The sequence below is a fragment of the Haliotis rufescens genome, unplaced genomic scaffold (genome assembly GCF_023055435.1).
Source record: "Haliotis rufescens isolate VD_foot unplaced genomic scaffold, xgHalRufe1.0.p SCAF_2, whole genome shotgun sequence".
Lineage (NCBI taxonomy): Eukaryota > Metazoa > Mollusca > Gastropoda > Lepetellida > Haliotidae > Haliotis > Haliotis rufescens.
This window is the reverse complement of record NW_025963890.1, coordinates 7344046-7465941: the sequence shown is the minus strand read 5'-3', so window position 1 is coordinate 7465941 and position 121896 is coordinate 7344046. Positions and strand designations below refer to the sequence as shown.

At 40.8% G+C, this 121896-nt stretch overlaps 7 protein-coding genes and 2 long non-coding RNA genes across 14 annotated transcripts; 4 read left to right on the top strand and 5 right to left on the bottom strand.

Moving 5' to 3' along the window:
* Positions 1 to 4385: 4385 nt before the first annotated feature.
* On the bottom strand, positions 4386 to 16021 carry LOC124111093 (eisosome protein SEG2-like). Of its 2 annotated transcripts, XM_048399562.1 has the most exons (6): positions 15635 to 16021; positions 11439 to 13791; positions 9303 to 9427; positions 7389 to 8030; positions 5999 to 6086; positions 4386 to 5427 (listed from the first exon to the last, which is right to left on the bottom strand). In XM_048399562.1, the coding sequence occupies exons 2-6, from the start codon at positions 11633 to 11635 to the stop codon at positions 5025 to 5027; spliced, it is 1455 nt and encodes a 484-aa protein (XP_048255519.1). In that variant the 5' UTR covers positions 11636 to 13791; positions 15635 to 16021; the 3' UTR covers positions 4386 to 5024. The 2 variants fall into 2 exon arrangements, with proteins under 2 accessions (XP_048255519.1, XP_046326623.2); XM_046470667.2 differs by lacking the exons at positions 11439 to 13791; positions 15635 to 16021 and adding an exon at positions 10290 to 10733.
* A 1256-nt stretch (positions 16022 to 17277) lies between these two features.
* Positions 17278 to 31559, bottom strand: LOC124147980 (ribonuclease H1-like). 2 transcript variants are annotated; one of them, XM_046518870.2, is made up of 8 exons: positions 31415 to 31559; positions 29913 to 30004; positions 28269 to 28538; positions 24152 to 24269; positions 23353 to 23407; positions 22261 to 22345; positions 21076 to 21200; positions 17278 to 19764 (listed from the first exon to the last, which is right to left on the bottom strand). In XM_046518870.2, the coding sequence occupies exons 1-8, from the start codon at positions 31537 to 31539 to the stop codon at positions 19675 to 19677; spliced, it is 960 nt and encodes a 319-aa protein (XP_046374826.1). In that variant the 5' UTR covers positions 31540 to 31559; the 3' UTR covers positions 17278 to 19674. The 2 variants fall into 2 exon arrangements, with proteins under 2 accessions (XP_046374826.1, XP_048255518.1); XM_048399561.1 differs by lacking the exon at positions 31415 to 31559 and adding an exon at positions 30999 to 31153.
* Positions 31560 to 31859: 300 nt separating this feature from the next.
* Positions 31860 to 39372, top strand: LOC124147981 (40S ribosomal protein S7-like). Its single transcript, XM_046518875.2, has 7 exons — positions 31860 to 31994; positions 34567 to 34641; positions 35034 to 35105; positions 35483 to 35623; positions 37633 to 37697; positions 38314 to 38464; positions 39261 to 39372. Exons 1-7 carry the CDS (start codon positions 31911 to 31913, stop codon positions 39336 to 39338), a joined length of 666 nt encoding a protein of 221 aa, XP_046374831.1. The 5' UTR covers positions 31860 to 31910; the 3' UTR covers positions 39339 to 39372.
* A 2590-nt stretch (positions 39373 to 41962) lies between these two features.
* Positions 41963 to 43273, top strand: LOC124147914. Its single transcript, XR_006862897.2, has 2 exons — positions 41963 to 42199; positions 42792 to 43273. It is a non-coding gene; the product is annotated as an uncharacterized LOC124147914 (long non-coding RNA).
* A 2547-nt stretch (positions 43274 to 45820) lies between these two features.
* LOC124147913 lies at positions 45821 to 49228 on the top strand. Its single transcript, XM_046518764.2, has 2 exons — positions 45821 to 45951; positions 48590 to 49228. The coding sequence occupies exons 1-2, from the start codon at positions 45882 to 45884 to the stop codon at positions 49015 to 49017; spliced, it is 498 nt and encodes a 165-aa protein (XP_046374720.2). The 5' UTR covers positions 45821 to 45881; the 3' UTR covers positions 49018 to 49228.
* A 6216-nt stretch (positions 49229 to 55444) lies between these two features.
* LOC125381887 lies at positions 55445 to 57962 on the top strand. Its single transcript, XR_007222111.1, has 2 exons — positions 55445 to 55640; positions 57627 to 57962. It is a non-coding gene; the product is annotated as an uncharacterized LOC125381887 (long non-coding RNA).
* Positions 57963 to 61203: 3241 nt separating this feature from the next.
* On the bottom strand, positions 61204 to 69677 carry LOC124147976 (peroxisomal membrane protein PEX13-like). Its single transcript, XM_046518867.2, has 4 exons — positions 69555 to 69677; positions 67692 to 68383; positions 66659 to 66787; positions 61204 to 63725 (listed from the first exon to the last, which is right to left on the bottom strand). Exons 1-4 carry the CDS (start codon positions 69635 to 69637, stop codon positions 63340 to 63342), a joined length of 1290 nt encoding a protein of 429 aa, XP_046374823.2. The 5' UTR covers positions 69638 to 69677; the 3' UTR covers positions 61204 to 63339.
* Positions 69678 to 71141: 1464 nt separating this feature from the next.
* Positions 71142 to 74541, bottom strand: LOC124147912. 3 transcript variants are annotated; one of them, XM_046518761.2, is made up of 5 exons: positions 73529 to 74541; positions 73093 to 73180; positions 72676 to 72843; positions 72331 to 72433; positions 71142 to 71832 (listed from the first exon to the last, which is right to left on the bottom strand). In XM_046518761.2, exons 2-5 carry the CDS (start codon positions 73160 to 73162, stop codon positions 71373 to 71375), a joined length of 801 nt encoding a protein of 266 aa, XP_046374717.2. In that variant the 5' UTR covers positions 73163 to 73180; positions 73529 to 74541; the 3' UTR covers positions 71142 to 71372. The 3 variants fall into 3 exon arrangements, with proteins under 3 accessions (XP_046374717.2, XP_046374719.2, XP_046374716.2); XM_046518763.2 differs by having other exon boundaries at positions 73807 to 74541; XM_046518760.2 differs by having other exon boundaries at positions 73093 to 74541.
* A 3922-nt stretch (positions 74542 to 78463) lies between these two features.
* On the bottom strand, positions 78464 to 81425 carry LOC124147975 (serine/threonine-protein phosphatase 6 regulatory ankyrin repeat subunit A-like). 2 transcript variants are annotated; one of them, XM_046518865.2, is made up of 2 exons: positions 81206 to 81425; positions 78464 to 79723 (listed from the first exon to the last, which is right to left on the bottom strand). In XM_046518865.2, the coding sequence occupies exon 2, from the start codon at positions 79695 to 79697 to the stop codon at positions 78486 to 78488; it is 1212 nt and encodes a 403-aa protein (XP_046374821.1). In that variant the 5' UTR covers positions 79698 to 79723; positions 81206 to 81425; the 3' UTR covers positions 78464 to 78485. The 2 variants fall into 2 exon arrangements, with proteins under 2 accessions (XP_046374821.1, XP_046374822.1); XM_046518866.2 differs by lacking the exon at positions 81206 to 81425 and adding an exon at positions 80942 to 81157.
* Between the last annotated feature and the right edge of the window lie 40471 nt (positions 81426 to 121896).

Sequence of the window (121896 nt, the reverse complement as noted above, 5' to 3'; positions counted from 1 at the left end):
TTGCGTAGATCAATGCTCATGATGTCAATCACTGGATTGTCTGGTCCAGATTCAATTATTTACAATCTCATTAAAATCAGATGTAAGTTCTCGCTGCCGCTAAACAAAGATCTTAGGACATCCTATTTTGGTACTGGTGATTGCTGTTGTAGGATATTTTTACGTATGGAACAATTTGACCAGTCACCCTAGGGACTTCCCGTGCTACATGTATTTCGATTGCGATAACGTTATGTTGACATATATTAGCCAAATTGCCACAAATATGACTTTTAACGAGTCAAAGTATGGCATTTTTAATATATGTATCCATTCTCTAGCAACTTAAGTTCGTTTCAATGCGTCAAAAGCGGTAATCTGACCGTGGTTGCTGTATCTCTTCACACACGATTTCACCTAACTTAATGAAAACAATATTAAATGAAATTTTGAATAAAATTAATAAAATATATTACAAACACAAGTCCAGATATACAATGAACACGTTTTAATAACAAGATAGTATAATAATGGTATTGAATTCGTACTTCAGTTCGGATTTGCTGACTGGTATTTTCGGTGTTATGTGCTTGCGGTGATCAGCTGATAACGTTTTATGAGATGGGGAAAAACATCTGTCGGTGTAAAACCTGAGCTTATTAAAAATGTAAGTACGTTTTTGGGAGCCATGTGTCAGCGCGCGCTATAACCAAGTTAGCGGTTTATTGAAAGGCACAATACCGAGGAAACACTGTACTTGAGATTTGCGTTCCGTATCGTGGTGTATCGATAAATGGGCCCACGTTTATCATATATCGTATCGTGGGTCAAGTATCGCGATGCATCGGAATATCGGTGTATCGTTTCACCCTTATGTTTAGCGATAGCGAGAACTAAGATCTGATTTTAATGAGATTGGATTATTTACTGCTGTCATATAGCTGGAAGATTGCTGAGTGCAGTGTTCAACAACAAACAAACACAAGCATGGGGGCTTGGGGCCTACACTTTTCCCAGAATCACACGTGGGTTGCGCAATACAGTCTGACTAAGGTAACATTATCCAGGCTCCCACACAGTGGGAATCAGTACATTCACAATCACTTGGGGCAGGATTCAATGGAGCTGCATCACACCCAGCTTGTGGTAAGAGGGACAGAAACGGGGATCGTGTGGTCAAAATGGCTGTTGAGTAGGAAATAACCAAGATGGAGAACACGCACCTGTCGCCCCACTGATTATATACTACTCAAAAGAAGTTAAGGATCACCTGATTCTTTCATAATGGTAAAGCTAATCTGTCATGACATGAGAGATTAACTATAGTAATATGAAAGAATCAGGTGATCCTTAACTTCTTTTAGGTAGTATATATCTTTATTTCTTGATGGTGTAAAGTTTTGCTGTTATGAAACACTGGTTTGTCTGGTCCAGATTTGACAGCATACAGACCTGTGTGATATAGCTGTCATATTGCAGACTTAAGACGTAGATATCCATTTGTCCACTCACATACATGTAGATAATTTTTAATACTCCTTCATCACTTTGAAAATAGCTTCACTGCAATCCAAATGTACTGGTATATTTGCTAGAAGGTAAATCACAGATTATATATAAGATATTCTGATTTCAAGAATATCCATGTGACCCTCAATTAGCAATAAAATAATGACTTATGTTTACTTACATATATTGAAAAGAACCATGTAGGTATGTTATTGATATTGATATTATTCTTAAGCAATTACACCTCAGGTGAAACATATGTATACATCTGTGCTTGTGTACAAATTCACTGTTTAGAATTTGTTGCTGTGCTTAGGCCAAACCTGCCGAGACAATCTATTGTTTGCTTTTGTTCTGTTTCCCCTACATTTTGCTAAAGTATAATGTAGGAACATCAATGTTTTTTCTCCCAAGAAAAAACCCCTCCAAAATCAATCTTGACAACAATTTGTATTTTGCCTCCTAATTTTTGGTGTGTTTTTCGGGATAAGGCTGTAAAATATGAAACCAGTTGTCCTGGTCCAAATGGAAAATGTCAGCCTAAAGTTACTATGTGTTCTAGGGTAGTACTAGCATTACTTCTAGCTGTTTGAGTTTATCAGCTGTAATCCTGCAGTAAGTGTATGAGCTTTCGTGCCATTATGTATGAACATCCTTCATCGGAGTTAGTGTGGCGTTACCTTTCAGATGTATATTGATAGTGATAGATGTTCATTTGTTGTATCACTCACTCACATATTCCATATATCTGCATTCTTGGGTGCCAGATTATGTGATCCAAGCTAATTTGAATATTTTTACAATACCATTATGTCTATGTCATAATACGAGTTAGAGGTTCTCGACTTTTCCATTTAATATTTAAGACAGTTTTGAATTATGTAGTATAGGAAATAGAATCATAAAGATCATTTCTCTTTGTGTGTGCTTGTGAAAACATGTTTATTTTGTTTTTCTCTTAACAGATAAAAATGAGTTGTTTTTTAGAATCATACTGTTTGTGTGAAATATCTGTACAATTTTATTCACATGTTTGTGTGCTCAAAATTAGCTAATTGTTTTGTTCTCGTCTTTATTGATAGATGTTTATTAATATTTTATTCCTGCGAGTATGGATGGTAAACTCCTGTAAAATGTTCCATCAACACATTAGGACCTTCTCACACACCTCATGGGGCTGAAGCTAGGGCCAAGGGTAAGGTGCTGTCAACAATTTATGTCAAGTGTAGGAATTGAATGCTGATGTTATAAAAACAATAAATTATTGAACGATTAGACGGTGAGATTAACCTTGATAGAGAAATTATTTTATACATGGTAGCATAATACAGACATATATTCTATTGTGAATTTAGTGGTGAAACATCATGAAGATCAGTAAGAAAATACGATAAGAAATAGACCATTTGACTTTCGTGTCAATTAATGCTCGTCTGCTTGCCTACTGTTCAACACCGCACTCAGCAATAATCCAGCTACATGTATATGATTTGCACTCATGTTTGTTTATTTGTTTAACCCTGCACTCAGCATATTCCAGCTATATGACGGCGGTCTGTAAATAATCAAGTCTGGACCGGAGAATCCAGTGATTGACATTGTGAGCATCGATCTACGCAATTGAGATGTTAAGCTTCTCTACTCATGAAACTATCAAATTTTTCAGGTAACTCGATGAGATAAATTTGGTATTAGACAAGTGAATACAAATAGCAACTACTTTCTAGAGTAAGGTAAGCATTAACTTATAAACATGAAGTCACCACCACATTATATTGTTTTCACATTGTCGTTTCAGCTTGCATGCCCGTTGTTTACGTGTCAGGGCAGATGGAAAAGCTTTACATAGTGTAGGTCATATTGTTGTTCACTGTGCGTTTTATTAAGTTCCTGTGTGTTTTGTTAAGTTCCTGTGTGTTTTGTAAAGTTCCTGTGAGTTAAGCGTGTTTCTTATGGTCACTGATGGTCCTTTGGAATATACAAGAATGAGGAGTAGAATTGTGTTCACCTGTCTGTATAAAGTATACATGTACTACTCAACTGTTCCTAGTGACTTTGATAGCCAGGTCTATTTCATTATTGTGACTTTGGACCACAACTAAATCATAGATGGAAATAACAATGGGATTTCTCATACATTTTGGATATTTAGACCACTAAGATAACAATTAAACTCCTTTAGATGAACATTTTTTCGCAAGGTCCACATCTTGGCATTTAATTAGATTTGATTTCATTCTAAAATATAATTCTACAGATATTCCTAGGTAATCTTGAGTAGCATGTATCCCATCCCTGGTGGTTTTGATCGAATGTGCTCTTAACTGTCAATTTCATGCAGGAGATGGTTTTGGTAGAGCATGGTATTTAACATTAATTTGGCTAAATCTAGAAGATGAGACTATTGTCTGTAAACGCAGACTTCATCTAATGAGTGCAATAAAGACTTTACACCTGAAGAGTGTGCTGTGTCACTGTTTATGAACCCTAGCCCTTTTAGGTTGGAGGTATATAAAGCCATAACCAGCTTGTGATATCACAAGTTTATTTTCTATACAAACAACATACACAATCAATCCAACATGCTATGATGAATAGTAGAATTGCACTGATTGCTTAAGATACAAGAATTAGAAGTAATATCCATCCGTATCTGTCCTTTAGAACAAACCCACTCAGATGCAATGATGTACAAAGTATGAAAGAAAAAGCAGACATGTTGAATTTCAAGTACAAAGAATATAATTTCTCCACAATGGTTGGTTGGTTGGTTTGTTGTTTTACACCACACTCAGCAATATTCCAGCTATATGACAGCGGTCTGTAAATAATCGAGTCAGGACCCAACAATCCAGTGATTGATATCATGAGCATCGATCCACGCAATTGGGATCGATCACATGCTTCAACCAAGTCAGCAGGCCTGACCACCAGATCCCGTCAGTTGCCTCCTACAACAAGCTTAGTCGCCATTTACAGCAAGCATGGGTTGCTGAAGACCTATTCTACCCCAGATCTTCTCCACAATGAGACAGCTGGGAACATTAAGTTAAGTTTCAGCTTCATTGGTACAGTGGATTTGAGGAGGTAGGAGATGAAGGTCGTTGTATCCTAACAAAGACATCTTGGAGGTCCAGTGAGACATAACAGAATCGGGAAGTTTGATGCTTTGACTGGGATATGTCCAGGAGAACTATGAAGTGTGACACCTCACACGATGCGTCCGACACCAGTTGTCACTGTGTCCATGGGAATCAGCTTGATACGACCGGTAATGTCCTTCCACAATCAAGGTCAGATTCATCTTGCTTTCTCTGCAAGGTTCCTTCCCCTCTTTGGCTTTATCTCTTCCCTAGTTGATTCCTCTTGGTGGAATGTCCTGAAGTGGTCATGCTCACCATCACCATCAGCCATGGCACACACCTTCCAGGCACATTTGACCTTGGCATGACCTTGGCATGAGAAATTCCAGATCTATGCTTGCCAGAATGAGATACAGGACCTGTACCCATTTAATCAAATCCAATGTATCACACTTATTCAGGTTTGTGAGTTCTGATAGTGTTGAATGAGTCCTGTTTTGTAAACTTTTTCTGTTTCTCCAATGTCTCTTCTTGTTCCTCCGGGACATGCCTCCTCTTCCTGAGATTTTCCTGGTCCCTGGTGTCTGTCTGCCCCTGTCCAGTCTCTGTCCTGAGTGTGTCCTTTCTACCGGTTTGTGGCATCTGTTTGAGCAAGGCATTGCAGGCCACCAACAGTTTGGCCTTGGTATGGTTGGCCTTGGTATGGTTGGCCTTGGTATGGTTGGACGAGGATGCCATCTGACTCCTAACCAAGTCTCCATATCTGTAACATGTAATCACTTTCGCTGTGGTCACTCGCAAACCGGGACTGGTAGTGTTTGGGGACCTAAAGGGATTTCCATCTTGTAGACACACCCTAGAAGAAAATGGAAATTTTCACAATCTTCAGTTTCACAGTGAGGGCTAAACATGCACCACTACAAACCTAATGACAGAAAAGAAAAGTCACCTTCTTTGTGTAATGTTACACACATCCTAATTTTTGCAACAAGTATAAAAAGAAATATGAAAAATAGGAACTAAATATGAATTGAAAGTACCCGGTATGATAACTTCTTACATCTTAACCTGTGAAGATACGGTAGAGAATAGATCTTCAGCAACTCATGCTTGTCGTCAGAGGCGACTAACGGGATCGAGAGGACATTGCTGACATGGTTTTTGTTTGTTTGTTTGTTGTTTAATGCCGCACTCAACAATATTCCAGCTATATGAGGGCGGTCTGTACAAAATTGAGTTTGGACCGGACAATCCAGTGATTGACATCATGAGCATCCATCCTCCCAATTGGGATATGATGACATGCATCAACCTAGTCAGCAAGCCTGACCACCTGATCCACTCTTACAACAAGCATGTGTTGCTGAAGACCTATTCCCTACTCGGATCTTCACGGGTCGTCTGCAGCAGTGACATATCATGTATACCTGGAATTCCAAAGCTGATCTTGCGTCCCATTAGTCGAGGTGCCTGCAGTGTTAAATCCTCTGTGACCCTGTGGCACGGAGCAGTTTACTGAAACAAGACACTGGTTAGTGAGTGAGTGAGTGAGTGAGTGAGTGTGAGTGAGTGTGAGTGAGTGAGTGAGTGAGTGAGTGAGTGAGTGAGTGAGTGAGTTTCCAGCAATAGACACCAGAAATGGGCTTCACACATTGTACTCATGTCAGGAACTGAACCCTGGTCTTCAGCATGACTAGCGAACGCTCTAACCACTAGGCCACCCGACCGCCCCCAAGACACTGCGGGACATATGGGCATGACTGATATTGGGAAAATCAAACCTTTCACATTTTTAGACTTTTTATTTCTGAGCTGTAATCTCACTTTGGTCCGTGGTGGCTACAAGTAATGCATGCTTATTACTGAATACAGAACCAGCCTTGACTTATACAATGAATTTTAACAAATCAAGTGGGAGAAACAGCAACAAGACTCAAGTGATTTGTAACAATATGTCACACTGAGCCAATAAATTTACTAACAAAATGGCATTCTTACATGGACAAGTTCCACATCTAGTTTTAATATCAAATTTTACCGCAATTTTCGCGAAAGACTTCCATCATAACAACCTGTAAAAGTGAGATGAAACGTCATGTTCAAGATTTTTGCACTGTGTGTGTGTGTGTGTGTGTGTGTGTGCCCAGACTGATGCTAATTTTATAGTGCTAACCTACTGAGATACCACACTGCAGTTTAACAAGAAAAACCCACTCAGACACAGTATACTGACTACGAGCAGTCCTTGTTTTAGCCTCTTAATGCCAAGCGCCTGACAGGGTAACAACAAGTAACATCTTTTAAAATCTCTTTGGTCTGTAAAAGTGGGAAGATTTGCAGTGTCATGGCTCAAAAATTGTTTTGATCAGGGTTATAACCTACAAGGCCTCAGGGTTATAACCTACAAGGCCTCAGGGTTATAACCTACAAGGCCTCAGGGTTATAACCTAAAAGGTCTCAGGGTTATAACCTACAAGGCCTCAGCAAATTTTTCAAAAGGTTTTATGGTAGACATACGAAGGGCATTTCCAAATTTGATGCATCAGTGACATAAATTATGTACGATGCAATTTGCTATCTTGACTGACCATATGTTTTTTCAAGTGAACAATTGACTTGCCTTTGCCTGTGTTTGTGATAATGTGATACTCTCAAATGTTCATGAAAACCTGGTATCATCACTATTTGATAGTGATTCATAAACACAAGCTTATGAAATAATCCGAATTGTACAATGGAGATTTCTTATGATTATGGAAAGAACTTTTGTTGCTTTTATTTTATTGCTATTCCCCCACCTCCATAACACCACCTCACCTTGAAGGTGACCTGCATGATCTGGGACATCATCCACTGGCTCCTCCTTGATCTCAACCAGACCTTGTTGATATTCTGAATGAGTTAGATCACTTTCGTCACAACTCTCTGTTGTTTCTCCATCGTCTTCATCCTCATCCTCATCTTCATCTTCATCATCGCCATCATCCTCATCATCATCAACATCATCATCATCATCATCATCATCATCTGGATTTATGACAACCACAAAATCATCCACAGGTTCTTCCTTTACTTCGAGCTGCTTTTCCACAAGCACCTGTTGCTTTCCGGAACTACTCGTCCCTCTAACACCATCCTTACCTGGATTGTTCTGTCCACTTGGGTTATCCTTGTTCAATGTGACTCCTTGTGCACTCTGGACAGAGGGCACTTTACCCTCAACATACCCACTTATCATCTGGTTCAAGCAACCAGGCTGTTCATTGCCAATGTTTGGATTTGAGTTTGTAATTTGTGGCTTGTTTATGACAAATGGTGAGTGCACAAGAACGTTTTGTTGATGGGAGGTCAAGCTCTGCTGTGAGCCGACAAGGACTGGTATTTGTTGCTGATGTTGTGGGGTGATGCCTGTTTCAGTCTTCTTCAACTTGTCCCCGCTGAGCGTCACATAAACCTGGCCTGGTTCAAACAACAGTTGAGAAGATATTAGAGTTAACTTGACTGTACAGGTGGGTACATTACGCATAGTGGATAAATTAGTAGATGGGAAACATTGTCGCTTTTTCTAATAATAAATGGAATTTTTCAGTATTTAATAATATCATACTCAAATAATATTTTCATTTGTAATGTTTTCTAAAATTGAGTCTTCCTGTTGTATGGATTTTCTTGGCCATTTTCCGTGTGAGTTAGTTTGGTTTCACACCGCTTTTAACAGATTCCAGTTATATCACAGTATATCAGCATAATGCAGGAATGCCTCCATTTCCCGAGGCAAGAGAGTTAACTGACTTTAAAAGTCCAGTTTCCACCCTTGCCGAACTAGGCTGGAATTCCTGGGCTCGATCGTAGCGCCACCAGTGTCTATTGCGAGTTTTGTCCCTTCTATGCCTCTCCTGTGGACCAATCAGATTCCACCTCTCGTATCACTTGCATTTGCTTCAAACAAAACGGAGGCACCCAGTCAAGACGATCTGATCGATAATCAAGATCTATGTATTGTATAAAACGAGTCTTACACTGCGAAGAGCATCAAATCATGTGAGCACCTTGATTAAAAACATGACAAGATTTAGAAAATATCTGTTGACAACGAGTTGGCGGTGCACATGCTTTGCAAATCCTCCAATCGACCGAAGTCTGCATGACAGTTTACGAACCGGATTTCGATTTTGTTTCGCGATTTTGATTGGACTATGCATAGACTCGTTAGTCCAGCCAAAATGTAACTCCATAATACAAGCCTAGTTCGGCAAGGGTGGAAACTGGACTTTTATAGTCAGTTAACTCACTTCCCTCGGGAAGATGGAATGCCTCAGACGTTTACCACTTTCATGAAACCCATGAGCACCGGTATGATGCTGACAAACCTAGAAACATCATCAGGGTGAACCAGGATTGAAACCACAATTATTTGTTTCTGGCCTGCCCAAGGGACGTAACTCTGCACAGCATCCGTGCCCCTTCTCTCCGTTTTCATAAGATGCAGGAGGCAAAATTATGGAACCAGAACATAAACCCACACGAAGATAATATCATAAGAATTCAGGGTATAAAACATGTAAAAATTAAGCATGTTGGTTATTTATTTCTTCAAAATAAAGAAAACAAATATACAACCTAGGTGAGAGAGGTGAACAAACTTACTTACTTGTTTGGCACAAAACAGAACAAAACAACTTATTACTCTGCTGTTATTGGCTAACTATTTTCAACTCATGATGGGCTTACCGTCCTGATTGACGACTTTGATGCTTCGAGTACTCTGGGATTCCCTCGAGCTGACTTCATCCTGGCGGGTATCATAATCACTGTGCAGATACTCGACTCTTGTCATTGTGCCCGATCTCAGCTCTCTGAAACAATATTTCACCAATGTGTTTTATTCTCTTGATACATGTAGATGTACAAACAAAACAGTATTACTGCTTTATATGCAAGTTTGAACCATTTTTTAATCCCAACAAAAATAATTCCTTTTCACAACTTGATTTATGCACTCTGCATGCTCTAGAGTTGGTTATTTCAACAAGAAACATACCACCATTTTCAGGACTAACTTGATAATTATATCTTTAATACAATAAACGATTTAAAATAGAATTTATGTCTTGTTTTTACTGTTAATGTTTTTAATTGAAAAATAGCTGCTGGGAGTAAATGTCTAACTGCATCCTAACGATTATGTTTTTTTTCTCACATGCTCAGACTGGACTGAATAAAACATAAAACATGGTCATTCAAATAAGTCTTCATACATATCTGGTGGGGCAAACTTAATAGCCTCCTTCCATCTAGCAATAACTGGTTACCATCATCAGATAGAGACGTAGTCTCCATTTCACCCAGAACACTAATTACAACGTCTAGACCATGGCTGTAAACCGGCACCAGACCACAGAGAGGGCCATCTCAAAGGTTACGTGTAATTAATACAACCAGCAACAATTGGAACGGAACTGCTGCTGTAATCAAGGCATGCAATGTAAATATATTTATATTATATAATCTAATCAACTGTTGTATATGTTATCAAACACATTTCAAATTCGACATAACTAAATAATTATTTTTCTTCTTTGTTTGTGTTGACATGCCCCCCAGACGGCCAAGTGCTTGTATTTTACGAGTGCTTCTATTACTATTTACACGCGACAGCAGCTGTGTCTTCGTTTCTTACACATTTCTCTCAGATACAATTCAGTCTATAAAACCTACCTGCAAGATCTACAATAGTGATCATGCACCTTGAGAAGGTGATCGGCAAATTGGACGTTGTTATCTTTTCGAAGAGCTCTGAGCGCAGACCATTGCTCAAAGCAATTTCCGAGATGAATTCGAGTTTTTTCTCTGCGCTTGTTGTCAGCACGTTTCATAGCTCGCTTGTGCTCATCGGAAACCCTTCTTCTTCCCATGTTTCTTATTTGGTGAAGTTAATAAGTTAGCGACGTTGCGCGATGAGACAAGCGTGAAAGATGCAGTCTACACAGCCAGTAATTAGTCTCTTCAGGGGAGATAACCGAGCTAAGACAAACGTTTGCCCGAGTTCGGACAAAAAACCTGGGCAAGCACCAATAAATTGTCAAGAAAACCCAAGCCCGTCTAATCATTACGACTTTTTCTCTCCTCTGTATTCCATGAGATATTTTCCTTGAGTGATTTACAAAAAATCTTTTGTAAAACATCTTGAAGGTAAGTGAGAAAAAACAACTCTATAAGATCTTTCGATGTTTTTTTTTTGTCCTACAAAAATCTAAACAATTGTTTTCCAGTTTCTTGTTATTTATTCATTATGAACACATTTCATTTTGGTGAAACACATATTTCTTATTCCTGAGGGACAAGATTCTTTTCAACTGGATTATGCATTCTGTGCACCCCAGAAAAAAAGTGGAATCTAGTCCCGTTTCTAACTTATGTTCCCTCTTTTGTAAATATGCTGCAAACATCCTTTACAAGGCACTCATACTATAAATATCAAGACTTTGAAATAGATATGATACACTTTCTTGAATGCATATACAAAAATGAATACGTTAACTAGTGCAATTTACACAATATGTTTGGTGTTTTAGATCCACGATGTGATTATAACTATATCGTTAAAATAATAAAACAAAGCTCATACAGTGTCCATACTTGAGGTCTGCAAAACTGATACAACGTCTTTATATATATTAATCATGATCTACGGTTTGTTCCATCTCGACTGGAGCATAACAAATCAAATATTGTTTTGACATGGTCCCCAAATGTGCTCAGATGTGTATTTTACGATCGCTTCTGTTAATATGGCCGCTCGCTGTTCTGTGGACACACGGCCTTTGATTTCAAACGTATATACGTAATTCTATATAAAAAACGCACCTGCAAGATCTGCAGTAGTGTTCGTGCACCTTGAGTAGATGGTCTGCTAGCTCGACGTTGTTATCTTTTCTCAGACTTTTCAGTGCAGCCCATTGCGGGAAGCAAGTTCCCAGATGAATTCTTGTCATTTCTCTTCGTTTGTTTTCAGCCCGTTTTCGTTCCCGCTTGTGTTCATCTGAGACTCTTCTCCTGCCCATAGTCACGTACTTATTTACCCGTTAGCTTGTCGGCGAGCAGTCACAGTCGGAATGAAGACAGCGGACAAGATCCGGACAAAAGACAGTTACTCCACTTGTTAATTAGACGATCAAAGGGAAGTAACCATGTAATGACAAAATATTGTGCGACTTTCGGGCATTAGTTGGGTAACAGTATGTTCGAACCTCATCATTTCTATTTTATGCCATAACAAATACTCACTTCACGGGAGCATTTTAAAAAGAGTTTTCTATGTAAAATCAACTTGCATAATTCAAATTATCTTCTAAAATACAATGAAGCTACCGAAACAATGTAGTATTTAGCAAGGTCACTCTGACAGTACAAGCAAGCAAGACTTCTGGTCTGAGGAAAATCATAATTGTGCAACAATGGAGATTCACTGCAAAATATCGACCAAGATTGGAGATGTGTCCCTTGATCACTTCTGGTAATGTAATGACCGGTGCCTAACAGCCTTATAATCCCATTGAGTCACAGCACATGTCCAAAAGCTCTACTGGCCATGCTGGTCTATGATCAATCAACATATGGATTGTAACAAATACAAACAGTCTTAGATATGATGTGGTTTATTTAAAATTTAATAAAATAGAATATAAAATGTCCAATACATATCACTTGACAACATTATGCACCAGGACGGGGTAAAGAACAGTTAACTACACAGTTGAGTCTCTTCAATTCACGCCATTCATGACAGCTTGAATGTTTTTTGTAATATAAAAGAAGACGCTAGTATCACAAATTAACTTGAATATACTTGTTTTCAATACATACATTTCTTGTTATGGTGATATAAATTAAATAAAACAGTTCAATGTGGCCTTAAATAAAAAGCAATGTAAATATTTCCAGAATAAAGGATCTCAAGTAAAAGCAGTCTATTGTACAATTCTGACTACATCAAAGGTGTGTGTTTATGAAACACTATAAAAAGGGATGATATCCGGTGGTCACAAAAAGGTAAATAATCATACTCATTATAAATCTCTGCTAAATCCAACTCACCAATTGTAAAACTTCTTACTGCCCAACAGCAGAACAAAGAAAGACTCGCTTATGTCATTTCCTCCAATGAAATAATCTCATTCTCCAGGACCCTGTTCCACAAAGCAATCTTAGTGCTACGACAGTCGTAAGTCTGTGTTAAAGTATGGGAGTTACGATCGCCTTAGCGCCAAGATCACTTTTTGGAACGGGGCCAGGATCTGAGCATCTTCATCTGTGTTGCTTTCCTTGACAGAAGCAATCTGAACTGACATAACGTTATTTCTCTTGAGTCAGATCTTTGCCACTTCTCAGGAACCCTATTTGTAAGTTGGTTCTCCACCAAGAGTTGTCTTCCCATGCATCTTCTCCATGAAGAGTTGTCTTCCCTGCATCTTCTCCATGAAGAGTTATCTTCCCTGTATCCTCTCCATCAAGAGTTCTCTTTCCTTAGGGTTTGAAATCTAAGGAACTGAAACATGGTTGTCTAACATGTCATAGAATAGAATCTGAGATTATTTGTTCTGACTTTATTGATTGAAGGTGAACATTGTGAAGTCGCCTAGAAGCATTAGCAGAAAGGTCCAACAGGGTTCTATGTCAAACATCACCCCAAACATTGAAAATATCATTCTTTTTATCTGCAAATATCACTTGCTGCACATCAATGAAGACCATGAGTCAATATCACATTTTCAGTATGTACATTCCATACAGAACTGGGATCGGTCTATTCTATCCTCTAGGCTGTTTGTTAGACTGGTCTTCTGTCTGACCACACGACTGCTGCCTGTTCTGTTGGCCTGACTTATGCATCAGCTTCTTAACAACACTGTCTAATTTAGCCTTTTTATTGGACCGGTGGGAATGTCCAGATGTGACTTTTTTAATTCTTAAACCACCAACAAACTCCTTCCTATTTGGTCTTGCAACATCAATCAGTGTCCCACATTCTTCTTCATCAGCAAAACGTGTATCAGATATGGTGATGAACACCTGGCTTGGCCTTGGTAAGTGTTGCGCCTTGTTCTGGTTGTCATGGTGATGATCTTCATCTTCTAATGCTGCCGTCTGTGATGAGTCATATTGACGTTCATTTGGTTCCATGGTATAATCTTCTAGGTCACGGCTCTTCATGATGTCTCTTAGTAAGTCAAAGAAGGAAAAATATATTACTTACAAGTATCCAGGACAGAAGTCATTTGATTTTCATATTTGACATTATGTATGCTCCAAATAATCGCAATAAGCTATGATATTATATTAAGCTAATTGATATAATCCCTCATTACAAATTTTGAAAACAAATGGACTCACCAATGTGATGACAAAAGATGATAAAAAAACAAATAAAAACGTTCTATAAAGAGGTAACTAGGTCACCGAATTCGACCATCAATGAGATGTGGCAGATAATCTATTCACTGAATGATTTGCAGGCCAATATGTCTGCTTTTTGGTTCTTGCTCAAACATGCACTTGAGTAACATTCTTCAAAAAACATAAACAACTATCACTATATACTAATATATTGGCTAGTTAGCATCCCTTCCGATTATCAAAATTATTTATTTGTGGATAATACACACTTGTGTGTTATATGCACCCTTAATTATGAGCAATTAATTTCTGGAAAATAAATGTGTCGTGTATGATACGCACATACTTTCCTTTTGTATCATTTCAAGCTGTCAGCATAAACTACGAAATTTACAATCTATCAACTCTGGGGTTTTTTCTCACCAAATTATTTTTTTCTAATAAGAGCCCCCTATTTATAATTTTGAGAGCACCCTGGGTGCTTATTACGTCGAATACGGTACTTGCCCTTTTTGAAACAACATTAACTATCAAGAATTTTTTCTTGACACATTCAACTTGCCAAGATGAGGCTCTCATAAGTAATGGTGAAGCTAGTTGAGTAACATAATCATCTTGTTACTCTGAGTAATAAATAACTGAATACTACAGACATTGTTATTTTGCCATAATGCTCAAGCAATAAAATATGTTTAGAAGGCAAGAAATGTTGAGCATTTCATTGTGAAACGAAAGAACGTGTCGTCATCTACAGGTTTAGTGCACCTGTTGTTAACTGTCTCATGAATTGTTGATTTCAATAAGGTCAATGGTTTAAAGCAATAAAATGAATCCAAATTCACTCACTCACTAGTAACATGGAGGCAGCGATAGGAATTGGCACTCGTCCTATAGTCCATGCCAAACTGCCTAATAGTTCAGGTCTCGTAAGGTCTAGTAGAAATTTGCCATTTTTAAAGGTTTTGTTATATGTTATCATTATAAAGGATGCCTCTCAAAGAAATTATAAAGGACTATAGTGAAATAAAAACATTAGTTTCTATCGCTGATGGAGCTGGAGAGTATAAGGGCTGGGCCTTGAAATAACATCACAGGTTCATACACAAGACTGGGCAGAGGGTCACAATGCTCTGTAGTTCACCTGCATGCTCTGTATATGTGCAACACTGTAGATTACATTAATTATGGATCAGAATTCTATGGGCATTGTTTGCACACACTATTGCAATGTAATAATCAATAAAACATCAAATATTTATTGTGAGAACCAATTACTTACCATGCTTACTGCACATATACCATTTCAAAAGACAATTACAAACAAAAATGGCTTTTTCCTTTGGATTGGAATTGTGTGGACATGTAAAAAATGGCTAATTTTTAGTTAGACCATGGACATATATAACCGTGTATACAAGTCCGTGGCTAGACACGCAAAGCTAAATGAACTAACTTGCATAGATGTTTATTCAAATATGGTTCATGAGCTAAAAATGGATCCATATTACACAAAATATCAACTTTGTTCCTGTGGTTCCACTTTGAAACAATGGTCTTTCCGGGGAAGACATAAATTATTAATCATTAGATAAGATCTATATAGTCTATATTTTTACCCAAATCTTAGCGTTGCGGGCTTTGAACCTTTTCACGCAAAATACACTTACAAGCATTTACACATCTTTTCGTGTGTTTCCAGCAAGTGATTAGCAAGCCATTGGTCGGTGACATCGCCCAGTTGTTTTTTTAAACGTTTCCATCGTGTGGCTGCAGAATCTCCCAGGAACACCCGCCGACTGTTTGTAACTTTGTTCCTTACTTTCACCGACTTCTTCTTTTGTGAATCCTCCAGCTTAGGCCGCCCTCTAGATCTAGGAGTCACAACTTCACATTCCATTTGCCTTGTGTTTCCAATAGCGTACACGTTATTTGAGTTCGTGGTGTGTTGATCGTCATTGAGACTGTACTAAGCTTTCACAACTTGTTTACATCCGTGGGAGTAGAACTAGAGTGATCTGCCCTTGACAAAAGCGACTGTGAGGGGGCATGTCAAAACTTTTGAAGTGTTTTTGCCCACAATCTTTCGTCTTGCCAGACATAAGGGTACCACGCGGTTTGACGCTCATTCCTAGATGTTGTAGATTGTATCATGTGTAAATAGAGACATGTATCTGTGTGCTTAGGGCTATCATTAACAGCTAGTTACATAATACAACAGCCCCTTGAAGCAGGATAGTGATGTTATATAATGGGTCAGGTGTTTCAGTAATATCACTTTCCTGCTTCAGGTGCCTGTGGTATATACATTGTAAACTTGAGCAAGCAGATTTGTTTGAATGTCTTCAAAATTAATGGGACTGTCATTTGGCTTAAACCTAGATTGTCTTTGCGTATGTAGTGCATTATAATCTTGGAAGCGATGTCATGCGGTCTGTTTGCAAAATGTGAAAAGGAACTGGTCACTCAAGATATGGTTGATCATTTGACATCAGGAAACGTAGGCCTTCTCATAAATATTCCTCCTATTTGGAAGTCATTTGATAAAAGCGTTATGAGTGCTGATTAAATATTAGGTTTCCAATATATATATAAGCAGGTATTTGTTTGGTAATGTTACACTGTAAACAGATTTATGAAGAAATTAGTCTACTGTTTTCTGCCCATGTTCAGTAATAGGTAATGTATTTATGCCCCTCTAATTAGGGTAATCAGTAAGTACATACATCAGCTGTCAACTGATAGACTAAGGTACAATGTTATTGGAATGACTTGATAAAAACTTGCAAGAACTGTGATTTTATGAATCAATAACACCTCTTAGTAAAGTGAGTGAGCTGCATAATGTTTGAGTGAGTGAGTATGGTTATACGTCACTTTTAGCAATATTCGAGCAATATCACAGTGGGGGACACCAGAAATGGGCTTCACACATTGTATCCATGTCGGGACTTGAACCCAGGTCTTCGGAGTGACGAACGAACGCTTTAACCACTTGGCTATCCGACCGCCCCACATAATGTTTGAGAAAATCCTGAAATGTAGGTCTTAGACCACTTTAGTCAGACCAACAAGCATGACTATGGTTGTGACAAACCGGAATCATCAGGGTGAACCTGGGATTCAAACCCACTAGTCTGTAGGGCATAAGGACATGCTAAGATTACACTTAATGTCAAACTTTGGATGTTTCTATACGTCTTGAACAAAGAAACAGAGCTTTCAAAATACATCCTCCAAGAAATCTGCCCATTTGAAATGCCTGTTGACTAAACGATAATGAGAAACAGTTTCACCATAAAGCAAAAAACAGTATTTGTCAAAATGTTTATTCAAGAAGTTGTACTATTTCTACATGAAAACAAACCATATGACATAACAAAGCAAATTCAAACTATGACTTGTAAGGCAACGTTGTGTGTCCATAAACATGACATTAAATGCAGGGTTTCGCCATGTGATCAGGTTAATGTGACTAGGTTAACAGGAGTCCTGGAAGATCCTTTTCTGGGTAGTCCATTTCATTCTAGGACAAAAGAATTGGTTTTTTTTGTGCAATTTGTTCTTGGTCAATTATGTAAAACAAAATGATAAATGTCTTGTAACCTATCGGCAAAGTTTGGCATTGTGACAAGGGAAGGCCCTAAATAGTGGGGAAAGATATCTCATTAATCCACATTAATGCTTTTTTCAAATCAGAAACAATGTTTTATTCTTACCTCACAAATAAATGCAATAAAATAATCTAACATGAGTTCAAAATATCTTTCATTCATCCGCGTGATACATCATCATAACATGCGATGGTGAGTATTCAGTGCACAAAAGTGTATTGCAATATATTACCAGTGCTTCAAAAAGCTGATTAAAGTAATGATTCTTTGATAAGTTTTTCCCAATTTTGAGCTGAAAGTAGTAAAGGCAACAATGTCCATGTCAGTTCATGACAGGATGTATATTGAACACAATTCAATATGTACTGTACATAATAAGCAGAGCACAGTAAGCAAGGCAGTCATGTCAGTACATAGGAATCTCCAGACAATGCAGATATGCCTTTCCTTGACATAATAAACTTTGTTGAAAGAAAAGAAGCATTGTTATTACCGTATTCGACGTAATAAACGCCCTGCTCTAATAAGCGCCCACGGCTATATTTGCTAATATATTGGCTAGTGAACAATCCCAATTAGCATCCCTTCCCATTGATCAATGTACACAAGACTTATGTATTCGTGTATAATATGCACTCTTAATTATGGGCAATTAACTTCTGAAAAATATATCTGTCGTGTATAATATGCACAGATTTTTCTTTTGTATCATTTCAGGCTGTCAGCAAAAACCATGAAATTTACGATCTTTCAACACTGTTTTTTCTCTCACCAAAGTTATATTCTAATTTTGAGAGCGCCCTGGGGGCTTATTACGTCGAATACGGTATCTCTCAAAGTGAGTAGAATTTTAGGCAGCTATTAATCTTGCAGTTACATCACTGCGGGGTAGACAAAATGAACTTAGAACAGAGTAAATCTTACTTAGTTCATGTCTTGATGGCTTAAAATATGTAAAAATTATTCAGCTTAAGTCAATGCTCATGATGTCAAGCACTGTAATAGTCCAGACTCATTTACTTTGATGTCACCATCCTATCACTGGAATATTGCCTAATTTGGAGAGTAACAATGAACAAAACATGATGATCGTGTAAGTTATCCTGCTTGTTGACAAAATTAGCAAGAAAAAGTTGTTAAGGTAAGGCACATCTACAAATGCATCTTCCTATGCAAAACAGAATTGCTTCAACACAGTAGTACGGGAATGGAATGCAAGTTCTTAACTCTGTTTACAAGTAAGTTAATGTCTACGAACCTAAAACAGGATTAACAGACACAGGGACTTCAACTCATAATTTGTGAATGAAGTAAATAAGTACAACTCCAATAAAACATAAACATAAACATAAACTAGTATATAATCTCTATAACAAATTACATGTCTATATGACCATGCAAATCATTTATATAACCATTATGACCAGTAGAACACTCTGGAGATTCATGCATCGTTGGTCAAAATCATATCAGTGGTAGAGTAATACAGGGTTTATTATCTGTTTGTTCTCGCCTCAGAGTAACTGGTGTACTTGCTGCAAGGCTACCAACCACCTGCGTTAAGGGAATAACATCCATAAAAGTTATCCAAATTTCTCATAACACCTGTGCAAGAATAATCTTTGGCATACTGATATTAGTGTTTGCAATCAACCAGCCAGGTTCTGCAGTAGTAACTAGCTATGATATCATGATAGTTGTGTATGATTTAATGAGAAAGCTGATAACAATAAATGACCTATACTACTAAAAAAAAGTTGAGGACCACCCGATTCTTTCATATTGCTATAGTTAATCTGTAATGCTATGACAGATTAAAACTATTGTAATATGAAATAATTGGCCGATCCTTAACTTTTAATTGAGTAGTATATATATTTCATGCAAAAGCATCAAGGATCCATATCAAAATAAATGCAAACAAACACATGCAGCCTACAATACCTATATGCTACTTTACCTACAGATGACATATCATATAGAAAGAAGTACAATAACTTGTAAGCTGTAGAAAGCTTAGATACCAATCACCACATTCTCATTTGAATACAAGTACTCATAGTGTTCGGCTACATTTTGTCTGCATGTGTTTTCAGCTAGTCAACAGAGGGTTTCCTGGCTCCCTCATTGGCAAGTTTGTCTGCGGCCTCATTTCCAGGGATACCTTGATGTCCACGAACATGCATCTGTAACGAAGTATAGAAGTTTATAGCATTCATTCAATCCTTGAAATGAAATCTCTTCCTTGTTGTCAATACAATCAACTTATATGTCAGTGGTTCATTGAACATTCTAGAAAAGAGCTGCCCATAACTGGTGTGAGCCGTTAAAATGTCTAACCAGAGAAAATGTTTCTCTTTTATTTAGTAAAACTAAAATGATCTCATCATTGCTGATATGTCAGTGACTATGAACTCATTTACTTCACTAAACCGAACAACAATACCAAGCTGTAAAGGAATCAACAAAATCAGTTATGTCAAAGTTTGTTTGTACCAAAAAAACATACATTATTCCTGAGAATTTGGTTTTATAATGGTTCGGAGTGGGCAAGCGGTCTAAAGGGCCAGGCTAGATAGCACCAGGTGCTGAGATCGTATCCTAGAAGTGCCTGGGTTGCTATTCAGCCTATGGACCAACAATGTTTACTTGTCTTCACATTGTTGTCACTTACCCTAATGTAAAGTATATTCACCCTGTGCACTCAAAAGAACCCACTCATCCGGTGGTAGATGATCAGATGGAAACACTTATACGTTCATACACCCGAAACACAAGTGTCAAAACGTGAGGTGTCACCCTGGGCAAGTGACTCTGTTCACCCGGCAGGGAATGTTTGTTTGTTTGTTGTTTAACGCTGTACTCAGCAATATTTCAGCTTTATGACAGCGGTCTGTAAATAATTGAGTCTGGACCAGACAATCCAGTAATTGACATCATGAGCATCGATCTGTGCAATGGGAACCCGATAGGTGAGGTGGATGTAAAAACTCTACAGCGCCTAAAAGCAGCTTTGGTTGTATACTCCCCAGGGAGTTCAGAAAGAAAACTGGAATGCATATGGACCCACTGGTCAGGGAACAAATAAACCGCATTTGAGCACATACCAGTACCTGGATAAGTGCAGAATATAAATGTATAATATAATAATAGTAATAGGCAACAACTCTCATTATCCGACCCTTACACATGACACAATCGTTAACAGGATCGGGTGGTCAGGCTCGCTGACTTGGTTGATGCTCATGATGTCGATCACTGGATTGTCTGGTCCAGACTCGATTATTTTACAGACCGCCCTCATATAGCTGGAATATTGCTGAGTGTGGCGTTAAACAACAAACAAACAAACACAATCGTTTCTCCTGGGCCACAGCTAATAAGAAATAACAATAAAAAATAAAGTATTATTTGCTCTACTGTTCTAATTATATCCATATCATGCTTGTGTAGAAGATTTTGTGCAGAGATTCTAAACGAGTTGCCTTGTTGCTCACCCATTTGACATTCAGTCCTTGAAGGGCTTCGTCCAGGGTCTGGATGTCCTCCTTATTGGCTACATCCGACCCAGCTGAGGTCTTCCACCCCTTCTTCTTCCATCCCTTTATCCACTTGGTGATACCTGCACATCAACATGCACTGGCTAACACTGCAAATATCTTCTCTACACGGTCTTAGCTATCTTGCAAATCATAAGCATGTTAGATTATCTTTTAAATGTAAGACTTCCTTAGATATCATATTCTAAACCAACATTGAATAGAATAACAAAAGTATTGTGTGTATAAGTTGTAAATCTGTATACCATGAAACCCAGTCATTAAAAACTAGAAACACAACAGCTTCTACATGGGGTGAGGTGAGGTGAGGTGAGGTGAGGTGAGGTGAGGTGAGGTGAGGTGAGTGAGTGAGTGAGTGAGTGAGGTTTTACGCCGCTTTTAGCAATATTCCAGCAATATCACAGCGGGGGACACCAGAAATGGGCTTCACACATTGTACCCATGTCGGGAATCGAACCCGGGTCTTCGGCGTGACGAGCTAACGCTTTAACCACTAGGCTACCCGACCGCCCCTGAGGTGAGGTGAAATGGGGTTTAACGTCGTGTCCAAGATTATTGCACTTATATAGCGATGTGCATGCACGTGTATGTATGTGTGTTGCTGCTTGTACTAGTCCGGACTGATGCCGATATATAGTGCTAGCTCACTGAGATACGATGCCGCAGTTTAACATGAATACCCCATTTAGACACAGTATACTGACTCCGAGCCGACCAGTCCTTGTTTTAGCCCCTTAATGCCGAGTGCCAGACAGGGTAACAACAAGTACCATCTTTTAATGTCTTTTTGTATGACGTGGTCGGGGATCGAACCACAGACCTTCAGCTCTCCGGGAGGACGCTCTACCATTAGGCCACGGAGGTGGTCGCCTCTACATGGTTCTCCAACATTATTAACATTAATGATACATTTAAATCAACTAATATTTCAGGAAAAAAACGAGCCTTTCAATGATATTTTCTTTACGGAATTTATCTAGGACCTGATGTTCCTTAATAAAAAAAATAAAACTGTAAACATGTCCTGAAGTTCAAGAACAAACACAAACTCAAACCCTAAAGTTAAATAAATGATTTCTGGTTCAGTTAAATAATATGCAAATAAACTGGACAATAACTCACAGTTGATAAGGAATTCACTGTCCGTGTTAATCACCAGGTTCTTGTGTCCCATGGATTTGGCCTGCTTCACAGCCTTCACTGCAGCCTGAACACAACATTTCAGTAAGTCACATATTGCTTTCATCCTGCACAGAAGTGCAACTAGGAGTTACTCAATACATAACTACAGATAAAAAAGTGAGTGAGTGAGTTGGATTTAACGCCGCTTTTAACAGTATTCCAGTTATATAGCGGCGTGTCAGCTTAATGTGGGAGGAAAGCTCGAAGTGATGCAGGTCTTAGATGTTTACCAGTTCGGTGAAACCCATCAGCACGGGCATGGTGCTGACAAACCTAGAAACATAATCGGGGCGATACAGACAAAATAAATGGAACACTTCTAGAGTGAATCTCAAAACATTTCTTCAGGAAAACATTATTTCCAGGGCCTAACAGTTCTTGAAACATATCATACAAATAATTACTCTTGACGAGGTCAATATGCGAAAACAAGGACTCCATGACCCGACCCCTGAGGGGGCCTGGTCAGACGGCTGGAGGGGTCAGGTAAGAGGGTCCTTGTTTTCGGATATTGACCTTGTCAATAGTAATCATTTGTTTTATTACACTGAAATTAGTTTGAAGTTTATGAAGTCTCTAAACCGTTCTCCATTTCATTACAGTAACTTAGCTGCGAACTGTGAAACGTTCGTACCAGACACCATCTTGTTTGCTAGAAGACGAGTCAATATTCATCACATGACAGGTCAATACTGATCATGTGAAGAGTCAATATTCAAGGTCAGTGTAGTCCCATGATTTCAATGTCCACATTGAAATGGATTGTTTCATCACTTGGTACAGATTAATCAATGGAATAGCAAGATACTTAATAGAGGTATAACAAATAACAATTCTGACTTTCACTCTATGTTTAACTTTTAAAGGTACACTAGACTGTAGCTGATTACAATGGACTGAACTGAAAAAACAGACAACAGTCAAAAGTGCCTTCTGCCATCAGATATTCTTTATACGTAACGGAGTAACGTCTATTTGTTGTTTGAAAGTGTATTGGAATATTATCTGTACAGTATGACTGTCTGTACTCACATGTATCTCAGCTCTGTTGTTTGTTGGTCTGCCACCCAACCTTTCAGAACAGTTACTGGAAAAACAGGACACAAGTATACTGTAAATATGCCAGTAGAGTATACCATATATAACAGACATGTCAGTATATCTGTTTCCTTTTATTTTTCAACAATATTAGTTGATATTTAAGTAGTTAGTTTTGTTGTTGCATGATAATTGCATATTGTGCGACAAAAATTCAAACACAGAGTCATTTTGATAGCTTAGGAGAAATTCATGCACACAGTCCATGGCTAATGGAAGACATGTTATTTGTGGTGACTTCATCGGCCAGGTAAAGTTTTACACCACTTGTCATGTTACAACCTGTTTATTCTGCACCACAAACAAAAATACCTCACAGAATATGTTATCTGATATCTTGCTACCTATAACTATTAGTACAAACTCAAGCAATAACACTTCCTGTTTTCAGGATTGCATGATTGTTTGTTTGTTTGTTTGTTTGTTTGTTGTTTAACGCCGCACTCAGCAATATTCCAGCTATATGACGGCGGTCTGTAAAATAATTGAGTCTGGACCAGACAATCCAGTGATTGACATCATGAGCATCGATCCATGCAATTGGGATCGATGACATGTATCAACCAAGTCAGCGAGCCTGACCACCTGATCCCGGTAGTCGCCTTTTACGACAAGCATAGTTGCCTTTTACGGCAAGTATGGGTTGCTGAAAACCTATTCTACCCCGGAATCTTCACGGGTCCCAGGATTGTATGAAAACCATCCACACACTCAACAGTTATTGTGGACTTACTTCTTGTGTCCCGGGCCCCAGAAAACCCCTATCCCAGCCACTGCTCCTTTCTTTCCATTGTTGAAACATGCCCCGTCAGTGTAGACTGAGGGAGCACTGGAGTCGGTGAATGGAGTACCTGGTTTATGGAGAAAACTATATTTAATATTCACTGAAATATAAATTTTACACTAAATTTAAGCCGGCAACCTCAGGGTATCGCGGTACTTGTCATGTACGCTACACGGAACAAAACACACTCACTAACCTTTATGGAATATTCATGTTCTCTATATCAGATGTCATTTATTTTATCTAACAATGCATATTTTACCGATAAAAGTTCATTATTTACATAAGTCGCGCCAAGTGAAAACCGGGCCTTGCATTCACTTGGTAAACTGTGTGTTATATCATAGTCCATAGATATATGGGGCTAAGGCAATATTAAAAAGATGTCGGAAGTAAGTATCAACATGTTAATAAATCCTTACTGTAGACGGAACATTCTGCAGAAATTGAAATTATTTATGTAACAAGCACTTCCTGGTTACTAATTTGCATTAGTAAATGGCTGCTAGGATATGTGTCCCGCATGAACTACCAGAAACCACAAATGCCGAGATACGATGAAAGCCGCAGTACCACGGGTCCGAGTATATATTCTATTTATATACACATCCTATCTCACACAATGCATTGAACAAATTTTCCAGCTTAAAAAAACCCATCCCAGAACACCATAGTCACTACCACAACAAACGGGTCACGCACTGTAATCCTGTGAGTGAGTGTGAGTGAGTATGGTTTTAAGCCGCTTTTAGCAATATTCCAGCAACATCAGGGCGGGGGACACCAGAAATGGGCTTCACACATTGTACCCATGTCGGGAATCGAACCCTTTAACCACTAGGCTACCCGACCGCCCCCTGTAATCCTGTACATTTTGACCTTACACGATCTGATCACCTGATTACCCCTGCCACACCATTCTCTTTCTTAGAGCCGACAGGCAAGAGGAGCTGTTATGTGGGTAATGGTCGGGCGGGCATATAGCATGTGAAATAGGCTAACTATATAAATATACAATTTAATGTAAAATTTACAAGTTTTAACACTTATCCCATCTTATAAATGCATTAATCCCACAGTTGGACTGTGGGGCACAGATACCCTACCCTGTAGAGACTACAACCGTGAGACAGACATGAGGTAGCCGGTGTTAAACAGATATACCAATAAGAGAATCTATAACACTGCCGAGTGTCATAAGACACAAACTCGTGAGCTGGTAAAAACACCTTAACAGGTGATATAGCCCCTTTATTTTAATCAGACGTAACAACCTGAAATTGGATAGAAGACGTGTTACATGTTTTCAAGTAGGATATCGTTAAAAGAACGACAGAATTGCTTGGATAGGATTCAATTCAGCGTATGACTTATAAGTGCTCTGGAAGGGGTCTCCAGGAAATCGGTTCTACATCACAGATAACACCACTATCCCCGACGGCCAATAGGGTGGGGCAGCTTGGTATCTCCTTTACCGCTTCTTCAAAGCTATCAACCATGCCTGCGGGATTGAAGCATGTTAAGATGCGAGAAGAGGAAGGATCGACAACATCCACAAGAGGATCTTCAAACCCATATCAAAACATCACATTCTTTAAGCAGAGGTGAGTGGGTAAGGGAATGGGACACCGCCAAAATGGTCACGCCTTGGGCAAATTCTACCGGAGTCTCTACAGACGAGGATGCTCGACCTCCACTGGGTACTCAGTTTAGGAACCAAAATTATTAAGACAATAAACACAGGAGCGACAATTCTAATATTTATACTGTATATACAGGATACAGAGTACCGGATAGCAGGCACCAATACCAGTATCGTCTATCTGGCCTAGTGTGCGGTCATAAATTGTTGCGCCAGGACCAACGAACCAAACTGGTGGAGGCCCTGCATGTTGGTGATGGAGATGTCACAGAGATAGCGGGAAGTGAAGACAGTATCAGATTTCCCAAAACAACCCTCCATGATGACAGACAGGGTGCAATTCCTGTGTCAGGCCATGGTAGAGGCGATGGCTCTAGTCTCATGAGGATTTGATGTCACAGGCAGTGGCAATCCAGCGAAGGCGTAGGCCTGCAGGATAGTCGAATAAAGCCAAAAGCAAACTGTAGTACAGGGGGCTTCAGTGGTGGCCGCTGTTGACGTGGGGATGAAGAGTCTCTTACGGGCGAGCCGAAGTGGCCATTTAGCCTCAAGGTAGATACTCTCTAACCAGGCATAAGGTTGTGACTTCAAGGTAATCTGGGTTCAGGATGGATGCAAATGAGTGGTCTGGGTGTCCCGCAAGCTTATTCTTCGCGATACAGTCCCAGCGAAGGCACAGAAAGACCTTCCCATTCTGTATTCTCTCAAACTTGACCATGTTAATGATGAGAGCATGGATTTCACTGACTCTAGCAGCAGTGGCAGGGGCCAGGAGTAATACTGTCTTAGGGGGGATCAGCTTAAAGTCCTTTCCTAGCAAATCAGGGCTTGATTTAAGGACTGTGGTGATCTTTCATCTGGTCGTAGTGACAATGACAGAGTTGATTGCAGTGAGATAAGTAGCCAAAGTAGAATTTTGAAGCTTCAGAGTAGAGCGCCGATTGATGATGCAGATACTCCGAACCTGTTGAGATCTAGAAGACGTCACAAGCACAACAGTAGGCTTTGAACGCTTTCCACTAATAGTCGTTAAAGGCTTTAGTGGGGGAACGGTGAGCCTCAGTGATAGTCTTGGCTACTCTCTTTGCATAGACAAATACCCTTTGGCGACAAGGGACTTCTGGAGGTGTGCCAAACACAAAGATGGGAGGGTTTCAGGTGATGGATGCAGTAGGTGAGAGTGAGGCTGGAGCAGAAGATCGTCCTGCAGAGGCAGACGGTGTGACTTTTTTTCTGCCATCTATACCAGCTATAAAAGCGGTGGTTGGCCTTCTGAATTACCTGAGGTGGAATGAGGGTTGGGTAAAGGTTTAGACATTAGGTTCTTCCACGACATGGCCAGAGTGACATGACCAAGATGGCTGAGCGTTGAACCCGGTTGCAGAGAGGTTGATGTCTTGGCTTGTGTAAAGTTGGCAAATCCACTGGACAATTTGTCAGGTGGAGATGCTATTCCGTTGGAGAGGGTTGGTCTGGTTGGGAGAGAGAGTCAGCTATGACACAGTTGATTCCAGGAATGTGTGTCGCTCTGATTTGGAAGTTCAGGGAGTCGATCAACCGGTTAAAATCGAACATATGGTAATCGAACATATGATGATATGGATCCAGATGTGTGGGGTATCAATCCCAGCTGTGTGGACGATCCTTGTATTCGCTGTGCTGAAGGTGGTCCGGGGACAAACGCTGAAAGTCTTGTCGCTGATGGTTGGAGTTGTAGGAAAGGGAAGGATCCCGACTTTTCGACAATCCGATTAACTTGTAGAAGGGGAGTGATATTGAGACAATGATCGCTCAGCAGAGTCAGCCACGGCAATCACACCAAATGGTTGTGAGGATCAGCAGTGGCCCATGGTCTAAGTACGACGGCAATGTAGACAAATTTTATCCATGTTCAGTACCCATCCTCACCGCAAATTAGTGTTGTAAAATGTGCAAAGAATGCGGAAGTAGCTTATGCAAAATAACATAAAAATAATGTGTATTCTCTACAACTCAGTAGAAAGAGTTTACTTTACCAATAGCACCTACCCACACAAGCTGAACAGTGTAAGAAATTCAGAAGGCTCCTGGAATCTCTGATGATTTTAGCCATACTACATGTATTTGAAGTTAAGCACCCACTAACTTGATCAATTTGAACATTTAGTCTATGACATTGACAAAGTGACTTTCTCTCAATTTCAAACAGTGTATTAACAGTATGTGCCAAAATCATTTGAGTTCACTAGGCCAAACTTAGCATCATTTATGGTCTGTTTCAGTGTTATCATATGACATTTATCAGCAAAGATCGAACAGAATGTACTCGGTCTTCAGATTAGTGTCAACATGATAAAGATAGAAACACTAGAGACTCACATGTCCAAAGGTAAGAAACAAATTATGTCATGTTTCAAATTTACAAATGAACCAAACTGCACCCACCAGACCAGCCGGTAGCATCAGAGGAGTCTTCAGTTTTGAGTTTCTTGCTTCCCTTGTCCGATGGTCCATCAGAGCTGGATCGCTTAAGGCTGGACCCCCCTTGTGCTTCTTCTAGGGAATCAATCTGCTCACACAGTGTCCCATAGGTTGATAACATCACTTCATGCTGACTCTGTAATTTCTTGGCTGTTTTGCGAACTGCATTCAAAGAAGCTGTTGAGTCTGCCATACTTGGTACAGGAAAAATGTGATGAGAGAAGGTACTTTCACCTGGGAAAAAATGGAAGAAGGAAGTAATGAAAGCATTCTAGCTTGGATCATTTTACAAACAAAGACAAAAAATAAATAAAAAAGACCTTGTGTGACATGTCATGATTTGGAAACTTTCCAATTTATAATAACATATACACATCAGGATTTCAGATGGGTTCATTTCCCAGGACATTGACTGATTGTCATCCTAAATGTCCTAAGGGTCATATGGTGATGATAATAAAGATATCCTATCAAAAGTTGATAATATCATGAAAATGTCCCAAAGCCATTTGTTTCACAAAATTACTCTACATACATGTGTATAAGAAACATGAATATAGCAGAATAAAAAATCCTATTATACCAAATACATGCACTAATGACTGCAGTTTGGATTAAAAAACAAACAAATCACAATCTTATGAAACACTGGTGGTGAGATGAAATGTCCAGTTTCAGTATCATTTGTCAGTGGGTTGGTTGAAAACTGTGAAGATCTAAAATGAAGCTACAGAAGGACATTCTGACAATGGATGTGATAGTTTTCCTGGTCTTAGACCAGTTGAGTTAATAAAAAGCAATGACAGAGATTACAATTCTTTATTTACAGGATATATAACATTTCTGTGCAGAAACCAGAGACTAGTGCTTTGTCAAACAAAAGAGACACTGTCCAGGTAGGAGTATATATATATATATACAGGGTGTGGTGTGTACACATTAGATTACCAAAGGATATGGCTTCTGGGTATGTACAAACAGGCTTCCCTTTGTAGTCAAAGCCATAGTCCTATTGTAATTTATGCATAAACATCCCATCCTGTAAATACACTTTGAAGCTGGACAGTCCCTTAAATGTTGGCTTAATAATCTGCCCAAAATATCCCATAAAATGTAAAAAACAAGCCGCTACATCCATACCAGTATTTGTGATTAATTAGATCAACTCCTAGAATGCCAATTAAAGTATGGACATATATGCTAAACAACTGATTTTTATTGTCCATACTGACAAAAACTCAGTACATTTGTCAACATAATAATGACTTGATCAGCATCATTAGGTAAACACTAATCATTGAGAACAATTTCAATTATCTCCTATTGTTAGGTAGAGCTGAAGCATGGCTAGTGCTTTTGACAAATACAAAGGGCATTAGGACATTTTCATGTGGTTTTTTTTCAAATATTTGATATCTGCACTACTAGTGGACACTAGTATTTTCTTGAGTGCACTAGTTTGTATTCTAGTGCTGAAAATAATACATTTCAAAGCTGACAAACCAAATGATTTTACGTTATGCATGAAAGAACACTGTTGAACAACACTCATTCAATAAAATATCTAAGTTTAATTTATGAAGCAATTCGATTACCAATTCTGCTCACCTGAATTCACAAAATCCCAGGCTAGATCCTCAGTTGCAAATTTTTTGTATCTTGCACAGGGAAATTCAGATACTTGCGCCTTACACTCCAACCTGAAACATGAATGATCAATGCTACACAAAGATTGCTTTGTCCACTCTGTGACCACAAGGCTAACGGGTAACATGTGTTCAGAAATATTTGACAAAAATACATCAGCTGCCTTTCCAACTTACTTTATGCAATCTGTGTGCCTAGCTGTTCGATGAAAGACATACAAAAAAAGTATTATCAATAGTTGAACAAAGAAGGCTCAGTTCCATACCTGCAACAAAACCTCACATCTGCCTCTACTTCTTTAAATTGCTTAATGCATAATATTTCTATTAATAATATAATATCATGATCTTGAAAATCATGCTAATGTGATGTGTATTTGGATGAAAATAATTTAGTCTAAACATGCTAAAAGTATATAGCAATGACCAATTTTTAGCTGTGCATCATCTGCAGGTTCGCAATTTTAGAATTTATATTTTTCAAACTATTTTATGATTATTTTTCATTCAATTTGGTTTGTGTAGTCTCGAATATATCATTTCAATTCTTTATCAATCTTGTTTGGGTCATGGTCTATTACCTATTGAGCATCCTAACAAAACTATGAGGCATTGGTAAATTCTAAAATAATATATTCATCAGCAGAGTTTCAAATTCTTTTTATATTTGACATTCATGATTTTATTAAGTTTATGTATATAACATGATGATAGCCTATGACAGTTCATAATTAACACTAAAATGTGTCATTAGTAAAGGTACCCAGATGGCATCGCATACACATCCACATGAGAACCTTTATTTTCCAAGGTACGGGTTCTGTAAGCAATATTCATAACAATACATCATAACATTCTCATAAGTTTCTGTCAAACACAACTGTTAGTATCCAAAATAGGAAACCACACCCAAGCACATGTAGTGTCATCAAAAAAATCCCGATTATCTCCCCTATACCGATCTCGCCTTGTCCATATTTCACACCCTTGAAATTCCCGTGCAAGGAATTGTAACAAACAAACAAAAGTTACGAGCTGTAATACAAACAATACACAACAAATGTATGTAGTCCGAGTGCAGTAGTTCCTTTCCCTTCCTCTCTCCTTTGGCGCCAAGAAGTGTATCACATTTCCCTTTCTAGTGCACGCTGACCTGTGCTTGATATAGCTAACGCCTACGCTATACATTTCACACTAGCCCACTAGGGGGTAAAGTTTGCACAGGTAACTTATTTGCATACTTTTCTGAAAGTGTCAAAACATTATATTTCATGGAGGGAACGAAAGCTACTGTTACCGTTGTTTGATCTTGTAGGCCCAAGACCCTTCTCGTTCTGAGCCAACGTCTGACGTATGAATGATCGAATTTCGGTATTTCCTAAAATATTTCCTGCTTTCGATATTGTGTTCGAGTTTACTTGGCTACTTCAGACTTATTGAATCATGTCACAAAACGTCTATTACCATGTTCTGTATATTCCTGGATTTCTACCAACTCTAACAGCATAGAACATACTATTCCTAAGGAAATTGTAAGTTTTAGTCGCGATGTTTATGCCCACAACGAAAGTTCGCGTCCACGAGGACATTCGTAGCAGACAGCTTCTGTCCCGTGGTGCTGTCTTATCAACTTACTTTCTTTGCTGCGAATTATTTTTGTACCATTTACATATTAGATTCCCATATTGATTTTTGGAGATATTTTGAGAGAACTAACACATTATGAAATGTAAAAATGACATATATGTCATATGGCACAGATATATCATTTTTTTAAGGGAAAATGGTTTATATACATCGATCTATGTAGCGATGATGTGGTATGGAAAATATTATTTGATTATATGCGGTATGAGTAAATGTATTTGTGACAAATCATGTAGGGCCTTAGAACTTGGTTATAATTGTACAATTTCTGTGTCAATGAAATTTTATTTCATACAATAAAGCATTAATATTGATGCTACATTACTCGTCAAGCGGAACTCCCATTCACTGCGCACCTGCTAAAATCAGGCCTTTTCCGTCGCCGCCATTGCCGAGGGTTAGTGCATATCGTTGGCATCAAGACATATTATCAAAATAAACCACAAATAAAGAGATTTTTTAGAACTATATTGTCCAGCCATATACAACAATTAAAGTCAAAACCACTGTGTAGATATTATCAAGTAGATGCTTCGTTATGCGAGAGATATGCCGTGGATTATGACGAACTCTTCATGCCTTTGCACATGTTTATCATTAGTTTAGGAAGAGCAAAGAACAACTTGCGTCAAATCTGTAAGGGCTAAGTACTCAAGTGGGCCACATGTAGTTGGGTAAAGTCATATGTAGAGTAATAATCATTGCCAATTCATTTTTTTAGAAACAAATCGGGAATGTTTTCAATGACAGGTCTCAAATGCGCTGAAAATACACCAGTTAGCGATGTTTTGTTTGCAGGCCCTAAATATCTGGATATACAGTGCCAGCAAGTCAAAATTGCCAAGGGTCAGAAGTATTATAGAAATCTAAAAAGCACCCACATTGAAAAGGACATGTTTTAATGTATAAACACTATATAAGTTAACTTTTTCGGAGCTAGTACAAATTCATGCAGACAAGTACTAATGTTCAGTTTTCTCCATTGTTAACATTACAAGGGCATATTTTTGTTACCAAGTAAAGCTTTTGAGTTTAGTTCTCACCATGTCAATGATGTGAAATTATTGCATAGTTGATAATAAAATCATTAGTGTGTTTTACAAATCCTTATCTGATGTATTGAATGGTGTCATCAACTGTCATTCACTTCACATACATGAAAACAATCCTCACTTTCATAACACACTTTAAGAATTATCTAATCCCTGTGGAGATCTGGGTTAGAAATGGCCTTCAGTAACCCAAGCTTGTTGGAAGTGGCGACTAACATGATAGGGTGATCAGACTAGCTGACTTGGTTGATGCATGTCATATCCAAATTGTGTGGATTGATGCTCATGATGTCAATCACTGGATTGTCTGGTCCAAATATTTTTTACAGACCCGATTTTTATATAGCTGAAATATTGCTTAGAGAAGCGTTAAACAAACGTCATGTGCACACCAGTAGATAGAATGCAGTCTACTTTATACAGTCATTACTACAGTGCAGTACCTTGTCTTTAAGCCAAGTAATTCCAATATGATAATTAACTTTCCAACCTTAGCTCTGGCTAATATTTGTGGCATCTAGTAATAAAACAATAAATAGATACAGATACGTTGAAATTGTGCAGATGCATTTGTGAAAATCAGGTGTTCTTTATCATTGGGATGATTCTAATATTTTTGTCAGTATGCTTTTGGGTACAGGGTACCTGTGAAATATGTATTTACGCACCTGTCAGCCACACCCACAATACTGGTGACCATAGGGACATTGCCACTCTTATGCGAGGATTGCTTCTGTGCACATTTACTTGGGCTACTGACACTGCTCACATACCAGTGTTTAGAATACTGGTAGCTGAGCAGTGTAACATGTACATTTGTTGTGCCAAAGCACACTCATAACACATACTACAATTTGGACTGCGCAACGTGTTCATATTGAGGTCACAATGCAGGTCTCATTACTTCTGTGTTTACTGCAGATAGATCTCACTGTCACTGATATGTGTTTATATGTATACGGTTCTTAGGTGCTAAGCAATCCACAAGCCAAAAAAAGCTGTATGGATTAGCAAGGTTCTCAATCTAGATAAACAACTTGAAACATAATTATTTATTATTTGAAATACAAAAAGTATTGAATATATAGAACTAAAAGTCAGTCATGAACATTTTGATATTTCTTGTGTCTATGTTGACTTTTCCATGATCATTTTCACTTCATTTTTCTTCCTGACCAGTTTGACCAGTACTGTCTTGACTTGCCCACAGTTGATCATTTACAATCTGCTATGAATTTGCTTCAATATTACTGACTGCAGCTTTAAACTACATTTGCTCACTTATTTATTATCTAATTTCAACATTTTCAAGGAAATAACTATTAACTATTTACAATTAATGATACCGTGATGTATCAATTTACAGAAGAGGGTCCTTGATTTCATATTTTAGGTGGGGGGCACGGGTGGCCCAGTCGTCTAAGGTGCCGCAATTCGCTGTGCAGAGTTGCATCCCTTAGGCACGCCAGAAACCTATGATTGTGGGTTCGAATCCCGGTTCACCCCGATAATGTGCTCGTGGGTTTCACCAAAGTGGTAAACGTCTAAGACCTGCATCACGTCGGGCTTTTCTCCCACATTAAGCTGACATGCAGTGATATACAGTAAAGTACGGTTATAACGAACTCAAAGGGACTACTAATTTTAGTTCGTTATATCCGTAGTTCGTTATAAGCATATATACAGCATAACAACAGCAAATGTTCGGGACCAAAATAGTAAGTTCGTTATATGCGTGTTCGTTATAACCGTAGTTTACTGTAACTGGAATACTGTTAAAAGTGGCGTTAAACCAAACTTGCTCGCTCGCTCACTCACTCACTCAGATTTTAGGTTTAGGTGTTTTGATCAAAGACACATGTAAGTCTTACCTGGGACAGTTATTCAAGTGATTGATATATTTTTGTTGTTTTTCAGATGTATTCGGCTAGCGCTAAAATCATCAAACCCCAAGGGGAGAAACCTGATGACTTTGAGTCATCAATCTCTCAGGTATGTTGTCGATTTTGATTTTTTTTATTCAATATTTTATATTGCTAACAGATTAGATTACTATTGCCCATAGGCTGTATACAGTAATATTTACAGGTTTTGAAAGTTCATTCATCACTGGTAGTTGACCATGATTCAGTGTCCGATGCATTTATTAAAATTCATCCATTTGTTTCATGGATTTAATACATGCAAAATCCCCTCTGAACCTTCATTGACACATATTCTTCTTTCTACAGAATCAGATTTATCGTGTTTTGTTCCGTAAATTAAACTTAAAGTAAATTCTGAAAATATGAATCCTACTTGATTCAATGATTTCTTTGAATGTTTTCTGTGTTGGAAATGCTTGGTTTCTAACACTGCCAATTGTTTCTTGTTCTGTACAACAGGCTCTGCTTGAGCTGGAGATGAACAGTGACCTGAAGGCCCAACTTAGGGAACTCTTCATCACTGGAGCCAAGGTAGAGGCCTTCAACATCATATCATGTCCTAATTCATTCCTTAAAACATGTAACGTGTCTTGTCGAATCAATTTTGGTAATTAAGTTTTCCACTTAAAGACAATATCAACATTGTTTTGGTCTTTCGCAAGCACACGGCAAAGAGTTGATAGCAAGCCTTCATTACTTACACCCCCAGATTAGCATGTCCGCTTGTCCATCCATATTGGTATGACTAGTGGAAGGGTGGTAGGGCAGCTTGTCATGTTACATAATCCAAGTCTAAAACTGTTGCATAGTTATTTTTATCTCATTGTGTTGACACTCGCTGTATTTGCCTGTATGTGCTTTGTGAATGTACTGGAGTTTGATGTATCTGTCCATGTTGATTCATCCAGGAAATAGATGTCCAGGGCAAGAAGGCTATCATCATCTTTGTGCCGGTGCCGCAGCTGAGACAGTACCAGAAGATCCAGACCCGCCTTGTCAGAGAGCTGGAGAAGAAGTTCAGTGGCAAACATGTTGTTTTCATTGCCCAGGTTTGTCTTTACTGTTCAACTATCGTCAATGTTTACGGAAAATTGGGATATGGACTTTTTAGCATATAATTTACTTTTCTTTGAATTGTTCCCTGTGTTGCTGGTCAGTGTACGTCTTAAGGGCCTGATGCCTGTTGCAAGAAACACTTGAAATGTGGTTTGGAGCAGGGGTCCGGAAACCGTCATATGCGCCGGACATGTCCGATTGGGAATCTCAAATGTCCGTTTTAAAATATTGCTTACCAGACATTTTAAAAAGTATTGTCCGGACATTCTTAAATTTTGACCGGACATGATCAACAGTTAGGACTGGGCAGTTTCTGTCTGCAGTTGCAACACAATGAAGATTAACTACGCTGACAAGCTTTGTTTGTTTTGATTGCTGTAAATACATCGTACCTACATGATAGTCCAATCGGTCAATCACTGTAATAGGCAATAAACTGAGTTGACACGGATTAATCGAGGATTAATTACTGAGAACATCTTGTTAATTTGAGTGAAAGGTGTTTACAACTATACATTAATACCTTGCATCATCGATGTACCTCATTATCCTCACAATGCTACGATACGTAACCTCAAACAAGAAGCGAAAGCGTGACGACAGCCAGTCGACCGATGCAGATCAGTCGAGCGGATCTGCCCAACCATCAAAGTCTGGACGATCATTTTGTAAGTCGTTGCTAACGACTTTCACTTGGTTGACATACAATGAGGATTTGCAGATTTTATTGTTTTCAGTAGCTAGTCGTATATTGAATCTTGATTGACCGCCATTTTGCTTTCTCGGACGATCGATATCCAATTTTTTTATGGTCAATAAATAAGTACAGATGAAAAAAGTATTCAAATAACTATTGCTATCAACGATATTTTTGTATTTGTGATTAAATTATCTGTCTTGTTTTTAAAAAAATCTTTAGTTTAAAAAAAAAAATTCTAGTGAGGTCACATGATAACCAAATATGGGATAATAGTTTCGATCCAAATGTTACAACGCGTACACTTGAGCAGACTCATGAATATAACTCATGAATATTAATTAGACCGTTCACTACGTTAACAGATCGTTATTATAAAAGAAACAAACGTATGTTTTCCATGTAAATCTAAAAATGATATTACTTGTTATTAATTGTCCGATGAATTAAACAATTTAAATTAAAACAATTCATAATTCATCATATTATGAATACGTAAACTTGTAATGTGTGTGAAAAGTCGTACTAAAATACGCTATTTGAAGGGGGCGTGGCCTAAATGCAAATGTCCGATTGGGATTTTAAATTTTCCGGATCCCTGGGTTGGAGGGTTACATCGTGTGACCATGCCGCTGATGAACACATTCAGAGGGTGTGGGTCCTGCTCATCCTATAAATAGTGTTTGCATGGTTAGGACATTTCTATATATAGTCTGCCATGGTAATCTGGAATGTGACTGAGTGCAGCACAAGAATCTGTGCTTTCCACAAAAAGTGTATCTAACATGTTTCTTGTCCCTTTGAATCTTAGAAAATTGCCGGCCCAGTAGTCTAAGGCGCCGGGATTCGCTGTGAAGAGTTGCGTCCCTTGGGCATGCCAGAAACCTATGTTTGTGGGTTCGAATCCTGGTTCGCCCCGATTATGTTTCTAGGTTTGTCAGCACCATACCCGTGCTCGTGGGTTTCACCGAAGTGGTAAACGTCTGAGACCTGCATCAGTTCGGGCTTTCCTCCCACATGAAGCTGACACACCGCGTTATAACTGGAATACTGTTAAAAGCGGCGTTAAACACAACTCACTCACTCACTTAGAAAATTGCCACTTTGAATTTCTTCTGACAAGTACTATTCTGTTCAAAGCAGTAGTGAACCCAACTAACTTGCTCACTTTTTGGGATATTCATTGCAGTGACTTGACTGAAGTCCTGTTTAACTGAAACAGGGCTGTGTTTGGTGTATATATTACAGTTTATCATAGTTTAGAAATGCTTTGAATCAGAGTTCATGTCTCTAATCCTGTTTCAGAGGAGGATATTGCCAAAGCCTACCCGAAAGAATAAGGGAAAGCTGAAGCAGAAGCGACCAAGGAGGTGAGATGCTTTTGAGTTCAATAAGTTGAAAGCACATGGTTGAAGGTTTCCAGCATGTTTACTATCATAATGACCAACCTAGAAATAGTTTTGCATCCGAGTACATTTTGAATTGCCTTAGAAAATCCATACATTTTCTGGAATTTTCTCAATTGCAATGAGTGAAAATTTGGAAAAGACTCTAGACCAAGCGCAGGGAGTTGGCACATTGCCCATCCACATATGGCACAGACTACGTTGAGACTGAGACTGAAATGGGAACCAGTCCATGAAGCATAGTGCTTCTAATTTGACAAAAGTGGCTAAATATATAAGAATATATCTCATCAGCAATATTGACAAATCAATCTTTATAACCATAATTTAAGTGTCACTGTTAGATAAACTCTCAAATGCAACCTTGTCATAACCTTGCTTCAGTAGTATATAATTGCGATTTCTAATCCAAGTCTATTTGTTCAGTTTTGCTATTTTTCTGCTTGGTGGATAGTCCGTTGGTCATCCATATGCTTGATGTGATCGATATCATTTTTGCTGTTCAGCTGCTGTTGTCAGTATGAACAACAATTTCCTGTATGCGGGATATGTTTGTTTGATTATCTCCCTTGGTATTCAGCCGTACCCTGACAGCAGTACACGACAGTATCTTGGAGGATCTCTGCTTCCCTGCTGAGATTGTCGGCAAGAGGATCCGGATCAAGCTGGATGGCTCCAGACTCATCAAGGTTCACCTTGACAAGAACCAGCAGACAAACATTGAACACAAGGTAAACCTCCCTCAGCTCCTTCTCCCTGTGGGGATTTGGGGACAGAATAGGTATCCAGTACAATGATGTTTGTAAGATGAGGTTTATTGAAGTTACAATGGGGGACCTGGCAGTTTAGTGTCTTGATACTGGCACAGGGTGGATCATTATTCATGTAAACCCAAATTGGATTGTGTTAGTCCAGACTCAGAATTGTTTACAGGCTACTCTAGTATTGCTTGAATAGTGCTGACTGGCATAAAACAACAGTCACTCATCCTGTTCATTCATTACAATGGCAAAAACAGTCATTTTCAGAGACACAATATTTTGTCCACCTATGCTGGTCAAAGAAAAAATTATTTTTAAATGGTAAGGCGGCTACTCATAAAGTTTTGGTTTACATATCATTATGATAGCGATTGATAATTATGCCATGGTTGTACATGTTCCTAAATCTCTGTCTTGATTGGGAGACAACATAGATATCCAATAGTTGGCAAGGTTGGACAGTATTTTGATTCTTGCTCAACTTTAAGTTGTTTCTGGCTGAATCATGCTGACTTGTCTATTTCACACCTGCTGGCTGTAGTGTTAATTCCTACACAGTCTTTCCTGTTAGTAATACATGAACTCCATTTGACAAAGCGATCATAGCAATACAGCTATGCTTATAGACTCTTTTGCTTTACCTTTGACTTGAGACAGTCATAGTGCTCCAATAGCTTTTATGAAAGGAAACACTGAGTGGCAAATGTTATTGATCTCTATACCAGTGGTGTATAATATTTGACCAAGATCTATTTTTCTGTTGCAGATGGAGACTTTCACAGCAGTTTACAAGAAGTTGACTGGCAAAGATGTGAACTTTGAATTCCCAGAATATGTGCTGTGAGATATAAAAAAAATGTATAAACTTCGGAAGTAAAGCAAATTGTTTTGTTTTCTGTTGCTGTAAGGTTCATTATGCCAATGCTGACAGCTTGATAGAAGTAAAGCCCAAGAAAGGATGACAAATTACATATTACACATGAATTTGCGATCTAGTATGGTACAGAAGGCTTATAGATATTTACTGTGTTCAAAGGTGGTGGTTCTGTTGTACTCCCACAGAAATGACAGTGTGTAAAGTGTCCACAAGATGATAGCGCAGCCTTATGTACATTTTGAACTGCCCATTTACATCCATTTTCAAACCACAGAAACCATATATTCTGCTGTTTATAGTTTGCTTCAATAATGATTTGCTTAATGATAAGAAAGTTCACCTATGGACAATGTATGACTGATAGTATGGAGAGATGTATGACTGATAGTAAAAGATCCAATACTGATGTGTGATTGGGTTTAAACCGAACAGTATTCCAGTTATGTTTAGTGAAACCAATGTGTTTGGTGCAGACAAACCTAGAAACATAAGGTGGGCAAACCGGGATTTGAACATACAAATAGGTTTGTGAAGTGCCCAAGGGATACAACTATGCACCTAAGACGACGACTGGCTCACCCGAATATCCAATAGAGCAAATTGACCCTGCATCCATGAAAAAGGATATTGAGCAGGAAAGGTCAACAAAACTTGTCCAGGTAACTCTGACGACAGGTTTACGTACGTTTGTTTAACGGGGCAGATACGTTCCGCTATATCTCGACGCCTGTAAATAGTTGAGTCATGTCCAGTGGTCGATATTATCATCAACGTCCCCGTAAAGTTGTTTGTTGTTTGTTGTATGGACCGGACAATCCAGTGATTGATATCACGAGCATTGATCCACTGAATTGGGATACGATGACATGCATCAACCAATCCAGCGAGCCTGACCCCATCCCGTTAGTCGCCTCTTACGACAAGCATAGTGGCTATTTACAGTATGGGTTGCTGAAGAACTATTCTACTCATGATCTTCAAGGGTCTCCAGTAAAGTATTACGCTGACAATGTATACTTATATCAGTAAAACGTCAGTTAGTTCTTACACAGTACAGGTGAAAGAAAGCCAAGTATTGTAGTCATCCTGTTGGTGCTTATCAATACAATGAGAACTGAAGAAAAAGCTTATGTAAGGTGTGTACTAATTGCACACATCGCTGCATTTTGCAGAGTTGATATATCTTGAAATACTGTCAAGATCTTGCTACTCGCAACCGGTACTGCTTTGTTCAGCGGTAGCGAGCGCTAAGATCTGATTTTAATAGATTGAGGCGGCCTAAAACAAAACTCACTTGTTTCTGTGTATCATTTAATATAACAACATGTAAACTACGGTTATAACGAACTCAAAGGGACCACTAATTTTAGTTCGTTATAACCGCAATTCGTTATAAACATATATACAAAATATATAAAACAAATGGCTGGGAAAAAACAGTTATTTCCGCCAGTTCGTTCTAAGCGTGTTCGTTATAGACGTACTTTACTGTATAGATAGATAGATATTGTACATATATCACGGAATGCCCAACATTTACCGCAAGGTGTTATATAAATGACACTGATGAACGAGAACAGTAAGCTATTACTTACGACAAAGTTCTGTGCCGCGACGTAAGCCTGTTTGTATGTAGACCTACTTATTCATATTGAATAATCAGTAATGTAAAACTGCCAGTTACGCAAAGTTGACCATTCGTTTAATAACAAGCTACGAAGATAGCTACTGCTAACGAGTGAGTGAGTGAGTATGGTTTTACGCCGCTTTTAGCAATATTCCAGCAATATCACGGCGGGGGACACCAGAAATGGGCTTCACACATTGTACCCATGTCGGGAATCGAACCCGGGTCTTCGGCGTGACGAGCGAACGCTTTAACCACTAGGCTACCCGACCGCCCTACTGCTAACGAAGGAAAATGTCCGGTCGTTTTGGCTCCAAGAGTATATACACCTATCTCTGACACACATATATATTATTCAAATGTTAATATTAATACACCTATATATTATTCAAATGTTAATATTAATACACCTTTTAGATTTATTAGCTCATGATAAATTATCTTATGGATCCCTTGATACAGACAGGTTGCATACACAGCCCATGCTTCATTGCCATTGGAGGACTCGCTGAAATATATATTAAAAAGGAAAAAATACTGAAAAAGATATTCTACAGACAACCCCGTCCCAAGGACATTCCACAAAAAGCCCCCCTGTCCCAAGGATATTCTACAGAAAGTCTATCTGTCCCAGGGATGTTCTATAGAATGTCCCTCACTGGAAATATATTTTTCCTTTGAACACAGCCTGCATAACACTTACTACAATGCTTATTACCATCCGATCCCTATCGTAAAGGCACATATACCAGGGTGGCCTCTACCCTGGTGACGACTGAGGGCAACAACGCGTGTGGGTGAGCATCTACTTGGGCATCAGGCACCACCGTCACCCCCATTACTGACACATTTTAAACATACAGATATAATATCTGACAGATTGTACTCGGCGATGTCCCGATCTTGTTATAGCTGAAGTGGCTTTACAATGGATGATTCACGTTCACGAGATTAAGTCATTAATTTATTTGTGACACATCTAATTGCTCCTTGGGGTTGCCCCCATCAAGCAGTTACCTAATGCATCAACGCACCAATAATTCTATTGGAGGTCATAGTGTCGAGGTTTCCTATATATAAGCAAACAACACATTAAGTAAAGCCAACTGCTTATACTAAGAACAGAAGAAAATGGCCTCTGTCATGAATGCTGTGGCCCTTGTGTTCCTGTTAATGGCCGCTCAAGCCTACTGTGATTCAGGTAAGCCCACCCATGTTAAAATTCCTACAATATATGTATCTTAAACGTCAAGGAATCCTGTAGACAAATATTGTATCATTCATCCAATGAAGCAAAATAATAGTCTAGTGTGCATTTTGTAAACCGTGTGATCGGGACACCCACTCACATGTTTTTTCATGTAACTTAAACCTAAAAGATTCCCGACAAGTACTTGATCGCGTTCTACTAAATATAAGCGACTCGCCCTTTCCATAATCATAAAATATATCTGCTAAAAGCAGAGTTCATTGTACGATTCTGAATATATAATGAGCATGTGTTTATGAGTGAGTGGGTGAGTAGTGTTTAACGCCGCTTTTAACAGTATTCCATTGATATCACGGCGTGGCATCTTAATGTGGGAGGTAAGCCCGAAGTGATGCAGGTCTTAGACGTTTACCACTTCGGTGAAAACCACGAGCACGGGTATGGTGCTGACAAACCTAGAAACATAATCGTCACTAATGTGTCAGATTTGGGAATGTCCTCCATTTGTCTTCCATAAAACGTTTTGAAGTTGTGGTCCGTGTTTACATGAATCATTCGCCATATATTCTTTTTACCTCTACAGGATTTGGAAGAGAAATAAGAAGGATAATGTTTTCCAAACAACTGTTTCCTTCGTCAGCCAAGGGACCAATCAGCAGCCTCTTTCTTCTCCGCATATGGTGCCAGTACTTGCAGGACCTTGGATTTCAGATACCGTCAGTGTGCTTTACCTGAAATCTCCGCTGGACCTATCCAGGATGTGTAAGTGGAAGGAAGGAAGCGGTCTGTAATCGTTGTAATATACCCAAATTAGCTGGCAGCCTATATTTCATCCGCATTTGGTGCAAGTACTTGACGACAGGTGAATACAGATGTCATATCCTGCTTTGACTGAACTACGAAGTTTATGAAGATACATGTAACATGGCTGCATGAGGGTGTTCCATGCAATTTTCCCTTATCAGTGTCATTTAGTTTAATTCACATTTGTAATCGTCCCCTCACATGTAAACCATAATGTATGTTACACACATATTTCTATAATAAAGATAATTTTACAACTTTTAATATCATAAGCGTTATTTTATGTTCTTTAACTTCTTTTGAGTCACACTCCGTCGCAGTGGTGACTCAGCATAACACCACTGCCACAGGCTAATTTGCATATCACGTGACCGGACTTTTCTCTTGTTTGTAAACAAACGCGCTTTTTCAGAAATCAGTATAGAACGGACTAATGCAAGTATTTTGGGGCGCTTTACATATTGTTTTGCATAATTATATAGATATGCTACTACAACTGCGACAGTGAGCTGCATGACAATATATATTTATGCATCAAAGTGACCGTGTCGCTAGCTCTCCGTTGGGCTTCGATGACAGCACGTGGAGCCGTACAACCAATGTAAACATAGGATAACTACGCAAAAACAAGTAGATTTTTACGTATTTGCATACTTTCTCAATGAAAGTTAACCATTCTTTGACATTTGTTTATGAAAATGTGTAGACTTGTCAAACATGAAACGGATGAAAAGCATATGCAATATCTTGAATGGACTGTGAAAGATGTGACGAATCGTCACATGGCGCTGGCCTGTGGCAGAGGTACTATGCTGGCTGGCTGCCGGCCGCATGGAACTCTGGGTAGGAGAGTGCTTTTGAGTAGCATACATTACAAAACATTATATCAATAAGTACATAATATATACTAGCAGAAAAAGTTCCCGTGTACCACTGATGACTGTGGGAAATAATAACTAAACGCAAACAAAGAAAGATCTTGAAACAGAACAATATATTGATGTCCATGAAACATGAATTGATAATGGCAGAATCCACACATGTCTTCTGTAAACGTCATCTCAAGTTGAAAGTGGCGTGGGGTCAATTGTCAGTTCACAAGTCAGTATCGGCTATGACCACCATTAGCAGTGACAGACCGCCGTCATATAGCTGGAATATTGCTGAATGCGGCATTAAACAACAAACAAACAAATAGCAGTGACACAAGCTTGACACCGGCGACTCACTGACGACACAAGATGGTTGAGGGAGGCTTGTGGGATGTCTCTTCAGATCTGGACCAAAGCCTGTCGCAGCCGGATCAACATCAACGGCTTATTTGGCAGTTGGCGTAAACGACGTTTGAGTTCACCCACCCATGTTTCATTGGCGACGACAGGCCAGCAGCCCAAGGAATGGTGTGTGTGTGTGTGTGTGTGTGTGTGTGTGTGTGTGTGTGTGTGGGGGGGGGGGTGTGTGCTCTGTTGTCCAATGTAGCCTGTGACCACACGTGCAGGTGGAAGCGGGTATTGTCCTGCTGTAAATAAAAGCTACAGAAGCCATGTCCATAATCATAAGAAATATCGGATAAAAGCAGGGCCCTTGTACGATTCCGACTATATAATGAACGTATGTTTATCAATCACGATCAAACAGTGGTGATGATTCAAGTTTTTCGCGAACAGGTGAGAGTACCCTGTCCCACCGGCACCCGTATAGTGATGGGACTGGAGGACGCGATGACGTCAGGGTACCATAACCTGTAAAATTGCCATCGATGACCACAAGATGGGTCCTGTAGCATGCACGCGTCAGTGTAACGTTCCATAAAAAACTGACGTCGATAAACATGCTGACGGCCCTTACTGCTGGCAAGATGAAACTTGAACCTCTGACTGTGTCTTGACCATGCCAGGCGTGCTGTTCGATGCATGGCAGCAAAATGGAGGTACAGCTGGACGTGGTCGGATGTTATTCACATTCAACAATCGGACGTAATGTCAGGGATGCGTCCGGCTGTCAAAGCTCGCTCAGTAACAAAGTAGAGACAATTTATGGACTTCTGTAAAGGAGGCGTTTCGGTATAGATCCTTGTACCGTTGTCAAGCACGACTTGAAGTTCTTATCCATAATTTGTCTCCATTTTGTCATCCGTCAACTTCTAAGTAATGCCTATAAAACAATTCGCTCTGTATCTATCACCGTCAGACCGTCCTAATTAGAAGTAATTTGGAGTATTCCACGACAACAGTACATATTGCTTTAACAATATCCTCTGTGTGACAACTGGCAAAATTGAATGTGTGACAAATGGAGGGAACATTTACGAGGCTTAGCCGTCAACAAAGTTGCTTTTCACAGTTAAAAAACTTCAACGATTTACTGTTTAAATTGACTCGGCCCAACGTCTTCTGTGAATGTGTGACGAATCGGATGCACGTGCAATCCAGTGATTGACATCATGAGCATCGATGTATGGTAAATATCCTGTATTAGGAATAAACACTGTGTATTTAGCTCGCCAAGGCTCGCTAAATACAATGTTTATTCCTAATGAAGGATATTTACAATCCCCAAACACACTCGCGTGATAACCTCTATAATTTAGATGTGGCACATCTACATTGTAATTCCCTCTAAGTGTTAACCCTCCAACACCCATCCCACCCTACCCTGTCACACAAGTTTTCTTCACGGATGTTGTGTCGTCTTTAATCAATCATTCGACGCCCTCGGCTAATAAAAAAACCCATCCACGCACTACTCATTTTATCGTGGTTTATAGGGTCGTGGCTTCCTGTATCCTTATATATATATATAGATATATAAGCAAACTAAATTACCTTCTCATTAAGTTAAGCCAACTGCTTACTAAGGGCAGAAGACGATGGCCTCCGTCAGGTATACTTTGACCCTTCTGTTCCTGGTAATGACCGTTCAAGCCTACCGTTATTCAAGTAAGTCCTATTAATGTTCCAAAATCTAGAATGTGTGTTTATGTATCTTAACCTTCAAGGAATCCCGTAGATAAATGTTTAATCATTGATCTAAGAAAGCAACAGTGCACGAGTGCATCTTGTTAACCATTTAATCTGGACACCACCAAGAATGTTTGTTAATGTAACTTAAACTTAAATCGTAGCCAAGTAATTGACTGCGGTTTTTAAGCAATAGTTGGTGGGTTTGTTGTTCAGCGCCGAACTCAGCAATATTCCAGATATACAACGGCCGTCTTTAAATAATCGAGTCTGGACCAGACAGTTGGGATCGATGACATGCATCAGCCAAGTCAGCAAGCCTGACCACCCGATCCCGTTAGTCGCCTCTTAGGACAAGCATATTCGCTTTTTACGCCAAGCATGGGTTGCTGAAGACCTATTCTACCCCGGATCTTCAAGGGTCTTAAAGCAATACTACTGTCTTACGTGCAGGTATTTAACCCCTATGGGGAGGTGGGGTAAAGCGGTTCGCTTGTCACGGCGAAGATTCGGGTTCGATTCCCCAAATGGTTACAATGCGTGAAGCCCATTTCTGGTGTTTCCCGCCGTAATATTGCTGGAATATTGCTAAAAGCGGCGTAAAACCATACACACTCACTCACTTAACCCCTGTAATTCAGACACCTCCTTTTCGGCGCCAATCTGGTGAGTGAGGTTTTAAGCCTCGAAACTAAATTCACGGAATATCAATGAAGATAATCAACACGTGTCGAGCGAACGCAATATCCAGATAGCAAACGACGTTTGATGTTTCGTTGCCATGAAGAGGGTCATGAAAAATGACTTTAGGGAGGGTTATGTACACGGGGAGAGAGAAGCGTCTTCCTTAGGATATCCGGATTAACACAGCATAATATAATTAAGACAACATAATACAGATTTTGTACATCCCAAACCTTTCGAGGTATCCGGTCCAGATGTAACGGTCTACTCGTTGTCTCGGCGGTTATATGGCGAGAAAGTTGGTGCAACTCCGCTTTGATAGTATTTCAGTTAAATCATGACGCGACAGCTTCAGGGGGAACAAAACCCCACGTGACATACATGTACTTCGTGTGTAGGCATGGTGCTGACAAACCAAAACTCGTGTTTCACGGGTATGTTTACCTTAGCTTTGAAAGAATTGTTAGTAATGCATCTTAATGAATCCAAATAAATATATCTGAATGAAACGATTGCAGTTGTGATGTTTGTGATGTATTCATACAAATAAAAGCAAACAAATCCTTTTCATAATCATAAGACATCGTTGCTCAAACAGCACTATACCGTATTCGACGTAATAAGCGCCCCGCTCTAATAAGCGCCCACGGCGATATTTGCTAATATATTGGCTCGTGAACACTCCCAATTAGCACCCCGTCGTACATATACATGTCACATGTTTTATTCAACAAAATAATATTCTAATAGAGCCCCCTATTTCTAATTTTGAGAGCGCTCTGGGCCCTTATTACGTCGAATACGGTAATTCATATCTATGATGATTGCCTGCTTGAACTTGACATTGTTGCAAATGGTTTGTTACATTGTTGCAAATGGTCTGTTACATTGTTGGCTAGTTATCCAAGACACTGGATATTACTATCGAGCTATTGGTCTGGCGGACCGGCTGCAGATGTAGTTATGTCATGCACAGTGCCTTTTCAATCTGATATAAATGAGATATTCTACTCCTATACAATGCCATGGTACGTGAAACTCTGACGACACATCTATCGGAGGTCGAGGCAGGTGAATTTTCAAAATCAGCCTCGAGGCTTCCCAGTTCTGCGAACGAGTGAGCGAAGCAGTCAGAACGGCATATCTGATTTCTGTATTTAGAACTCAACCTACATTTTTAACCAATCAGACGGTCGGATTTTCCTGACAAAATAGACACTTAATGATTAAGAACTCAAGGCTAAATGCCTCTTCATGACACGCCCACACAGGCTTTCATTGGTCAAAGGAAACGAACCAAACCGACTAGATCCGATGCAGATAGTTAAGATAATTGTTGTTCCTGAGCGCCAAGATATTTGTGGTCTGTATATTTATTACGTCCTAGCCGAAGTTGCAAACCAATGAAGCGATTCATGTTAGGAAACTGAGTGGTTAAAGAACCGACGTATCATTCATTTAGACTGGGCGTCCAGGTTCACTCAGGGTTTGCCTGACGTGTCCTATATCTTCAAGCAGGGAGTTATCGTATCAGAGTAAAAGATCTGATTTTATTGAGATTAAGCACCTACTGCTTCATTCCCAGAATCCTCTACCTGGGACCCGTGAAGATTCCGGGGTAGAATAGGTCTTCAGCAACCCATGCTTGTCGTAAAATGCGACTAACGGCATCAGGTGGTCAGGCTCGCTGACTTGGTTGATGCATGTCATCGATCCCAATTGCGTGGATCGATGCTCATGATATCAATCCCTGGATTGTCTGGTCCACACTCGATTATTTACAGACCGCCGTCATATAGCTGGAATATTGCTAAGTGCGGCGTTAAAGAACAAACCAAAAACAAACAAAAAACCTCTACCTGGGTATATGTAATGTATCAGTGTGGTCAGTATTCACATGATTCATTGACGATGGTTTTCTTGACTTTTCCAGGATTTTCAAAAAGATGGATGGTGAACTCTTCTGAACGATTGAATCCTTGGTCCAAAAGAATGATGGTGAACTCTTCTGAACGATTGAATCCTTGGTCCAAAAGATGGATGGTGAACTCTTCTGAACGATTGAATCCTTGGTCAAAAAGAATGCTGGTGAACACTTCTGAACGATTGAATCCTTGGTCAAAAAGAATGCTGGTGAACACTTCTGAACGATTGAATCCTTGGTCAAAAAGAATGCTGGTGAACTCTTCTGAACGATTGAATCCTTGGTCAAAAAGAATGATGGCGAACTCTTCTGAACCATTGAATCCTTGGTCTGGTCAAGCTAGCGGTTTTGCAGGCAGCCTAATCCTTCTCCGACTATGGTGCCAGTACTTTAAGGACAGGGGAATACAGATATCTTCAGGCTGCTTCACGGACTGAACCCTCCCCTATAAGATGTGAAGATCATAAACATACATGTAATGGTTATATAAAGTGGATGTTTCATGTATTGTTCTCTTATTCCTGTCTACCCGTGAAGATTCCGGGGTAGAATAGATCTTCAGCAACCCATGCTTGTCGTAAAAGGCGACTAACGGGATGGGGTGGTCAGGCTTGATGCATGTCATTGATCCCAATTGCATGGATCGATGCACACGATATTAATCACTGGCTTGTCTGGTCCAGACTCGATTATTTACAGACCGCCGTCATATAGCTGGAATATTGCTGAGTGCGGCGTTAAACAACAAACAAACCAACCAACCAATCGTATTCCTGTCATCCAGTTCAATGTGTATTTGTAATCCTACCCTCACGTGTAAAACATTAAGGCCAGGGTATTATGGGAGCCTTTTTGGCCAAAGTGATCTAAATAATTTAAGAAATGAAGAAAACATTTAGAAATCGTCATGAAAGTGCATCTTTTGAGAATTTGAACACTTGCACGTTATGGACTAGTAGCAATTCTAAATGTATAGGTAAGGCTAAAATGTGCGAGAAAGACTGATCTAAGAGCTAACGAAGCGTTTCTCTAATATTTGAACACCAGTCCTTGGCCCAAATGTCTTACTTATAATGTAGATGTAGGTGAAGACAAACATACAAACAACATTAAAATACATATGTGTCAGGTACTTAGTCATAGTCAAAGTTTCGCTGAAAGTTTGAGTAATCAGTCATTTTCACTGAAGGAGCATTTATTTAATTTGTTTGACAACAATCCCCCTCCCCCTTCCCCCAACAAACTGTTTATGCATTGAGCACCATCAAACAATCTATGCACTTTCACTTTAAACACAAACGATTCAGAAATCAAATGGATGTCCTCTAATTGTAGCGCTAGTAATGTATTGTTCATGTTCAAAACTTGCAAGTGCACGAAAGAAGCCTGAGTAACGCAGGTACGGAAGCTCACCTTTATTTGAGGGGTGACATTTAGGAGGTTTTTGTTTTGTTTTTGTTTGTTGTTTAATTCCTCACTCAGCAATATTCCAGCTATATGATGGCGGTCTGTAAATAATCGAGTCTGGACCAGACAATCCAGTGATTGACATCAGGAACATCGATATACGCAATTGGGATACCATGACATACATCAACCAAGTCAGCGAGCCTGACCACCCGATTCCGCTAGTCGCCTCTTACGACAAGCACAGTCGCCATTTTCGGCAAGCATGGGTTGATGAAGACCTATTCTACCCTGGATCTTCATGGGTCCATTTAGGAGGTGAAGATGTTGTACCAAGATGTTGTAAAAACACAAAATTCAATTATAAATAAGATATATCTTCAAAACATGTTGTAATGTCTTTTTTTAATGTGATCATATTTTGTCATATATGCCCACAAAAGACTTATAGATAAAACTGTCCGGTATGTCCGATGCAATTCCCTTTTTTACTTGTACCATATGTCCCCGTGTTTTTTCAGGTGAACAATTGACTTGCGTTTGCATTTGTCTGTGAAGGGTGCCATCGGTGGAGCAGGATACGCTAACCTTTTCGCGTACACCTTTTCGTCTAAGGCGCCGCAATTCGCTGTGCAGAGTTGAGTCCTTTTGGTACGCCAGAAACCTATGATTGTGTGTTCGAATCTCGGTTTGCCCAGATAATGTTTCTAGGTTTGTCAGCATCATACCCGTGCTAGTTAGTTTCACCGAAGTGGAATGCGTAGGATACCTACATCACTTCGGGCTTCCCTCCCACATTAAGCTGATACGTCGTCATATAACTGGAATACTGTCACTCACAACTCACTCACTCTTGAGTAAACACATTAATTAGATCACAGATGAGGCAGATACTTAATAATTGGATTAACACTTACACCGAGTGTTTAATCCATGAACAGGTTTCAAGAAATTGCTCAATCGGGATACTGCATTATTGTATTTAATCTATTACATAAGAAAAAAGGAGGCGGTCGGGTAGCCTAGTGGTTAAAACGTTCGCTCGTCACGCCGAAGACCCGGGTTCGATTGCCGACATGAGTACAATGTGAGAAGCCCATTTCTGGTGTCCCCGCCGTGATATTGCGGGAATATTGCTAAAAGCGGCGTAAAACCATACTCACTCACTCACATAAGAAAAAAGGAGGCGGTCGGGTAGCCTAGTGGTTAAAACGTTCGCTCGTCATGCCGAAGACCCGGGTTCGATTGCCGACATGAGTTCAATGTGAGAAGCCCATTTCTGGTGTCCCCCGCCGTGATATTGCGGGAATATTGCTAAAAGCGGCGTAAAGCCAAACTCACTCACTCACATAAGAAACGTCACGAATACTGGTACATGTCTATCTCAAGGCATTGTGAAGGTGTATAATATATAATTAATCGAAAGCCTCTAATTTGCCGCTATTGCTATGATCAAATCGTGGAAATGAACTTTCAAAATATCTTAATCATGTCCGTTTGGGCGGGTGGGTAACCTGGTAAAAAAAAAGTGTCGCCCGTCATGAGCCGGGTTCGATTCCCCTGCCGTGTGAAATTGATGGAATATTGCTAAAATATTGTTGCGTAAACCCATACCCACTCTCTCACGTTGTTCACCGCAAAATTTCACAAATACACATGAAAGCACTGACCCTGTCGTGCACAACACTGCAGATGCTGCCGTTTCTAACGATGTAAAGTGAGTGAGTGAGTGAGTGAGTATGGTTTTACGCCGCTTTTAGCAATATTCCAGCAATATCACGGCGGGAGACACCAGAAATGGGCTTCACATAACAATGTAAAGCTTCAACTATTATTGAAATTAGCAGGAGACAAGTTTTGTGAGATCAAAGATCTTTTCGATCTTGTCTTGAAAGTCAGGATCGATCATCAAAGGCGTAGATTCAACCTTGACCAACAATAAACAATGGCAGGACATGTACATGTTTTGGGGAAATACACACAGATACAATACAATTGTCAAGAACCTTCAGATCTTCACTGGCAAGAAAATTCAACTGAAATTGAGTGTTCATGGCTATATACATATCAGCATTTACAGATGTCACCGGACGTTCATCAGTGGGCACACGCAGGCACACAGTGTGTAACTATTCCCATCTTACAAGCACAGTGACCCCGGACACCCACTAACGCCTGAGGATCGGTTCCACCCTGCTAACCAACTCTTGTGGGCGAGCGTCTGATCGGTTCTACCCTGCTAACCAACTCTTGTGGGCGAGCGTCTGATTGGCTCTACCCTGCTAAAAACTCTAGTTGGCGAGCGTCTGATCGGCTCTACCCTGCTAACCAACTCTAGTGGGCGAGCGTCTGATCGGCTGGACCCTGCTAACCAACTCTAGTGGGCGAGCGTCTGATCGGCTGGACCCTGCTAACCAACTCTAGTGGGCGAGCGTCTGATTGGCTATACCCTGCTAACCAACTCTAGTGGGCGAGCGTCTGATTGGCTCTACCCTGCTAACCAACTCTAGTGGGCGAGCGTCTGATTGGCTCTACCCTGCTAACCAACTCTGGTGGGCGAGTGTCTGATTGGCTATACCCTGCTAACCAACTGTTGTGACGAGTGTCTGATCGGTTCTACCCTGCTAACCAACTCTTGTGGGCGAGCGTCTGATTGGCTATACCCTGCTAACCAACTGTTGTGACGAGTGTCTGATCGGTTCTACCCTGCTAACCAACTCTTGTGGGCGAGCGTCTGATTGGCTATACCCTGCTAACCAACTCTAGTGGGCGAGCGTCTGATTGGCTGGACCCTGCTAACCAACTCTGGTGGGCGAGTGTCTGATTGGCTATACCCTGCTAACCAACACTTGTGGGCGAGCGTCTGATCGGCTGGACCCTGCTAACCAACTGTTGTGACGAGTGTCTGATCGGTTCTACCCTGCTAACCAACTCTTGTGGGCGAGCGTCTGATTGGCTGGACCCTGCTAACCAACTGTTGTGACGAGTGTCTGATCGGTTCTACCCTGCTAACCAACACTTGTGGGCGAGCGTCTGATCGGCTGGACCCTGCTAACCAACTGTTGTGACGAGTGTCTGATCGGTTCTACCCTGCTAACCAACTCTTGTGGGCGAGCGTCTGATTGGCTGGACCCTGCTAACAACTCTAGTGGGCGAGCGTCTGATTGGCTGGACCCTGCTAAAAACTCTAGTTGGCGAGCGTCTGATCGGCTGGACCCTGCTAACAACTCTTGTGGGCGAGCGTCTGATCGGCTGGACCCTGCTAACCAACTCTAGTGGGCGAGCGTCTGATCGGCTGGACCCTGCTAACAACTCTTGTGGGCGAGCGTCTGATCGGCTGGACCCTTCTAACCAACTGTTGTGGGCGAGTGTCTGATCGGCTGGACCCTGCTAACAACTCTTGTGGGCGAGTGTCTGATCGGCTGGACCCTGCTAACAACTCTTGTGGGCGAGTGTCTGATCGGCTGGACCCTGCTAACAACTCTTGTGGGCGAGTGTCTGATTGGCTGGACCCTGCTAACAACTCTTGTGGGCGAGTGTCTGATCGGCTGGACCCTGCTAACAACTCTTGTGGGCGAGTGTCTGATCGGCTGGACCCTGCTAACAACTCTTGTGGGCGAGCGTCTGATCGGCTGGACCCTGCTAACAACTCTTGTGGGCGAGTGTCTGATCGGCTGGACCCTGCTAACAACTCTTGTGGGCGAGTGTCTGATCGGCTGGACCCTGCTAACAACTCTTCTGGGCGAGTGTCTGATCGGCTGGACCCTGCTAACAACTCTTGTGGGCGAGTGTCTGATCGGCTGGACCCTGCTAACAACTCTAGTGGGCGAGCGTCTGATTGGCTGGACCCTGCTAACAACTCTTGTGGGCGAGCGTCTGATCGGCTGGACCCTGCTAACAACTCTTGTGGGCGAGCGTCTGATCGGCTGGACCCTGCTAACAACTCTAGTGGGCGAGCGTCTGATCGGCTGGACCCTGCTAACCAACTCTAGTGGGCGAGCGTCTGATCGGCTGGACCCTGCTAACAACTCTTGTGGGCGAGTGTCTGATCGGCTGGACCCTGCTAACAACTCTAGTGGGCGAGCGTCTGATCGGCTGGACCCTGCTAACAACTCTGGTGGGTGAGCGTCTGATCGGCTGGACCCTGCTAACAACTCTTGTGGGCGAGCGTCTGATCGGCTGGACCCTGCTAACAACTCTTGTGGGCGAGTGTCTGATCGGCTGGAGCCTGCTAACAACTCTTGTGGGCGAGTGTCTGATCGGCTGGACCCTGCTAACAACTCTTGTGGGCGAGTGTCTGATCGGCTGGACCCTGCTAACAACTCTAGTGGGCGAGCGTCTGATCGGCTGGACCCTGCTAACAACTCTTGTGGGCGAGTGTCTGATCGGCTGGACCCTGCTAACAACTCTTGTGGGCGAGTGTCTGATCGGCTGGACCCTGCTAACAACTCTAGTGGGCGAGCGTCTGATCGGCTGGACCCTGCTAACAACTCTAGTGGGCGAGCGTCTGATCGGCTGGACCCTGCTAACAACTCTTGTGGGCGAGTGTCTGATCGGCTGGACCCTGCTAACAACTCTTGTGGGCGAGTGTCTGATCGGCTGGACCCTGCTAACAACTCTGGTGGGTGAGCGTCTGATCGGCTGGACCCTGCTAACAACTCTTGTGGGCGAGCGTCTGATCGGCTGGACCCTGCTAACAACTCTTGTGGGCGAGTGTCTGATCGGCTGGACCCTGCTAACAACTCTTGTGGGCGAGTGTCTGATCGGCTGGACCCTGCTAACAACTCTTGTGGGCGAGTGTCTGATCGGCTGGACCCTGCTAACAACTCTTGTGGGCGAGTGTCTGATCGGCTGGACCCTGCTAACAACTCTTGTGGGCGAGTGTCTGATCGGCTGGACCCTGCTAACAACTCTAGTGGGCGAGCGTCTGATCGGCTGGACCCTGCTAACAACTCTTGTGGGCGAGTGTCTGATCGGCTGGACCCTGCTAACAACTCTTGTGGGCGAGTGTCTGATCGGCTGGACCCTGCTAACAACTCTGGTGGGTGAGCGTCTGATTGGCTGGACCCTGCTAACCAACTCTTGTGATTGAGTGTCTGATCGGTTCTACCCTGCTAGCAAATTCTTGTGGACGAGTGTCTACTATGGCATCAATCCAGATGCGTCACCAGCGTCACCCCATCGGGAACAAATGGAAGTCCCTGTACATCCACATAAGACCACGACATTTTCGACAGCAGTGAAACACATATAAAGATATATGTAATGTTGTACTGGGCGATATCCGGATGATGATATAACGGGTGTGACAGATACGCTTTATTGAACGCAATAAAGCATGGGAGAGAAAAAAAGGTTTTGACGTCACCAGAGCTAATTTTGGATGTGACACACCACCCCCCCTCAGGGGTTAACTTCCATCCCCACCCCGACACTACGGATGTTGTGTGGGCTACATTAACCATCCACCGCCGTTAGCCACATAAAATTCATGCACTAATACTTGTATTGCTGTTTCTTATATCAGTGCCCGCACCAACTCAAAATCAAGTGAAGGTTATTGCTTCATCAGAGCGGAAGAAGATGGCCTCAGTCAAGTACGCTTTGACCCTCGTGTTCCTGTTAATGACAGTTCATTCCTGCTGTGTTTCGGGTAAGTCTTATTATAAGTCAATTCTAATCAAATTCCTACGTTTGTTTGTGTATGTATGTCAAGGAATCCGACGAATATTTCATCGTTGATAACATGGAGCAACATTGCAGATAGTTAACAATTAACTCCGGATATCTCCGTTAGAGCACCATGGTCAAGTGGGTGAGTGAGCTTCTAATGCTATTAGAGACATTGGTAGGGACACCGTTGCAGACATTTAACTTGTACCTCCCGTGTTTCGTGCCAACGCTTTAACCAATTGACTATCTCATCATCTCCAGTTCGACAGCAAACTATCTTAGTCAAATGGCGTCTTCGGGCGCCTTGAAAAGGGGCATGAAATATGGGACAAATATTTTGGAAGTATCAAATATAAGTCAATGCGCACTTTTGGGAAGGGTAATCTTTCAGAATTACTCCAACAACGACTCGTGTAATGATAATTCGTTCAACTCTAAGCATCCGGAAGGCGGGGTTTTCGGACCTGACATAACAGGTTTCATTGCGACACCCATTACATCCGTTTGTGTCGTGGCTTAGCTTCTAACGTGGTTAGGTATGGTTTTACACCGCTTTTAGCAATATTCCAGCGACATCACGGCGCGGGACTCCAGAAATGGACTTCACACATTGTACACATGTAGGGAATCGAACCCGGGCTTTCGGCGTGACGAACGAACGTTTTAATCTCTAGGCTACCCCACTGCCCTCAGTTTCTAATTAGTTGGGTTTGACGCGGCGTTGATAGTATTTCAGTTGACAGTATATAGCGTGTCACAGTACTGAGAGAAGAAAAACCAGAAGTGTCGAAGGTAGTGCACCACTACAAGGTAGTGAAAATTGCGAGAATGCAGATGTTGATCCGGGCGAATCCGGGATGAACATACGATTAGCAGATCCTTGCACGAGTAAGGGATGCAACTCTCCCCGGTACACCTTAAGATTGAAAGAAGGAAACGTGTACTATAAAGCCAGTGTTAATCAAACCCCGAGATAGTACCAGATGAGGGCACAGCACATTCATCACTCGTTCTTTGGTTTAAGACAGGACTTTGAAGTGAGTGAGTGAGTGACTGAGGTTTACGCCGCTTTTAGAGACAGTCCAGCAATATCACTGCGGGGGATACCAGAAATATTCACGGGGATTAAACCTGGGTCTACGGCGTGACGAGCGAATGCTTTAACTACTTAGTTAATCCACCGCCCCCAGCAGTATTAAGATGTCTGGTCATTCTTGATAACAACCCTAACATAAGTTTATTACACGATGTTACCAGAAGGCAAATTTTCTCTTTCCTCCCCCTTTTCTCCTTCTAGTTGTAACTGACTTCCTTAAATTAAATAGAAATTTAATTCATGTCTTTACAAAATAATAAACTAAAGCGAAAGTTGTTACCTCCACCGACGTAAGCCTTTAAAAATGGATAATAACCCGAGAGTCGCCGAACTATCTTCACAAACGTCATTATAACCTGCTTCTTGTGCAAGTGGGGCGGTCGGGTAGCCTAGTGGTTAAAGCGTTCGCTCGTCACGCCGAAGACCCGGGTTCGATTCCCGACATGGGTACAATGTGTGAAGCCCATTCCTGGTGTCCCCCGCCGTGATATTGCTGGAATATTGCTAAAAGCGGCGTAAAATCATACTCACTCACTCACTCTTGTGCAAGTCTTCATAAACCTCTACCCCTGGTGTCCCACATTCACTTTTCATAGATACTTCCCATCCCCATGAAACCGTATCGTGTTTTGTTACTGATTCTATCAGGTCGGGAAAGACGCGATAAGACCGACTGACCAGCTTTAACGTCGTTAGCTTGTTATTGTTATTAGCTTATACTATTGAAGAGCAACTATTCCGTCTGACCGCCAGCATTTTTTATGTACCTATTGCTTCATTCCTTAATTGTGTCTCTACCTGGGTATATTGATGTGTAAGTGTGTCATTCTTCATATGATTCCTTCAGCATGCTTTTCTTGACATATCCAGGATTTGCTAGAGGAAAAAGGGTCCTTTCCTCCAAACGACAACCTTGGAATGGAACCAGTCCCAGAGTAGTTGCAAGCCTGATCTTACTCCGCCTATGGTGCAAGCTCTTTAAGGACAGGGGAATACAGATACCTTCAACCTGCTTTAAGTGAACTCTATCCTGAGTGATGTGAAGTTAAAAACGATACATACAACATGTTTATATAAAGTGCATGTCCATGGAATTTTATCTTTTAACGGTTTCATGAATCTAGATTTATTTTTGTAATCCTACCTTTTAATATAAAACAGAAATTTTGAAGTTTGTAAAATATTTATTAAACATTCTTTAGAATAGCGTTGCATGTCTCCTTTACAGCAGCTGTTTCCTGAATTTTGGCCTGGAGTGAGTGACTACTAGATACTGCTATGTCACAATGGCTTGCAGACCTGACAAATCAGTCCATGTGCCAGCACTAATCTCTGCAGTATGAGTGAGTGAGTGAGTTGGGTTTAACACGGCTTTTAATATTAAAAAAACCCTGTTTTTTCGATCTCAGATTTTAAATAAATGCAGTTAATATACAAAATATATAAATATTCAAACAACTCAATTAGTACTAATTGGACCTTGGCACAAATACAGCGTATCAAAGGTTTTTATGTCTTTTTACACGTAAAAGTGTGTAAAAATATGAACAAAACAGACTATTGTGAAACTGAGCATAACCAGGTGTTAGTAGATCAAGATGAATGTCCATGACCTATGACACCTTGACGACAGGTGAAAACAGGTGCTTGAAACCCACGTGCATGTGATTTGTCAGTGGTTAGTGATTTGTGAGTGGCATTGTGGGATAGTGAATCATCGTCAAAATATCAACGTAAAAGTAACATATTCCCTTCTCATTCAAACTTACATGTCATTATTATTATGTACATAAACATAGTTGTTATTTTTATTGTTGTTTTGATAACTTTTTTCCAGGCTAATTTGCATAATGCCTATAGCCTGTTTCTGCCATGTCAATTTGGACTTAGTTTTATTATTGAATGTTGAAAGTGCCTACAAATAAACTCCTGTAAAGTACATTTTGTATTGAGTGAGTGAGTGAGTATGGTTTTACGCCGCTTTTAGCAATATTCCAGCAATATCACGGCGGGGGACACCAGAAATGGGCTTCACACATTGTACCCATGTCGGGAATCGAACCCGGGTCTTCGGCGTGACGAGCGAACGCTTTAACCACTAGGCTACCCGACCACCCCATTTTGTATTGAGCACTGAGATAAAACTAGCAAATCCAGACTAGTATTTTTCCAGTTGTTTTGTTATTTCGTATTTACATCTACGTAATGCTTTGTGTCGATTATTAAATCCAGCAAAGCAGGTTTTTTTTCATTTCCAAGAGTTACTTTAGTTCAGTCATATCACGGCATTTCAGCGGTGGTCTCAGAAGTATACTACTTTGGTGAAACCCACGAGCACGGGTATGGTGCAGACAAACCTAGAAACATAATCGGGGAAAACCGGGAATCAAACCCACAATCACAGGTTTCTGGCGTGCGAAAGGGACGCAACTCTGCACAGCAAATTGCGGCGCCGAAGAGGTGAGGTGAGGTGAAATTGGGTTTAACGTCGCGTCCAAGATTATTGCACTTATATAGCGACGTGCATGCACGTGTATGTGTGTGTGTGGCTGCTTGTACTAGTCCGGACTGATGCCGATTTATAGTGCTAGCTCACTGAGATACCATGCCGCAGTTTAACATGAATACCCCACTCAGACACAGTATACTGACTCCGAGCCGACCAGTCCTTGTTTTAGCCCCTTAATGCCGAGCGCCAGACAGGGTAACAACAAGTACAATCTTTTAACGTCTTTTTGTATGACGCGGCCCGGGATCGAACCCTGGACCTTCCGCTCTCCGGGCGGACGCTCTACCACAAGACCACGGAGGCGGTCGCGGCGCCGAAGACGACTGGGCCATCCGTGACCCGTATGAGTGATAGAGTGGGTAGGCTTGTTGGTGCTTATAGCAATATATCAGAAACTTCACATGTACAGTGCCTTTTCCGCTCCAGTCTGGTGAGTGGCAGTTTCCACACGTCTTCTGTAAACGTCATCTCAAATTGAAAGTGGCGTGGGGTCAATTGTCAGTTCACAAGTCAGTATCGGGTATGACCACCATTAGCAGTGACGGACCACCGTGCTATTGCTGGAATATTGCTAAAAGCAGCGTAAAACCATACTCACTCACTCACTCACTCTTACCAGTGGGCCACCACATCATCAAAGAGGGAACTAAAGGAACTAGAAAGCCTTATCCCCCCCCTTATCCTGATGCCACACCTTCCGACCAGAAGCATGTATCCTGAACCATTTGAAATTCAATTGACAGCTGTGCCCATCAATATTCATCCACGACCCCTAATGCAGTACATCATTTAAAGCAAATCCTATGTATCTAGTTACCATAACTAGAAAACACATCTCTGAAGCAATACAACATAGAAACGGAAAGTCCCAGTCTTCCAGCTACCATAGACCCGTGAAGATCCGGGGTAGAATAGGTCTTCAGCAACCCATGCTTGCCGTAAGAGGCGACTAACGGGATCGGATGGTCAGGCTCGCTGACTTGGTTGATGCATGCCATCATGTCCAAACTGCGTGGATCGATGCTCATGATGTCAACCACTGGATTGTCTGGTCCAGGCTCGATTATTTTACAGACTGCAGTCATATAGCTGGAATATTGCTGAGTGCGGCGTAAAACAACAAATCAACCAACCAACCAACCAACCAACTACAATGACAAAGATATAAGCACTTCCCTTGTAATGACAACACTTCTGGTTTGGACAAACACATGTCTAATGCAGTGTAACTTTAATATAAACAGTCCCATTCCTTTTCTGTTTAGCTACCGTATGACAAACAAGGGGTGCACTTCCGGTCTAGTGACATCATTTAAGAATTGGGAATACATGAGCCCATGCAGTACACCATGGAAAAAGAAAGTCCCACGCCTCTAGCTACTCTAATGAAGGTGGTTATAAGCACTCCCGGGGTTTTGTTTGTTTGTAGTTTAACGTCGCTATATGACAATCCAGTGATTGACATCATGAGCATCGGTCCATGCAATTAAGATCGATGACATGCATCAACCAAGTCAGCGAGTCTGACCACCTGATCCCTTTAGTCGCCTCTTACGACAAGCATAGAGTGAGTGAGTGAGTGAGTGAGTGAGAGATGGGTTTAACTTCACTTTGACCAGTATTTCACAAACGTGTCAGCTGTGAATGGTGCTGAAATCTAGAAACATAATCAGGGTGAACCAGGATTCAAACCCATGATCATTGGTTTCTGGTGTGCCAAACCGACAACTCTGTACAGCAAATTGCGGCACCTTAGATGTTTGGGCCACCTGTGCCCCATATTTCAAAGTTAATAGTATATTGCAAGCATCTATGATACAATAATGTACCATTATCAGTAACTGAATAATAGAAAACTCATTTTGAAGAAAAAATGTTCCTATCCAAGATCACAACCATTGTTCAGCTGTATCATCGAATAAAACACAAAACACAATATCTGATGTAATATTTTAATAAAATGACGCTTAGTAAAATAAGCAGCATTGGGAGGTTTGTCAGAGCAGCTGTTTCATTCAATTTAATGAAAACTCCACAGAATCAGATTCATAATCAAGGTATATAAATAAAATATGTCACAATCCCAATACACTGTCATCAGCTGGTTACTATTTAATAACTGCCAGTGAGCTCATGAAAAATCAATGTTTTTAGCTACAAAGTTATTTAAGTGTCAAATATATCAAAATGCAATAAATCCAGAATATACTTTGACATTTGGAAATGTGTTTCCTGAAAATTGATCTCCAACATCACATAAAATGTTCAATTGTTTTTTAAGATGTACTAGGCCCAGGCCAATGTACAATTCCTGCTTGTCTCAGCTCCACACAGTACTGACAGCATCTTCATCAGTACTGTGTGGAGCTCAGGACTCTGTAAGTGACCAAAATATGTAGCATGCTTTTCCTGGACATTCACAACAGGCCCCAAAAATACATGAGTGTTCATGATTTCAGATCAACCAAAATAGGGTAGGCAGATTTTAAATCAAACAAAATTTCAATGTATAATTATATGCAGCATGTGCACAGGAGAGCACAACATATGTAGTGTCTAGAGTAGATGTTGTCAATCTGAACGAAAATCTTATGATACCAGCATACATATACATATACATATTGCATACCTTTAGAGACAAAATTTGTGGATAAAACCCAGATTACAGCTTCAAAACTCCCTTGCTGATCTATGTTAACTAAGGCAATAAAATGATAAAAATCAAGCCTCAAGACTGTAGCTCACCTCACTTTATGAAGTTGGAATTTCACAACCTTAATTTCGTGAGTTATAGAAAAGATTCTGGGAAAAAGAAATAAAAGTATTTTTGTGACATAGTTTAGGACAAGGACGGGTGCAAATAGTGATGCCTTGAACAAACGTTGATCACCTTACGGTCATGACATTCACACAAAGTTTGAGTCCTGTGCAAAGTGGTTCTGGAGAACAAGATATAAAAATAATATTTATTGAAATCATAAATTTGAATTTTCAAATACCAGTACTGATAAAATATAACTGCAATGGTCAGTTTCAAGGTTAACAGGGACAGAGGAGAATGGGGCCCCTTTTGAGATACTGGAGACCTGTAGCTCTTGCCTCTATGACTGAGACCAGCCAAGGGGTAACAGACACACTAGTCAAAAACGCAAAAATGCTGACTGGTTGTCCGGGGACAGTTTGGGTCTGCTTGAACTTGTTTGACTATTTTCTCCTATATCAAAAGGTGAATGATGATCAAACTTTGTCTTCATCATCCTACCAACAACTTCAGTGTCTGTTCTGGGTGGGATGTTGCTCGAACCATTTCTTTCGACTGCTCTTTGCCATTCCTGCCCAATGTATGCAGATAACATGGTGGCAAGCAAGTGTGCTGTGGGGTCTGAGATATGGTTTCCAAAGTTTGCATGACAGCATTTTCACTTTTGCGACATCAACTTTTACGCTTTGGCCCCACTACGAACTACATGTATGCCACATTTCAATACATTTTGAAAACTGATGGCCGATCAATAGCCACTAATTAGTTTCTAAATATGGCCAGCATGGTGGCCATGTTTGATATTGTATCAGAATTATGCGAACAAATATGTAGCGACACCATAGCTGAGATCATTTACACAAAGTTCCATCTTTGACAAACAGACAATGGGACAGACAGTCAACAGACATAAATACACTTGACTTTCAGTCAGGTGAGCTAAAAATGCGATACTAATATTGATGCCATTTGATACCATCATGATGACAACAAACATGACTGTTTCCAGCTCTTAAGCAAAGAGTGAGAAACAAAGTTTATCATATAATCAAGGTGATAAACTGAGAACATCTCCCATTTGAGGGGGTTTGAAACAGCAGTAAAGGGAAAGCTTCTTTGCCTGCTGAAGTACTGAAATAAGCAGCACAGATGATTAACATAACAAACCGCACCTGTTTTTATTAATTGGAAATTATTATTTCTTGCTGAGGAGCATTATTAATATATATTAAAAAAATCATAATTTACAAACATTAACAAATCTTACAGATTTGCATATGTACAAATCAAATAAAACAATCCATTGTGGATCTTCACGTTGACTTGCCAGCACAGCAGTCCTTTGTAGGCACAGGCTGAGACACGGAAGGACATTCACAGTCATTGCCCTCGGAACCACATTTGTCTAAAATATCGGATGCATCCAGCTCTGCAGAAGTTGCCTCATTGAAGACAGTGTCAAGGTTACTTTCTGGTACAGAGTTCAAGGTTGTGGAACTAGGTGTGGGCCCAGTAAGGGAGAAAGCACTTTCTGATGGGGTGATGCTGGCTGGTGGGGCTGGGACACCCTGGGGGGTGGGGGTCTGGTATTTCTTTCCTCTTCTTTTTCCCAATACTTTCAAATAGTTTGCTGGCAACAGCCCCGTATTGCTTCCATCTGCACATCCAAGTAGCCATCCTCTTACCTTGGGCTGCATCTCTGCAAAACACAAACACAAGGTATTATCTCAGACTTGCAAAGCTGGCGATTGGTGCATACTCACAGAATTTTTTACTGAATGAGTAATTAACTAGTCTGTTCCTTATCATTCCTCTTATTACAGGGCTCGCATTTTGGTAAACCTACACTAACCCTTGGAACCATTCACGGATCATGGTTTTCATGGATCTTACATTACCTGATCTTGATTTTCATCAACATTTTACCGACCAATGAAACGTCGAGATGAGGAAAAGGAAAATGTGTAAGGGAGGTAACTCATATTTGCCTAGAAACCAAAGCCACTGCTAGTTTAGATGAACATATAGACATCCTTTCCATCAAAAAGATTTTTGAGGACTTTCTTTTGAGTGTCTGTCTGTTTTTCAACGTTGAATTTCTCGCAAACTTTATCGTAATCATTGGGACTGGACGCTATGTTGTTATTATCACCAACCCAACATTGAGACTAGTTTGTAACCCACATTCTGATTGTTATGTTAGACGGAAAGAGTAGCCAATCAAATTGTCATAAGGAAACTTAAGGCCGGTAATTTAAGATTGCGGGAAGCACGGGCATGGGTCCAGATGTTAGTGTACGTTTACCGACAAGCGGGCCCTGGAGATACAGAGGATGGGCCCTCTCACAATGTTATACTATTTAAAATAGTGGCGAAGTCACGACCAATCTTCAATGACTAGACATGCAAGCCCAACTCTGTTATCACTTGTATTTGCTTGAAACAAAATGGCGGCGCCCAGTCAAGACAACCATCAAGTTGATCGAGGAAAAGTTTCACATTCCCTGCCTCACAGACACCCAGAGTTTGTGTATTGTAGCACAACACTCGAGCACTTTGATTAAAAACAAAAAAAGAGTTGGAAAACATCTGTTGACGCCCAGTTGAAGGTACCCATGCTTAGCAAATCCCGCAATTGACCGTTGTTTATGAACAGGATGTCGACTTTGTTACAAGATTCTGATTGGACCATGCTATAGACCTGTTAGTCCAGCCAAATAATTCCAAAATTCCAGTCTAGTTCAGCAAGGCTGGAAACTTGACTATTGTAGTCTTGTAACTCCCTTGCCTCTGGAAGATGGGTGCAAGTTAAATCAAGTTCCTTAAATCAAGCCCTTATTATGCAAATCTGATGAACAGGCCAGTCAAGCATGACAAACACGCACACACTGCAGGGATTGACAAAACAAGTGTTTGTTTTTACAACAAACACTTTGGTAGCGGACCAAAGTCTTATTTCGTTTAAAACAGTGCTCTACAACACCAAAGTGTATTTAAACATATTTTTGGTCACTTAAATCTTTCCATAAATCAAGGAAAGAAAACAATCATGGGTAAAGTTTTAAAAACAGACACAAATTTAGATTTTGGAATGACAAGACAAAATATAAATGGATTTACCTACAACTCTTTCTCCATAATGATATACAAATTTCAGTTCACAGACAATCATATTTTTGATGTTATTCGCCATATTCGCCAGGGGCATAACAAAAGCCTGAACCTGGTATAATATTCATTGTATAACGAAAATATTATGAACGGTCACCACTAAAAAACTGGAAATTCAACAATATTGCCTTCGATACGGCACACACTACCGATGAAATAGAGAGCGAACTGAAAAAAGCAGTGTGTGTCATAAAATATCAGCAAACTGTTACACCATTTACAACAGTCATTATTTCATGTCTTATCACTTAAATATAGACAATTACAATCTAAACACACATTGAAATTTGATAATGGCAGATTGTTGTCTCCTGCATGATAATGATAATTAGCAAAAGAGGAAATATCTGATAATTAGCAAAATATAATTATCATATCTAAATATCATTGCTTTGGACCAGGGGCAAAACTTTCAGGATAATCCTTGAGACTGTAACAGTTCTAAAAGTTTTATCTTCCAGCTTGCTTTCAACTAATTTTCCACACATTCAATTCCTGTAGCCATTCCCACCACCCTACCTGTGATTTGTCCCCAAACCAAACTCTCAGTGCTGTCTGCAAATATCTGTGGACAACACTAAACGAATTGGGCTTTATTCACTAAGTAATAAGTGTATGTCTTATTTTGTTTTAAATGAGATCTCCGCAATCACGAGAATGTACACTGCATGCTCTGGGGAACATAAAATAATAGACAAAGAATGATCTTAAACTATCTTGTTTGTATGCCTGGCAGTGTTAGAACTTAGAAATATAAAAAGAAATTGCCAGGCTGCCATCAGGACCCACAGACTTTAGAAGCTGCAGGTCCTGGCTAAACTCTTCAGTAGGGGTGACTATTGGTCTGGAAATCACTATTGCGATAACTATTGATATTGACAGAAACTAGTGCGATAACAATTGATATTGCAAGCAACTATTGCAATAAATATCGATAGTTTTCAGTGTATCATTTCAGATGGATTTTAGAGTTGAATTAAACCTTGGATCTGAAGTTTCCTTTGAATGTGATAACCATAATAACAAATAAAAAGTAAAGTCTGAGATACGACTGATTTGTTTTTTCTTTACCCTAATAATTTAAGAAAAAGAAACTTCCACATTACCATGTGTAAATTACTACCACTCATGATCAAAAGAAAAACAATATTTAATAGCATTGCATGTATTTTATTGATATCGTAAATACAATCGAAACTATCGATATTCCTAACTGAAATCGATACTATTGATCGGAAACTGACTTAACAATCGATTTATTGACTTTGAGTGCTTACCAATAGCAATATATCGATATTTCGATTTATCGTGACACCACTACTCTTCAGGCCCTCATTTAAAAAAATGCACCTCATTGGGACAAATTAATCGACACATATATTTACAGCAGGCCATAAGGACTTGTACAAATTTGAAACTACAGGCACAAAAAGCAAGTGAAACAAAAGAATGCACACCAACCTTTAGGAGCAATGTTGATCATCTGTCCAGCAGTGAAGGATATTTCAGTGTTGTTGCTCGCACGGAAGTCATGCTCAGCTCGGGCAACAAAGTGATCCTCGTCCCCATTTGCCCAGCTGTTGCTCTCGACTGCATGCAGCAAGGTATTAATGATGTACAGGTGTATAATATTTCCTAGTTGGCAATTATCTACAGCACTTACATACACGATAACAACTATTAACAAGATATAGGACACTCATTCTAATTTAACACAAGTAGAAATAAAAATAATCAATGAAACAGAATGTCTAAGTTTTACAATTTTATGATTTTGATCATTGCTTTTAACATGTATAGTGAGAAATCACATAATCATGCTCCTAATCACACATACAAGTGACCGTCTCTCAGTTGTCTCGCAAACATGTTACGCCCTCTACTCATTTTTTCATTTGGCTTGATTGTAAATTGTTGCCCATGCCTTCAGTTATTTTTTTTTCCCTAGTCAGCATGAACAGGTTGATTATTACCAGTACCCTTACAGGCCACAGTGATGCAGCTGGAATATTGCTGACTGCGATGTAAACAATTTTCACTCACTCTTCCCTTTATCATCTCCATCATTGATCACCAATTACTTTTTAACCCAATAATTGCCTTGAAACTGTGTACTTCACAACACTGCCATGACAACATTAACAGTAATGCATTGATAAGAAAGAGTGTGAGAGAGTTGGGTTTAACACCGCTTTTAACAGTATTCCAGTTATATCACGGCGTGTCAGCTTAATGTGGGAGGATAGCCCGAAGTGATGCTGGTCTCAGACGTTTACCACTTCGGTGAAATCCAGGAGCATGGGTATGGTGCTGACAAACCTAGAAACATAATTGAGGCGAACCAGGATTCGAACCCACAATCATAGGTTTCTGGCTAGCCAATGACGCAACTCTGCACAGCAAATCATGGCGTCTTAGACGACTGGGCCATCCGTGCCCCCTGATAAGAAAGATGAATATTACAAAAGGCATAATGATTTAATGAAATACATACCACTGCCATCTGAGAAGGACCTGATGACCTTCCAGATAAGCCAGGGACCTCCCATGATGATGCTGAAGAACATGATAATTGGCCAGGCACTGTTCTTGGGAGAGGGTTCCCCAGGGGCCATGTTGGCTGCAGCCTGGAACACAGCATCATTCCAGGCCTGGGCTGCATGACCTGGTGGTCGCAGACGGAGCAGTTCCAAGAAACGCCTGTAGATGTATTTAAGGGTCCGAATGAAAGCTAAAGCAGATATCACAGAAACCAGCTGACTCTTCAGTCTGGACATGTTGTCAGCCACACCGATCACAGCCCGGAAAGAGTTATACACTGCCTGGAAAGTCGAGTCCATCATCATTCCTACAGAGCTGACTGCACTCACAACACTCTCAATAGCCTGGAAAGCTGGCCGAGAGTTCTCCTCTGCATGGCGGGCAAATCCGCTCATTGAATCCTGGTTACCACCGAATCGATTGTAACCTCCTCCATAACCTCCGTACCCATAGCTGCCATAGGAGCTATATGGGCTGTTGTATAACCCACCACCATAGGAGGAGTAAGGGCTGTAACCCATTGAGCTCCCCATACCATACCCTCCTGCATAGGGGCGGGCTCCGATTGTACTCTGGGCGGGGCGGGCTGGAACTGGGGGTGGGGCACTGGTTGTGCCCTGAACACAGCAGGGTGCAGGTGGGCTCCTAAAAACAGTAAAGTTCAATAATCAAAAAGATACCTTTATATACACAAAAGTTAAGCCAATCTTAAATATTTACATGTTTTTGTGGTAAATCTCTGCCTTTTGCTTCACACCGTCACTATCTGATGGACCTGCATGGTATCACATAAGTCTGTGCAGCAATTCATAAAACTGTTGCTAGTGTAATTCCAGTCAGTGCAACTGGCTAAACAAAATTGTAAGGAGGATCTTGAATGTCATTGCCAACCGCAGAATAGTTATTGTCTGTTTCATCTATATACATCGTGATACCTCTAAGAGATGACAGTATGACCTCAAAGCAATATTCTTTAAGCTAAATACAAGAAAACATGACACAGATAAGCATGACATTGTAAAGATGCTTTGGTGAGGTATTCAAGCATATTCATTCACTGTATCTCCTCGATTAAACAGATGGCTTGAATAAATGCTGGGTCTGAATTAAACAACAGGTAGTTGTTATGCATGGAATTCTCCCCACTATTATCTTTGCGATTAAATGCCGGGGATGTAATCGAGGAAGTACACTTATTGGGTCGGGCTAGGACTGTTAATTTCCTGAAACATACCTTGAAAAAATTGCATTGTTAAAACAACTTTCTTATCAGGATAAGTTAATGTGATAAGAGTATGAGATAATCAACTGTTTCGGTGCCATTGTTTCTGGTTAAATCTGGTTTTGACGGGCACTTTTCAGGCGAAATTATAGTTCCTCCACGTCTCCCTGTATCCTAGCAGACATTCAGCTCAGTTCGCGAAGGTCGTAATCATTATAATTGCGTGAATACAGAATAATTTATAATGGAATCATGCTCAGAATCAGACTGAGCGGAAAGTGTCCGGTAAAATGTATTCTTATCAAAGCGCTACAGGAAACGATACCAGTGTCACATTCAATCACTCATTGCGAAAGTTTGATCCACTGCACTCCTTCATGGCAAGTCTACCTGGGCATTTTCTGTTTGACTGTGGTGATAAACAAAAATTCATTTACGTTTGACCTACTCAGTCACAGTAGCATAGTGACTGATCGTGGGCAACCACCGTCATGGCCAAAGTCCAGTGTGGGTTTATACTCATTATTGAGACAAAATATCATGTGTCAACCCGTACTTTTGATGCAGATATATGTACATGTTATTGCTACCTACCCAGACATGCTGTTGACAGGAGCAGGGCCTGGATTTTGACTGTTAACACCAGCTCTTTCCCACGGCTTCAAGGGTGCAGCCATATTGGATGCCACTGACACCTAGCGACAGCACAAGGAAGGTAACTCTCTTGCTGCATCATTTCCACTACATACTTGTGCTCGTTTAAACATTTGATGTCGCATACCAACAATGGAACCAGTTTATGATGATGGTTCCTGGTCGGTGCAAACATGGCAAAGGGCAATATTTTTTAATATAAATAAATAGAATCTTAATGTTGTGACCAATTTAATTTCTCTCATTTAATCTTTCACTCGTTGTGTTGATTTTCTTTCCGAACAGGTACAAATATTTGGTCCTGAAATAAACCTCGCATATCACGAAGCAGATGTTATTTTTCATTTTGTTTTCTCTTACCCCACTTCATTAAATTTCATTTTTAATGTTTGTATGTATCCAATGGATACACGTTATGCTAAAGCGCATTGTCCATGCTGTATATTGGCGGCAACCTTCAGCGTAACGTACCATTTTCTTGCTGGGCAGTAAAACGTTTGATTTCACCCGTTTTTGGCCGTTTTAATAAATATTTTGAACTAAATCTGTCGTACATCCTGAACCGAAGGGCTTCCGGGCCATAATCTTTACAATATGAATATAGGACACTCAATAAAAAGTTTAATATTTTTTATTTTCACTTTTGATGTCATTTGGCGAGACAGGGACGAATCGAAAACTAAATCCTTTTCAGCATTAAAACGACGTTTTTTTTATATAATACAGTGCATTTTTAATATATATTTTTTAGCTTGATTAGGCTATTGGGCTATACGGATATTTGTATCAATGTATTTTTTACAAGAAAATGGTAAAGTTACTACCTACCAACTTCCTGTTTAGCATGGACAGCACTTACCCTCTGTAACATATTTTCTTCTGTTATCTAAACGATGTTGGTTTTTTTTGCAATAAAACCTTTTTTCGTGATTCTTATCAACTCAAGTCAATGTGTTGTGTGAAAATAGGACTTCTCTTGACTCACGACGCCCTAAAGTATAACAGCACAACGGCGACATGACGAAACCTCGTATATTTAAATATGGCTTTATATGTTATGCTCATTAACTTGGACAAAAGTAAAATAGATACTGTATACAAAATGTTTAGAAGCTGGAAGTATATACTGAAGATATATAAAAGATCATATGTCAACGAAAAGGCACCTTTAGATCCTAGGTAAAAGAAACATTGTCATCATTGTTCTCAAAACAGCGACTTCGTTGACTTGAACATGTATTTACATACATGTACGCATGGGGAAGGTGAGCATTGCCGCGGAAATGCTTTGTTTGTTTGTTTATTGTTCAATCCCGCACTCAGCAATATTCCAACTAAATATGGCGGTCTGTAAAAAATAGAGTCTGGACCAGACAATCCAGTGATTGACATCATGAGCATTGATCTACGCATTTGGGATACGATGACATGCAAGTCAGCGAGCTTGACCACCCGATCCCGTTAGTCGCCTCGTGCCCAATTGCGTGGATTATCTGATCCAGACTCGATTATGTACAGACCGCCGTCATAGAGCTGGAATATTGCTGAGTGCGGCGTTAAACAACAAACAAACAATCATTCAGCAGTACTATCTTCAGTAAAGCTCAGCTGACTACAATTTATACCGCTACAGTTCTTTGATGAAACAAAACTCAAACAAGTCAATTTGGAATATATTTTATAACATAAATAATAACAAACAGTAATATGAGTACAACTGGCATAACTGCATCACAGTGGATAGTGTAGTTCTTCGTTTCACCTAGTTATCTTCCTAAAGGCTTTTCTGAGCTGTTTCAGAACAAATTTCTTCTTTTTCGTTTTAGGTTCGACACTGTCCTTTGCACTAGCCAGATCATTGGACAATGCACTTTTCCCATCCATAGGGTACTTTTTGTCACTTGCAGCAGGCGCCTGCTGGAATCGTTTGACATCCACGTGTTCATCTGGCTTTCCGCAATGCCGTCTTGCATCTTGTGTCCGCTTCAGTTCTAACTTCAACCATTCACTCTCCTTTTTCAGATCATCAACATTCTCCTTAAGGTTCTCCTTCTCTGTCTCCATCAGCTGAAGTTTTGTCGTCAGGTGTTTGTTCATCAGCTCAAGGCACTGGGCATTGAGTCGGGCGTCTGTGAGATCGTCTCGTACACTGTCCAGTTCGGCCTGAGTAGTGGTCAGCCTCTGCAGCAGGTCCGACACTTCTGCCTCGACAGGGTCACTGATGAAAGACAAAAGTGTTATTAGGCGGTTGTATGACGTCAGTGGGTGTTATTTTCCACCAGTCAGCAATATTTCAGCTATATCACGGTCGACTTTAAATACTGTAATCGAGTCATAACGAAACAAATGATTGGTTCCGAGTGCGAAATCGGCTACACCGGAAGCGCTCGTTAAATCTACAACATCATCATTATCATCATCAATGATTGGTTGACAGCATGCGCAGCGTCCCATACCAATTGGAACGACCAACATCCTCATTCTAACCAGCACCAAGACATAAAGCATCTGTGTACGTTAAGGTCACACGTGTGTATATTAGCCATATGTTGGGTTAACTTTAAAGTATAACATAAACAATATGTTAAGACTTCACGTTTTATTTGCTTCAGGTTTTACCCCACAAAACGTTGAACCGATAACATCATCCCGTCTCTGTAAAAAGTCCAAGTCAATCCCAAAAATAAATGTTGTTTTGTTAAATTAAAGCACTTGCCTTTTACAGTAAATGGACCTTTGCAGACTTGGGTGCGTGTCCTTGACAATTAGAGGTTGCAGTGTCGGTTGAGCTTTCTCGAAAGAACCAGGGTTTCCGACAGCTATAACAAAGAACATGTCAATAATTTATCGCAGTTGAAACCATATTTCGAATCATGATTTTGATAAAGCTTTCTCGCTCTAAAGATTATTGCATGATAAATGAACACGACCGAATCGAAAGTTTGAAAATAGGTGAGACTTATGCTTGAATCAACAACTAACATCTTGAATTTTCAAGTTAGTAATTCAACTTAGTATTTAAAAAAACAACAAATGGCCCTAAAAGGCTTCCGTGACTTACCTCTGTCAGCAGTTTTAGAAACTGGGATAAATGCCGAAAACCTCTTTGGTGCAGTTTCAAATGTATGTATAGCATCGAATTCGATCCCACAATCCCAAGGGAATGGCGGTTCAAGGCGAACTGGAATTGGTCTAATCAAGCCAGTTTCAGGAGGCGAACTGGTGAATTCTGAAAAAATGACAATTCATATTTCATCGTTGTGTATGAATGAAGTGAAATGTATTATGTCCAGTTGGAACCTTTCCTTTATATTGACAACTGAGTGAAAATGACAAAAGAATGTACAATTGAGTACCACCTGATTACACTGACACGATGACAATTAAGGAAGGATACGTTTGATTGACTGGCTTCTAAGGGATTCTACGAGCGCTTCCAGTTATGCACACTGGGTCTTTTGGCCTTATCGTTGTATACCTTTCACGTCGTTGTCACGGAAACAGCTCCACACTTCGGCATCAAAATCATCGAGTTGTGTCGATTCCATCACCCGATCTCGGCCGACCTGCGTGAGGGAATTGATAGATAAATGACGACACAAAACTTACAAAATCTTCATATAAATTACATAAAACAACTGTTAATGCAACACATGTATGTTTGGGATAACACCTTCTTAGTAAAGTACAGATTCTAGTACTTTTAGGGGTTGAGTTCCATCCGGGATTCGAACCCACACAACTCTCCGTACACATTTATCATGTAAACTTCTACGACATCAAGCGTACTGACACAAAACCCTGATTATGAGGGTGATAATTTAATACGGTCTAAAGTTATATTAGGTGTTCCCGCAGCCTTTGTATCGATGTTGTCTTGACTCAGTCGTCCAAATAACCAGGGTATAACTTACCTTATAAGTTTACCAAATGGGACTCCCACTTAACGTCAAAAAGATTAGATTGAGATCCCTGCCGTGGGTCAGTCAAGAGCAGGTGACATAGAAGTATCTGCTGATGATGTCACATTTACACACCGACCCCGTCCATTCGGCTATCGCCCTTCCTTCTAGAGAAGATTCAAAATGCCTGGACGGAGATTTAAAATGAGCGTTTGAAGATTTAATGAGAAAATGTACAGCAACAAGCCAGAAGATCATAATGTGAACAATGGTTCATGATGACTACGTACCTTTTTATAAGATCTGAAAGTCACCTCGGTGTATATGTTAACTGGAGCAGTCCTTCTGCAGTGACACTGTCAGTGACCACACATATGTCATGCAAATGAAGAGACACTGAGTTCATTTCAGCAAAATATTTTGATAGGGATTTCTCAATTACTTACTGCCAGAACATAGTTATCTCCGCAGCAGTGACATCAATCACGGGGTATTGAGATGACATAACACTGAGCTATCACACCTCATTGAGCTGTGTTTACATAACAGCCAAACGCCGAGGCGTTACGATTGGCAGACTATTGAAGTTTGGTGTGATTAAGAAAACACGAACATCTTATGCACGAAAAGTCAAACGACAGCCAAAACAATCACGTGATGTAAGAAAAGATCCTTATGTAGCAACAGTGGATGATTTGGAGGTGTTTCAGATAACATTGTGCGCGGAGATGTTTCAGAGAAATAGTTTGTGAGTGAGTGAGTATGGTTTTACGCCGTTTTTAGCAATATTCTAGCAATATCACGGCGGGGGACACCAGAAATGGGCCTCACACATTGTACCCATGTCGAGAATCGAACCCGGGTCTTCGGCGTGACGAGCGAACGCTTTAGGCTACCCGACCGCCCCGAAATAGTTTGTGAGTGGACCATCTTGTTATTTGATAATTGACCAGGGCTGTGGATATACGATGCGGTTGGCTGATTCTGAGGTGGTTGGTTCTCTCTGGTATTAATAATTTATACTATTCCTGCAGAAATGAGTAAGGGAACGCTTAGTTTCTATCATGGGTTCCCAGCCTTGTCTAACAAAGAGAGAGAGATGAGGGGGGGGGGGGGGGGGGGGGGGGGGGGTCGGGTGGTGCGGCAATACAAACAAAGATTACATACGTCGTCGCAATGCATGCACTGCAAAGTATTCGAACAACGCAGTATGCTTGATATAAGGTTTTCCATTGTTTTGCAATCCATCCTGATATAATACATTCCACCGGCACGGATTTCGAATCTAGTGCTCAATGCACGTGACCTCAGCACGCAACTCACGTGCAGACTTACGTGTACCTGTTGTCAAAACGATGGTAGTGCGAACATAACCAGGGCACGAGCCTCTGTAAGAGACAGTGTCTTGTTTTAAGTGTGGAGGAAAGAAAGAGCTAATATATGATGTAAAATAGAAAATAGTTGTAAAATGTAAACTGTGACAACCAATCAATGGATGACATACCAAACAAGCCAGGTTGCAACTAAGTAGTTGGACTTCATGGGTGGTCACCATGACATCATGCATGATCAAGAAGATTCCTGTTCCTTTTATCAAGGCATCAAATATACTGAACCGCAAAAGAAACGTCACCCCAAGTAACATTGCATGAAAAGTTGTCATTTAAATATCTGGGTAGTTTTTGTCAAAGTTTCTTAAATTTAACATTACCTTGTACGGAATAATGAACTTTGATGATAAAAAAACAAAGCAGATGACAATAAAACCGATCGCCCAAACGCATCACGGCAACGGCAATGGTAACCAGATGCACGTGAGTTCCGTGCAAATTGAAATGCACATGTGTTCCCCCATTTCTTGCCCTATAAATATCAACCCAGATAACATTCATTTGTTATTGAATTGCAACCACATTCCAAGATTGACAAGAAATCAGCGACACCAAGCACTTGGACGATTGCAAGCTGGACAAACCACCCGGCAAGTAGCCAAAGCATTTCAAGTCTCCGTAAGGACCATACACGGGATCAAGCAACTGTACCAGACCGCCAACACTACAGATGCCCGACCACGTCGTGGAAGACCTAGGGTCACCACCCGACGTCAGGATCGTCAGATTGTGCGACAGCATCTTCAAGATTGCTTTGTTACTGCTGCGGAAACTGCTCGACAGACCATGGGGACACACCAGCGACACATTGACGAACAGACACCTCCACTGTCACAGGCCACACCGAGGACCCATTCTGACACCACGTCATCGCCGGGACCGTCCTCGGTTGGTAACAGCACCAGCATTTGGCGCCACCAGCATTGGAGAAGAGTCCTCTTCTCAGACGAGAGCCGTTACTGTATCTCAACAGCAGATGGCAGACGCCGTGGTGAACGTTATTCCGATGCTTGTGTTGTTGAGATTCGGGGGATGGTCCGAGCATCATGGTGTGGAGTGGAATTGGTTTTGCACAGAGGGTCGTCCCTGTGGTCTTCCAGGGAGAGGCAATGGTGTCACAGCACCTCGGTCCATTGATCAAGTCTTGAGGCCAAACGCCACACCTCATGCATTTGGCACGTCGCCGCAAGTTTCAGCATGATAACGCCTGTGCCCACACTGCGAGAGCAACAAGAGACTTCCTACAGCAGAATGGCATCAGAACCGTGCAATAGCCTGCCCTCAGTCCCGATTTAAATCTCATTGAGCACCTGTGGGACGAGATTCAAAGACGACTGAATGACGTCCGACCAAGGCCGACAACTGCAGCTGAAATACGTCAGGCTTTCCTCAGAGTGTGGGCTCAAGTGCCTATGGCCTTCATCAACCGCCTCTTCCATTCCATGTATTGACGTTGCACAGCAGTCATCAATGCACATGGCGGACAAAGGAGATACTAGTACTGACTTGTGATTCCATTTTCTCAGAGAATAGTGTTGTGTTTCACTTTGAGAACATTTGACACTTTAATTTCAACCTGGATGATCAGTGTTGCCAAGTTTCATCTTTTTGATATGTCTCAAAGTATGTTTACAGTGTTTGGACAAATAAGGTATCTAATATATTTATCCATGGTGATGTTTCTTTTGTGGTTCAGTATAGATTGTCTGCCCTAAAATCCATTTGGAGTTAATTTAATAACAATCGGCCCACAACATGTGGAACTTCCATTCTAAACAATACACATATTGAGAAACCTTTAGATACTCTTTTTGAATGTTCTGTTTATCAACTATTTCAAAACTATTCAATGTTAATATTAATGTATTTGTATCTTTGAACAAGTACAAATTTGTCTTATTTTACTGTTCTTTAGATAAAAAAGTATTCTTAGAATTTTAGTCCCTTTGTTCTACTACATGGTATACCCAAATGTCAAAATCCTACATTTTGTATGATAAAATTTGTTACTTTTCACTTTTTGTCCTGTAAAAACTACTGTTGACTTTAGTCCCATGAAAGAATTTTGAGAAAAAAAGTCAAAAGTTAATATCTTTGTGCATGTTGAGTTTGACACTGGTAGACACCATTGGTCATATCCAACTGGTCCTTTTTTCGGAATAATGGTTTATGTAAAATGACTATATTATAAGAGAAAACGATTAGGTCCAGTAGATTTTCAATAAAGTGGGATTAACAGACTATGATTGACCTACGAAAGATGGGCAGACTATGGACAATGTGCCATACCATAGTCATGATAGTAAGCTCACTTGGGCAGAAAATGAATAAAGATCAATGTCTTTTAATTCATCAAGTAAAGCCCCTTCAACAATAAGTCACATGACTAATGTCAGAAAATATATTAAACATAAAAAACTGAAAGGGCAACTGAATCAGGCTTTAACATTTTGTTCTAGATTATTGCACTTGAGATATGCATGCATGTGTGCGTGTGTCTTGTGCTAATCTGGATTAATGCTGGTTTTATAGTGCTAGCCCACCAAAATACCATGCTGCAGTCTAATATGGATACCCCATTCAGACAAAGTATATGGAGCCAACCAGCCCTTGTTTTATTTTATTAATGCAGAGCACCTGGCTAGGTAACTAACTGGTACCATCTCGAAATATCATTTGGTAACACGTTACCAGGGATTGAACAACCGACCTTCCACTCTCGAGGCAGACTCTCTATCCACTACACCATGGGGGCGGTTGTGAAAGAACAATATGATTTTGTCAAAATGAAATTTCTCCAAATGATTAACTTAAATACATCAGGGAAACTTTGGAGCAGATCTACAACAGATTATTATCCACTTATAATTATTAGAAAAAAGATGACACATGCAAATCTGTATCATGCTTTTGGACCCAAACATGAGAAATACCATCATTCCTCCTTTGATAAACTATGGCTCAAATCAAGGGCGTCAACTCTGCACTACATGCTTGTTTTCAATTGACACGTCTGACAGACTATGCTTGGGAGTCTACAGGATAAAATTGAACAGTATATCTCGTGCAATAATACTAATGTGCGATGTTAATGGTCTGGAAATTTGAAGGTATCTCACAATCTAACAGTGACTTTATCATGATCATTGTATGTATGACCCAATAAAACATGCTTTATTAGTCTGTCTGTCCCTGAACCATATTGCTACATCTCTAAATGAAGCAGTTTTCCACACATTCAGGATCTCCCATCTCAATGGGTCTCCTTTTAGATTAAATAAATTTGTTTGTTTCTATCAAAATTATAAATTTTTATGTTATATTTAAGTGATCTTTACATTTGCAGTGATTTTGGCAGGAAACAATTTATTACATCCTATGACATTTTATCAAGTCTTTGCAGGACATTCTCCTGGTTCTATATAATTAATCTTTTTAAAAAAGGATCTTCTAGAAATTTCTGATAACAACCATTCTGCAATAGCTACAGCTGCCTCACCACACTAACAGCACAAGTGAACTGTAGATTCAGGGAAGGTAAATGATGAGAAACAACTCCATGAAGTACATTTAATGAATCAATGACCTATGTAATAAAGCAATGCAAGGTCATCCTTAACAGTCTGTGGCAGAGGCAGAGTCTTGATAGCTGTGTTGATATCCCTACCAAACATGCTCCTAACTTTGAATCTACACAGGTGCTGAAGTGTCCTTGAATTTCTTCCAATACGCCTACAGTCTTTCACCACTGCATACCAGACTGGATGCTCCTTGTCTCCTGGATCGTCCTCATACACTATATCTTCTTTGCCAGGGTCAGCTCCTGCCTGGATTAAGAGTTCAACCAGTTCAGCATTTCTTTGAAAAAATGCCATATAGAAAGCAGTCCTTCCTAAATTGTCCAGCACATCCAACTGAACATTAAGGTGTCCAATGAGATACTCTGCAATCTTGTTATGATCTCTGTCCACAGCATGATGCAAAGCTGTGCGTCCTTCCTTGTCCTGAATGTCAGCACATGCTCCTCGAGAGCCTAACAGTTCTACAGTGTTCCTGTAGTTCCTCTTGCTGGCTAGAATAAGTGGGGTGTCACCTTGACTGTTGATATGATCGATATCTGCCCCAGCATCAATCAGAACGCGAGAGGTGCTCACACACCTGACAGACAGACAAAGAGGAGTGTTACCACAGTCACCAGTGTCATTAACATTTGCACCATTTTCCATGAGGTATTCACACATTAATGAATTTATCATGAACGCTGCAAAGAGTAGGGGTGTCATGGTGTCATGAAATGTGCTGTTTACATCAGCACCTGCATCTACCAATAGTTTCAACATATCCATATTTTCCGTCAATATTGCCCAGAACATGGGAGTTGAGTCACCCGAGTCCCTGGTATCAACACAAACACCATAATCTTCAATCAAAGATTTCACTACAGCTATCTGGTTTGCAGCACATGCAAGATGAATTGGGTACTCATTCTTCCCAGTAAGGTTTCTACTTGTTTCCTCTGGGTTGAACCCATGAGCAATAAGGGCCTTCATGATGTCAAGTTGTCCAGTTCTGGCTGCCGTGGCCACCGGAGAATATCTTAGCTGTGAGTAATAACGATCTTGCACAAGTGATGTGTATGTTTCTGGTGTGATATGGTTGTGATCTAGGTACTCAATGACAGTTTTGGCATCACCACTAGAGATCAGGCTGTACAGCTGCTCGAAAGACTTCACAGTTGCTATCGTCTTTGGTTCTGGTGGTGTCTCTGGCTGTTCTTGGTGTTCAGCCATTGTCTATCAATAACTCAAAGGGAAATCTGAAATTAGAAGCATCATGCTTTAACAGTGTTAAAGAATCATTCTTATAAGAAGCATGATAAAATAAAAACTTGTGGTTAGTTTGTAAGCAATTCTTCGCATACTCACAAAATGCAGCTGAGGGGTAAAAAATTTATGCTCCACAATATCATAAGCTTGATATGTTTGAAAGTAAATATGTCAGAGCAAACAAAAGGCTGTCAAGGAACAATAAGCTCAACATGAGTTGTCTCCCTTTCCAAGCTTACGACATCAGTCAGACAATGACTGCATTTGTTACAGGCTGTGTACAAAATAACTTAACTAAGAAAACAGTACGTTGAACTACCTTGATGTTTTTATAACTACATTTATTACTCTGCTGAGGCATATAGTACGTCACATGTGACATATGCTGCTGAAGTTTAAATCCTCAAATAATATGACTTTTGGAAATTTCAAACTGGGCCTTTGACCTCATCTATGAGTTTGTTAGTACAGATAGAATATTAGTTACATGGTCCTGTGGGCGAGGTGAAAATTTGGTTTCAATTACCAATATCAGCAGAACCTACTCAAGAGATCATGCATGTATGATAAGTTAATATAGGTAAAACTCCTGTCATAAGCAGTGATATTGACCTTCGATTTAAACATTTGGGGTCCTGATTTTACATGCTCTACTTCTGATGACTGATGGCAACAAGCTGGCAACAAGCTGGCAACTATATTGAACTTGTCTATTTTGATGGATCACATGGATAGGATACAATCCACCCTTTTGGTAAGGTATAGGAAGGGGTGGGGCTATACATACTTATCTCATATTCTCTTTCAGCTTTATCAGAATCTTTTAACTCGGTTGCTATTGTTCCTGGTGATTTTAAGTGAAGCCAGTCAACTTAGCATTTGTTTTTCTTTTATCACGTTTATGATTTGGATTGAATAATAACACAGGGCCATGTAAGTTATATTCTAGACTTTCAAACTCACAGACGAGGCCATATAATAACAAAGGTGCAGAAGGGGCCTCCTCTGCGAGTTTGTTAGTATAGAATGTTACTTCCATGGTCCTGTGATAGTACCAAACAATACAAATGCATGCAGTTGCAGATACATATTGTACTAAATGTAGGCCCACATTACTACCAAACATGTATGGTTGGTGCTTATTTCGCATTCCCTACTGAGAGATTAATTCCCCATAAAGTCATGCTCAGAACTGAAACACCTCTCACCATGTTCACAGATCAAAACTATCACGGAATAGCCTAATGTTTGACAATGGCCAGCTAGCCTTGGCCTAATGACAGTTTCATAAGTTCAAAACAAAACACAATAACCAGTTGATAGCACCTCAATGTTATGTGCATGGTCTACGTGTAATCAGAATTCATAAATTTCTAAATTTGCCATATTTCCGCATGCTATCCTGCAATAAATACATGTTTACAAAAGTTATGATTCGCAGTTGAAGTAGGCTATAGTGTGTTTCAACAAACCTGTCTCAGTTTTCTGAAAGCCGGGGGTAGATCCCTGCTTGTAACTTCCATTGTCTAAACTACATCCAAGTACAGGGAAATACATTGGATAGTTTCATGATAATAAATAAGTGAATCTGAGAAAGCCGTCAGTCAAATGCAAAACATGTTTCTTTCACTGTTATTCACAATATGGTTTCTTCGTCACATCTTACGACAGCACGGAGCGTCCATATTTCAAGGGAGGTAATCCATTATTTACACGACTTATCGCCTTTATCCTATTTTATATATGAAAGAAGAGTTCGAACCCGAATAATTACAATTTCCTTTTACTACCTTTCTTTGAATCAAATTGAAAACGAAATTAATGGTTGGTATTTCTTATGGATCTCTCGCCAACCGTTAATATTAAAAAATATATATTCATAAATAGCTCAATAAGTTTATAAATACGGCCAGTATTCCTTTACACACTATGAACAATGCATGCTGCTTGCACAATAAGCAAGCTGTTGCGCCAACAAGACGATTTAACGCCTGATGCGGACTGCCGCCCTGTCAATATCATACTGTTCTCTCATCATGGTGTTATACACCAAATGGATTATATACGAAAAAACGACAACTGGTCGTCCAAAAAGACCAAAATATGAATGTGAGACACTTAAAACGAACAAAGGTATATTCCTATGTACATGTTGTATGTTCTAAGTTAATAACGTGCTCCTCATCCTCCTAATAATTATTGTGCGGTACCTTGTCCTGTTTGCAATTTCAATATTATATCTGTGTAAGACAGGTAATCATTTTATGCTGGATTGATATGTTACGGAAGTATTTTAGGGCCATATGCTTTTTTTAAAATTATTTTCATGGTTGGTTGGTTTGTTGTTTAACGCCGCATTCAGCAATATTCCAGCTATATGACGGCGGTCTGTAAATAATCGAGTCTGGACAAGACAATCCGGTGACTGACATCATGAGCATAAAACCAGGCAATTGGGATCGATGACATGGTGAACCATGCAAGTCAACGAGCCTGACCACCAAATCCCGTTCGTCGCCTCTTACGACAAGCATAATCACCTTTTACGGCAAGCATTGGTTGCTGAAGACTTACATTCTCATTTTTTTCATGAAAGGTCAAGATAAAAAGTGGAATTTTCAAGATACATAAGTTGAAAATTCCAAGAAAATGATCGTGGAATCTCAAGATAATGAGTTGAAATTTTAAGATAATGCTTGTTTGTTGTTTAAGGCCGCACTCAGCAATATTCCAGCTATATGACGGCGGTCTGTAAATATCGATTATTTTTTTTTATATAGAAAACAGTTTTATTTGAATCAAGTTGGGGACAAGTGAGACTTGTACAAATATTTGCACCCCTGTCAAAAAAAGTTTACTACGGCCTTGGACGCCATCTTGTTTTCTAGCAGACGCGTCAATTTTCATCACGTGACGGGTCAATACTGATCATGTGACGAGTCAATATTCGAGGGCGTCTCAGTCACATGATTTTGGGGTCAACATTCAAATGTAATGTTTCGTCAAATGGTACGGATTAACCAATGGAATTGCAAGATTCTTAATACAGATATAACATATGGGATAACTGGTAAAGGTTTTACATGAGGACAATGGCGTGACCACCTGGACAAGGGACGTGTGGATGTGATTACATGGTATCCAGGGGATAACTGATAGAGGCTATAATGTCATAATGTTATGTAATTAATTGTCATGCTGGACAATGGCGCAAGTGACCGCTGTTACACGCATGTATTACAGCATAGAAAGTATTCTGGATTCCCTCAACGATGTGTTACTCTGACTACTAACTCAACACTTGTCTAGAAGTAATAATGCATAAAATACATATATATACGTTATCAAAATAGAATGCTGTTAAGATATTCTGTGACAGTTGCAAGGACATTTCAAACTGCATGCCCAGATAAATTATCTTTTATTATAGCCTTCTGTAAATGCAGAACGATCTTGAAATATATTAGCATGGTTGATGGATGTGTTAATATTTTGCCAATCGTTGAAATATGCTTGTTTTTCTAAAAAATCCCAACTATTCCCGATTCAACATATTTAAAAATCTGTTCACGTCAGTTAAGTTCTAATTTTGTCTTGATAACGCCACAGTGATCATGTATGTCAGGGGTACAGGTGGCCCAATCGTGCAAGGTTGTACAGAGTTGCGTCCCCTGGGGACGTCAGAAACCCGTGAACGTGTGTTCGAATCGCGTTTCGCGCCGATTATGTTTCGCTGTTGTCAAAGGTGAACGTCTGAGATCTGCATCGCTCAGGGCGTTTCTCCAAGAATACGCTGACACACCGGACCATAACTAGAATACAGTTCAAGGCGGCGTTAAACTCAACTCATTCACTCACCAATGTCTGTACAATTGGCCTTTGTCCTATTAAAACTATTCGCAAATGTTTTGGATTACCACAAGGCCAAAAAGTGGGACACGGACCTTTAAGCTTCGCCAACCACTCGCAGGAATATGATGACATCACGATGACTGGTGTATATTTGGTTATTTATAGTTTTATAGTTTATCTTCACAGACTGAAATGTTAAGTTTGATCATGAATTAATCCAAATATTACAGAAGTCTACGACAATTTTTCATAACACATAACATGACATCTGCTGGCCTTCCTCTTGGATGTCACGCGAGATCTGAATTGGTCCAGACCCCAAAGCAGGTATAAGGAATATCACGTTTCACGTCCACTCAAGATACACGTGATTTGTTATGCCTAGTCCACACCTAGTGACATTGACCCTCTCTTTAGCCCAATCACTAATCTGACAAAAGCTTTAAGTCAGTGCGCGATGTTGTTATAAGTAGAATGCACAAACTGAAAAAGAGGAGTGAGTGGGTGAGTTGGGTTTAACGCCGCTTTTAACATTATTCCAGTTATATCACGGCGTATCAGCTTAATGTGGGAGGAAAGCCCGAAGTGATGCAGGTCTCAGACGTTTACCACTTCGGTGAATTGTAAAAGAGGAAAGAGAATTGGAAAAGGTTTATACGTGAACCATCTATGCAAGATATGGGGGTAAGACAAGTAGGCATCCCCATAAGCGCCAACTGTGCTTCACTTCTTGCTGATCGGTTTCTTTCTGCACAATCAAAACAAGGAAATTTGAATAGGGGTGACTATTGGTCTGGAAATCACTATTGCGATAACTATTTATATTGAAAGAAACTATTGCGATAACTATTGATATTGCAAGCAACTATTGCCTTAAATATCGATAGTTTTCAGTGTATCATTTCAGATGGATTTTAGAGTTGAATTAAACCTTGGAACTGAAGTTTCCTTTGAATGTCATAACGATAATAAGAAATAAAAAGTAAAGTTTGAGATATGACTGATTTGTATTTTCTTTACCCTAATAATTTAAGAAAAAGAAACTTCCACATTTCCATGTGTAAATTACTACCACTCATGACAAATTTGAACAGCATTGCATGTATTTTATTGATATGCTAAATACAATCGAAACTTGATATTCCTAACTGAAATCGATACTATTGATCGGAAACTGATTTAACAATTGATTTATTGACTTTAAGTGCTTACCAATAGCAATATATCGATATTTCGATTTATCGTGACACCCCTAAATTTGACCAAGCAGATTAATTGAACTATATCAATGATGTGATGTCTTCCAGTAATGGTCAAATAGCTAATTCCCTTCCACTGATTTACCCACATGAACCAGTAAATAAAGGTTATCACGCGAGTGTGTTTGGGGATGGTAAATATCCTGCATTAGGAATAAACATTGTATTTAGCGGGCCTTGGCGAGCTAAATACATAGTGTTTATTCCTAATACAGGATATTTACCATCCCCAAACACAAAAGCGTGATAACCTCTTTATCATATAATGTCATTCTTTAATTCTGTGCTTGAAAATAGCTTTCCCTCTCTCACAAACATTACCGAAACATTGCGAGTTTTCCTGGAATGCACGCATTAATATTTATTACGTCACAGGGTAACTGATGTGTCAGTCGGACAGTGACAGTAGCCAATATAGTTCCAACTGAAATCTGTTTCTTATACAGTGGCGAAGCAACATATACACGCAAAACAACAGTTGTTTGTAATTGCCTTTCGCGGCAATCCATCGGTCTGTCCGCTAGAGTAACTGCCCTTTGTCAAAGGGAAGCTACTCTAACCCTAGTTTGAGACGTCGGGGCCACGGTCAGACGTTGTTGACACTCGGTCTGTCCTGTTATAACGTTAAGAAGTGTAGTCAGATGTACACAGAGCGACAAAACGAAACAAGGTAACAATTCAAACATATTTCGGCAAAATCCAACTATTTAAATTTGTGGATAAGGTTTCAGGCCGCAAAGGTCTACAAGCACAGATATGGCTACTGATCCCGCTTGGCTAGGCCTCGTTTATATCTCGAAAGTTGCCAAAACTTATAAAATACCTTAGCTACGTCACAGTTAGACACTGATTTTCAGTATATTAGACTGTTCTTTTGATAATAATAGCAACTATCCCTGTAGTTCTCCAGATTCCCGATGGTTAATTCTGACTCGATCGCCGAATGACGAGGGCGACGCCATTTTTAGTAGTCCAACTTGACCTTTGATATTTGCATCTCTATCCGCATATGACCCCAACGGATATCGTTTTTATCCGTTGGCTTTATCCTGCCGAGAAACCTACCCATTATGTGATAATAACGGAGACTAGTGAGACCGCCCCATCTATTTCATATTTAGAGCTGGGGGCACGGGTGGCCCAGTCGTCTAAGGCGCCGCAATTCGCTGTTCAGAGTTGCGTCCCTTGGGCACGCCAGAAACCTATGATTGTGGGATCGAATCCCACTTCGTCCCGATTATGTTTCTAGGTTTGTTAGCACCATACCCGTGCTCGAGGGTTTCACCGAAGTGGTAAACGTCTAAGACCTGCATCACCTCGGGCTTACCTCATACATTAAGCTGACACGCCGTGATCTAACAGGAATACTGTTAAAAGCGGCGTTAACCATAACCCACTCACTCATACTTAGCTAAGCATAAAGATTTAGAGCGACAAAACCCTCCCCACAAGACTGTATGGCAAGAGTAAACTTTCCCTTCATGTCGAACAATATTCCAGAAGCTCCAGCCTTTGGTGTCTATATTCCACAATTTTTGAGGTGCAATCGAGCATGCTCTTTCTTCGACGATTTCAAAGAGCGTTATATGACTTTTGCTCAAAAGATGTTAGAGCAAGTTTACAACACCCAAGGCCCCAGTAAAGCTTTCAAAACATTTTATGGTAGACATGTGGAAGACATTTAAAGATTTGACACACCCGTGACCAAAATTATGTGCGATGCCTATTTTGACTTGTTACATATATCCCCGTTATTTTTAAGGAGAACAATTGACTTGCCTTTGCATGTGTTTGTAACGGGTGCCACCGGTGGGGAAAGATACGATCACCTTTTCGCGAAAATCAGGTCCTGGTATCATCACTATTCGAAAATGATTCATTAACAAATGCTCACGATACAATCTGAATCGTATAATCGACTTTGCTTTTAGTAGAGTTTTCGTGTGACGATGGAAAGAATTTTGTTGCGTTTATTCAATAGTTTTTAGTTTTCTGTGGAAATGTAACACACAAACTGCCGGGCGAAAGAAAGAACACGACTGAAATTTGCAAATGTTATCAAAACGTTACTTGGCTGAAAACAGTCGCCGAAATACTGCAAACTTAAGGTCCAAAAACACAACTATGTTACCCGAATCAATTACATCACCATCGAATAATCATTTCTTGCTAGTTTCATTTCTTTTGCCCGTCAGTTCAATTCGATCTTCAATGTTTGTTCATGTGCACCACTAGGTTTCGCGGAAATGTAATGGATCTTTTGAACATCAACACATTCGTTGAGGAAGGTAACATCTCTCGTGTCAGGAAACAAACACATACTTTTTTATGCAAAATATGTGAGTGGCGGTTGCATACCGGTAGACAAAAAATGCTTACCCCTTTCGCGAACACCTGGTGTCATCACTGATTTTCTGTGATCTACTCATAATCTCAAAAACGTTTTTGCGCCCAAATCTTCAGCAACCTATGCTTGTAAGAGGCGACTAACGGGCCCCGAGTATCAAGTAATATGAAAACACCAGACAAGAATGCACGAACAATGCTCTTTATTATTTTTAACAAAATAAACATATTTGCTTCTTAACCAACTATGATGGTTCCACGTGGGTACGCCCGGGTTTAAGAATCATGGGTACGGAGACTGCTGTTTAGCATTGCTTGTAGTAATGATCCAGAAGTCAGGGTTTCGGGAGTGCTAGGGTATGGGCAAACAGTGTGCCGGTAATATACTACTCAAAAGAAGTTAAGGACCACCCTATTATTTCATATTACTAAAGTAAATCTGTCACGACAAAGGTCAATAAATGGCAATGACGAGGGGTAGATAGATTTTTTCATATTTACTAAAGTCAATCTGGCATGGACTTTTAAAGTCTGGTAACTCCCTTATCTCGTGAAGATGGGGTTGTCTTATCAGCTAACTATCTCAAAAGTACACAACGGCACTGACAGGTGGCTCGACAAACCGATTTTTAGGAGTGTCGAACTGTCGATAAACACCTAATTGTTTGCAATACCGAACTGTAGACATACACCTACAAGCAATGCCGAACTGTAGACATACACCTACAGGCAATACCGAACTGTAGACAACCACCCAGAGACAATACCAAACTGTAGACAAACACCGACAGGCAATGCCGAAATGTAGACAACCACCGAGAGACACTTTCATATGAATCTATAAGCATATATATGGTTATCAATGTCAAATTCGCAACTTAACGCGAAGGACGCTTTGGCCCGAGTATCAAGTAATAGGAAAACACCAGACAAGAATACATGACAGATGGGCTATATCAATATGAAAGAATCGAGGTGTCCCAACCTCTTAAGACTAGCATAAGTTCATCTGTGCTCTTTTAAACATCCATCTTACAAAATGAAATGTGCGAAGAATGCTCCCTTCATACGTACAAAGTCAGCTTCTTTATCTACACCAACTTGGACGGACAGGTATCCAGTACCTGTATACAAGAATATAATGCTATTGTTGCTTGCTCGGCATTGTATTGTCCTTGGACGTTTACTCCTATGACGATAGGAATCACTACGCCTTTTTCCTCGGCTCACATTATATAGATTATGTTGGTCTCCCCAGTAAAAACTCCCGAATGTATCAACGCACACATTCCCACTTAGGGATATAGATCTGAACGATGCGTATATCAACACGGCCTTCGTTGGCCGGGGTGTGTCGTAAACAGCCGAAAAGACTGCGTACCTATCATGATTTAACTTTGTCTGCCAGTAAAATATATTATTCTTCGCATCAAACAGCAGACCAAAAGAACGTGGACGAACAGTGAATAAGGTTTGAACACGACCAGTAGCTAAGTTACATTTTATGAGTTCGCATTCTGATGTACAAACAATTGTAAATATATTTACGAACCCTTCGTCAAAGGCGAAACGGAGAACTATTGCGCGAAATGGAATTGTCCCTAGAGTCCGACCATCAAAACATGTACGGACGATACGATTAGACTTGGAACAGAAGATGGAACACACTGAAGCGATGATCTTACAATCGAACACTTTACCTGTAACATTAAGCCCGGTGTATTGTATCGTAGGCTCGTAATGAGGGTCGCTCATAAGGTTTACAGAGTATACTTGTCCTTTTGCTCTTAAATGTATAAATATCATCAGATAATCCACATTTGTCAGTCTCACATCGTTCGGAAATTTACAATTGCATGTAGGTTTGTTAGTACCGACAGTTCGAAGACCTTTTTCACTTGGAGAAGTCCTGTTGTTCTTCCCACCCAAGTTTGTTTTTGTTGGTTCTTTTGATATGTCTTGAAACATCTGGCAGTTATATACCATATTACCAACACGCAACTGTGTATGTCTCTTGTTCCCATCCATAGCATGAACAGAATGAGATCTCACCAAGTGCCCCATCTCTATTGTGTATACCCGACTGCTTTCACCAACGTCCACCCTTTCCCATAACGGGAACACTTGTTGCCCCTGGCTTTGAATGTCTTGAGGAAAGTAACGTCCTTGCGTCGGAGAAAAGGCTGAACACTCGGGGTACTGCAGACACTGCACAGCACATCTTAACAAACTTGCTCCTTTCTCCTTAAATGAGGCGGTCTCATTGTTAACAGTCGATTTCTCCCCCGGACATGGATCTCCGTCTTCCTGAATATGTTGGTGTACACAAGAGGATGCGACGAAGCTGTTTCTATTCCACAATACGAGGAGCAGCATCAGCAGGAACATATTATGTGCCTGGGGTTATCTCACTGCATTAATTTTTTTTTTTTATAAAACTTGCTTTTCTTGTCTAAGCTGGAAAGACAGCTGTGGGTGTGAGATACTGCTCGCGTTAAAGCTAGAAAAAGTTGTATGAAGGTGAACGAAGACGCCCAGTTATCACTAAGTAATGAATTTGTGACGTTTCCCTTTATCGTTGATTTATCGAGCGTAGTCTACGAGACTATTGGCAGTAGAGAAGGTGAACGAAGACGCCCTGTTATCACTAAGTAATGAATTTGTGACGTTTCCCTTTACCGTTGATTTACCGAGCGTAGTCCACGAGACTATTGACAGTATTCTACCATCTTTTACTTGGGGATTCTCACTATATGTAAGCCGCAACATCTTACAATAAAAGTTCAAAAGAGGATATAAAGATGGGATTTTGTATGGATACTCGAGATTTTTCAGCTACAGCTGCAAAACCAGATATTTATTTAATTAAAACTTTGAGCCTAAATATTGCAACAGTGTATTTTTTTTGCCAGATAATTTCTTTTTTTCCCACCAATTTCAAGCGTAATTTGTTTTAAGCACTTCCTGGGACAATTTATTTCTTGGGATAAATCCCCAGCGCCCCACAACCCACCAATTGTGGATTCTCAGTGCTAATTGATCAATTGAAGCCACATGACGTCACAATGCTTTATTGTTGGAAAAAATACGATATGACGTCATCCATTGTTCATGCCGTCACAAATTGTTTACATTATTTCATCTCAACAACATGCTGCCTTCAGTGAAGTGTCTCTGTAGGGTTGACATTTCATACGTTTTAGATAAAATAACAAACTTGACACTTGGACTTACAACACTAAGTTAAAAGTCCCTCTTCACAGGCTTCAGATTAAGATCATTCATTCACTTGGGAAATAATTCGTAATTCATTGTAGTTCGTTGGTTATTCGCCATTCGCCTAAGGCGCGCAATTCGCTCTGCAGAGTTGCGTCCCTTGGGCACGTCAGAAACCTAAGATTGTTGGTTCGAATCCAGGTTCGCCCCGATTATGTTTTTAGGTTTGTCAGCACCATACCCGTGATCGTGGGTTTCACCGAAGTGGTAAACGTCTAAGACCTGCATCACCTCGGGCTTTCCTCCCACATCAAGCTGACACGCCGTGATATAACTGGAAGACTGTCAAAAGCGGCGTTAAACCCAACTCACTCACTCACTTACTTGAAGGATTATTCTCTCCATTTTCTTAAAACACATCGGAATCTGGTTCGGCTACCATCCGATAACCATATTTGTTCATAATTCTCAGGGGCCACGGGTGGCCCAGTCGTCTAAGGCGCCGCGATTCGCTGTGCAGAGTTGCGTCCCTTGGGCACGCCAGAAACCTGATTGTGGGTTCGAATCCCGGTTCGCTCCGATTATGTTTCTAGGTTTGTCAGCACCATACCCGTGCTCGTGGGTTTCACCGAAGTGGTAAACGTCTGAGACCTGCATCATTTCGGGCTTTCCTCCCACATTAAGCTGAAACGCCGCGATATAACTGGAATATTGTTAAGAGCGGCGTTAAACCCAACTCACTCACTCACTCATAATTCTTACTTGACCATATCTTTCAATGTAACGGCGGAAAGTGGACGACTAACGACAGTCTACAAGTAGTCGAACGTGACTCAAAACAATCCGGTAGTTTAGTTGTTGTTGTTTGTTTGTTGTTTAACGCCGCACTCGGCAATATTCCAGCTATATGACGGCGGTCTGTAAATAATCGAGTCTGGACCAGACAATCCAGTGATTGACATCATGAACATAGATCCTCGAAATTGGGATACGATGTCAGCGAGCCTTACCACCCGATCCCGTTAGTCGCCTCTTACGACGAGCAAAGTGGCTATTTACAGTATGGGTTGCTGAAGACCTATTCTACCCCGGATCTGGTACTTAAGTAACATGTGGGTACAATGTGTGAAGCCCATTTCTGGTGTCCCCCGCCGTGATATTGCTGGAATATTGCTAAAAGCGGCTTAAAACCAAACTCACTCACTCACTTTAGTAACATGATACGCACAATTCTAAAGTGAGAAGCCCCTGGCGCTGCGGTCTGTCAACACAAACAAAAGAACTTGATTTTCACCAATGTTTAAATGCATTTTTCATTCTTCGTATTTTATTTATATACACATTGTTTTCGGTTCTCCTTGACCAGTTCGGAACCGAACATGGGGACGCATGGTTCCAAAGTGAGAAGAACCCTTGTGACGACTTTTCGAAACATGCCAATAGATTTTCATCAATGTTTTAGTGAAGGTTTCCTTTAAAGTATTGAGAGAGTGAGTGAGTGAGTTGGGTTTAACGCCGCTTTTTTAACAGTATTCCAGTTATATCGCGGCGTGTCAGCCTAATGTCGGAGTAAAGCCCGAAATGATGCAGGTCTCAGACGTTTACCACTGCGGTGAAACCCACGATCATGGGTATGATGCTGACAAACCTAGAAACATAATCTGAGCCCCCAATCACAGTTTTCTGGCGTGCCCAAGGGACGCAACTCTGCAGAGCGAATCGCGGCGCCTTAGACGACTAGGCCGCCCGTATCCCCTTTCAAGTACTGGCTTCACACGCTGTCTTCGTTGTGATGTCTGGAGTCCATTGAGAAGTGAACGACTTCATCCGTTGTAAGACATAGGTTGTTTCTGAGATGTAGTTCGGCCCAAGGCCACAGAGACCGACGTTTTCATTAGTGGTTTACTGTGTTGCAAAACGAACATATGTCGTTGGTCGACCGCCTCCGTGGTCTAGTGGTAGAGCGTCCGCCCGGAGATCGGAAGGTCCGGGGTTCGATCCCCGGCCGCGTCATACCAAAAGACGTTAAAAGATGGTGCTTGTTGTTACCCTGTCTGGCGCTCGGCATTAAGGGGCTAAAACAAGGACTGGTCGGGTGTGTCTGTTGAGTGTGCGAATGCCTAAGCTACATGACGGCGGTCTGTAAATAATCGAGTCTGGACCAGAGAATCCAGTGACTAACATCATGAGCATCGATCCACGCAATGGGGACCGATGACATGCATCAACCAAGTCAGCGAGCCTGACAACACGATCCCGTTAGTCGCCTCTTACGACAAGCATAGTCGGCTTGCTGAAGACCTATTCTACCCCGGATCCGCACGGGTCTCCAAAGCTGCTGTAGAACTGACAGTTTAAAATGACTTTGTTGCAATTTACAGTCCAATATCATTTCAAAATGTTTTCTTCTTGAAGTAATATTGATATTTAGATTGTTACAGAAAAGAGCAATAACTGTGCCGTCTCCGCCATTGTACTCAGACATCAATTGTATAAATTGTGTATTTGTCTTTTAATGCCACAATAACCCAGCTATATGACGGTGGTCTGTAAATAATCGAGTCTGCTCCAGACAATCCAGTGACTAACATAATGAGCATCGATCTATTCAATCGGGATACGATGACATGTATCAACCAAGTCAGCGAGCCTTACCCTCCGATCCCGTTAGCCGCCTCTTACGGCAAGCATAGTCGCATTTGCGGCAAGAGAATAACCAGTCTTAGGGATCCGCCGAAACGGATTCCATTAGGAGTAAAAGGCAAAATAGAATAGTGTTGAAACGTATATGAACGGATCAGTGATGACACCTGGTGATCATGTGTAAACGTGTTCTACTCCGCCGGTTGCACCGGACACTCACACAATTTGCATAAATAAATAAGTGTTTGTTTGTTGCCTTACACGGGACCCAGCAAATCTCGCAAAAAGACAAAAGACTCTCGTATACATATTGACAACCGAATACTATGACTGTTACAAGAGAGAACAAATGTTGTTGTATGCCGCAAGTAGAGACCGACCTTTTGGTATTCATGGATTTTGCCCGGAGATTAGATATTTCTTCAGCTGAAAAAACAGATATTTCCTAATTAAGACTCTGAGACTGAATACTGTTTAGGAAATGCAACAGACCATCATATATATATATAGATGAATGTTCTTCCTCCCCCCCCCCCCCCCCCCCCCCCCCCCCCCACACACACACACAGAGATTCTGAAAGTGTAACCACCCAGCCCTCACTGCCGCTACCAGTCCAGTTTCCACCCTTGCCGAACTAGGCTGGAACTCCTTGGTTCGATCGTAGCGCCACCAGTGGTTATTACGGATTATGTCCCTTCTAAGCCTCTTCTATTATGGACCGATTCCATCACTTGCATTTGTTTCAACACAATGGCGGCGCACAGTTAAGACGATCTGATCGATCATCAACATCTCTATTATGATAAAACGGGTCTTACATCGCGAAGTATATCAAATCACGCGAACACCTTGATTAAAACCATGAACATGTTTGGAAAATATCTGTTGTCAACGAGTTGACGGTGCACATGCCTTGCAAATCCCGCAATCGACCGAAATCTGCACGACAGTTTACGAACCGGATTTCGATTTCGTTGCGCGATTTGTATTGGACTATGCATAGACTCGTTAGTGCAGCAAAAATGTAACTCCATAATACCAGCCAAATTCGGCAAGGGTGGAAACTGGACTTTTATAGTCAGTTAACTCCCTTGCCTCGGGAAGATGCTACCAACCTGTTGTGACAAACATGGAACACTGGTAGCTATGCTGCCTCGTAAACCTCACAGCAGGAACAGTTAAAGGTTCAGTATTGGCTGAGTGAGTTGAAAAGTATCCTAGTTATTGTACTATATCCATTAGTCACTCTATCGTGAGCTCTGTTCACTTCATAACTTAGTGTGAGTGAGTGAGTGAGTTAGGTTTTACGCTCCTTTGTTTCATGGCGTGTCAGCGTGGTGTGGGAGGCAATCCCTAATTGAATTCAATCTCAGATGTTTACCATTTGAACGTGTAAGGTTGTAAGAAAAACACGTGTTACAACCAGCGTTAATCGGGGGAAACCTCCCAGCATATTACGGCCTGTAAGGACGACCTGGTCGCCCGTGCCACATTACTTTAACAACCAAGTACATGTGCAATGTGTGTGACGACCTTACCTTTGTCTGCTAAATAGCTATATTAACAGGTATGCTACTAAGGACAACTAACTTTGTAGGAAACCCAGTTTTATTGTACAGAAACAAATACGAACAATGATATCAGTTTCTTCGCAGTGTAATAACAGTTTTGCTTGTTTGATTGTTTAACGCCGCACTCAGCAATATTCCAGCGGTCTGTAAATAATCGAGTCTGGACCAGATAATCCAGTGCTTGACATCATCAGCATCGATCCACGCAAGTGACATACGATGACATGCATCAACCAAGTCAGCGAGCCTGACTACCCGATCCCGTTAGTCGCCTCTTACGATAAGCATGGTCGCTTTTTACGCTAGCATGGGTTGCTGTAGACCTTGTCTACCCCGGATCTTCTCGGGTTGTAATAACAGTATCCATATTCATTCCAGAAAACGAAAACTGAGGATATCCAAAGACATCCTTTCTAAGCAATTAAAATGACATGGAACTTTTTCGTCAGAGACATCTTGTTTGGTTGTCCATCTTTACTAACTTTAAAGACAAAGGAATTCTTCCTCTTGGACAAAAGTATAACATGATGATTACTTACACGACACCTCACTTCGACACGAGGGTCTTTTTCTTGAGTATATTTCTGTCTTTGCTTTTCTTTTCTGTTGATATAATACACAACATTTTTAAGTGCCCAGTAAAACGTGCCTGCCGCATCAACGCATGAGTGTCCACGTATACGCTTGGCACTTGGTGATGTGTATAACTTCACGGGGGCCCTTATGCTGAAGTTGTCATACGGCGCCGAGGAAATGGAATACTTGCGATTATCATTTTGAAACCAGTACAAGATCTTGTTCTTTGAATCAGACTGCAGTCCAAACATTATTTCATTTCTGATATATATGGTCTGCATGTAACCCGTAGCCAAATTAAGTTTCACAATCTTGCAACTTTGATTAAAAACACTCACGAACGCATGTTGCAATGGTTCATCTAAGGCGAGAGCTTCTACGTTGCCCTGCATTGGGAAAGTATTAAGCATTCGACCATCAAAACACGTACGAGTGACACTTTTCATAGAACGCGGGCAGATGAGAGAACAATCGGACTTGATGCCGCGACATAAATGCACACCTTCTGATGTAATATTTAACCCTGTGTATCTTTTCTTAGGTATTCGTTTGAAAAGATGGATTGATCACACTGCCTCTACTGGATCTACCACTGGTATGAATAATGGTTAAATGTGTAGTAATGCATCGATAAAGTTTACACGAATGAGCTGAAAACACTACATTTCGTATTGGGCAATTCCCCCAAACAGATCTTCCAAAGCGCCCATTCTCTTTGAAATGTCCATGTTGAAAATCTTCAAGTTGCCTCCCATCCCTTTTCGTGAACACTTGTTTATGGTGGCGATGACTGTCTCGAAGAGAGTTATATCCGTGTTTCAAAGAAAACGAAGAACACTCCAACCATCGCATACAGAGGGCAGCACATCTTACTAGACTGACATCCTTGTCGTCAATCTGGACACGTGTCCTGTGAGTAGACGGTATTCTTTCTCCCTGAAAGGTGTGTCTCTTTTCGGGAAAGATTGAATGGACTCCCGATGCATCAGCTCTACAGAAACTATTTGTGTTCCATATGAATAAGAACAACAGGAAGAGGCACATTTTCTTCACACTGTACTCGGTGCCAACAGAGCTAACTCGACTGAGGCACGAAGACTGATAGCATTTGCCTATGAAGATAAATGGCGTGTCAGCATTTTGAATAATATTTTTATGATCTTGAAATGGCGCTTAACCTTATCGTATTTCGTATACTGAACCGCAAAAGAAACGTCACCCCAAGTAACATTGCATGAAAAGTTGTCATTTAAATATCTGGGTAATTTTTGTCAAAGTTTCTAAAATTTAACATTACCTTGTACGGAATAATGAACTTTGATGATAAAAAAAACAAAGCAGATGACAATAAAACCGATCGCCCAAACGCATTACGGCAACGGCAATGGTAACCAGATGCACGTGAGTTCCGTGCAAATTGAAATGCACATGCGTTCCCCAATTTCTTGCCCTATAAAATCCACCCAGATGGGATAACATACATTCGTTATTGAATTGCTACCACATGCCAAGATTGACAAGATATCAGCGGCACCAAGCCCTTGGACGATTGCAAGCTGGACAAACCGCCCGGCAAGTAGCCAATACATTTCAAGTCCACGTAAGGACCATATACAGGCTCCAGCAACGGTACCAGACCGCCAACGCTACAATTGACCGACCACGTCGTGGAAGACCAAGGGTCACCACCCGACGTCAGGATCGTCAGATTGTGCGAGAGCATCTTCAAGATCGCTTTGTTACTGCTGCGGAAACTGCTCGACAGACCATGGGGACACACCTGCGACACATTAGTGAGGACACCGTGCGTCGACGATTGACGAGCAGACACCTCCACTGTCACAGGCCACACCGAGGACCAATTCTGACACCACGTCATCACCGGGACCGTCTTCAGTTGGCAACACAGCACCAGCATTGGCGCCACCAGCAGTGGCGAAGAGTCCTCTTCTCAGACGAGAGCCGTTACTGTATCTCAACAGCAGATGACAGAGAGTCTGGCGACACCGTGGTGAACGTTATTCAGATGCTTGTGTTGTTGAGAAAGACTGGTGAGGTGGTCCCAGCATCATGGTGTGGGATGGAATTGGTAATAATTAGATCATAAATAAACGTGACAAAACCCTCTCTGAAACGAGAAGGAATGTCCAGAGTAAACTGTACGATTCCGACTTTACAAGTATCATAAGCACGTCTTAATAAATTACTATACAATAGCTATGATACCAGGCGTAAAATCCATCTTACAAACTAAATTGTACGTAAAATCGTCCCTGCTGAGGTTCTTGTAATGTTTGGATGGAAAAGTATTCAGCGTACTTTTATACAGTGTTATTATTTCTTGCCCGACATTGTACTAAAACAGGATGTTGACCTGTAGGTTTCTTCAGATACATATTCAGGGGCGGTCGGGTAGCCTGGTGGTTAGAGCGTTCGCTCGTCACGCCGAAGACCCGGGTTCGATTCCCCACATGGGTACAATCATTCGTCACCACTCGCCCATTTCCGTAACATGCAAGACGACTCGTCCCCCTATCGATGAATGTTATGTGCGAAAATACGACAAACCAATCAGAATGCGCGTATGATTTCAAGTTCTTCATCAAAGAATCCCTCAGAAATAATTTTTGATTTTACATATGTCCTGCGTCTAAAAATATACGCAAGACACAGCTAAGTGTGTTCAATCACACTGTATAATTCCGCACGCACCGATTTGCTTTAAATTGCAACTGAAATATATATAATATATGGGGAAATATATGTGAACTATTACCAACGAGTTGACAATTGAACCCGGTCGCACAAAATGGCCATGAGAGGGGCACGAGTCGCTATTCGGCTTGTCCCGGTATAACGAGTTGGTCACGAATGGGGTACAATGTGTAAAGCCCATTTCTGGTGTTCATGTGTTCTTTGCACAATCTGAACCGCAAATGTTTATTCAATATATACTGAACAACAAAAGTTCCTGTGACACTGAATAAGATTTAATGCAAAGTTATGTTTTTACCAAATCTGAAACAATTTCGGTTTGCAACAGATAAAAGACTCCTGTTAGTGTTCAAATGGTTTAATTTGCCATACTGACTTCAGAAAATGCGTGATTTCATAAAAAAACATGAACATGCCAAAATGTCAATTTACACATCAATAGTGTGTGTGTCCACCTCTGGTTGCGATGCAAGCAACACATCTGCGTCTCATGGAATGGACCAGGCCTCGCACAAAGGCCTGTGGGATATCTGTCCATATCTGCTGGAGCATGTTTCGAAGTTCCTGGAGTGTCTGTGGAACACGTGGTTGACGCCGAAGGCGCCGATCCATCTGATGCCACATGTGCTCGATTGGTGAGAGATCAGGGGAGCGAGCCGGCTAGGGGATGACATTCACGTTGTTTTGTTGAAGAGAATGCTGAACAAGTCGAGCAATATGAGGCCGGGCGTTGTCATGTTGAAAGGTAATGCCTGGGACATGACGACGCACAAACAGTAGAACAACAGGGCCGATGATCTCGTCGCGGTAGCGCTGTCCATTGAGATTTCCCTCTACCACTATCAAACGGGTCCTCTGTCTTGCTGTAATCCCACCAAATTCCATAACGCTGCTGCCCCCGAACCGACCTTCTTCCATGACACAATGAATGACGTAACGTTCACATCGATGTTACACTCGAATCCGTCCATCGCGGTGGCTGAGGTTAAAACGAGACTCATCACTGTAGACGTGCTTGACGGTGGTTTCCTGTCAAAATGGACGTTTGGCGGGTCTTCTGGCGACAATCCCTGCACATCTGAGGCGGCGACGTACGGTTTGTGAAGATATTCGTCGAAGGCCAGGGATGCTTCTTGCAGTCACTGTTGCTGGCTGGAATCGATTTCGTAGGTGCGTTGTTCGAATCCAGTTGTCTTGACGATTATTGGTTACGCGTGGCCTGCCATTCCGAGGATGGTCTCTGACTGCATTCGTCTGTTGCCAACGTTGCCATAAACACCAAATGGTGTTTCTGTGGACGTTAAATTGTCTTGCAACATCACGTTGACTCGATTCTGCTTCAAGCATACCAATGGCTCGCAGACGCTCATTTTCGGACAGGCGTGGCATTTCGTAATGTTGAATAATTGCGTAATTTTGTTGTTTTTCTGAGTGGTTGTTGTCAGCACGATGCTAAACAATGCATATGGAATCCCGTTAACGCACATGTTTTTATACCCTTTCTTGGGTAGTGAAATGCATGGGGCTTGCATAAAGTCAACTTTTGCATGGAATTCATGCTTTCTGTAGCAGTTGCGTTTTTGTGACTTGATTCCATACATGTACCACAATATTGAAAACCAAACTTTACTTGTTTGAAAAATACACTAAAATATTGGTGTCACAGGATCTTTTGTTGTTGAGTATAGTTGGGTGATCTTAAAAAATACTACAAATTGTTCAAACATGTCCGAATCTGGTATGTCCTTGCATCTGTTGACCAGGTTAAGCCTCTAACAACTGAAATTGGTCAACATCAGTAAATACATGGTTGATAAAAGCATCCTTGGCTTCGTTGATATTGACTGATTAAAATAATTAACACACCGACCAAATGTCATGGATTTGGTTGAAATACATTAATATATTTTTAGAGTTAAGTGGCCATTTTTCGTTAAATAGGATGTGAACTTTGATTTCGTCATAATTGTTTGAAGATCCATCCATATTTTGGGTGGTGGGGTAGCCTAGTGGTTAAAGCGTTGGCTCGTCACGCCGAAGACCCGGGTTTGATTCCCAACATGGGTACAATGTGTGAAGCTCATGTTTCGGCGTCCCCCGGCGTGATATTGCTGGAATATTGCTAGAAGCGGCTTCAAACCATACTCACTCACCCACATACATATTGTAGGTTTTAAAGTGACAAGTCCAGGGACTAATCTTTTTGTACTACACCCGCATTAATTATTTCAGTTTAATTTATCACCCTGAACCAATGTGTTGAGCTTGTCTCATGGACGTCATGTTAGCAAAGTTCCAAGTACATGTGTGCGATGACCTTTGGAGCAGTACCATTTTAATGTATGTTTAATATATTTTACTGATATTATCTCCAGAAATATACACCTATATCGCCCTTGACGCGATTAACAGGCACGGACTAACAAACACAACCAGAAGCAAGAGACCATCATAAATATGTAGATGAATGTTCCCGTTTTATGTTCTTTATGCACAGACGCACACACACACCCAAGTCCGTGATCAACAAAATTGATATGCGATGAAAATTAACGTTTTGGTCACACGTTTGATATGGACAGTGGCTACCCGTTGTCAGCGAGGTCCTCGTGACGTCCGGTATATTCTTTTCATGGCTGCCCCGGAGCGACGTTCGATAAAAAACCGTTTTGTGCATGGTCAATGGCCTGTCTTGGAAAGTTTTAGCATCATGTTATCTCTGTTTTAGTAAAGATTAGCACTTGTGATGTGATGTAGCTATACTATTGGTGACTGCTGTGTGAAATAATACTCGATGCGATGTAAGACTTTCAGAGTGTGTATTTATGATGTTGAGTAGGTTTAGTAGTTAGTTTACCTGGAACTATGTGCTTTCTTGATCAACTGTTGGGCACAGACTGGATTCTTCATTTCAAGTGGCGTCACCTTCTTCTTCAACAAATACTTTTTTCAATTGAATATTTTGGTCAGTTCGATTGTGACATGTTGCCCGAAGCATCAACGCAGACGTATCTTTGAGATAGGGCGTTAGTTATTAATTAATATTTGATTTATTTAGCACGCATTTGTCGTCAAAAATTTACAAAAAGCCAATTTGAATCACTGAAATAGTATATTTAGAATTAAGCTGCATACCAAATTAATTATGCGCATTATTCAACATTGGCTGCACATGACCATCAGCTAAGTTAAGTATGCAACAGCGGTCGCAACCAATCCCCAACCTACCTACAACGTCTTGTGCAAAATTGCGCAATGTGCTATCTGTCTAATGTCGACAATCCCTATACCAAAGGAATCCGAAGTTCTGATTACAAATAATGCCACTGTTTTGTTGTAATAGTGTACATTCATATGAAAGTATGGAAACCCATGACGGAAATACCTCGAATACCTCGCACATACCGTATCGTATTTTAACGAAAACAATCACAGCGAATCGGGAATAATATGGTTATGAGTATGAGCATGTTTCAGGATGAGAATAACCTTTCACCCCCTATACATTACGCTCACTGCATGCCTCCTATATGTCGAAATCTGGTTTATTTATCGCACGTGTTTTATGTGTTTGTGACGGGTGCCACCGGTGGGGCAGGATACGCTGACCTTTTCGCGAACACCTAGTAACACATCCTCATGATACAGTGGGAATCGTACAATCGACTCTGCTTTATGCATAGATTTCTATTGGCTATGGAAAGGGGTTCGTCGCTTTATTATTATCATTATTATGTACCGATTAACATAACAGATGTAGCAAAGAGGGTTTGGGTGATCCTGGCGCAGTCAGGCTGGTTAGGCTCATCATCAGCTCAGGGCCCTTGCCCCCTCTACACGCAGCCCAGACAGCGAATGGGACTTCTCCCGGGTAGGGCTGCCTAGTCAAACCCGCCCAGAACATTTCGGAAGAATGTGAAGACTCCCCAACACTGCAGCCTTCTGCATTACCCAGATTGTCAGAAGGGCTGTATTCCTGGTCGCAAACCTGGGCACTCTCCCAGTGTCAGTCAACAGATTGGGAGGTACCAAACCTAAGGCACCTAGAACAATGGGGAGTCGGACAACTTGGTACTTGGGATGCAAGCGTGACATTTCGAAAGCGAGGTCCGATGTTTTTCTTCAATCTTGTCAATCACATTAGTGTCAAAGAGGACAGACAATTCACTGATATAAATGATTTCATTGGATTTATCAAAAAGGACAAGATCAGGTTCGTTGGCCTGGATACGTCTGAGGCTGTATGCTGACCTATTCAAAAGGAGTTTGTATTTATCATTTTCCATGACGCTCTCTACATATTCAGGGTCGTACCACAAGCATGGCGAAGACGGTAATAAAATGATCGATCCACATCATGTCGCTTAAGGTACTGTGTCTGTGCCAAAGCTTGGTATCCACTGACAATGTGTTGGACAGTCTCATTAAATTGATTACATAATCTACATTTCATATTTACATTTTGATACAAAATCACACATTGACGGTTTCGGAGTGGGAAGGAACTGGTCCAGAGCTGCAAACAGAAAGCCTTCTGTTTCATTTTTCAGACCAGCCGACATCATCCAAGCGAAGGACTCTGTAGGATTGCTGATCTTCTCAACACACTGCACATAATTTCGATGCAGTGGTCGTTCAGATAGCCTCTCCTTTAAAAACTGAGTCTGGGCCGACTTGATATGGCACTTCACTTGGTTGACACTCATTTCTGTACCGTCCAACAGTACGGAACCATTAACAAAATCCACACCAACATTGATATTATGTCCCACATCCTTGGCTCGTTTTAGAAAACTGTGGAATGCCTTGTTTTCATAATGAGTCAAACCACGCCCTCCCATCATAATTGGTAATTATAAGCGATTGAGGGAAGAGCGAGGATGGTGGGATATTTTGTGTGACATGATTCTTCGTGTGAGGGTGTCAATATCCTGAATTTCTTGTTTCGTCCAATCAACAACACCTAAAGAATACGAAAGGACGGGTACAGCATAAGTATTTGTGACTTTGACTTTATTGCGAACGTCCGGCTCTGAACTCCAGTCTACATTGGTACTCTGCCCGAAGTTTGTCCATGATATGGGCATTCTGGAGTTTGTCCCTACTCTGCATTCCTAAGTACGTATAGGCCTGACCTTCCACAAGATGGTCAATAACTCTTCCTCCAAGTAAACTGACTGATCCTCCCTCTTCTACCTTGCCATTCTTATTCTTCTTATAATTATTAGAACGTGACGGCGCACGGAGGGGCGGAAGGCAGAAACAGTCTTTGCCTTAACTTAAAAAACTGGTATCAAGTATGGTACGTACAATTGCCCTGACAGATGCGCCTCTTTGCGACGACTTTAGAATCATGCAAATTTAACACAGGGTTACCGAAACTGTCTCCAGAAACATACATCTCTATTCTCTACCATACTTGAAGCGATTATCTGGCACCGTCTATAGATAAAACACAATCATTTTTGCACAGTGTGATTTCACAAATAGTTCATGTTTCCCTTAAAATCTTTTCGTTTAAGGGTTCTACGTCTTACTGACAATTTGAGGAAAAGTCATGCATTGTAAGATCCACACGGTAGTAGGGGGTCTAGATTATATCACATTACGAGGGCAGACCAATGTTGCTCTGGCTACTTATCCCTAAACCGTGGAGACCGTTATCGCTTGCATTCAGTCAACATCATAAAGAATATTGTAACCATTCGCTAGTTACTTTCCAAGGCCAGTAAAATTGTGTTTCGCGAACACCCGGTGTCTTCACTGATTTTCAGTTATCCATTCATATAACCTTCACCACTATTTGCTTTGTACGCTTAATGGAATATTTTCCTCGGATAATCGAGACTTATTTTTCTCAGGCGTTGACGTTTTATATTTCATTGAGGCATGCTTGTCCGGCAAACCATTGTGAGTTCCGGTTGATGCTTTCACTTTACAAGAAAACCAATGACATTCCGTGTCAGCGCGTCTGTATTTCTCGCGGTAAATTTCTATATATCATGTCACTTGCTCTTGGGATGGGACCCTGGGGATGATGTCCCGCCTGCATCTGTATCTAAGTACTTTTGTTTTCATCTTGATTAACGTCACTGTTGGTGACAGGTGTCAGATTTCTTGACCATCGTTATGGCAATCTGGGGATTTCGTCCAACCAGTCGATCATTTTCATCATGACATTAACGTCTACTGTCGATGAATAATTAAATAAAGTTCACATATCTTACCTTAAACGTAAAAGGGAAGCAGAAAACATATTTTTAAAGTATGGTTATTTGATTTTGACTAGAAAAGGACATATGCATTTCACACCCTTTAATCTTTTAATTTCGTTGACATCCAACGTAGCTTAAAAGAATTAATCAAAATAAAATATTTTACCGATTACAGGACAATATAATGGTTGTATGATTGTTGAGACTTAAATTTAAACTCGCTTACAGACCCTAATCATAACTGCTTGGTACTGAATGTGTTTTGCAGAGATACAACTACATGATGTAAGAAAATTATTAACCACATAGCAGTGTGTGTGGGTGGTGTGGGGTGGGTGAGGGGGTGAGGATGGGTGTGTGTGTGTGGGGTGGGGGTGAGAAGTCGATGCCATAGTTGCCGTTTATACAAAGAATAGGTAGCTATTCAAAACATGTTCTGTGTTATTGCATTCTATCGAAGAAATGTATACTATTAGTGAAATTGTTGCTTTAAAATAGGATATATACCCCACTTTTTTTTAAAAAAGGACTTAAGGGTAAGTTTCTTAAGACAGGGTCGTAATCGTACTGTAAAAGAATAATCCATTTATACGTGACACGTCCATTCGAAACATTTGATCAATAGTCATATGACCACCGATGACAAATACGTAGCTTACAACGTAGGTTACGGCATCCAACGTAGCTTGCAGCGTAGATTACTACATCCAGTGTAGATTACTATATCCAACGTAGTTTAAAACGTGGGTTTCTACATCAAACGTACCTTATAACGTGGGTTACAACATCCAAACTAGCCTTCAACGAAGGTTACAACATCCAACGCAGCTTAAAACGTAGGTTACTACAAACAATACAGTTAACAACGTAGGTTACTATGTATCTTTATCCAACGTAGCTTACAACGTAGGTATCTTTATCCAACGTAGCTTACAATGTAGTTTACGACATCCAATGTAGCTTACAACGTAGTTTACAACATCCAACGTAGCTTACAGCGTAGGTTATGACATCCAACTAATATACAACGCAGGTTACTACACGAAACGTATTTTCAAAGCAGGTTACTACATCCAGCGTAGCTTACAACACAGGCTACGATATCCAACGTGGCTTACAGCGTAGGTTATTACATCCAACGTAGCTTACAACGCAGGTTACTACATCCAGCGTAGCTTACAACACAGGCTACGATATCAAACGTGGCTTACAGCGTAGGTTATTACATCCAACGTAGCTCACAACGCAGGTTACTACATCCAGCGTAGCTTACAACACAGGCTACGATATCTAACGTGGCTTACTGCGTAGGTTATTACATCCAACGTAGCTTACAACGCAGGTTACTACATCCAGCGTAGCTTACAACACAGGCTGCGATATCTAACGTGGCTTACAGCGTAGGTTATTACATCCAACGTAGCTTACAACGCAGGTTACTACATCCAGCGTAGCTTACAACACAGGCTACGATATCTAACGTGGCTTACAGCGTAGGTTATTACATCCAACGTAGCTTACAACGCAGGTTACTACATCCAGCGTAGCTTACAACACAGGCTACGATATCTAACGTGGCTTACACCGTAGGCTATTACATCCAACGTAGCTTACAACGCAGGTTACTACATCCAGCGTAGCTTACAACACAGGCTACGATATCTAACGTGGCTTACAGCGTAGGTTATTACATCCAACGTAGCTTACAACGCAGGTTACTACATCCAACGTACTTTACAACGTATGTTATTCCACGAAACGTAGCTTTTAAAGCAGGTTTTTACACCCAACATAGCTTTCAACGTAGGTTACTACTTCCAACGTAGCTTTCAACGTAGGTGACTACATCCAGCGTAGCAACAACTCCATCCAAGGGCAACAACTCCAGCCCAAGACAGACTATTTAGAACGCTGGCATTAAGAAATCGGTTGCAAACTGCCACTCAGATAAGGAACCGGTTGAACAGGCAAGGGGTGTAAAAAGTACAGACGGTGCGAAATCGTCTGCACAGATGGCATTTGCGTACACGACGTCCCCAGGCACCCCGCAACTTACTGCACGTCATTTAAATTAGAGACGTAAGCGGTGTAGGGAACGTCAGCACCGGGATAATCGACGTTGGGCCAATGTCATGTTTTCTGACGAATCGAGGTTTTATATCGCCTTCCACGGCCGAAGGATTCGAGTTTGGAGACGTCCTAATGAGGGTTGTATGGACGGTAACGGGGGTGGGTCCATAATCGTATGGGGTGGTATTATAATAAGGTCTCTTTGGTCAACTATACTGACAAAGAAGGTAAGGAATATTTTCGGAGATATATTTATGAAATTGTGTGCTCAGTCTTCACCCCAACAAAAAAAATCCAAAAAAATATTCATGATCCCCAACCTCTTTTGTTCCGTATATGTCAGTATGGCTCTAATTGATAGTTATAATTCGCTTCATACTGGCATCTGCGATCATGTATGAAGGACGTGATCAAATTCGTATCTTTTGGACCCCATAAGAAGACCACAAATACCTAGCTGAACGTGAAGAAAGCTTTCAGTGGGGTGAGTGAGTATGGTTTTACGCCGCTTTTTAGCAATATTCCAGCAATATCACGGCGGGGGACACCAGAAATTGGCTTAACACATTGTACCCATATCGGGAATAGAACCCGGGTCTTCGGTATGACGAGCGAACGTTTTAACCACTAGGCTACCCGACCTCCTCCTTTGAATGGTGGGTTAAGCTCAAGTAGAACACGAAGAAAGAAGAATGCATTATACACACATCTTTATTTATAGAAACGAACATGACATTTATTCTCAATTGAATGTAACAGAGAAACAACGTGGTCTTCACATTATCGCCCAAAGTGGAATCGGTTGAATTGAACCCAGGTTACACGAATGTTGACGTTCTGGCTATACTCGCTCGGAGGGTGGAGTTTTCCGAACTAATAGGGATGCACATACATATATATATATATATATATATATATATATATATATATATATATATATATATATATATATATATATATATTATAATATAAAATAATAAAGTCCACGTTTACCTCTTTTTTGTATGTGTGTGTGTGTGTGTATATATATATATATATATATATATATATATATATATATATATATATATATATATAAAGCGACAAAACCCTTTCCATATGCAATGGAAATCTCTGCATAAATCTGTAAATCACCACCAACATCATCATCATCATCATAATAATAATAATGTCGGTGTTGATTTTGTGGATGGTACTGTACTGCTGGACGGTACAGATATGAGGGGCAACCAGGCGAAGTGCCTCGAGTTTATATGCAGTGTGTTGAGAAGTCCCATTCGCTGTCTGGGCTGCGTGTAGAGGGGGCAAGGGCCCTTAACTGATGATGAGCCTAACCAGCCTGACTGTGCCAGGATCACCCAAACCCTCTTTGCTGCATTTTTTATTTTAATCTGTAAATAATAATAATGATAACGCGACGAAACCCTTTCCATATCCAATAAAATGTTATGCATAAAGCAGAGTCGATTGTACGATTCCGACTGAATCATGAGCATGTTTTTATGAATCACTATCAAGTAATAATGATACCAGGTGATCTCATCCAAGCGATATCTCCAGTGGGAGCCAGTTTTGGAGGATAAATTCTTTTGCCCCTCAGTTTATCATTTCTTGCTAAAATCTTTGGTGGCACCTTGGATGAAAAGTCTTGAAACAAGAGGCATTTAGATACCATATAACCAACAGACAACAGTGTATATTACTTGATACCATTCGCAAGATGAACAGATTCGGATCTTCCAAAGTGTCCCTTATTCAGAACGTTCCCCCGATCCTTGTCACCGATGTCTTCCCTTTCCCACAAGAGTGAGTGAGTGAGTTGGGTTTAACGCCGCTTTTAACAGTATTCCAGTTACATCACGGCGTGTCAGCTTAATGTGGGAGGAAAGCCCCAAGTGATGCAGGTCTCAGACGTTTACCACTTCGGTGAAACCCACGAGCACGGGTATGGTGCTGACAAACCTAGAAACATAATCGGGGCGAACCGGGATTCGAACCCACAATCATAGGTTTCTGGCGTGCCCAAGGGACGCAACTCTGCACAGCGAATCGCGGCGCCTTAGACGACTGGGCCACCCGTGCCCCCCTTTCCCACAAGAACACTTGTTTATCCTGTATTTGACCGTCATGTCTTTGTGTAATTGTAAACGATGAACAATCTGGCAACTGCAAACATATAGCAGCACATCTTGACATGCTTGCATCCGTCTTCTCAAACTGGACACGTGTCTTGTTGCTGGCAATCTTTCTTTGAAAGCGACCATGATGAATACCGGAAGATATGACACAGCCGCTTCTGTTCCATATTAGGAAGAGCAATATCAGCAGCAACATATTCTGTACCCAAATCAAGTAAACTGGATAGCAGAGAATAAATTCGTGCTAATCTGTATGAGGTTGCAAACAGCTTTTGCTTCGTATCCTGTAAATTATGTTTCGGAACGAGATACTGACCAACCTACGTTGTCACGAAATATATGTATAGCTGAAAGTCAGTTGATCACCAAAGGATAAAAAAAAAATCTATTTAAAGTTTTTCCACTTCGTTCACTCGCTGATGTATCGAGCGCTCGCTAGCCAATAAAATCTGCGTGGGTGGGGGTTGGTGTGCCTGTGTGCATAAACAACATAAAACGGGAACATTCATCTTGATATTTATGATGGTCTGTTGCATTTCTTAAACAATATTCAGGTTCATAGTCTTAATTAGGAAATATCTGATTTTGCAGCTGATTAAATATCTAACCTCCGGACAAAATATCTGACTCCGAGCCGACCAGTCCTTGTTTTAGCACCTTAATGCCGAGCGCCAGACAGGGAAACAACAAGTACCATTGTTTTACGTCTTTTGATATGACGGGGCCGGGGATCAAACCCCGGACCTTCCGCTCTCATGGCGGACGCTCTACCAGTAGTCCACGGAGCAGTCTAATGAAAAGGACATACACATCTCAAATCGCTCAAGTTCAATGACACGGCACATCAATAGCATGTATGACCACCCCATGCTTCAAGGAACGCAAAAACTCCCCGTAACACAGAATTAGTCAGTCGTCTGATGACGTCACGTCTCCATTCTTCTTGGAGGGCCTGGATCATTTCTTGTCGGTTGGATGGAGGGTGTGGTCGTTGTCGAACGCGACGATCCATGGCATCCCAGAGTTGTTCCAAGGGGGACATGTCTGGGAAGCATGCAGGCCACGGCAACACGTTGACGCTGTGGGCTGCATGGATGTTCTGCACGATTCAGGTTGTATGGATGTGGCGTTGTCATACTGATAAAGGACACCACGTGGCAGCTGTTGTAGAAGTGGTAGGGCAATCGGACGAAGAACGTCATCCATGTAACGTTGAGCTGTCAAATTTCTGTTAACGATGACTTGTGGTGTTCTCTCCTCCCCACACTATAACAGGTGAGGTGAGGTGAAATGGGGTTTAACGTCGCGTCCAAGATTATTGCACTTATAGCCGAGCCGACCAGTCCTTGTTTTAGCCCCTTAATTCCGAGCGCCAGACAGGGTAACAACAAGTACCATCTTTTAACGTCTTTTGGTATGACGCGGCCGGGGTTCGAACCCCGGACCTTCCGCTCTCCGGACGGACGCTCTACCACTAGACCACGTAGGCGGTCCTACACTATAACAACCCTCCACCATACGGTACGACCTCCTGAACGCAACATGACGCCGTTCGTTCTCCCCTTCGGCGGCCAACACGCTGTCTTCCATCAGCTCTGAACAGACAGAACCGACTTTCATCAGTGAAGACGACCGTCTGTCAGTCACGTCGCTGTCAAAGACGTACAGTCTTGGCCCATCTCAATCTCTGACGGCGATGTTGCGCTGTCAATAACTGTCCTCTGGAAAGCCTATAAGCCATAATTCCTTGAGCCCAGAGTCGACCGTCCACTGCCTGTCCACTAACCATATGCCCTAAGGCATACGTCACTGATGACGTCACTGTCATGAATCGATTCAGGAGATGCAAATTACGCGAGTAGCGGTCTTCATTGTGCGTAGGTACCCTGGGTCTGCCTGTTCTTGTCATGTCTGGTGTCCCCCCGGTCTGTCTGTAACGTTGCGTCAGGTTAGTTACAGCAACACGGGAGCAAACTCAGGTTCTAGCAATGTGGGCATGGGTGGCTCCAATCTGTGTCATACCCAGTGCCCGCTCGTGTTGTTCGGGTGTCAGTCGTGGCATTTCTGTGGGTTTTTTTTAAATTATCTGTGTGAGTGTCTGACATGCAGCCCGTGTCATTCATATATCCTCATTGCACGTTTAGTTTCAATAAGCGGCACGTGTTTATCAATTTCTTCACAGAGCATTTTTGTGTTTGGACGATGTGTTTTGCATTGATTTAGTTTGAACTTGTGTTTTCATATTTTTGCAAGTTCATTTTGACAGTGGTAGAGTTTCTTATGGCCGTCAGTATAACTTCCCTTAGTTAAAAAACACATCTGCGAAGTCCCTCTATTAATTAAACGATCCATTATTTTTCACGAATGGACAAATGGATGTCAATTATTCAAACAGACATTTCAATTAATGTACACTTGGAACGGACGGAACATTTTTTCTATTTTGACCCTTGACAAGCGAATAATTTCCAATGCGGAAAAACATGAGTCTGATTCGAGGACAGTTAATAATCGATGAAGGACTTTGGCGACACAGGAAATATATCCTGAAATATACTGAGTTAATTTATTGGTGAAAATCAGAAAAAATACAACATACTAGTATATATATGTTGTATTTTTTTCTGATTTTCATTATTAAATTATAAATGTTGTATTTTTTCTGACCTCAAGCTTTTCAGTTCACAAATAGTTTTGCCAGATGTTACCCTCACGTATATATCCCATATGTTTAAATGTAAAACGTCAACGCCAGAGAATAACCTATAATCTCTATTATATGCCGAAACCGTTTCCATTTGGCGTGAAAGGCAAAATAGTGGTAAAAATAACATGAATGGATCACTGAAAATATAGGATGACACCAGGTGTTCGCGAAAAGGGTGAACATGTTCTGATTTCCCCGTAGCACCGGCCACTCACACTATTGGCATACAGAAGTGTATGTTGACCAACGCCACACAGCAGTAATCATCTCTAACAGTCCAATACGTTCGGAACAAATATCTGTAGTTAAAAGCGACAAAATTCAATCAATAATCATAAGAATCCTCTACTAGATATTTGCTAAACTTTATGTGTTTTAGAAAATGATTATAAATAAACAAGTTTTTTCAAATAAAGTTTAAACCAGTCTGTCATTATCTAGAATATTTACATTTGAAAGGAAACATTATGTTATGTCATTATATGATTGGTGATGACATCCTTCTTCTCTAGGCGATCAGTTATTTTTTAATTTGACTTTATTATAATTCATATGTTCTACACTGCGGAAATTGTATACATATCCCGACACGATAGACAGGCATTTATTCTGTTTCTAGATTTATCGCTATTACTGTTGATTATCTCTCTAAAACTGTTGAAAACGTATAGAATTATGTCTTTCAGCACGGGGCTATTTAACAAAGTATCAAACAGTATGAGGTCCCCTGCTTTACGAAAACAGTCAGTGTTATGTTAAGAAATTTCCAATCAGTAGAATTAACTGGTTAATAGAATTAATATTAACATAATAACCTTGCAGTTTCAACCCCGAGAAGGAGGTATGGGAGTTATGACATACTAGTATATATAACGTTTGGTTGTGTTGTGGCATGCCAGTATGTGGGTTTTGTACACACAAGGGGAAATATGGTTTTACAATCGGAATAACTTTTTTAAGATTCGTGTATCATCACTGTGATCGTAATTCATAGACACATACTTATGAAAAAGTCGGAATGGTGCAATGGACTTTTATGCTTTTATTATGGAATATGTTTTGTTTTCAAAATTTAAGGCCTTGAGGTCCACAACAGTGAGTGAGTGAGTATGGTTTTACGGCGCTTTAAGCAGTATTCCAGCAATATCACGGCGGGGGACACCGGAAAATGGGCTTCACACATTGTACCCATGTGGGGAATCGAACCCGGGTCTTCGTCGTGACGAGCCAACGCTTCAACCACCAGGCTATCCCACCGCCCCCGGTCCACAACACAATTTGCAGACATATTATATTACTCGTGTGTGTATTATTTCGTTATTTTATTTTAAATAACAGTTATTATTTCCATGTCAATAGTATTCTTTAGATATCATTATGTATTTCTCTTTTCAAATATACAGCAAGACTTTTCACTATTTGTTGATGACAAAGGTTCCGACAGGGCACTCTTTGTGCTATTTTAGGATGACTTTCTCTACTTACTTTAAAATGTGTACAGATTGAGACAAAACTATATGCATCTTTGACAACTGTTTGATCACGATTTTCACAACGTAACAGAGGCTGATCCACGTTAACGTATCGTATCGTAGAGTTTATACTTTTGAGATGTGTGAAAGAGTTCGGACAGCTACACTGTCCTTTTCCAGAATGCCAGATGGTATACTGTTTATAGGGATTAACTGAGACAACACCTACTTGTTTAAGGAAACAGTCCGGTCAACTCGGTTAAGTAAGGTAAGATGGAGTTTAAGGCTCTCTCTGCTTGTATACTGAGCTGCAAAAGAAACGTCACCATGGATAGACATATGAGAAACCTTATTTGTCCAAACACTGTAAACATACTTTAAGACATATTGAAAAAGATGAAACTTGGCAAAACTGATAATCAAGGTTGAATGTTCAAATGTTCTTAAAGGGCAAGTTCACACGGAAATGAACCAATTTTTCTTGTACTTTTTCCACATTAAAAGTGTTAACATAGAAGTGTCATAGACAAAAATATAAAAACATCATATTTAATTAACATATTTTTTGCATTAAAACGATTTATATTTTTCACATTTACCAAGTGTTCTATTTCCATAACAAAAACACCATGGCTTATGCCCCTTGCAATATGACGTCATTGGTGCCAATTGATAAACATTATGACGTCATCATGCTTTGTTAGAGCCGCTTCACGTGGTGTAGGTACAGTTTTGTGATTCTAGCATCTCAGATGCCAGCCAGAATTGTGTTATGCTGAGTCACTACTGCGCCGGAGTGTGTCGTAGACCATGTTGTTTTACCGCAAACTGGTCCTTGATATCTTTTGCGTTGAGAATAGACAGGGACCCAGTTGAATTGGCACCAATTACGTCATAATCTAAGGGGGATAACTCAGGCCTGTTTCGCTCGTAAAACGAAGGCCTCATAACGGCATATCATTTTAACACTATTGTGAGCTTCCTACTTTCACTGTGAAAAAAAATTAGTGTATATTTTCAAACACAGATACTAATTCATTCTAAAATTGCGTTTTGTTTAGAAAAAGAAAGAAAGTGATTTTTGCGTGTACACTTCCCCTTTAATGTTCTTAAAGTGAAACACAACACTAGTCTCTGAGAAAATGGCATTACAAGTCAGTATCTCGTGTGTCCGCCATGTGCATTGATGACAACGTCGATACATGGAATGGATGAGGCGGTTGGCCTACCTTAGCCCACACTCTGAGGAACGCCCGACGCAGTTCAGCTGCAGTTGTCGGCCTCGGTCGAACGTCATTCAGCCATCTTTGAATCTCGCCCCACAGGTGCTCAATGGGATTTAAATCGGGACTGAGGGCAGGCCACTGCATGGTTCTGGTGCCATTCTGCTGGAGGAAGTCTCTTGTTGCTCTCGCAGTGTGGGCACGGGCGTTATCATGCTGAAACTCGTGTTTGCGGCGTCGTGCCAAATGAGGTATGGCGTGTGGTCTCAAGACTTGATCAATGTACCGAGCTGCTGTGACACCATTGCCTCTTCCTGGACCTATGTTCTGGAAGACCAGAGGGACGACCCTCTGTGCAAGACCAATTCCACCCCACACTATGATGCTCGGACCACCCTACGAGTCTCTCTCAACAACACAAGCATCCGAATAACGTTCCCCAAGGCGTCGCCAGACTCTCTCTCTCTGCTGTTGAGATACAGTAACGGCTCTTGTCTGAGAAGAGGACTCTCCGCCACTGCTGGTGGCGCCAATGCTGGTGCTATGCTGCCCACTGAAGACGGTCCCGGCGATGACGTGGTGTCAGAATGGGTCCTCGGTGTGGCCTGTGAAGGTGGAGGTGTCTGCTCGTCAATCGTTGACGCACGGTGTCCGCAGTAATGTGTCCCTGGTGTGTCCCCATGGTCTGTCGAGCAGTTTCCGCAGCAGTAACAAAGCGATCTTGAAGATGCTGTCACACAATCTGACGATCCTGATGTCGGGTGGTGGCCCTTGGTCTTCTGTAGTGTTGGTGGTCTGGTACCGTTGCTTGAGCCTGCATATGGTCCTTACGTGTACTTGAAATGCATTGGCTACTTGCCGATCGGTTTCTCCAGCTTGCAATCGTCCAAGGGCTTGGTGTCGCTGATTGTTTGTCAATCGTGTGGTAGCAATTCAATAACGAATGAATGTTAACCGATCTGGGTGGATTTTTATAGGGCAAGAAATTGGGGAATGCATGTGCATTTCAATCTGCACTGAACTCACGTGCATCAGGTTACCATGACCGTTGCCGTGATGCGTTTGGGCGATCGGTTTTATTGTCATCTGCATTGTCTTTTTATCATCAAATTTCATTTTCCGGACAAGGTTATGTTAAATTTTAGAAACTTTGACAAAAATTACCCAAATATTTAAATGACAACTTTTCATCCAATGTTACTTGTGGTGACGTTTCTTTTGCGGTTCAGTAGATTAGTCCAGGCTAATGCCGGTTTTATTATTGTGTTATCCCATTGAGATACCATGCCGCTGTTTAACATGAATACCCCACTGAGACAAAGTATTCTGACTCCGAGCTTACCAGTCCTGGTGTTATCCCCTTGATGGTGAGCGCCAGCCAGGGTAACGACAAGTACCACCTTTTAATGTCTTTTTGTATGACGCGGCCGGGGATCGTACCCCAATCTCCCCTCTCCGGTCAGACGTTCTATCCAATAGATCACAAAGACGGTTGTCCTGTCAATATTATCATATTGTGGTATTTTTTAAATTTTTTTATTGAAAGGACGTATTCCTTTTGAGTATTTGGCGATGATACGTTTAGACAGTAGGGCCTATGGGTAAATGAATGGTAAGCACTTGTTTAAAATGTGGTCATACCTTTCGTCTAAGGTGAAATGTGACATGTGTCTATTCATGCGAAATATGTAAATATGTACACTTTTTAAAGATGCATGGACTTCCATTTTGAATACCAATATATGTATGGCACTTTAGTACATTGAGGGGATTATTACACCCAGTTGCCGAATATATATTATGTACGCTTCAGTGACTATGTATTCGGGAAATGTACAACCTTCAGCTTTTATGTATACTATAACACGTTACAACATAACATGTTACAAAACACACACACAAACACACACAAACGCACACGCACGCGCACACGCGCACACACACACACACACACACACACACACACACACACACACACACATTAAATAACACTGGTGTATGGTAATACTGAACACTGGTGTATGGTAATACTGAACCCTGGTGTATGGTTATACTGAACCCTGGTGTATGGTAATACTGAACACTGGTGTATGGTAATACTGAACCCTGGTGTATGGTTATACTGAACCCTGATGTATGGTGATACTGAACCCTGGTGTATGGTAATACTGAACCCTGGTGTATGGTTATACTGAACCCTGGTGTATGGTAATACTGAACACTGGTGTATGGTAATACTCAACACTGGTGTATAGTAATACTGAACCCTGGTGTATGGTAATACTGAACCCTGGTGTATGGTAATACTGAACCCTGGTGTATGGTAATACTGAACCCTGGTGTATAGTAATACTGAACCCTGGTGTATGGTTATACTGAACCCTGGTGTATGGTAATACTGAACCCTGGTGTATGGTAATACTGAACCCTGGTGTATGGTAATACTGAACACTGGTGTATGGTGACACTGAACCCTGGTGTATGGTTATACTGAACCCTGGTGTATGGTGATACTGAACACTGGTGTATGGTGACACTGAACCCTGGTGTATGGTTATACTGAACCCTGGTGTATGGTGATACTGAACCCTGGTGTATTGTAATACTGAACCCTGGTGTATGGTAATACTAAACACTGGTGTATTGTAATACTGAACACTGGTGTATTGTAATACTCAACACTGGTGTATTGTAATACTGAACCCTGGTGTATGGTGATACTGAACACTGGTGTATGGTGATACTGAACCCTGGTGTATGGTAATACTCAACACTGGTGTATTGTAATACTGAACACTGGTGTATGGTAATACTGAAACCTGGTGTATGGTGATACTAAACCCTGGTGTATTGTAATACTGAACCCTGGTGTATGGTAATACTGAACCCTGGTGTATGGTAATACTGAACACTGGTGTATGGTAATACTAAACCCTGGTGTATGGTTATACTCAACACTGGTGTATGGTGATACTGAACACTGGTGTATGGTTATACTGAACCCTGGTGTATGGTGACACTGAACCCTGGTGTATGGTAATACTAAACCCTGGTGTATGGTGATACTAAACCCTGGTGTATGGTTATACTAAACCCTGGTGTATGGTGATACTAAACCCTGGTGTATGGTTATACTAAACCCTGGTGTATGGTTATACTCAACACTGGTGTATGGTGATACTAAACCCTGGTGTATGGTAATACTGAACCCTGGTGTATGGTAATACTGAACACTGGTGTATGGTAATACTCAACACTGGTGTATGGTAATACTGAACACTGGTGTATGGTAATACTGAACACTGGTGTATTGTAATACTGAACCCTGGTGTATGGTAATACTGAACCCTGGTGTATGGTGATACTGAACCCTGGTGTATGGTAATACTGAACCCTGGTGTATGGTAATACTGAACCCTGGTGTATGGTGATACTGAACCCTGGTGTATGGTAATACTGAACACTGGTGTATGGTAATACTGAACACTGGTGTATTGTAATACTGAACCCTGGTGTATGGTAATACTGAACCCTGGTGTATGGTGATACTGAACCCTGATGTATGGTAATACTGAACCCTGGTGTATGGTAATACTGAACCCTGGTGTATGGTAATACTGAACCCTGATGTATGGTAATACTGAACCCTGGTGTATGGTTATACTGAACCCTGATGTATGGTAATACTAAACCCTGGTGTATGGTGATACTGAACACTGGTGTATGGTTATACTGAACCCTGATGTATGGTAATACTGAACCCTGGTGTATGGTTATACTGAACACTGGTGTATGGTGATACTAAACCCTGGTGTATGGTAATACTGAACCCTGGTGTATGGTGATACTGAACACTGGTGTATGGTGATACTGAACCCTGGTGTATTGTAATACTGAACCCTGGTGTATGGTAATACTAAACACTGGTGTATTGTAATACTGAACACTGGTGTATTGTAATACTGAACACTGGTGTATGGTAATACTGAACCCTGGTGTATGGTGATACTGAACACTGGTGTATGGTGATACTGAACCCTGGTGTATGGTAATACTCAACACTGGTGTATTGTAATACTGAACACTGGTGTATGGTAATACTGAAACCTGGTGTATGGTGATACTGAACCCTGGTGTATTGTAATACTGAACCCTGGTGTATGGTAATACTGAACCCTGGTGTATGGTAATACTGAACACTGGTGTATGGTAATACTAAACCCTGGTGTATGGTTATACTCAACACTGGTGTATGGTGATACTGAACACTGGTGTATGGTTATACTGAACCCTGGTGTATGGTGACACTGAACCCTGGTGTATGGTAATACTAAACCCTGGTGTATGGTGATACTAAACCCTGGTGTATGGTAATACTAAACCCTGGTGTATGGTGATACTAAACCCTGGTGTATGGTTATACTAAACCCTGGTGTATGGTGATACTCAACACTGGTGTATGGTGATACTAAACCCTGGTGTATGGTAATACTGAACCCTGGTGTATGGTAATACTGAACACTGGTGTATTGTAATACTGAACCCTGGTGTATGGTAATACTAAACCCTGGTGTATGGTGATACTGAACACTGGTGTATGGTTATACTGAACCCTGATGTATGGTAATACTGAACCCTGGTGTATGGTTATACTGAACACTGGTGTATGGTGATACTAAACCCTGGTGTATGGTAATACTGAACCCTGGTGTATGGTGATACTGAACACTGGTGTATGGTGATACTGAACCCTGGTGTATTGTAATACTGAACCCTGGTGTATGGTAATACTAAACACTGGTGTATTGTAATACTGAACACTGGTGTATTGTAATACTGAACACTGGTGTATGGTAATACTGAACCCTGGTGTATGGTGATACTGAACACTGGTGTATGGTGATACTGAACCCTGGTGTATGGTAATACTCAACACTGGTGTATTGTAATACTGAACACTGGTGTATGGTAATACTGAAACCTGGTGTATGGTGATACTGAACCCTGGTGTATTGTAATACTGAACCCTGGTGTATGGTAATACTGAACCCTGGTGTATGGTAATACTGAACACTGGTGTATGGTAATACTAAACCCTGGTGTATGGTTATACTCAACACTGGTGTATGGTGATACTGAACACTGGTGTATGGTTATACTGAACCCTGGTGTATGGTGACACTGAACCCTGGTGTATGGTAATACTAAACCCTGGTGTATGGTGATACTAAACCCTGGTGTATGGTTATACTAAACCCTGGTGTATGGTGATACTAAACCCTGGTGTATGGTTATACTAAACCCTGGTGTATGGTTATACTGAACCCTGGTGTATGGTGATACTAAACCCTGGTGTATGGTAATACTGAACCCTGGTGTATGGTAATACTGAACACTGGTGTATGGTAATACTCAACACTGGTGTATGGTAATACTGAACACTGGTGTATGGTAATACTGAACCCTGGTGTATGGTGATACTGAACCCTGGTGTATGGTAATACTGAACACTGGTGTATGGTAATACTGAACACTGGTGTATTGTAATACTGAACCCTGGTGTATGGTAATACTGAACCCTGGTGTATGGTGATACTGAACCCTGGTGTATGGTAATACTGAACCCTGGTGTATGGTAATACTGAACCCTGGTGTATGGTGATACTGAACCCTGGTGTATGGTAATACTGAACCCTGGTGTATGGTGATACTGAACCCTGGTGTATTGTAATACTGAACACTGGTGTATGGTAATACTGAACACTGGTGTATGGTAATACTGAACACTGGTGTATGGTAATACTGAACCCTGGTGTATGGTAATACTGAACCCTGATGTATGGTGATACTGAACACTGGTGTATGGTGATACTGAACACTGGTGTATGGTAATACTGAACCCTGGTGTATGGTAATACTGAACACTGGTGTATGGTAATACTGAACACTGGTGTATGGTGATACTGAACCCTGGTGTATGGTTATACTGAACACTGGTGTATGGTGATACTGAACCCTGGTGTATGGTGATACTGAACCCTGGTGTATGGTTATTCTCAACACTGGTGTATGGTAATACTGAACACTGGTGTATTGTAATACTGAACCCTGGTGTATGGTAATACTGAACACTGGTGTATGGTGATACTGAACCCTGGTGTATTGTAATACTGAACACTGGTGTATGGTAATACTGAACACTGGTGTATGGTAATACTGAACACTGGTGTATGGTAATACTGAACCCTGGTGTATGGTAATACTGAACCCTGATGTATGGTGATACTGAACACTGGTGTATGGTGATACTGAACACTGGTGTATGGTAATACTGAACCCTGGTGTATGGTAATACTGAACACTGGTGTATGGTAATACTGAACACTGGTGTATGGTGATACTGAACCCTGGTGTATGGTTATACTGAACACTGGTGTATGGTGATACTGAACCCTGGTGTATGGTGATACTGAACCCTGGTGTATGGTTATACTCAACACTGGTGTATGGTAATACTGAACACTGGTGTATGGTAATACTGAACACTGTTGTATTGTAATACTGAACCCTGGTGTATGGTTATACTGAACCCTGGTGTATGGGAATACTGAACCCTGGTGTATGGTTATACTAAACCCTGATGTATGGTAATACTGAACACTGGTGTATGGTGATACTGAACCCTGGTGTATTGTAATACTGAACCCTGGTGTATGGTTATACTGAACACTGGTGTATGGTAATACTGAACACTGGTGTATGGTAATACTGAACCCTGGTGTATGGTAATACTGAACCCTGGTGTATGGTAATACTGAACCCTGGTGTATGGTGATACTGAACCCTGGTGTATGGTGATATTGAACACTGGTGTGTTGTTATACTGAACACTGGTGTATTGTAATACTGAACCCTGGTGTATGGTAATACTGAACACTGGTGTATTGTAATACTGAACCCTGGTGTATTGTAATACTGAACCCTGGTGTATGGTTATACTGAAACCTGGTGTATTGTAATACTGAACCCTGGTGTATGGTAATACTGAACCCTGGTGTAGGGTGATACTGGACACTGGTGTATTGTAATACTGAACCCTGGTGTATGGTAATACTGAACCCTGGTGTATAGTAATACTGAACCCTGGTGTATGGTTATACTGAACCCTGGTGTATGGTTATACTGAACCCTGGTGTATGGTTATACTGAACCCTGGTGTATTGTAATACTGAACCCTGGTGTATGGTTATACTGAACCCTGGTGTATGGTAATACTGAACCCTGGTGTATGGTGATACTGAACCCTGGTGTATTGTAATACTGAACCCTGGTGTATTGTAATACTGAACACTGGTGTATTGTAATACTTAACACTGGTGTATTGTAATACTGAACCCTGGTGTATTGTAATACTGAACCCTGGTGTATGGTGATACTGAACACTGGTGTATGGTGATATTGAACACTGGTGTATTGTAATACTGAACACTGGTGTATTGTAATACTGAACCCTGGTGTATTGTAATACTGAACCCTGGTGTATGGTTATACTGAACCCTGGTGTATGGTAATACTGAACCCTGGTGTATGGTGATACTGAACCCTGGTGTATGGTGATATTGAACACTGGTGTGTTGTTATACTGAACACTGGTGTATTGTAATACTGAACCCTGGTGTATGGTAATACTGAACACTGGTGTATTGTAATACTGAACCCTGGTGTATTGTAATACTGAACACTGGTGTATGGTTATACTGAAACCTGGTGTATTGTAATACTGAACCCTGGTGTATGGTAATACTGAACCCTGGTGTAGGGTGATACTGGACACTGGTGTATTGTAATACTGAACCCTGGTGTATGGTAATACTGAACCCTGGTGTATGGTAATACTGAACCCTGGTGTATGGTTATACTGAACCCTGGTGTATGGTAATACTGAACCCTGGTGTATTGTAATACTGAACCCTGGTGTATGGTGATACTGAACACTGGTGTATTGTAATACTGAACCCTGGTGTATGGTTATACTGAACACTGGAGCATGGTGACACTGAACTCTGGTGTATGGTAATACTGAACCCTGGTGTATGGTAATACTGAACCCTGGTGTATTGTAATACTGAACCCTGGTGTATGGTAATACTGAACCCTGG

Bases quoted from the DNA above. Each gene is read 5' to 3' on its own strand.
- LOC124111093 (XM_048399562.1), bottom strand. From the start codon at position 11,635: ATGGGCAGGAGAAGAGTCTCAGATGAACACAAGCGGGAACGAAAACGG. The intron at 8,031-9,302 runs GTAAGCCCATCA...TGTTTGAACCAG, and splicing joins CAAAGTCGTCAATCAGGACG to GCCAGGTTTATGTGACGCTC. The intron at 5,428-5,998 runs GTATACATGATA...ATTTTCTTCTAG, and splicing joins GATCAGCTTTGGAATTCCAG to GGTGTGTCTACAAGATGGAA.
- LOC124147980 (XM_048399561.1), bottom strand. From the start codon at position 31,138: ATGTATAGCGTAGGCGTTAGCTATATCAAGCACAGGTCAGCGTGCACT. The intron at 28,539-29,912 runs GTGAGCAGAATT...ATTTTTTCCCAG, and splicing joins CTGGGATTTTGTGAATTCAG to GTGAAAGTACCTTCTCTCAT. The intron at 22,346-23,352 runs GTGAGTACAGAC...TGTTGTGTTCAG, and splicing joins ACAACAGAGCTGAGATACAT to GCTGCAGTGAAGGCTGTGAA.
- LOC124147981 (XM_046518875.2), top strand. From the start codon at position 31,911: ATGCTACATTACTCGTCAAGCGGAACTCCCATTCACTGCGCACCTGCT. The intron at 31,995-34,566 runs GTTAGTGCATAT...GTTGTTTTTCAG, and splicing joins CGTCGCCGCCATTGCCGAGG to ATGTATTCGGCTAGCGCTAA. The intron at 34,642-35,033 runs GTATGTTGTCGA...TCTGTACAACAG, and splicing joins TTGAGTCATCAATCTCTCAG to GCTCTGCTTGAGCTGGAGAT.
- LOC124147913 (XM_046518764.2), top strand. From the start codon at position 45,882: ATGGCCTCCGTCAGGTATACTTTGACCCTTCTGTTCCTGGTAATGACC. The intron at 45,952-48,589 runs GTAAGTCCTATT...TGACTTTTCCAG, and splicing joins TCAAGCCTACCGTTATTCAA to GATTTTCAAAAAGATGGATG.
- LOC124147976 (XM_046518867.2), bottom strand. From the start codon at position 69,637: ATGGCTGCACCCTTGAAGCCGTGGGAAAGAGCTGGTGTTAACAGTCAA. The intron at 68,384-69,554 runs GTAGGTAGCAAT...TACTGTTTTTAG, and splicing joins CCTGTCAACAGCATGTCTGG to GAGCCCACCTGCACCCTGCT. The intron at 63,726-66,658 runs GTTGGTGTGCAT...TGTGTTTTGCAG, and splicing joins GATCAACATTGCTCCTAAAG to AGATGCAGCCCAAGGTAAGA.
- LOC124147912 (XM_046518760.2), bottom strand. From the start codon at position 73,162: ATGGAATCGACACAACTCGATGATTTTGATGCCGAAGTGTGGAGCTGT. The intron at 72,844-73,092 runs GTATACAACGAT...TCATTTTTTCAG, and splicing joins CCGTGACAACGACGTGAAAG to AATTCACCAGTTCGCCTCCT. The intron at 72,434-72,675 runs GTAAGTCACGGA...TCTTTGTTATAG, and splicing joins TTCTAAAACTGCTGACAGAG to CTGTCGGAAACCCTGGTTCT.
- LOC124147975 (XM_046518865.2), bottom strand. From the start codon at position 79,697: ATGGCTGAACACCAAGAACAGCCAGAGACACCACCAGAACCAAAGACG.